The 144,179-nt window shown below is 37.3% G+C and overlaps 1 protein-coding gene across 1 annotated transcript; it reads left to right on the top strand.

Moving 5' to 3' along the window:
- The first annotated feature begins 42,539 nt into the window (after positions 1-42,539).
- On the top strand, positions 42,540-138,762 carry SCN1A (sodium voltage-gated channel alpha subunit 1). Its single transcript, XM_070357846.1, has 26 exons — positions 42,540-42,845; positions 61,704-61,822; positions 63,927-64,016; positions 65,929-66,057; positions 68,544-68,635; positions 69,661-69,930; positions 75,523-75,586; positions 76,150-76,291; positions 76,946-77,152; positions 79,300-79,584; positions 80,805-81,185; positions 82,436-82,568; positions 87,766-88,004; positions 89,308-89,481; positions 91,008-91,364; positions 92,542-93,024; positions 111,025-111,145; positions 111,883-112,037; positions 113,735-113,908; positions 117,956-118,078; positions 125,122-125,403; positions 127,680-127,733; positions 129,722-129,859; positions 131,714-131,818; positions 133,426-133,696; positions 135,539-138,762. The coding sequence occupies exons 1-26, from the start codon at positions 42,582-42,584 to the stop codon at positions 136,714-136,716; spliced, it is 6,030 nt and encodes a 2,009-aa protein (XP_070213947.1). The 5' UTR covers positions 42,540-42,581; the 3' UTR covers positions 136,717-138,762.
- The last annotated feature ends 5,417 nt before the right edge of the window (positions 138,763-144,179 follow it).

The following is a 144,179-nucleotide window of genomic DNA, read 5'->3' as shown; positions in this document are numbered from 1 at the left end:
AGCTTCCCGAGTCAGGGATCCAACCTTCAACTCCTGTGTCTCCAACATTGCAGGCAGATTCTTTACCACTGAGCCACTGAGGAAGCCCTGCTGCTGCTGCTGCTGCTGCTGCTAAGTCACTTCAGTCGTGTCCGACTCTGTGCGACCCCAGAGACGGCAGCCCACCAGGCTTCCCCGTCCCTGGGATTCTTCAGGCAAGAACACTGGACTGGGTTGCCATTTCCTTCTCCAATGCATGACAGTGAAAAGTGAAAATGAGGTCGCTCAGTTGTGTCCGACTCTAGCGACCCCATGGACTGCAGCCCACCAGGCTCCTCTGTCCATGGGATTTTCCAGGCAAGAATACTGGAGTGGTTTGCCTTTTCCTCCTCCAGGGGAGCTTTCTGAGTCAGGGATCCAACCTTCAACTCCTGTGTCTCTAACATTGCAGGCAGATTCTTTACCACTGAGCCATTGAGGAAGCCTACATAGTACCTTAATCTAATCAATCCACTTTCAAATCCACCAATTTAATACTATTTTATTTGGAGGTACCTGAATATATTTCAGTATTCCTGCAGCTCCCTTTGGAGGTTTATGCTTTTATGATTATTATCTTCCTGCCAATGTACTATATCTCTTATTTCTCTTTCACTGGCAGGCAGATTCTTTACCACTAGCACCATGTGGGAAGCCCTTCAACTATATGTAGTTATAGGTTTGATATTGTTAGTAGAGAGTCTGGTTGAGACCCCTCCTCCTGTTAGCTTGGTTCTTGGTAAGATTGCAAAGAAGAATCTGAGGTCTTACCTGTTGCAAGAAAATTTATTGAAGATAAAGCAAGAGGGAACATCTCAAAAGAGAGGTGGGCCAGGTCAAGGGAAGCAATGACCCTGGAGGGCTGAGGTGTAGAGTTTTTAAGGCAAGCTTATTTGCATAATCCATGCGGTCCATTGACTGAGGTTATATAATAAGAGGCTCTACTGTACACATCCTGCACATATTTCAGTCTATTATAATTAGATGTGTCTACTCATGGAATATTTATGAACAGTTAATGAGCCCAATGGCTGCCAAAGTTTACCTAAGTACATGATAGTGAGAGGTGTGCACATATGCCAGAGAGGGGAAGGTCCCTACAGTCAGCCAGTGGAGGGTTTTTCTGATCCCCTGACTATTTTGGAGTACCGTTGGGAGCTATGTGGGGCAGGGTTGGTAAATAGCTTAGTGGGATTAGGCGGCCACTCTTGTTGCTCATGGCTGACTTCCTGCCTAACAATATTATCTAAGAAAGGATCATTCATATCCTCCATGATGTGAAAGAATCACATCAGATCCCAAAACTAGGGTAACATTACAGTGTTAAAAACAATTTAAATTTTCATTTTGTCGTCAGTTCAGTTGCTCAGTCGTGTCCGACTCTTTGCAACCCCATGAATTGCAGCACGCCGGGCCTCCCTGTCCATCACCAACTCCTGGAGTTCACTCAAACTCACGTCCATTGAGTCAGTGATGCCATCCAGCCATCTCATCCTCTGGCGTCCCCTTCTCCTCCTGCCCCCAATCCCTCCCAGCATCACAGTCTTTTCCAATGAGTCAACTCTTCCCATCAGGTGGCCAAAGTATTGGTGTTTCAGCTTTAGCATCAGTCTTCCAAAAAACACCCAGGGATGATCTCCTTTAGAATGGACTAGTTGGATCTCCTTGCAGTCCAAGGGACTCTCACGAGTCTTCTCCAACACCACAGTTCAAAAGTATCAGTTCTTCGGCACTCAGCCTTCTTCACAGTCCAACTCTCACATCCATACATGACTACTGGAAAAACCATAGCCTTGACTAGACAATCCTTTGTTGGCAAAGTAATGTCTCTGCTTTTCAATATGCTATCTAGGTTGGTCATAACATTCCTTCCAAGGAGTAAGTGTCTTTTAATTTCATGGCTGTAGTCACCATTTGCAGTGATTTTGGAGCCCCCCAAAATAGTCTGACACTCTTTCCACTGTTTCCCCATCTATTTCCCATGAAGTGATGGGACCAGAAGCCATGATCTTCGTTTTCTGAATGTTGAGCTTTAAGCCAACTTATTCACTCTCCTCTTTCACTTTCATCAAGAGGCTTTTGAGTTCCTCTTCACTTTCTGCCATAAGGGTAGTGTCATCTGCATATCTGAGGTTATTGATATTTCTCCCGGCAATCTTGATTCCAGCTTGTGCTTCTTCCAGCCCAGCGTTTCTCATTATGTATTCTGCATATAAGTTAAATAAGCAGGGTGACAATATACAGCCTTGACGGACTCCTTTTCCTATTTGGAACCAGTCTGTTGTTCCATGTCCGGTTCTAGCTGTTGCTTCCTGACCTGCATATAGGTTTCTCAAGAGGCAGGTCAGGTGGTCTGGTATTCCCATCTCTTTCAGAATTTTCCACAGTTTATTGTGATCCACACAGTCAAAGGCTTTGGCATAGTCAATAAAGCAGAAATAGATGTTTTTCCGGAACTCTCTTGCTTTTTCCATAATCCAGTGGATGTCGGCAATTTGATCTCTGGTTCCTCTGGCTTTTCTAAAACCAGCTTGAACTTCTGGAAGTTCACTGTTCACATACTGCTGAAGCCTGGCTTGGAGAATTTTAGCATTACTTTACTAGCATGTGAGATGAGTGCAGTTGCGTGGTAGTTTGAGCATTCTTTGGCATTGCCTTTCTTTGGGATTGGAATGAAAACTGACCTTTCCTAATCCTGTGACCACTGCTAAGTTTTCCAAATTTGCTGGCATATTGAGTTCAGCACTTTCACAGCATCATCTTTTAGGATTTGAAATAGCTCCAATGGAATTCCATCACCTCCACTAGCTTTGTTCGTAGTGATGCTTCCTAAGGCCCACTTGACTTCACATTCCAGGATGTCTGGCTCTAGGTGAGTGATTACACCATCATGATTATCTTGGTCGTGAAGATCTTTTTTGTACAGTTCTTCTGTGTATTCTTGCCACCTCTTCTTAATATCTTCTGCTTCTGTAGGTCCATACCATTTCTGTCCTTTATTGAGCCCATCTTTGCATGAAATGTTCCCTTGGTATCCCTAATTGTCTTGAAGAGATCTCTAGTCTTTCCCATTCTGTTGTTTTCCTCTATTTCTTTTCATTGATCACTGAGGAAGGCTTTCTTATCTCTGCTTGCCATTCTTTGGAACTCTGCATTCAGATGCTTGTATCTTTCCTTTTCTCCTTTGCTTTTTGCTTCTCTTCTTTTCACAGGTATTTGTAAGGCCTCCCCAGACAGCCATTTTGCTTTTTTGCATTTCTTTTCCATGGGGATGGTCTTGATCCCTGTCTTCTGTACAATATCACGAACCTCTGTCCATAGTTCATCAGGCACTCTATCAGATCTAGTCCCTAAATCTATTTCTCATTTCTACTGTATAATCATAAGGGATTTGATTTAGGTCATACCTGAATGGTCTAGTGGTTTTCCTTACTTTCTTCAATTTAAGTCTGAATTTGGCAATAAGGAGTTCATGATCTGAGCCACAGTCAGCTCCCAGTCTTGTTTTTGCTGACTGTATAGAGTTTCTCCATCTTTGGCTGCAAAGAATATAATCAATCTGATTTCGGTGTTGACCATCTGGTGATGTCCACGTGTAGAGTCTTCTCTTGTGTTGTTGGAAGAAGGTGTTTGCTATGACCAGTGTGTTCTCTTGGCAAAACTCTATTAGCCTTTGCCCTGCTTCATTCTGTATTCCAAGGCCAAATTTGCCTGTTACTCCAGGTGTTTCTTGACTTCCTACTTTTGCATTCCAGTCCCCAATAATGAAAAGGACATCATTTTGGGGTGTTAGTTCTAAAAGGTCTTGTAGGTCTTCATAGAACCATTCAACTTCAGCTTCTTCAGTGTTAATGGTTGGGGCATAGACTTGGATTGCTGTGAGATTGAATGGTTTGCCTTAGAAATGAACAAAGATCATTCTGTCATTTTTGAGATTGCATCCAAATACTGCATTTTGGACTCTCTTGTTGACCATGATGGCTACTGCATTTCTTCTAAGGGATTCCTGCCCACAGTAGTAGATATAATGGTCATCTGAGTTAAATTGACCCATTCCAGTCCATTTTAGTTCACTGATTCCTAGAATGTCAATAAAGTCTAGTAATTTATACCCGATAGTAATAAATCTCAGTGTATACATCTAATTCTCAGAGCATAATCTATACATCAGAGCTTTGAAAGAGGTTGTTGTTTTCAAGGTCAGTGAAAATGACCTGAGAAAATTTTCTTTCTTCTCCTGAATTTGGTAGTGGTAATAGACACACGGCTTTTCTGGCAGTTCAGTGGTCAAGAACCCGCCTACCAAAACAGGAGTCTTGAGTTCAATTTCTGGGTTGGGAAGACCCCTGGAAAAGAAAATGGGAACCCACTCCAGTATTCTTGTCTGGGAAATCCCACGGACAAAGAAGCCTGGCGGGCTACAATAATGAGGTCATAAAGAGTCAGACACGACTTAGCAACTAAACAGCAGACAAGCAGTCACCTTCTTTCTTCCTAGCATAACTCTGATTCTGTGTAGGTACCACCCTCCTCAGGACATTGAAGGGTCATGAGAAACTGGTCTGTCTCAATTTTCCACCCAGTTCTAGGAGTGGGCTAATTAGCCTAGGGTGAACTCATTCCCATCATCAATGATTGATTTAGCAATAGACTCGTTATCCCATACTAACTAATGAAATATAAAATGTCTACCATGGGGCTTCTAGAAAAACTCACTTCTCTCCTAAGAAAAAGCCACAAGAAAAGATGGTATTTTTCCTCTGGTGTTGCCTCCCTAGATGTAACACCTTTCACTGCTGCAGACCACCTTACTCAACCATCGCTGAAGGTGGTAGAATAGAGGCTTGAACAGAGCTTGGCTTCTTAAGTGAAATTATTGAAAGAGCCAACCCTGAAACTGCCTCTTCTACGGACTTTCTTAGTTCAAGCCATCAGTTCATTTCAGTCGCTCAGTCGTGTGCGACTCTTTGTGACCCCAAGGACAGCAGCATGCCAGGCTTCCCCATCCATCGCTAACCCCCAGAGTTTACTCAAACTCATGTCCATTGAGTCAGTGATGTCATCCAACCATCTCATCCTCTGTCATCCCCTTCTCCTCCCGCATTCAATCTTTCCCAGCATCAGGATCTTTTTAAATGAATCAGCTCTTCACATCAGGTGGCCAAAGTTCAAGCCATCTTGAAGCCAAAAACTCCTTAACCAAAATCAAAAAATTAACAAAAAGAGTGAAATGCTTGGTATATAAATGTAATGTTATATATTACTATCTAGAATTATTTAAAATTATAGTAAATTGAGTCCATATCATATTTATGATGAACATATATACTGATTGCTCAATCTGATAGACAAATGCAGGAAACATTGACCAATAACACTGTCTAGACATTGTAAATACTAAATGTTTTAGCATTCATAGTTACTGGGCCTTGGAGTAGAGCAGTCAGGAAGTTGGTCAGCAAGAAATAATTTTCTCAGTCATTCATCCACTTATTATTCACTCACTTTACAAATATGGGTTGAGAGCCTACTATGTATAACACTAGATTTCAAGATACCATCTTTTAAGTACTTGAATTCTAAGAAATATAAGCCGGCTATATAAAAAAATATTTTAAAAACAGAATTCATTGCTTCTTTGAGATTCTGAATATATTGCATACCATCTCTAAACCTCAGCATTACTGATCTTAATAAAATCAATATTCTTATTTATGTATACTATTTCAATGCAAATGCAGTACTGTGCCTTAACTGGTCATAATGGGATTCAAAATTTCAGTTTAAATTTGGAACAGAGATTTTTCTCTATTGTAATGCCCAACATGCTGCTGCTGCTGCTGCTAAGTCGATTCAGTCGTATCCAACTCTGTGCGACCCCATGGACAGCAGCCCACCAGGCTCCCCCGTCCCTCGGATTCTCCAGGCAAGAACACTGGAGTGGGTTTCCATTTCCTTCTCCAATGCATGAAAGTGAAAAGTGAAAGTGAAGTCGCTCAGTCGTATCCGACTCTTCTCGACCCCATGGACTGCAGCCTACCAGGCTCCTCTGTCCATGGGATTCTCCAGGCAAGAGTACTGGAGTGGGGTGCCATTCCAAATTAATAGACATTCCATGAGGAATAATCACTTTTGACTTTAGGCAAAAAAGAAAATTATGTAAAGAAATATAATAATAATTCAAATATTACAGTTATTATTTCTATAATATTCTTCTTGAATTCCTTTAGAGGAGTAAAGCATAAAGAAATGATGAAAGCATTCTGATTCATAAATAGAAAAGAAAGGAAGTCAATAATTATCACTGTTTACATGATTATCATTGTGGCATGAGTTTCTTTTATAATTCAGTATTTTTAGTATATTTGTAGAGTTGTGCAACCATTACTACAACTTAATTTTAGAACACTTCCATTGGGCCGAAAAGAAACCTAATGCGCATTTGTGCTCACTCCCCACTTGCATTGTCAGTCCTAGGCAAACACCATTTAGTTTCTGCCTCCATACATTTGCATTTTCTAGACATTTCATATGAATTTGAATAATGCATTATGTTATTTTCTGTGTCTTGCTTCTTTCACTTAACATTATATCTCTGAGGTTCACCCATATTGCAGCATGTATCAGTACTATTATTTTTAATTGCTCAGTAATATTTCATTGTATGCATATACCATATTTGTTTATTCATTCACCAGTTAATGGACATTTGGGAAGTTTCTACTTCTTGGCTATTGTGATAAGACTGCTCTGAATATTCCCGTACAGGTTTTTGTATGCGTGTATGTTTCCGTTTCCCTTTCTTGCTTTGGGGTAAAATTACTAGGTCATAAAATATACCAATGTTTAACATTGTGAGACACTACCAAGATGTTCTCCAAAATGTCTGTACCGTTTTATATTCCTGCCAGCAATATACGAGGGCTCCAGTTTTTCTACATCCTCAACACCACTTGTTTTTATCTTTCTTATTATGCCCATTCTAGTAGATGTGATGTGGTATCTCATTGTGATTTTGATTTGCCTTTCCCTCATGGATAATGATTGCTGAACATCGTTTGATTTGCTTATTGATTTGTGTATCTACTTTGAGCAAATGTTTGTCCAAATTCTGTGCTTATTTTTACACTGGGTTTTTGTCTTTTTATTATTGACTTGTCTTTTTATTAAGACTTTTGTCTTTTTATTATTGGTTTTTAAAAATATTCTGCATATAATTCCTTATCTGCTATGTAATTTGCAAATGATTTCTCCTATTCTTTGGCTTGTATTTATTTTCTTGATGGTGCCTTTTGAACTACAAATCATTTTTTATGCAGTACAATTTACCAATTTTTTTCTTTGATTACTTGTGCTTTTGGTGTTATACCTAAGAAATCATTACCTCACCTAAGGTCATGATGAATTACTTGTATTTCTCAAACAGTTTTATTGTTTTAACTCTAACATTTATATCTATAATTCATCTTGAATTAATTTTTGTATGGTGTTATACATGGTCCCAATTTTTTCCTTTTGCATGTGGAAGTCTAGTTTTTCCAGCACCAAATATTCAAAAAAATTATTTCCCCATCAAATTGCCTTGTGTCTTTTTCAAAAATCAACTGGCCAGTGTCGTATTCAAAATCAAAAGCTAATCAAAAGCTAAATTGATAAAAATTTTATCAAAGTAATGTTCTCTTCTTATTCAAGAATGAATCAAAATAAAAGCCTTTGCTACTTTATAAATATCATATGTCTAAATATTAAGGAAACTATATGGTCACTTTATAAGACCTTATACTATAAAATGTTCTGAAAAAAAATTTTCTGTGTTTTAGGTTTTTAGTTTTGCTGTAGGTTTTGAATTTTTAACTATTGTGTTGTATCTCTCACTCTTGGGAGATGGCATTGTTATTCCAAGTATAATATTTTATTTATTAATGCAGAAACTATTGTGTGCCTTTCACAAGTATTCACTTTGCATGTTATAGTGAAAAATGCAAAGATGGATGCTATTCTTAAGGTGTTTATGTATTAAGATAGAAAATAAGACATTCACAAGTAAATATAATAAGAGGTAAAAGTTGGCAAGAAATGTGAGAATTGCAGGTAAATGCTTATGGGAATTTAAAGATGACTTGCTATTTATTTTGGAAAAGCGCCAGTGGATAAAAGATTAACAGTCTATGTGACAGCAAATTTAGCTCTCCATTGGCCTATAAAAGTGGTTAAGGTGATCACAAAAAATAAGCATCAAGTATCTGATTGATGAATATAAATGAGATATATGTAGCTATCAAGAAGTATCACCTGTGAAAAAAATAATTATGAATAATAATCATTGTACATGACATGCCAGTTATCAATTTGTTTTCTCTTAGCTCTAAGTTCACCATTTGGAACCTAGACAGCTATAGGGCTTTTTAGTTAGAGGCATTAGTTCTTTGTCAGTGAAAAGACTGTATCTGACTCTTTGGAACCCCATGTACTATAGTCTGCTAGGCTCCTCTGTCCATGGGATTCTCCAGGACAGAGAATCCTGGAAGAGGGTAGCCATTATCCTTCTCCAGGGCGTCTTCCTAACCCGGGGGTCAAACCCGGGTCTCCCACATTGCAGGCATGTTCTTTACTATCTGAGCCACTTGAAGGCTTTTGTCAGGGAAGCTTTGTCAGTAGAGGGTACTAAAAGGAACATTGCTGACGGAAGGAGCTGCGCTCCCTGCTATATTTTGTATTTACTTGCTCCTGGTGCACTGCCTATTAGGGATGTGTGTGTATGGTGACATGTAGTGATATTCTGCCACAGCCTAGTTGGGGCAGCCCATGGTGACTTCAGAACTCAGATAAGGGCACAGTGACCACTTTGCCCCAGCCCTCCTAACACAGAGACCTCTTGCTCCTTGACTCACAGAGTAGTGCCCCACTCCTCCTGAGGGCCCATCTTTAATACCAAACTTGGGTCACTGGGTTCTGAAGTGTTGTTCCTGCTTGCCTGACAACTATGAGCCAGCACTGGCCTGAACACCCCCACAAACTATGCTGCTTGTACAGAAAAAGGGCTTCAGCTACCCCTTGTCCGATGAGCTCTGAAACACCCCCTTAAGAAGGGCAGCACTTCTCTGTCTTCCTTTCTATGCTCTCCCTCAGCCCTAGAATTTGCTTTAGACTTTTCTTACATCTTTTTATTTACTCAGCCATTATAACTTAATAATCCTTCATATTAAAGTCTTCCTGTTTAAATTTACATGTGGTTTCTTTCACTTGATTGGATCCCCAATTGGTACCTGTTGCTATAAAATCTTTTGCTCAGTTAATATTATTGATTTTTCCAGTTCCTCAGTTTAGAGTGATAAAGGGTTAATTTCACATCACTATCCTGGGCTTCCCTGCTGGCTCAGTGGTAAAGAATCCTAATTTCTACAAAGAAATTAGAGAAAAATTTTCTATATTTCTTGTATTTGTATATTTCTCAAAGGATTATAATCCTGGTAATATAATTATACAAATTATATATATAATATATAATTATATAATTAAATCATATATAATTAATGTAAATTAATGATATTATATAGTTATTACTCTGATATAATTTTTAAAGAATTGGAGCTGACATATTAGAAAAGAACAAGTAAAATATTATATAGAGGATTATACCAGTTATTTTGGGATATTGCATTTTTAAAACTATCTCTAGGGGCTTCCCAGGTGGCTCAGACAGTAAAGAATCTGCCTGCAATGCAGGAGACCCAGCTTCGATCCCTGGGTTGGGAAGATCCCCTGGAGGAGGAAATGGCAACCCACTCTAGTATTCTTGCCTGGAGAATCCCATGGATAGAAGAGCCTGGCAGGTTTCAGCCTTTGGGGTTGCAAAAACTTGAACATGACTTAGCAACTGAGCATACACATCCCTAGAAAAGAATTAGAGATGTGTGACATATTTCCTCACATGGCATCATGGAAGGTGACTTTTTAACTAGTAAATATTGACTGTGGTCTAGCATCCCATTCACAAATAAAAATTAGGCATTCATTTATTGAATCAAGTGTCATTGATCCTATTCCCAGTTCAAGTACTTGGTTTCATATTGAGTTACCCATATAATAGATTTTGTAGGAATTGATTATTTTGGCCAAAGAAATAGAAAGAGAGAGACTTAAACTATTGTCAAATTTTGTCTTTAAATTAGCAAAGTTATACAAAGGTATAATACAACTCTTAAGTCTTAAAATGAGGGTTTTTTTTTTTTCCCGAAAACATTGATTTAGTTAAATACAGTAAGATTATTTCACCATTTGTTGTACTTCTTAAAACTCAAATATTTCTTATTTATATCATTGTTCTAAATTTCAGTCAATATTTTCTTCACTTTGAACATATATGTCAAATTAAAGATTGGCCAGCCAGATTGCTATTTAGGCATGTAGTCATTCTCATCTTGAATATTAATATAATACAATTTTGTTACTATTTTATGTAATGTGCCAATATAAATCTTTTGAAATGTCAGTATTCTAAAATATAGAAATAGAAAAGATGTTTGTTTGGCAAATAATTTTAATATTTAGTTTTTGGCCAATTTAGCCAATTTAGTTGTTGGCTCTTGTAACTAGAGAAAGATAAAATAAGGTTTTTATTTCAAGTAACTTTAATTAGTAAAAGATTTACAAATCTCACATTCATATTACTAACTCAAAAGATGCAATTCTCTAATATTAATCTCAGTGTACACCCACACATATACATATATATATGTTTCTTAAAAAATCCTTAAATATTCATTTGAGAAGAAAATAAGCAGCATAACATGGAGTTATTTTTAGAAATATTTATGTGCAATCTGCATTGTTTAGATTATTTTCTTATCAAATGCATATATAACAATTCTCAAGAAATATGTGTACTCCATGTATCTGGATATAAGTTTTCCAATTCTCCAAACATCTAGAACTTAACCTAAAATCGAGTTGAATATATAGGCTTTTGAATATTCCAAATATCTTTTCATATCTTTTGCTTCAAATTGAAGTCTGCTGCTGCTGCTAAGTCACTTCAGTCGTGTCCGACTCTGTTCGACCCCATAGACGGCCGCCCACCAGGCTCCCCCTCCCTGGGATTCTCCAGGCAAGAACACTGGAGTGGGTTGCCATTTCCTTCTCCAATGCATGAAAGTGAAAAGTGAAAGTGAAGTCGCTCAGTCATGTCCGACTCTTCACGACCCCATGGACTGCAGCCCACCAGGCTCCTCCGTCCATGGGATTTTCCAGGCAAGAGTACTGGAGTGGGTTGCCATTGCTTTCTCCGAAATTGAAGTCTAGATAACCTCAAATATAAATTTTTCAAAATAGATTCCTATTTAAAGCAGATCTTTTAAATCTGACATTTGGAAAGATCAAATTAATAGGGACTAGAAGATGAAATAGAGATGGAGATATACAGAATTAGACATTCTCATCAAGGTAAGAAGGACTTTCCTGTATGGCTCAATGGATAAAGAATCTTCCTGCAATACAGGAGACCAGAGACCCAGGAAATGTGGGTTTGATCCCTGGGTTGGGAAGATCCCTGGAGAAGGAAATGGCAACCCAGTCCAGTATTCTTGTTTGAAAAATCCCATGGACAGACAAGTCCAGCGGGCTACAGTCCAAAGGGTCTCAAACAGTCCAACATGACTGAGCAACCAAGTGCATGCGCCATGCGTGCATGTGTGCACACGTGTGCACACGCACACACACATACACATATCTAGGTAAAAAGGGGAAGAAAGAACTTAAAAATTAAAACCAAGTATAATTGCCATATATTTATAAACTCGTAAATAAAAAGAGAAAAAGTGTATAGTATTTTTAGATTTCCAGCAGAAATGGTGAATGCACACAGTATTTTGCAAATTCCATGAAAGGGCACATTTGAGATATTTGAGAAAAATGATTAAAGAATTTTAGGACCTTTATCTTAACTGAATATCTTGAGATAGCCTAAAAGATGAGAAAATAACACATAAAAACCATATATATTGAAATTGAGAGTCATCTAGAATAACACAGATAAAACAATTAAAGCCTGTGAGTAGAGATTGTGTCAGACCAATTTAATTTCCTTTGTGACAAAGTAAAAAGTCTTGTTAAGACAAATATAATAAATATCATTTATCTGTGCTTTGGGGATGCTTTCATATATCCGTACTTGATCTTTTTTTATGATCTTTTATTATTAATTCCCAACTTTCATGTAAGAATTATGAAGGGGACCACCAAATGAAAGAAGGTGAACTTTCAGTGTCTGTTGAGAGTAACAATACACTTTTTCAAAAAAGGCATCTATGAAAGAATTTATATTTTGTTAAGTTTTATCATGTATATAATTACATAATTGAAAGAGATTATGATATGAATGTGTACATGGCATGTATTCAGCATGAATCAAAAGCCAGAGTGGGCATTACAGATTTTAGAATCTCTAGAATAACCCTGAGCCTGATTTCTTGAAATTATTGGTTTATTAATTTAGTTTAATTTAAAATTAATTGTTAAGTGTTCAAGTGATTCAGGATGGTTAACAATGATTTCATGATTTCACGGAGAAATTTATTAATTACACCATTGAAATCAACCCAGAGATTATTACTATTTAATAACTTTTCACTGACCTCAATGTTGAAATTGGGAATTAGAGTATAAATGGTGTATAATAAATCATATTAAAAGCTCTGAGGGATTCAAGAATAGAACACAGCATAAACTTGAAACTTTTAGAAGCTGACAGACTCTAAAGTTCAACCAAGGTTAGATTTTGAATCAAGAACAAACTATTAAGCATAAATATCATAAGATGTTGGGAAAACTAGTCACAAGTTGGTGGAATCAAGACCCTTATGTTTAACAAGAAGTCAGTAAGTGTTTCTGATTAATAATAGGAAAAGGATCATAGGATGTTTTTATATGTAAAGATTGATTTTATTGTTTCAACCCTTTTTATAAATGTTGAATTGATTTGTGCAGATACAGGCTAAATGAATACAGATACCCTATTACTGAAACAATTTGTAAAGAAAATTATGCAAAAGTTAGGAATCATCTTTTATTGTTGTTGCCATTTAGTTGCTAAGTCATGTCCTACTTTTTGAGACCCCATGGACTGTAGCCCATCAGGCCCTTCTGTCCATGCGATTTTCCGGGCAAGAATACTGGAGTGGGTTGCCATTTCCTTCTCCAGGGGATCTTCCTAACCCAGGAATTATCTTTATGCTATTTTTAATTACTATTATTCCTTTAGAATCTCTGAGCTCAGTGAATTTGGGAAGAAATTGCAAAGGACCAGGTGAACAATGCAAATAATTACATAGTATCAATTATAGGGCCTTAAAAGATTGAAAATTTTTCAGATTGGAAAAGAGAGCACTGAAGGGAGAGGTTTTCAAATAACTGTTTTCAAATGTATGTAGGTTTGTTGCAAGGAGAGTATGTAATTTTATCTTTTTTAATCTTTGTAAAAATATAAATTACTGGCAATGGGCATAAACGGTAGCAAGAGAACTTCATGTTTTTCTTTTCTTCTTCCAAAAGTGATTTGATCTGACTTAAAAAATCAAATACAGTATAAATCCAAATAATAAAGACCAAACAAGCTAAACGGAGTGGTGAATTTGATGTTCCAAAACCCAGAAAACATATGACTTCTACTTGGTTCTGAACTGAACTTTGTGCTTCTAACATTAACTAGCTAAAGGGATAGCATGGAGGGTCATGGGTTACATAAATGGACCCCATTGTCTACACAAGAAAGTTAATGAAGGGGACACACTGGAAATCTCTGCTATCCCTGGCATCTAGCATGTAACTGAGCATGGTTGTAGTTTAATAGTTTCTTCGGTTGATTAATTGATTGCTTGATATTTAGTGATCTTTTGTTGTTGTTGAATTCCATTCTACCAAATGCCTGCAACTGTATGTCTTTTGTTGTTCAGTCACTGAGTCATGTCCAACTCTGCAACTCCATGGACTGCAGCATTCCAGGCTTCCCTGTCCCTCACCATCCCCCAGAGATTGCCCAACTTCATGTCCATTGAATTTGTGATGCCATCCAACCATTTTATTCTCTGTTGCCCTCTTCTCCTCCTGCCTTCAATCTTTCAGAGCATCAGGGTCTTTTCGAATGAGTTGGCTGTTCGCATAAGGTAACCAAAGCATTGGACCTTCAGCTTCTGCATCAGTTCTTCCAATGAGTATTCGAGGTTGATTTCTTTTAAGATTGATTGGTTTGATCTCCTTGCAGTCCAAGGGACACCAAGAGTCTTCTCCAGCACAACAGTTCAAAAGCATCAATTCTTCAGCACTCTGCCTTCTTTATGGTCCTGCTCTCACATCCATACATGACTACTGAAAACACCTTAACCTTGATTGTATGGACCTTTGTCAGCAAAGTGATGTCTTTGGTTTTTAACACACTCTCTAGGTTTGTCATAGCTTACCTGCCAAGAGGCGATCTTCTAATCTCAAGGCTGCAGTTACGGGTCAACTGTATGTCTATGCCAACTAATTAGAAATTGCTGGTATTTTTATCATATGCAACTTACTTTCTGCATTTGGCCCTACTTTGTAGTATCTAAAACACTAGATATTTTTATACTAGGATTTTTTGAATTTTGAGGAGCAAAACATTCTGAATGTTTCTTACTTCTGCCAAAAAATTATATAATAACATATAAAACTGACTATATGTGGAAAATAAATTTGGCTCAATTGAATATTCTGGGCACAACTTAGTATCTCCTACACAAAAACTTATTCTGGCAGATGTTCTGCAAGGTCTAAATTGGTCGTTTAAAAGGATACTTTCAACACTCGATTCATTAAGTGGCATAGAGACTCCATTTGCAGGTAACCCCTTCTAACAGATCCATCAGGATACAGTCTCCTTAAAATCAATCATTCTCCATGTGCCATTCTTATCTTTCTCTTAAAATGTGGAGGGTATAGTAACAATGCTGCCTTTTTTTTTCCCCTAGTCACAAGTTTTCTCTATTCTTTATAACACAGAGTTCTGATATCCCAAGTAACCACTTGTTCAAGTGCTTGAAATTATGTTAGACCATTTTTTGAGGAAGATTTGGCCTGGAGGGATTCCTTGAGTCTACTTTTAAGAAAAGTTAGGATGACTCAGTTTCTCAGTGAGAAAACATATTGTGACAATAAATGTTTCTAACCAAATATCAGCCCTGCTGCCTGAGTTTCTGGTTTTATAACAAGAGCATTGAGCTATAAAACAGTAGACCCAGATTCCAATTTCAAACTTCCACAAGCTATCTGACTGGAGCTAGTCACTCCATTATCTGTGGTACCTAACTTTATTGAACTTTCATTTTCTCCTTTACAAGGCAGACAGTTAAAATTTTAAGAATCTGTTATGTACAAAGTGCCCTTACATTTTTAACGGGGGGAAGGGAGGTTTCAGAGAATGCTTGTTCCCAAGGCATAAAAACACATTCAAGGTAGTACAGGTCAAATGGGTTATTTATTGAAATCCCACAGACCAAAACACAGCTAAGGCATAAAGAGACTAAACTGAACTGAGAAGTCAGGAGCCACATCACAACAGCTCCCTCTGGCTCACTGTTTGCATGCTTGCTTCTTATCTCTGCTGCTCTGTCTTATGCTTTGGCTGCTGTCCTCTGCTTGCTCAGGGCCAGAGAGCGCTTCCCAGACTCAACCCCGGGTCACTGCGTTCAGGTGCTTATAATGTTCTGACTCACTCGGTCTCACTCCAATCTAATCCTTCTCCAGAAAGAGAACCCTATTGGCTCAGATAAGCTTGTGGATTGGTTCCACTGTGATCTGTGTCCTCATTTCACCTACCAGGCTGTGGCCACCGGAAGGGATGGGAAAGTCAGGTGGTGCAAACATGGTCACTTAGGTTATCTTTTAGCCCTGGTTACACATGGGGCTGAGTAAGCCCCCCAAGTGTTATTATAAGAATTAATTACATTTTACAAATGATGAAACTGAACTGAGGGAAGTCAAAAACTATTTTTAATGTCATAGTTTAGTAAGGGTTAGAGCCAAAATTTGAACCAAGATATCCTCTTTGAGTTCAGTGATCTCACTACAAAGCTTTCATGGTTGACAGAATAAACCTCCAGGTCAGAAGTGACCATTCCATTATTTAAATTATAGAATCATGGATTCCTCTCTAATCAGTAAACTGATACTTGCATGAATTAATTTAATTCCTTAGGTATCAAATACTTGATTTTGATATTTATAAAGTATGCCTTACCTAGTTCATTTGTCTATACCAGTGTTTATCAACACGTGCCCATTGATTAAATATAACCCCCCTGTCTTAATCACCTGAGCAGGTGGTTTAAAAACAGATTCCAGGCCCAACTTCAGATCTCTGAAACAAAAATACTTGGGTGGCTTTGGACTTGTGTTTTCCAAATCTCCCCCAGGTGATTTTTATGAATAAAATCATTTATATCCTCAAGGTTCAGTATCTATTAAATAAACAATATGCCCTATTATTTTAGTTCCCCACAAATTAAAAAAGAATTCACTTAATTAAGCTTTAATGTTCCATTTTTAAATTTTGAAGAAAGGAGAATTTTTATATGAATGAAGCTCTGAAAATTTTTATTATCTATGTTTGAGTTCCCTTAGTTTGGTGATGACATATATGTTAGAGTGAGATGTGGGAGGACAGTGGCTTTGCCCTTCTAATGACCTGGGACTGAGCAGATGGCCTGGGTCAGCCTCTGATTCTGAATTCATTCATGTATTCATTCATTCAAGAAAACATTTACTGAACACAGTGAGGCTCATGTGTTGGTTCTCCCAAATGTTGAATAGGATGATCTTGCTTATATTTCTAAGAGAGTTGGGGGAAAACAGAGGATAAAGGAGATTTAGTTGATTTAGTTCTTGTTGGATATTTGCAGTTTGCCTTTTTCCTTAATTCTGAAGTTGTCTTTTCTGCCTTCCTCTTTGGTGAGGGGGAAATAATTGAGCAGTAGCTGAGAAGTCTTGACTTGTCTATATAGCCAGCAAAATTTGGCAGGTTAAAAAGATGCCCAGAATGCTGAGTAATGCTTGCACATGTAAGAGGCCTGTCAACCCCATCCCTACAGCTCTGTTCATGTCCTCTATCAGGGCTGTCAAGTCCCTGATGCTCTATAACCCTGTTTCTAACCTCAAAATGAAACTCAAGCTAAATAAAGCATACAATACATTTATCCATTTTTTCCTTCATTCAAATCAGTAGCATCTAAGAAGTCTTGTAAGGACTCTTCAGTTACCAGAGAGACAAAAAAATATTTAAAACTGCTATGTTGCTAGTTTCTAAAAAGTGTCAAAATTTTTTTCTTTCCATGTAGTCAGTGTTTAAGGGAATTAATGTTAGATTAGTTATGTGAATTTTAAAAAAAGAAAAGAAAATTTCTGTTTCATCTCAGCGGAGAGCCAGCAGTGCTGCTCCCGAAAGAAGTGATTTTATTTCCAGCCTCTCTGCAGTGTCTCTGTACTGCATTCGTGCATTGCTGCAAAGCTGTGCATTGCATAGCTCTCCCCATCAGTCAGACAGCTGTTTAGCTGTGTTTCCCATAAATGTTATTGTTCAAAAGGAGGCGAAAAATATAAACCCATTGCAAAGTAGATTATTATGTTCTGACATCTGTTTCATGCAGATTGTGGGTACAATAACATGCTAGTAATTGGAATTAATGTAATTGTAGTCTGATTTAATTTTGGCCAGTTACATTTATTTTGATACACAAGTCTTAGGAAAATGAAATTTTAAACTTGGATTGTTTGGTTACAAGAAATGAATAGCAATACTAATATAAAATATTAGATTTTGGAATTTAGAATCTATTTGGGGGATTTCACTTTAAAATATGAATTTTAATGAACAGTTGTTCAATTCATCAAAAAATTTGAAAAGCTGTTCAGTCCATCTTACTTTTCTGGGTGTCATAGAACGTGAAAGGAGTTTATAACAATGGTAAACATGTAACAATATTAGCTACATTTTTTAAGAAAACATCTATCTTATGCCCAGTGAGTGATAGACAATATACGGTGTGGACTTTGGTGACTGGGGAAACTGTATGGTGTAGACTCTGCTTAAGAAGAGCTGAATGCTGCCAAATTCATATCCTTTCATTTTTGCTAGGAATATATTGTATCACATCTAAGGCTGAAGGGAATCTATAATTGCTTTATCTCTTTCAAAAGTTTATAGGTTTATGACTCATGCAAATGTGTAAGAGCATTTTCCTTCCTGTTATTATGGCTGTTCAGGTTTACTGGTTTCATTCTTAGTGATCTGACAAAACAGGGTGTGAAGGAGCAAATGCCATCCATGCCAAGAGCTGGGCTTTCAGACCCTTCTAGTTGAGATTTTTGTTTAAAATGGAGGCCAATGTTATTAATATAACCATCATTGTTTACACACATTGAAACCACAATGATATTAGTTAACTTGACCTGTCTTGTGATTTTAATTGCTGTCTCTTCACCATTTGTGAAAATCTACTTGCCACTGATTTTAATATTTACCATTATCCACTTAAATAAAAAAACAAGCCCACTACTGATTCCCTCATGAAGTAAGTACTGTTTTTAAGAAAAAAATCGAGAACAAGTGGGCTTTCTCTGGTGCTACTACCTTATACTCTTAGCCCCATTCCATCCTTTGTCTAGTCTCTCCCTGGCCTTTGATAATTGTCAGAAAATCCCCACTAAAACTGATTCATCTGCAGATATCCTCCCATAGAAATTAATAGTTTCTACCCAACCATAATCAACCTCTTCCCCAAAAAAAAAAAAAAAACACTCCCAGGCCCTTCAGTCTGACTGACTGACCCACTTTGATTCAGAGAAATGAGCCAGACATTGGGAATTAAGTAGTCTCTTTAAATTAATTCACACTGACACATGAACAACTCATATAATTCCCAGAAATATTTATATTTTAAAAGAGAGTGCTTCTTAACTGATCAAAAAATGTTAATTAATTGGATGTTAGCGACGTGAAAAGAATTTTTAGCAAAGAAGCCTTTCTTTGGATTTAGGATGACTAGATTTAACAAATAAAAATATGGGATACCCAATTAGATTTGAGTTTCAGATAAGCAATAAATAATTTTTTAGTATAGAGTATGCCCCAAATATTGTATGGTATATGTTTATACTATAAAAGAGAGTCTGTTGCTTATCTGAGGTTTAGGTTTAATTGGGTGTCATGTATTGTTTCTGGTAGCCCTATTCCATTTCTTTAAATCACCATTGTGACTACTGGTATCCTCCAAGGTGTAAGCTGGCCCTGGCTTTCCCTATCTGTCTGCCTGTCCTGTCCCAGTGATGAGCTGGTCGTTGAACATCATTATGTTTCCTCCTTTCAACACTCTACCCAGAAAACAGTAGTTTTCTCAACAAGTCAAGCACTCTTCTAGATCAGCTCTGTAACTTAAAAAAAAAAAAAAAAAAAATCAGACCCTGCCAAGCCCAGGGGCTTTGGGACTTTACTGGGGCTGGAGGTGAAGCAGTAGGTGAAAAATGTTTGGAAATTGATGCAGAAGGAAAAATCATTTGAGTGTAAGCTTTAGTTAAATGTAATAACAGTCTACATTATTTATAAGGTTTTATTTAACAAAGTGTATAATTGAACAACTTCAGCTGCCACCTGCTATGAAGGATAACAAAAAGGGAAATTTTGCTCAGCACTTAAATGTTCAAAAATGTATTGATATGGAAGAAGAGAAATGGATCCAAAAAGCATGCATTTTTCTTTAGGAATTTTTATTTTAACTAGCTCTTCACTGACACCTGGATGAAAGACACTGGTGCCACAAAACTGGTTGAAAGAAAGGACATGCAGTGAACTTTTTCTTGTCTTACAGGCTTATTAACATTCAATATGATATACTAAGAATGTCTTAAATGAATTTATTTTAAAAATGGGCATCCAGATTACAGAAAAATCACTCTGGCCTGATAGTTTTGTGTGAGACTATAAATACAGATGGTACAGTGGTTGCCCAATTATTAAAGCATGGTTTAGCAGTACTGATTCAGAATAGCTTTGCAGCTCACACATTCACCTGCCACACACAGAGACATTCTCTTGACTTGTGAGGTTGGGAGAGATGTTCAGTTTGCAATGCTTCAGTGTTCAACATCCTTTTTTCTCCTCTCTGGGACTAAAAATATTGAATCCATTAAGATAAAAAAGCAAATCTCTAATTTTCAAGTCAAGGTCCACATGCCCTAAAGTTTATTTCATAAGGTAGCTTATAAAAGGAATTTGCTTACCTTCCAGTATTCCCAATATTGTTCTTTGCCACTTGCTAATTTAGTATCCTTAACAGCCCTGCTCAGTGCCTTGTACATGGTATACATTCAATAAATATTTGAAGAATGAACAAAATTGATTGTGCATATCATATGTTGCACAGAGAGACAGAAATAGTTCCAGCTAAGGTTCTGCTATGACAGATGTTCTGGACATCTGGTCATGTCCACTCTATACAAATCTGTGCTAATCATCAGCTGGTGGGCATTCAATCTAGAAAAAACTATAGCAATAGCTAGAGGGTCACTTTAACACAGACCAGTACACCACAGAAGAAACGCAGTGAGGATGATTGAATTCACATCACAGACTGACAGATGAAACAGTTAACATAAGTATAATTGTATATAAGTGAATTGTAATTGTATATCATAGATGAGAAATAAAGAAAATTTAACATAGTGAATTTTGAATCAGGAAATCGTCTCTATTTTTCAAAATCTATTTTCTGTAACTTCTCTCAGCTTACCCTGTATTGATAGGATTTTTCTATGAACAAATAATAATTGTACATAATACTATTACTTTGCCTATAAGTGTTCAATTTTAAGATTTTGTATATACAGCATATTTTTCAACTGAGTTTCAGTAGCTCTGATACTTCTGGTCTTAATTCCTCATGTCTCAGGGAGTTTCCCTTCATCTTCTGGTTGTTCCGAAAAGTGAGTCTCCGCCATTAGATCCCTCTCCCCCAGGGCTGTTCATTAGTATGCAACACTTTTCTCTCCTCTTCTCTCCCCTGTAGTTCTGTCCTGTCTCTGCTCAGCTGCCCCTCAGTTGTGTGCTGTGTTTCTCCATATAGCAACTCTGCCTTCGGCAGTTTTGATTTGCGAAGAGATGGTGTCACACATATAAACTTATTTGGGCCCGAAGAGTAATTTCAAATTGCGTTCTTGCTAAAGAGGAGCCCCCTGAGCAGAATTCCACCCTCCAGGCTACTTCCTGTGTGACACCATTTCCACATCCTTCTGGCTTGCAGCTGCTCTGGGACTTCTGGAGAACTATTTTGTACTCTGAACTGTCAGGCAGCACTCACAAGAGTGAAGGGTGAAAGTCTTCCCCCCCAAAAAATAAACAATTATGAATTCTTAAGAATACCTAGACATTCAGTAAAGATGTGACCAAAAAGACGGACTCTGTTTCTCTCATTAACAGCATCTAATCATGTGTGTTGTGAGTCCTGAAATTGTTTACATCCTAATTGAAAATATTGCATCCTTTCACTGAAGTGATGGTCAAGGTAGATAATTTGCAAAGAGGGAATGTAAGCATTTCCTCCCTGACATCTTGTGTTAAATGCTAGTGCTGGCTTCTACTTTCCTTCAATGGGAATTGTACCAAGAAAGCCTGATTGTTTTTCTCCCCTGGTTGTCCCATAGCCATCAAAGGACAGATGCCAACTCTAGCACCATGACCCCTGGCTGCTACTTAGGGCTACAGAACGCCCACCCCTCCTTCAGGGAACTGGCCACAAATGACTTGTCTTGCCTGAGAGAGAACAGTAAGAACAGTGTCATTTATTTCATCTATATCTTTGTGGAGTTTTATATTAAATTATCTTTTGGCAGTAGTTTCAAAAAAATTTTGAATGGACTCCTGAAATTTCTGCAAAGGAAGGGGATGTGTGGAGAGTGTGGGGAAGATGAGCAACGGAAGCAAAATAGGGACTGAGGGAAAGGAAGGGAAAGGGATTCAAGGAGAGTTGTGATAGAAAACACAAGCGATAAGAAAGGGAAGGGTGAGCAGAAGAACAGGACCGGTCTCTGCACTTCTGGGCTCTAACAAATTCTCTGCATTCACAGCCTGCTGTGGTTAGCCTGGATAGAAGTGTGCTTCCCTCCTTCCCAGGTAAGCAGGCCTGGAGCATCCGCAGTAGGCTCTTGGTGCCCTGTGCCTCACAGTCTGTCAAAATCTGTAACCACAGACACAGCCAACAACTATGTGTCACACGAGTGTATGTTCCTCGGCTCTTTGTCTTGTCACAACAAAGATTTGGAGTGACGGACATTAAAGCCCCCTCGGCGTGTCATAGCTGTTGGGTCTTGGATAGACTGTTTTATAGTTCTTAGGTCTCGAATGGACCGTGTTATAGCTCTTAGACAAATCAGTGTCACAGCTTAGTGTAACAGCTCTATTTTATTTAGAAGATAGCAGGAAAATTCATCTTCGAGGCGTGAGGGCACGTTGATCCAAAGACACGAGAAGAGCGCCCCAGCACGCGGGAGAGAGAGAGAGAGATCTTGCTTTGGCTCTTCTATTTATGTTTATCTCTCCCTGGGCCTGTCCTATGTAAATTGGGCCAACCAGGAGGGTTGTTCGTTTTACCTGAGGTCCTCACTCTGGTCCTCGGACCTTTTTTTTCTATTTTCACGGCTTTTCCCTTCCTTGTCTTTTAGCCACCACCATTTTGGACTCTTTTTCCCTATTCTACCTACCTAACATTGCCCCCTCAAGAGATGGGAGGCCCAATTCTTTGGGAATAGGGGCGTCAAGGTCTTTCTGGCTACTTCCTGCTGAACTGGGATGGTGAGGGGTATTGGGCCTCCCCCTCTTGCTAGTCTCAAGCCTCAGAGTCCTTATAGCGGTGTCCATCTAAGGGTGTGTGATATTTTCCATGGTCAGCTGTAGTTTTATATCTTTGTTGAACTGGCACTGCATGTTGTAGCTGGTTGACTTGGGCAGAGACAAAACAGGTTAGACAATTGACAGTACATGGAATAATCATAAGCATCATCAATATAGCATAACAAGGACTAGTAGGGACATTAGTCAATTTTAAATTCACATTGCCAGGATGGCTCAAGTCCCTCTTTGTTCAGGGATCAGAAGATCTATCTCCTGTCTGTTTTGGAGTACAGTCTCTGTCAAGCTGTGTTGGCTCTTTAGAGTTATCCTGAGAAATTTTATCCCCAGAAACCAGATTTTGGGGGTGTTCATTAGAATGGCACTCATTGGTACCCCTGAATAGGTATCTGAGATCTCCCAGGGGCTCACAGGTGTATTGAGTGTCCTCTTCTGTTTTCTTCCATGGCTTGACTCATGAGTAGTGAATCCAGGAGTCATGTCCTGGTACCTTGACTGCTGTGGGGGTAGAAAGTATTACAGGGTAGGGGCCCTTCCATGTGGGCTGGAGTTGAGCCTTTGGCGACCCATCTTTCCAGACTTTAATTAGGACTTGAGTCCCTGGAGCATACAGTGGTGACTCTTTAGAATCTTTTGGGTCCTGGTTCATACCTCACAAGCGTATATCCTGTTGGAATTCCCCAGTGGCCATGGTATAACACTGGAGGGTCTGAACCTCTGGATCTAGGAAGAGATCATTGACATAAACAAAAGGTCTCCCATATAGCATCTCATAAGGACTAAGACCAACCTGTTCCTTAGGGGCAATGCAGGTGTGGAGGAGAGCTATTGGTAAAGCCTCCTTCCATCCCAGGGAGGTCTCCTGGGTTATCTTTTTTATTGCCGATTTTAAGAATTGATCGGCTCTTTCTACTTTTCCTGAAGATTGAGGCCTCCAGGCACAATGGAGATAATAAGTAATGCCCAATGCTTTCGAGACCCCTTGGGAGACCTTAGAAGTAAATGATGTCCCGTTGTCACTTTGTAATGACCTGGGCAGACCAAATCTTGGAATGATTTCATGGAGCATTTTTTTTTTTTTTACCACCTCTTCAGCCTTCTCAGTCCAGGTGGGAAAGCCTTCAATCCATCCTGTGAATGTATCTATCATGACTAATAGGTATTTATACCCTTGAGAAACTGGCATCTGGGTGAAGTCCATCTGCCAGTCCTATCCTGAGTAGGCCCCATGTCATTGGACGGGCTGGGCCAGCTGGGGTCTTTGAGCTCTTTGGGGGTTGTTTAATTGGCAAGTGGGACAAGAGGAGACCACCTGTCTTATAGTTGTTTGGAGGCCTGTTCCTCTGAAGGACCTTTCTAGTAATCTTTGGAGGGCCTTTTCTCCTAAATGAGTAGTGGCATGTAAGGAGTTAACCAGCTTCCATTGGAGGTTCCCAGGCAGAAAAAGGAGTCCCTCTTTTTGGAACCATATAATCTTCTTGAAAGCCCTCACTCTCAGCTTTAAAAGTCTCACCTTCAGTATATGAAGGAGTTTCTGGAAAATTAGTCTGTAGAACTAAGGTGGCAATCTCTATTAGGTCATGGTTCTGTAATGCTGCTCTCCTAGCTGCCTGATCAGCTGCTGGGTTTCCTCGTGCCACTTCCGTGCTCCCTTTTTGGTGTCCTTTACAGTGGGAGACTGAAACCTCAGTGGGCAGATGGACTGCCTCCAAGAGTCGAAGAATCTGATCACCATATTTGACTGGGGACCTTTGGGTGGTCAAGTGGCCCCTTTCTTTCCAAACAGCCGCATGTGCATGTAGCACCAGAAAGGCATACTTGGAGTCAGTGTAAATGGCTATTCTTTTTCCTTTTCCCAGCTCTAAAGCTCGAGTCAGGGCTATGTTGGGCTGAACTAGTCAGCTAGTTGGGCTGAAGTACCTGGTGGCAGAGGCTTAGCCTCTATGGTCTCAAAATTGGAGACTACTGCATACCCAGCTCTTCTTTTTCCATCCAAGACAAAGCTGCTTCCATCAGTGTGCCAGATTTCCTCAGGATTGGTCAGAGGATCTTCTGACAATCCCTCTCGGGGTTTTATCCAGTGGTCCAAGGTTTCTAGAAAAGAGTGAAAGTGGAGAGAGCCCTTGGGGGTAGGGAGGAGGGTGGCTGGGTTAAGAACCTCACAAGGGGATATAGAGAGGCCTGGATTTTCTATCAGTATTACTTGATATCTGAGGATTTTTTGATCAGACATCCATAAATGGCCTCTCCCATTTAGGAGTTGTTTTACTTGGTGGCTGGTAAAAATAGTTTGCCCCCAAAGGAGAGTTTTAAAGCATCATCTATCATGATTGCAATAGCTGCAAGATTTTGAAGGTGAAGGGGCCAACCTCGGGTAGTTGAATCGAGCCTCTTGGATAAGTAAGCTGCAGGCTGGGGCTCAGATCCCAACCTTTGAGTTAACACTCCCAAGGCTATTCTCTCTCTTTTATGGACATAAAGTTGAATGGTTTTTCTGGGTCTGGCAACCTTAAGGCAGGTGCCTGAGTTAAGGCCTGTTTTGGTGTAGCCTCTGCCTTCTTTTGAGGAGTTCCCTACATCAGTAGGATTGAATCATCTCGTCCCTTTAAGCTTTCATATAAGGGCTGGGCAATTAGACCATAGTTGGGTATCCAGATTCTATAATATCCAGTTAGCCCCAGGAAAGCTTGCAATTGTTTTTGAGTCGTGGGGGAGGGAAACTGGAGGATTCTTTGTACCCAATCAGAGGACAGCCTCCTGGACCCGTGTGTAATCTGAACTCCCAGGTAAGTGACCTTTGTCTCGACCGTCTGTCCTTAGCACGGGAGACTTTATATACCCTTTCTGCCAAGAAGTTTATAACCTGAATTGCATGTTGTTGGGCACTTTTCTCATCTGGAGAGCAGATTAGTAGGTCATCTATGTATTGTAATATTTTCCCATTAGGTCCCAGGTCCAGATCTAGGAGATCTCGGCTAAGGGCCTGTCCAAACAGGTGGCGGCTATCTCTGAATGCCTGAGGTAATACTGTCCAAGTCATCTGTTGGTGTTTTTCTCCTGGGGCCTCCCATTCAAAGGCAAAAAGATATTGGGATTCTTTAGCCAGTGGTATGCAAAAAAATGCATCTTTGAGATCCAAGACTGTAAACCACTTGGCACTGGGTGGGATTTCTCCCAAGATTACATAGGGATTGGGTACTGTGAGATGGAGGGGGACTACAGCTTCATTTATGATCCGGAGATCTTGAACCATTCGCCAGGTTCCGTCTTTTTTCTTTACTGAGAGGATTGGGGTGTTACATGGTGAATTGGTGGGGACCAATAGCCCCAAAGCAAGGAATTTATTTATTAAAGGCTGTAGTCCCTCCCGAGCCTCTCTTTTGAGAGGATATTGTTTCCGGTTAGGAAACCGAGTGGGATCTCGGAGGACAATGATGACCGGTTCAGCTTGGTGGGCTCGTCCAGGAATCCCCTGATCCCACACCTGGGGGTTAATTTTGTCTTCCCATAGTTTTTGGTCCCTCTCTATTGAAGGTGTAATGGGTTCTTCAGTAGTAACCAGGAGCTGTAGAGTTCTAGGGGCTGAAAAACTTCCCATCACAAGGGTGGTCCCCAGTTTAGTGAGTATATCTCTTCCCAATAAGGGAGTAGGACACTCAGGGACCACCAGAAACTGGTGGGAAAATATTTGTCCATCCCAGCAACAAAGAAGTGCTCGGGTGAATCTTTTAGTAGTTGCTTTTCCTGTAGCACCCAAAATGGTACAGGTTTGGGAGGAGAAGGCTCCGGAGTAGGAGATCAAGACAGAGTAGGTAGCCCCTGTGTCAACCAAGAAATTCTCGGACCTACCTGCCACATCCAGTTGCATCCTTGGCTCCAGTCCCATGATGGTTATCCATGACAGGCAGGCTGGCTAGAGCGGGCCGCTTCAGTCCTCTTGAACCATCATGAGGGTAGGCTTGGCACTTGACCTTCAGGCTCTTGGGTCTTGAGGGCATAGTGCTGCCCAGTGTCCCAGTTGATGGCATTTGTGGCAAGCTGTTCTAGGAGACTTGTCACGGTTTGGACACTCTTTGGCCCAATGCCCTGCCTGTCTACAGATTAGGCATTTGTCTCGTGCCTTGTCCTTCAAGGACTCGGGGTTTGCCATAGGGCTTCTCTGGAGGGCGGCCGGCATCTGGGCATGCCTTGTCTCTTTCTTTCTCTCCTTCTCTTGGGCCTTGGCTTCCTTCTGTTCTCTGTTATAAAAGGTATTGGTGGTTGTCTGGACCATCTCATCTAAAAAGGCAGCAGGGTCCTCTGTTGTAGCTGTTGTAATTTAAATCTAATATCTGATGCACATTGGGACAGGAATTTGTCCTTTAAAATCACCTGTCCCTCGTAAGAGTCTAAGTCCAGATTGGTAAACTTTTGGAGTGCCTCTTTTAGCCTCTCCAGAAAGGCAATGGGGTTCTCATTGGGCTCCTGAGTTATTGCTGAGACCTGGGCATAGTCCCACAAGTAATAGGCTTTCGTTTCCATAGGTAGGCTTTCTTAGGGGTGAGTCTTTTTGAAGCTTATCCTACCCAGAACTGTTGCAACCTGAGAGCCAGGCGTCCCCGGGTCAGGGTGCAGATCCCCAGGCAGGCTGAGGCGTGACAGCCTCCTAGAGATCGAATCCCCGGGCAGGTCGAGGCATGACGGCCTCCCGAGAATTGGGTCCCTGGGCAGGTCGAGGCGTGATGACCTCCTGTGACCCCTGGGACTGGCAGATCCCCGAGCAGGTTGAGGTGTGACAACCTTTCGAGGACCAGATCCCTAGGCAGGTCAAGGCGTGATGACCTCCTGGGACCCCTGGACAGGAGTTTGGGCGTCCCCAAGGTCTCCAGTGTGACCAGTACTGGGTAGGATTAGGGGGTTGGATATTATAGAGTATTTCCCTCCCAAGCCCAGCTATTTTCTGATTGTCCCTCCAGAAGATTGTAGAGGCAGTCTTGTGGGTCTGGATGGGGCTCAGGAAAAGAGCATGAAACAGGAGGGAAGGGGGCAGAGCACAACCTTTGAAAGAATGACATAGCACAAGGGTATAATGTAAACCAATTAAAATCAATTGGGTCCAAGATGAGAAGTCAAATTTAAGTAAACCTTAATCCCCAATCTATAAGCCAACAGACACACCCAGAGGTGGCAGGACAGCTCCAAGGCACTGTCAAGAGATGGAGGAGTGGGTGGTTCCCAAGTGGCTGGGATGATCCTCTCATTAGCATATGAATTCACCCCGCTAGCAAAACCTAGCCAGGCCTCATTCCATGGCCAGTACCCTGTAGAGTGGGCGCTTCTCTGTGAATCTTAACAAATCTACCTCTTATCTATCGCTTTGACTCTCAATGAATATTTGCAATGAGACCTCAGAGCCTGAGCTTTATTAGGTCCTGAAGCCGGGCCTCCTGGGTTTTGGTTGGGCTCAAGTCCCGACCCGGAAATAGAGCTGAAGGACAGGAGGAAAAAGCAGTGGGGAAAACATGCCAAGGAATCCCCTTCATACCCCGCCGGAAAATTTGCTAAATATCTGACCGGTGCTCAGTTTCATTGGTCTGATCCTTGGCACAGAGAAGAGAAAGGATAGAAGAACCCCCACCGGCTTGTGTAACAGCTACTGGGGCTCAGCAGATAGCGCCTTTGGGACATGCTGAGGAGTAGCCTCTCCAGAGTTCCTCAGTTGTGGCCCCTGCCACCCGCCTATTCACGGGAGGTTTGAGGAAACAAGAAACGAGAGATTGTAAAGGTCCCTCCAGCCATAGGAGCGACGACCTCTTACCTTAACCAGAGGTCTTCTGGAATCTGAGACTGGGTGGCTTGAGCTTTCTGCTGAGTGCGTTTTTCGCTGTCCTGGTTTCCAGCACGATGGGCCTTCCCCTGCTCTGGGTTTCTTCGCCTTCCGCTTCTAGCTGGGCTCCTGCTGTGCTTGGCCTCTTCCGCGCGGAGGTTGTTTCAGACAGGTTAAATCCGGGTCACGGCACCATAGATGTCACGCGAGTGTATGTTCCTCGGCTCTTTGTCTCATCACAACAAAGATTTGGAGTGACGGACATTAAAACCCCCTCGGTGTGTCACAGCTCTTGGGTCTTGGATAGACCGTGTTATAGCTCTCAGGTCTCGAATGGACCGTGTTATAGCTCTTAGACAAATCAGTGTCACAGCTCAGTGTTACAGCTCTATTTTATTTAGAAGATAGCAGGAAAATCCATCTTTCGAGGTGTGAGGGCACGTGGATCCAAAGACGCCAGGAGAAGAGTGCCCCAGCGCTTGGGAGAGAGAGAGAGCCAGCGAGCTTGCTTTGGCTCTTCTATTTATATGTTTATCTCTCCCTGGGCCTGTCCTATGTAAATTGGGCCAGCCAGGAGTGTTTGTTTTACCTGAGGTCCTCACTCTGGTCCTCAGACCTTTTTTGTTCTATTTTCTCGGGCTTTTCCCTTCCTTGTCTTTTAGCCACCGCCATTTTGGACTTCTTTTCCCTATTCTACCTACCTAACATATGAATCTTCTTCTCTTTCTATCCTCCCTAATATCTGTGACCTTGTCTCCCCTACTCTGTGACCCAAACCTATTATTTGCAATGCATTTAAGATTTTACCAGGAGCATGGACTTCAAGCAGCTCCTATGTACTGCTCTACTAATATTCCTGAGGTAATAAAGACTCACAATTCAATTTGTTTGAAATGACAGAGAAAGGAAGATGTATAAACAGAGAAAGGAATATATATAACATACAAAATTATATTTCACTAAATTATGCCATCACATAATGAGTTTTCTAAAGGCTAAGATTCTCAGCCCGAGTCTAGGACACAAGCATTTCAGCAATTTGTACTATTAAAGTATTTTGTTCAGGGATACACTAAATGCAAAGTATATCTTATATTAGGTAGCAGTTTCTGGAGTTCAGGAAACAAATTAATGGTATAAAGGCATAACCTGGAAATAGCAATTGTTCATAAGACTGGACCCAATTAATTATTTTGCCAAATAAAATTTTCCACTGGGCAAAGAAAGATAGGATTAAAGGCAGGCAGGATGATGTCTATTAGAGCTACATTTAAGTAGATGAGTTCTCTGAGGCGTGACAGTATAAGCCTGTGGTCTACAGGAGTACATGTATGGTCAAGCACTTTATAAGAGCTGATAATAAGTCTGTATATATTTTTTAATTTTTCAAATACTGCCTCAAACCTATGGCCAAACTGGGATAACATTCAAAGTCGACTCCAACTAATGTGATGTGAGGGCTCATATTTTGTTTTTCTAAACATTTAATTAAATAATCATACAGCAAGGCAAAAGCCCAACAATTGCACAGTTTTATTAATAAAAAATTGGTTATACATTTTTTTATTCCAAACATACCTAGAAAACGGTGTTTTATTTTAGTTCAGCGTAGTATATTTGATTCTACTCTGTTTTAATTTTGCATTAGCATCTGAAGTAAATATAGACCATTTATTTAACACAGTAATAATGATGTCAATTTCAACAAGGTAGTTTATTGATATTGGATCAGCAAAGGCACTAGGGGATTTACTGAATTTTGTAGCTTGTAGTCTATTATTAGGATGCCCTGAAAAATACTCCTGAAGTGAACAAATGTACATGGAGATGTATATTAGATATGTGACCTTGTTTTAAATGTAATTTGCATATAGCATAAAAATTAGTTTTGAAAGATTCAAATTTTTTTGAAGGTTAATAAAGTTTTGAAAGGATGCAAATGTTTTAAACACAGGGATGAAATATGTTATTTAGTTAATCCCAGTTGTAATACTAAAAAAGAGTCTTGTTAAAAACCACATGAAATACAGTTATTAAAAGCATATCAAAGCTAGTTATTTCTAGAAAAGAAATTCATAAAACAATATTTCTTAGGCTTGTGAAATTCTATGTAAAAGCAGCTTCTTTCTTGAGTGTTTAAGAAATAATGATGTGAGATTACAACCGTGAGAATAACATTTGCCTAGTTATTTTTATTATTATTGGCAGTAACATTCTGTTGTAAAGTAGGTGGCAGAAACACCACAAAATCAACCGAAACACTTCCTCACGAACTACTGTGCCCAGATGGATTACGTCCCCAGAATAGTAGTGGGATGCTGCAAGGGGCTGGCAGTCATTTTGGCAGGAGACTGCTTTCTCCTCAGTTTGAAAATCAAATCATTTTAAAGACAGAATTGCAGATATAAGGATTTTCCATGTTAAATTATATAAAATGGTCAAGATACATCAGTGTCATATAATTATAGCTTTGATTAGAAAACCTTTGAGTGGAGCTAATGAATTATACAGAGTGATCTTCTCAGTAGTAAATAGAAGTAGGTTTAATAAAACATAAAAAGTTATAGAAATAAAATATAAATTGTGGAAAGATGATGGTTAGGTTTCAAATCTGTATAACATAGTTTCTAAATTTAAGTATTATCATTCTTTTTGGTGTCTAGTGTTTTTCAGATTTTTTTAAAGATAGTTTCAACTTCTGCCAAAATACTTCATTTACTTGGTTTGTTTTGGGTTTTTGCAAGAAATATAATTCATTGAATGAATGCTAGGTTACCGTAGCTACTTGTGTTATATTTGCATACATTTTACTTAAGTTTAAAATCATGTAAGTACTTGAAAATCATTTCATAACTATTAAATATGGGCAGGCACTGGTTTGGGAGTCAGGAAATATTCTGAATCCAGTTCATTAATAAACTTGTGACCTGGACAAATCAGGTATTTATTTTGGAAGTAATAAGCACAAAAATTCTACACAAAGTATCAATTCTGTTTTGATTTTGTTTGTTTTCTATTAAATGAAAGGGTGGATTAGATGGTTTTTAACTTTTCTTTCAACATTTGCTACTTCTTGATTTTATGATTTAGTCCATGGGGTCTCACAGAGTCGGACACGACTAAAGTGACTTAGCAGTAGCAGTATCTTTATCTGATTCTCTTAAAGTAACTTACTTAACCTTTCAGAAGTTCCAAGATTAAAGCAAACTAATTCTTTGACTGAAAAGCCTGTCTTATAAATTCTAAGGATCTCTTCACATCAATATTAAAATATGATTATGTTAAGGATTATCTATATATTTGTCTGCAGAAAATTAAGATCATGGCATCTGGTCCCATCACTTCATGGCAAATAAATGGGGAAACAGTGACAGACTTTAATTTTTTGGTCTCCAAAACCATGCAGATGGTAACTGCAGTCATGAAATTAAAAGATGCTTGCTCCTTGGAAGAAAAGTTATGACCAACCTAGCCAGCATATAAAAAGCAGAGACATATCTTTGCCAACAGAGGTCCATCTAGTCAAAGCTCTGGTTTTTCCAGTAGTCATGTATGGATGTGAGAGTTGGACTATAACGAAAGCTGAGCACCGACAAATTGATGCTTTTGAACTGTGGTATTGGAGAAGATTCTTGAGAGTCCCTTGGACGGCAAGGAGATCCAACCAGTCCATCCTAAAGAAAATCAGTCCTGAATATTCATTGGAAGGACTGATGCTGAAGCTGAAACTCCAATACTTTGGCCACCCGATGCGAAGAACTGACTCATTGGAAAAGACCCTGATGCTGGAAAAGATTGAAGGCAGAAGGAGAAGGGGACGACAGAGGATGAGATGGTTGGATGGCATCACTGACTCAATGGACATGAGTTTGAGTAAATTCCGGGAGTTGGTGATGGACAGGGAGACCTGGCGTGCTGCAGCCCATGGGGTCACAAAGAGTTGGACATGACTGCCAACTCACTTGAACTGAATTGAACAGTTGTCTGTAAGGAAAAACTTAAAGTGACAACCTGAGAAAACATCAGACTGTATGTTTAACTTACTTATTAGTTGGCCAGTTTTTCCCTGTAAATTCTCTTCCAGAGTCAGATAAGGCATAAAATAATAATTATTGTTCTAACAGATCATAATGGCAGTAGTAGAAGTTTGTTAGAAAGCGTGATAAAATGGTCTTACCACGTTGGAGTGAGGGAATGGAGGGAGTGGAGAAGGAAATTACACTTAGATTTTAAAAGTAACATGGAATTTAAGAACCAAAATAATTCCATGAAAAGTTGCCTAAATTATGTTATTCCTCACCTAAATCAACAATAGCAGTAGGATGCAAAGTTGTTGATGTTGGGAGTCTTTTAAGGGCAGCATTAAATGACACGTTTTTTCTCACTCAGATTCTGAATGAAAGAGGCAAATTAGCAGAGGGATAACATATGAATGGGCTTTCCAGGTGACTCAGATGGTAAAGAATCTGCCTGCAATGCTGGAGACCTGGGTTTGATCCCAGGGTTGGGAAGATCCCCTGGGGGTAGGCATGGCAATCCACTCCAATATTCTTGCCTGGAGAATTCCCATGGACTAAGGGTCTGGTGCGCTATAGTCCACAGGGTCGCAAAGAGGCAGACGTGACTGAGCAACTAAGCACAACACATATATAACAAAATATCATCTTATAATTTCATTTAAGTTTGTTTGGAGGGTATAGCTGTGTAGTCAGGGACAGAAGTATCCCCCAAAAGAAGCTGCATAGTATTAACTTATAAAAGGCCCAATTTCTTCAAGTAGTTGTTGTTATTGTTCAGTTGCTTCATATAAACACAAGGATTAAAGGATTAAAATGTATCTCTGGTTCTCAAATACATATACATACAAATGTGTATTTGAAAGCAATACCAATTTTCACATTGGAGCTTTTCTGCTCAGATTTTTCCTCCCAAATTTCATATTCAAAAGACAATGTCATACATTTGCTCCATCTAATATTTAAGCATTACATCTCCAAAATAGATTCTGATCCCATCCCTTTTCTTTGTCTTCATTGTCAAAAATCTAGACCAAGCCTCTGTTGTTCAGTCACTCAGTCATGTCTGACTCTTTGCAACCCCATGAATTGCATCACACCAGGTTTCCCTGTCCTTTGCTGTTTGCTGGAGTTTGCTCAAACTTATTTCCATTGAGTTGGTGATGTCATCCAACCATCTTGTCCTCTGTTGTCCTTTTCTCCTCCTGCCCTCAAGCTTTCCCAGCATCAGAGTCTTTTCCAATGAGTTGGCCCTTCACATCAGGTGGCCAAAGTATTGGAGCTTCAGCCTCAGCATCTCTCCTTCCAATGCATACTCAAGGTTGATTTCCTTCAGGATTGACTGGTTTGATCTCCTTGCTGTCCAAGGAGATCTCAAGAGTCTTCTCCAACACCACAGTTCAAAACCAGCAGTTCTTTGGTGCTCCACCTTCTGAGTTGGACTATAAGTCCAACTCTCATATCTGTACACAACTACTGGAAAAACCATAGCTTTGAGTATACAGACTTTTGGCATCAAAATAATATCTCTGCTTTTTAATACACTGTCTAGGTTTGTCATAGCTTTCCTTTCAAGGAGCAGGCGTCTTTTAATTTCATGGCTTCAGTCACCATCTGCAGTGATTTTTGAAGTCCAAGAAAATAAAGTCTGTCACTGTTTCCATTGTTTCCCCATCTATTTGTCATGAAGTGATGGGACAATATGCCATGATCTTAGTTTTTTGAATGCTGAGTTTTAAACCAGCTTTTTCACTCTCCTCTTTCACCTTCATCAAGAGGCTCTTTAGTTCCTCTTCCATTTCTGCTGTTAGAGTGGTGTCATCTGCATATCTGAGGTTACTGACATATAACCTCCCAGCAGTCTTGATTCCAGCTTGTGCTTCATCCAGCTCAGCATTTCACATGATGTATTCTATATAGAAGTTAAATAAGCAAGATGACAATATATTACCTTGAATTATTCCTTTCCCAATTTTGAACCAGTCTGTTTTTCCATGCCAGTTTCTAACTATTGCTTCTTGACCTGCATACAGGTTTCTCAGGAGGCAGGTAAGGTGGTCTGGTATTCCCATCTCTTTAAGAATTTTCCACAATTTGTTGTGATCTACACAGTCAAAGGCTTTAGTGTAGTCAATGAAGAAGAAGTATATGTTTTTCTGGAATTCTCTTGCTTTTTGTGTGATCCAAGGGATGTTGGCAACTTGATCTCTAGCTCCTCTGCTCTTTCTAAATCCAGGTTGTACATCTGGAAGTTTTCAGTTTACATACTGTTGAAGCCTATCTTGAAGGATTTTGAGCATTACCTTGATAGTATATGAAATGACCACAGCTGTGTGATAGTTTGAACATTCTTTGGCCTTTATAAGACTGCCTTCACGTTTAAGACTTATGTGAAATGCCACTCTGAAAACGAAATGCTTCATTTGAACTATTGTGGATAATTCTGTTTGGATGCAAAAATGCAGATGTCTAAAGGCATCTGAACTGTGCAGCATCATGGGTTAAGTTTTTTTTTTTTTTTTAATTGAAGTTCCTCTATGTGTACTATCAGTTCAGTTGAGTCACTCAGTCATATCTGACCCTTTGTGACCCCATGGACTGCACCATGCCAGGCCTCCCTGTCCATCACCACATCCTGGAGTTTACTCAAGCTCATATCCACTGAGTTGGTGATGCCATCCAACCATCTCATCCTCTGTCATTCCTTTCTCCTCCCACATTCAGGCTTTCCCAGCATCAGGGTCTCTTCCACTGAGTCAGTTCTTCACATCAGATGGCCAAAGTATTGGGGTTTCAGCTTCAGCATCAGTCCTTCCAATGAATATTCAGGGCTGATTTTCTTTAGGACGCACTGGTTGGATCTCCTTGCGTTCCAAGGGACTTTAAAGAGTCTTCTCCAACATCTTCTCCAACATCACAGTTCAAAAGCATCAGTTTTTCAGTGCTCAGCCTTCTTTATAGTCCAACTCTCACATCCATACATGACTACTGGAAAAACCATAGCTTTGACTAGATAGACCTTTGTTGGCAAAGTAATGTCTCTGCTTTTTAATATGCTGTCTAGGTTGGTCATAACTTTTCTTCCAAGGAGCAAGCATCTTTGAACTTGGCTGCAGTCACCATATGACTTTGGAGCCCGAAAAAAATAAAGTCTGTCATCGTTTCCATTCTCTCCCCATCTATTTGCCATGAAGTGATGGGGCCAGATGCCATGATCTTAATTTTCTGTATGCAGGTCAAGAAGCAACAGCTGGGCTGGATGACACACAATCTAGAATCAAGATTGCTGGGAGAAATATCAATAACCTCAGATATGCAGATAACACCACCCTTATGGCAGAAAGAAAAGAGCAACTAAAGAGCCTTTTGATGAAAGTGAAAGAGGAAAGTGAAAAAGTTGGCTTAAAAGTCAACATTCAGAAAACTAAGCATCTGGAAGTTCATGGTTCATGTACTGTTCAAGCCTGGTTTGAAGAATTTTGAGCATTACTTTACTAGTGTGTGAGATGCATGCAATTGTGTGGTAGTTTGGGCATTCTTTGGCATTGCCTTTCTTTGGAATTGGAATGAAAACTGACCTTTTCCAGTCCTGAGGCCACTGCTGAATTTTCAAAATTTGCTGACATATTGAGTGCTGTTCTATGAGGATAATCAAAACCATACTGTTCACTGGTCCAAACTCCTCAGAAAAATGTTTTGACTGTGATAAATGCTTACTGAAGTCCAATATGTAATGCATGTGTTATTTTCTAAGGGAACAAGCCATATGAAATGTCAGGAAGCAAAACCTCATCAAATAATAAAACACTTATTATAATATATGTGATTAATTAGGGACATATTATGGGTGATACAGAATCACAAACTTTCTGATCTTACAAAGGCCCACAGAAATGTGTAATATCTTACTAAAATGTAATTCTGATGTTGTAGATTTAGCTCCCCCTTTTAATGTCCATTTGGTGTTATCAGAATGCATAATTTCTTTTATTTATACTTGTACATTTTAATATATTTCCCCTTATTCTTCTTTTTCCCACATTAATATTGGTTATGCTCTTTCTATTACTTTACTATTTCTTTCCACTCACAAATTCTACTTTGCTTTTTTACAACCTTTTTTTTGCTTCACAGCCTCTGGCTTCCAATTTATTTCCTTTTGGATTTTTTGTTTCTTTATAGGATTTTTAAAAATCTAATTGGCTTCTACTTTTGTTTTGCTTGTCTTCCTACAGAATGTTCTTCCATTTTTCTATTGCCCACTGCACTACTTATTTCCAACTTAGGAAAAAAAAATCTTTCAGAAATGCTCTTGTCATACACGTCCTGTTATTATTTTATACCCAGCTGTGGTTACTTAGTTATCCCTCTCACTTTTTATAGTTCATTTTCATTTAAGTGCATATCTCTATTCATCTTGAAAGTATTTCTCTCTCTTCAAAGTCTTTTTCCACCAAGAAAATTAAATTGTTTTGTCTCTTATGAAAGGAGTAAGCACTCCTCTGTCAACTGAAAGGCATATTTAAATGCCAGCTCTCATGTAAAGAGAAGGTGTAGGCCAAAACTACAACCACAGGTTTTGTGAGTTCCTATATGCCAACAAAGGTTCGTCTAGTCAAGGCTATGGTTTTTCCTGTGGTCACGTATGGATGTGAGAGTTGGACTGTGAAGAAGGCTGAGCGCTGAAGAATTGATGCTTTTGAACTGTGGTGTTGGAGAAGACTCTTGAGAGTCCCTTGGACTGCAAGGAGATCCAACCAGTCCATTCTGAAGGAGATCAGCCCTGGGATTTCTTTGGAAGGAATGATGCTAAAGCTGAAACTCCAGTACTTTGGCCACCTCATGTGAAGAGTTGACTCATTGGAAAAGACTCTGATGCTGGGAGGGATTGGGGTCAAGAGGAGAAGGGGACGACAGAAGATGAGATGGCTGGATGGCATCACTGACTCAATGGACCTGAGGCTGAGTGAACTCCGGGTGTTGGTGATGGACAGGGAGGCCTGGCGTGCTGCGATTCATGGGGTCGCAAAGAGTCGGACACGACTGAGTGACTGATCTGATAATATATTATGTGGTGCATTGTTTCATATGCTTATTTGCCAACTGTATATCTTCAATTTGGGACAAATTAGCATCTTGATAATATTGAAACTTCCTATCCATGAACCGGGAATACCTCCATTTATTTAATTAGTACTTTCCTGGTGACTCAGACAGTAAAGAATCTGCCTATAATGCAGGAGACCTGGGTTTGACCCCTGAGTCAGGAAGATCCCCTGGAAAAAGGAATGGCAACCCACTCTAGTATTCTTGCCTGGAGAATTCCATGGACAGAGGTGCCTGGTGGACTACAGTCCATGGGATTGCAAAGAGTAGGACACGACTGAGCAACTAACACTCACTCACTTGATTTCTTTGGTCAGTTTTATAATTTTACTCATACAGACCTTGAACATAATCTGTTAAATTTGTATTTAAGTATTTCTTTGAGGGGAGTGCTAATGTGAGTGGTTTTATGTTTTTAACTTCCAATTCCACTTGTTCTTTGCTGGAATGTAGGAAAGCAGCTGACTTTTCTATATTAACTTTGTAATTTGCAACCTCACTGTAATTGCTTATTAGTTCCAGGAGTTCTTCTGTTAATTCTTTTGGATTTTTTTATATAAACAATTATGATGTCAACAGACACACTCATTTCTTCCTTCTCAATCTGTAAACTTTTTATTTCCTTTCCTTGCCTTATTACATTAGCTAGGACTTCCCGTATGATCTTAAAAAGTGATGAGAGGAGATGTCCTTGCTTTGTTTGTAATCTGAGTGGGAAAGGTTCTAGTTTCTTCCATTGTATTTTAAAACTTGTTGTTCCTATAAAGGAAATATATTGAGTTTTTCATATCACCTTTGAAATAGACACCTCAATTCTTTTACCACTTTTAGGAATCTTCCAGATGTTTCTATTTTTTCTAGGCATACAATTATATAGTATGCAAATAACTATATTTTACTTCCTTCATCCTTATTAGTGTAATTGTATCTCACATATAATTGGATTGGTATGTATAGTGTTGAGTTTTTCCTAAGCTTTATGAAAGTATGTTTAGGATTTGTAAAGTGTTTTGTTGACCTTGGGGATCTGTGTGTGTCTGTGTATAAAATGTTAGAACAACTGGACAAATGGATGTCTACCTCACTCCATATAGTAAGCAAATTCTAGGGCTTCCCTGGTGATCCAGTGGTTAAGAACCCATCTTGCAGTGCAAGGGTCACCAGTTCATCCCTGGTCTAGGAATATCCCATCTGCTTCAGAGTAACTAAGCTCACACACCACAACTACTGCGCCTGCACTCTGAGGCCTGTGAGCCACAACTATTGAGCCCACATGCAGCAACTACTGAAGCCCGCACACCCTGGAGCCCGTGCTCCATAACAGGAGAAGCCTCAGCAATGAGAAGCCTGTGCACTGCAACTAGAGACTAAGCCCTGCTCCCCATAACTAGAGAAACCCTCTGTGCAGCTATGGAAACCCAACACAGCCAATAAGTAAATAAATATTAGAAATCACATTCCAAATAGATCAAAGATTTAAATGTATAAATCTAAACCATAAATGATAAAAATGAAGGAAGAAAATATGATGTATCCCTCCACACTCTCAGGGACATGGATGCTTTCCAGAGCATGACACAAAATCTAGAAACCAGAGAAGAATTAGAGTGAATCATCACATAACATGCAAAATGTTTTAATTAAATTTTGTAATCTGTAGCACAAAACACCATAAACTCAAAATACATACACTATATATTTTTAAAAGCCCCCACATTCCCAAATTAAATGGTTCATATTGTATCTAAAAGGGTGCTATAGTTTAAAAAGGAAAAGAAAATGAAAACATGTACTGTTATTTAAATAGTCACAGAAAGAAAAGAAAATATAGCTCTTGAACATATGCTCATGTAAGTTCACATAAGTTCAGCTTTTCTCATTTTAAGACAAATGCAAATTAAAACAGTAATATGGCCCCTGTTTTGCCCCAATCCGATTGAACATACTGAAAATATGATAACACATTATGTGGTGAGAATGTACATGAGCAGGCACCATGTTCCATTGTTGTCAGAAGAACCAGTTGGTTCAACCTTCAGAAAGAGTTATTTTGTAATAATACCAAAATTAAAGATTCACATTCTGCATAGCTAAGTACAACTGTAGAAATTGATACTATACTATTCACATATATGTGAAAGTATGTGTATAACATATATTAATTCTATCTTTATTTATAAAAACAGAAGATTAAAAACAGTACCTATCACCCGGGAATTGATTGAATAAATTATAGTATGTACAAAAAAAGGAAAACTATGCAGCTGATAAAGAGTTGAATCTGTAAAAACTGATAAGAAATGAACTCTAATAGATATTTTCAGTGAAAAGTGCAGGGTGCAGAAAATGTGTGAGTTGGCACATATCTATTACATAGACAGATAACAGTGGTTAGGTCTTAGGTCAGAAATTGATTTTTTGTGAGCAAGAAGGAAGGGGAATTTTCCAGTTTCCTTTAATATTTTGAATTTATGTCATTTATGCATGTTTTCTATCAAAAAAACTAGTCAGAAATAAAACCATCCATACATTGATGTTATAATAGTTACCTTAGAAAATGCACCATACTTGTTATCCCTAAACATTTATTTCAAAATAAATTACTGCCAGTATTTTCCTGATTCCTTATGGGAACAGTAGAATTTTAAGGCCAAATATGCTTTTTCTGTTGATTTAAATTTACTTGATTTAAATTTTCTTTTCTTCCAGGCCCTAAGCTGAATTGCAGGTAGATTGAAAAGACCTCTGAAAATTTCACTAGTTCACTTCAAGGACAGAGAGTACAAATTTAGACTTGTATATCCAGTAAAGAATCTGCCTGCAGTACAGGGGACCTGGGTTCAATCCCTGGGTTGGGAAGATACCCTGGAGAAGGCATGGCAACTCACTCCAATATTCTTGCCTGGAGAATCCCCGTGGACAGAGGAGCCTGGCAGGCCACAGTCCATGGGGTCTCAAAGAGTTGGACTCGACTGAGTGATTAAGCACAGCACACCCCCTTGTTTCCGGTCACCCGTCAAAAACTTCACAGCAGTGGGAATCTCCCTCAGTAAAATTTGAAGTTCCCGTAAGACCTCTCAAAAGATATATGGCAGCAATTTTAATATTGCAGTTCATATACACCAAAGCTGCAATTAACTATATTGTAGTTTGCTGACCTTAATGAGTTAATGACCTTCCCTCCTAGCTCAGTTGGTAAAGAATCTCCCTGGAAGGCAGGAGACCTGGGTTCAATTCCTGGGTCGGGAAGATCCCCTGAAGAAGGAAATGGCAACCACTCCAATCTTGCTTAAAGAATCCTATGGACAGAAAAGCCTGGCAGACAAGAGTCCATGGGGTTGCAAGAGTTGGACACGACTTAGCAACTAAACCATGAACCAATGAGTTAATGCCGTGTCCAAATAAAACTTGTCAAATGATAGCCTAGGCTCTGAGAAGTTTTGGCTCAGTATTATCTGTGAAATTTGAGCTGATATTAAATATGCCTTAAAACAATACCTTTGGGATTTGGCCTCCAGCATCTGATCAGGTCTGGCAGCTATATAGAGTCAAGAGTTTTGCCTCAGGTCCTTATGTTTTGCACTGTAGGATTATAGCATCAGCAAGAATATCATTATTCCTTTAGTGAAGGAAAATATCTCAGTGTTTGAGCTTATAGAACTGTCTTCTTTCTGATTACTTTTTCCTCTGAAATAAGAGAATTCTGCTGTCTCCTGTACCTACAGTTATCTTCTCCCGCCCACTGCCCAATCTAGTAATTCTTTTCCAGCCTAGCCTTTCTGCCATTCTTAGTCATCTAATTGTTGTCTGTCTAACCTTAAACTGTCTCTTTCTATATGCATTTAAGTAGGCTGACCCTAGCATGACGGATGCCATGACAGGTCACAGTTCCATTGTCTTTGTCTCAGAATAGATGAAGCCTCAATCAGGACAGCCATGGCTATTTGGTCATTAAATCTGGCTGCAGCAAACTGTTCTGACTGGCTTGATCAGGAGCCACTTGTGCAGATTAGACAGTTGCGTTTTATATCCTCTCAGAGACAGCTCCCTTTCCACTTCATCCTGTTGATGAGTTAACCATGGTCTCTCTGGGGCTACATCCTCATCTTCTGGGTGGCTCACAGAGTGAATAGCTCATTTGGGACAGGGTGGTACTTAGCCAATGTACTTTAATTAAGGCTATACTTGAATAACTTCCTTAAGTTATGGCACGGTTCCTGCCTCAGCAAAGCATAAGGATTGGATTAATAAACATGGGACGTTTATAACAAAAAAGCTGAGATAGAAAACGTGTTTGTTAAGCCAAACTCATAGAAACAGAAAGTGGAATGGTGGTTGCAAGAAGCTGGGGGAGGGGAAAATAGAGAGTTGCTGTTCATTGACATTAAATTTCAGTTGCATAAGATGAATAAGTTCTAGAGATCTAAATGACTTTGTGCCTATAGTTGACAATACTGTCTTGCACGTTTAAAAGTTTGCTTAAAGGGTCATGCTAAAGATCTCAAGTTAAATGTTCTACCTACAAAAAAAAAAAAGAATTTATATTTAATTATTCCATTTGGATTTAATTGGAAATGAACTTTTCAGTCCTCTAGTTTGTATTGCATAACAGGAGGTTGCAGATATTAAGATCTTTAAAGCTCCTTAAAATATCTGTATTCTTTCTCTTTAGGACTTCATATGCAGAGTAAATGGTGATTAAAATGTGCAGGATGACAAGATGGAGCAAACAGTGCTTGTGCCACCAGGACCTGACAGCTTCAACTTCTTCACCAGAGAATCCCTTGCGGCTATTGAAAGACGCATTGCAGAAGAAAAGGCTAAGAATCCCAAACCAGACAAGAAAGACGATGATGAACATGGCCCAAAGCCAAATAGTGACTTGGAAGCCGGAAAGAACCTTCCTTTTATTTATGGAGATGTCCCTCCAGAGATGGTGTCAGAGCCCCTGGAGGACCTGGATCCCTACTATATCAATAAGAAAGTGAGTGTGTTTTATCAGGCATATTTTGCTGCTTTTTGCCTTATAGTATACCTTAGACTCTTAGAGCACCAACATATGCTAAGTTAGCACAAACTCTAAGTATCCTTCTCTTTGGGAAATAGAACACATTTGTGTATGCTTTATGCATATATATGACAAATAAATTGATTAGATCATAACAGATGGAGCTGTCCCAAATGTACACAAAAGATATCTAAAAACAAATGTAAGTCATAGGCAGCTATTTTGACAAATTAAAAACTTCTCCCCAGGGATTGTGTTTACTATTTATGAGTTTTCTGTACCTGAAAATCCTGAAATTGTCACAAGTTATAAAGATCTCAAAAATGTTGGTATTAATTTCTCATAGAACAAAATTTGATACCACAAGGATTTTCAATTTTTATATTATATATAAATACTATGTTATATATAATACATCAATTAAGTTCCTGAAATTTTTTCATTTGGGAAAAAACATTCCTATACAAACTATAGTTTAAACAATTATTTAATCTTTTGGTGGGAATATATTAATATTGGTAAGGATTAACAAAATCTAGTAATCTAAAAATACATAAATTTGAGTATTCATGCTCGAAGTGAATGTATTAAGTACTTATCCTTTCATTATGACCATGATTTCACCAAGTCAAGAAGAAAAATATTAAATAAAAAAAAATTATTATATTGATTTTAGATTAAATTTATGGCTTGTTAATGTGCAATATTTTATTATATTTTCCACCTAACACAACATATTTGTTAACTCTTGGTGGAAGGTACAGCACAAAGATTGTAATTAAGCAAATGAAATGTTTTAGTTAAATATGGTCCTTAAAAATACCCCCAAAACTTTTAGGGATGTTTTTGGTTGCTGGCACAATTATCATGTTAGTTTTTATGAAGTGCAGAAATTTGGAATTATGGTATGTTAATTCAAGGCAGTTTTGTAAATCACTTCTCATTGACTACCATAGTTTTCAGAGGTAGAAACCTCTTAGGTTCAGATTTTTTTTTAAAGTTGTCAGGCTATACCTGGTTTAAGTATAACAATTTTCTTTTTTAAAACTGATTTGTCATTTTACAGTAATGGAAGAGATTAATCATTTTCAATAGATTTATTATCTTTTATTTAAATTTGTTTTTTAACATTGTAGTATTAAATCTTAGTAGGTAAACCATTATCTGTTTCATAACTGCCATTTAAATTAAGAGAAAAATTGCATTTTATCATTCAGTCACTACTTTGGAAATTAATGATATCTGAAAAGCTAAAACCCATATTAAGCAGTCTACGAAGGGGTTATTTGTATTTTTTTTAAAGTAAAAATGTGATAAACCAGTTATTCAAACATTTTACCTTACTTAAAATTACTCTATTATTGAAGTTATGACTCTGATATGTTCTAGCCAGAAATTCATTGCAACTAAAGTATATGACTTTATTTATAGCCATTGGACATTTCCAAGCTACTTAGAGCTGCTATTATCGTGGGTTAGGTGGGCTCCATCCTAAGTAGGCATTTTGCTACCCCTAGACATCCAGTCCCCAGCTTTCCAGTAGAAATAACCATCTGAAAGTTATTAAAGTCACCCAGAGCCTACCACTTCATCAAACAGGATCCAAAGCCAGGATCCCGGATCCTCTGCCATGTCCTTATCTGTAAAACAATAAATGCATACATTGAGAAAGACCAAACTAATGCCTGTTGACAAGGGCGGCTCTTCTTTAAATAGAAACCAAATCATCCAATCAATCTTTTCCTTTAAATTGAAAAGTTTTTAGATTAATAAAGTTGTCATATTGAGCAAATGTCCCCAGACAAAGCAGTCCACAATTGGTTTATAATGAATTAGATATAACAAAGGATATAAAGACAGATGGAAAACAAAGTAATGTAAACCCTTCCGAATAGTTAAAAGAAAGGTCTTGAAACTGAGGATGAAAGACAGACTCTGAAGGAATGACTAATCTGCCAGATTCTTGTGCTGAAGTAACCCTTATAAACTTTGTTAGCTTCACATTCAAACTTGCCTTTACCATATCCTTATCTTCAAATGCACATTGTGTGAGGAAGGAAAAACATTCTGACATTTCGGAACAAATCTGTGCGCAAGTAGCACAACCTGATAAGAGAAATATTGTTACCAGAAAGGAGCTTTCCCCAAGTTGAGGCACGTCCATTGCTTTCACTTTGAGCTGACATCAAGCAAGTCTCCAAATTTAAGTCATTCAACAGAAATACAAATGAAACTTTTTGCAGGACTGAAATCCTTAAAAACTAACATGGCATGCTTGAGCTGTGTGTTTGAAATTTCCTTTTTTTTTTTTTTTCATCTTCACGTTTTAAAACTTTCTATAGTTATGTGTACACTCTTTTCTAGTTTTAAATTTTCTTTCATAATTGGATTGTTTCAGTATGGAGGAATAGTCTTAAATTCTGAATGTGTTTCCTCTGATTGATGGTAGAATGCTTAGAAAAATAATAACCTTTTTAAAATAATGAATATTTCTTTTGATATTTGACCAATTTCATTTTAGTGGCTTGGGTGTCTAAGGATGGCAGGGTGATCGTCATTAAACAACACAATGCATATACACAGTACTCCTGGCATAGATAAAGTGTCTAATGATGGAAGTGTCACTGGGGAAAAGCTTCCTAGGGTGAGATTTCCCATTCTCACCAATATTGAGGATGTGGGTTTTATAGCCTTTGTGGGTTGTAACATACAAATATTAATCAGGCTAGTGATTCCCCTAAGGCTTAACTCAAGTACAGTACTTAATGTGTCAGTTGTGTCTATATACCACATCTCTATAGTCTCCTTCTAAAAAATGTATAGAATAAACAAAGCAAGCCCCTTGTCAGAATGGCTGGAGAATCTTTGCTGTTTTAGCTTAAAGTGCAGTGGTGCACGAATATAAGGAATTTACCTGTAAGGAATAGAAAGAACACAAACCGCAGCGAAGCTGTCTGTGATCTTCTACAAAGACAATGTCAGTGCGCTTATGGAAATGTCACTGCTGATGGTGTATTTTCGGATGGCATATGCCCACATATATTTATCTCTTTTGCCCCAGTTTAAAATGTACTAATTACATAATGTTCAAAATTTCTGCTGAGACTGTTAAAATAGTTTAATCCATGGTCAGTGATATTGTGGCAGTAACTGGAAAAATAGTATCAACTGTCTCGTGAACATTCATGGCACATGAAGCATTCCAGACCCGCAGATGTTTTAAGCCTTCAGAAGTCCAAGGTAAGAACTAAGGAATAAATTAACAGTGCTATCAGAAAAGACCCACAGAATTTTCCACCCTGTGTTAACTTTGGTTCCATGGTCTTCAGAACATGATTCCAGGCTGGGTTCCTTTTTTGTTTTGTTTATTTACTGTGTGGCAAGGCACATTTTAGCTTGTGAACACACCTTTATTTCTTCGTGGGAATTTTTTTTTTCACAGTTTCCTTTCATAGCTTTGGTTGATATTGCACCATTTGGCTATACATTCAAATTCTTCACCCACTCTTTATTATAGAAAACTTCTTCCTTCTCATGTTCTTCTTAAAATTACAGATGACTCATTAGTATCCTTTTGACTGTGACAGTGTACTGGAAATAGAATGAGGTATTTTAGCTGTGCGGTGAAAATGGATGTTTGTTAATTATGGAATGTACAAATGTATCCATTTAAAAATGTACTCTTTACTTGACTGTCTCACCAACCATTAAAAGACAATTTATTCTCCCCTTTTATCAGCTCTTCTGAAAGAGATGCATGGCTCCTCTTTATTGGGGCTGCATGAAAAATCGGACAGGAACTTGTGATTTTAAATTCATGCCTGGTTTGTCATCACTACAGGAGTTTTTAATTGTTATGTGGGGTAGGGAGAGTTCTTTGTTTTGGTTTTAAACAAATAGAGATTTGGTAGTTTTTCTTGCAAAAGTAATTTAAAAGAAAATCAGAACAATAGATGGTAAAAGCTCATGATTCCATGAATTCTCATCTTCATGAATTTTCTTTGTATATCATTCAGTCAGTTCATTCAGTTCAGTCACTCAGTTGTGTCCTACTCTGCGACCCCATGAATCGCAGCACGCCAGGCCTCCCTGTCAATCACCAACTCCCAGAGTCACTCAGACTCACATCCATCGAGTCGGTGATGCCATCCAGCCATCTCATCCTCTGTCGTCCCCTTCTCCTCCTGCCCCCAATCCCTCCCAACATCAGAATCTTTTCCAATGAGTCAACTCTTCGCATGAGGTGGCCAAAGTACTGGAGTTTCAGCTTCAGCATCATTCCCTCCAAAGAAATCCCAGGGCTGATCTCCTTCAGAATGGACTGGTTGGCTCTCCTTGCAGTCCAAGGGACTCTCAAGAGTCTTCTCCAACACCACAGTTCAAAAGCATCAATTCTTCGGCACTCAGCCTTCTTCACAGTCCAACTCTCACATCCATACATGACCACTGGAAAAACCATAGCCTTGACTAGATGGACCATTGTTGGCAAAGTAATATCTCTGCTTTTCAATATGCTATCTAGGTTGGTCATAACTTTTCTTCCAAGGAGTAAGCATCTTTTAATTTCATGGCTGCAGTCACCATTTGCAGTGATTTTGGAGCCCCCAAAAATAAACTCTGACACTGTTTCCACTGTTTCCCCATCTATTTCCCATGAAATGATGGGACCAGATGCCGTGATCTTCGTTTTCTGAATGTTGAGCTTTAAGCCAACTTTTTCACTCTCCACTTTCAACTTTCATCAAGGCTCTTTAGTTCCTCTTCACTTTCTGCCATAGGGTAGTGTCATCTGCATATCTGAGGTTATTGATATTTCTCCCGGCAATCTTGATTCCAGCTTGTGCTTCTTCCAGCCCAGCGTTTCTCATGATGTACTCTGCATAGAAGTTAAATAAGCAGGGTGACAATATACAGCCTTGATGTACTCCTTTTCCTATTTGGAACAGTCTGTTGTTCCTTGTCCAGTTCTAACTGTTGCTTGCTGACCTGAATACAGGTTTCTCAAGAGGCAGGTCAGGTAATCTGGTATTCCCATCTCTTGAAGAATTTTCCACAGTTTATGATGATCCACACAGTCAAAGGCTTTGGCATAGTCAATAAAGCAGAAATAGATGTTTTTCTGGAACTCTCTTGCTTTTTCCATGATCCAGCAGATGTTGGCAATTTGATCTCTGCTTCCTCTGCCTTTTCTAAAACCAGTTGGAACATCAGGAAGTTCATGGTTCACGTATTGCTAAAGCCTGGCTTGGAGAATTTTGACCATTACTTTCCTAGTGTGTGAGATGAGTGCAATTGTGCAGTAGCTTGAGCATTCTTTGTCATTGCCTTTCTTTGGGATTGGAATGAAAACTGACCTTTCCCAGTCCTGTGGCCACTGCTGAGTTTTCCAAATTTGCTGGCATACTGAGTGCAGCACTTTCACAGCATCATCTTTCAGGATTTGAAATAGTTCAAATGGAATGCCATCACCTCCACTAGCTTTGTTCGTAGTGATGCTTTCTAAGGCCCACTTGACTTCACATTCCAGGATGTCTGGCTCTAGGTCAGTGATCACACCATCGTGATTATCTTGGTCGTGAAGATCTTTTTTGTACAGTTCTTCTGTGTATTCTTGCCACCTCTTTTTAATATCTTCTGCTTCTGTTAGGTCCATACCATTTCTGTCCTTTATCGAGCCCATCTTTGCATGAAATGTTCCCTTGGTATCTCTAATTTTCTTGAAGAGATCTCTAGTCTTTCCCATTCTGTTGTTTTCCTCTATTTCTTTGCATTGATCACTGAGGAAGGCTTTCTTATCTCTGCTTGCCATTCTTTGGAACTCTGCGTTCAGATGTTTATATCTTTCCTTTTCTCCTTTGCTTTTTGCTTCTCTTCTTTTCACAGCTATTTGTAAGGCCTCTTGAGACAGCCATTTTGCTTTTTTGAATTTCTTTTCCATGGGGATGGTCTTGCTCCCTGTCTCCTGTACAATGTCACGAACCTCTGTCCATAGTTCATCAGGCACTCTGTCTATCAGATCTAGTCCCTTAAATCTATTTTTCACTTCCACTGTATAATCATAAGGGATTTGATTTAGGTCATACTTGAATGGTCTAGTGGTTTTCCCTGCTTTCTTCAATTTAAGTCTGAATTTGGTAATAAGGAGTTCATGATCTGAGCCACAGTCAGCTCCTGGTCTTATTTTTGCTGACTATATAGAGCTTCTCCATCTTTGGCTGCAAAGAATATAATCAATCTGATTTCAGTGTCGACCATCTGGTTTTGTCCATGTGTAGAGTGTTCTCTTGTGTTGTTGGAAGAGGGTGTTTGCTATGACCAGTTAGCGCCTCTAAAATTACCAGTCACCCAGGCTCTCCCTCCCTTAGTTTTAGAGCACTATAGTTCACTTTTAGATATTTCTCCTACCCACCGTTTGTTTCTTCCTTATGTCCCTTTCTTCTTTGTCACCTTCCTGTCTCTGGCTCAGAAGCAATCCCAAGTTGATGAGAGCAGTAGTTAAATAACAGTTAGCATTTATCAAGTACCTGCCATATTAGTAAAACTTAAAATGAAAGTGACGTAAACTCAATGGAAAATAGTTTTTAAAACAAAGAATCAAACAACTAAACGTGTGTATAGGGTAAATCTGGTCTTAATATTAAAGGATCCAGTACCTAACGCAGTGTCATCAGGACACAGTCCTTTTGCATTTCTCACTCTGCTTCCACCTATACCAGCTGCATTCACAGGCTGGTTCTTCCCACAAGATGGTAGAAATAGCCATCAGTGGCACAAAACTGATGGACAAAAAATTGATAGCACAAAACTGGGACTTCCCTGGTGGCTCAGAGGTTAAAGCGTCTGCCTGGAATGTGGGAGACCCGGGTTCGATCCCTGGGTTGGGAACATCCCCTGGAGAAGGAAATGGCAACCCACTCCAGTACTCTTGCCTGGAGAATCCCATGGAGGGAGGAGCCTGGTAGGCTACAGTCCATGGGGTCGCAAAGAGTCGGACACGACTGAGCGACTTCACTTCACTTCTTCACTTTAGCACAAAACTAACTTCTACAGCCTAGTAACTCCAAAGAACTCATTTTTTCTTCAAAACTTCTCCTGGAATTCATTTTACTAGGTCACATAACCTATTCTGAATCAGCCACTGTAGCCAAGGATTTGTGATGATCTCATTGGCTAGATCAGTGTCAAATGTTAACCAGTGTTGCCAAGGGATGGATCAGCTCCACCCAAACCATGTGGCTAGACAGTGAGGCAGCGGTTTTCTGTAAAAGGAAGAGAGAGAGACTGTGACAAAGGTGTGCTAGATAAACAAAAGCCAAGCTCTGTCTATGCTTTAGGAAATTTACAGTTCTTATTTAACCAACATGCCCTTCCAAGATAATTCTTATCTTTATTTTAAAATGATGAAACTGAGGTAAAGTAATTTTCCTAAGATCATAGGGCTATTAAGTAACAGAGACTAGATTTCAAACCAGATCCTTCAGCTTCTATGGCTTATTGCTATGCTACTCTGGATTTGCAGTTGTCACACTAATGAAGAGAAGCCAGCGATGGAATCTAAATAAGCCTGTTGCTACTTTTCCTGCCTCTCCACACAGGCCACTGTGAAGCTGTCCTCCTCATCTCCTCGGCTGGCAGTATTTCCCAAACCTGACTTGTTGCTTCACTACTTCTACTCAATCAGGGCCTGCCTTCATAAAAACTAATATCTTTGAGACTCAGTGGCTCTAGATCAGTTCCTAAATTAATTAGAAAATTACATTTCCCATCAAATTTTAATAGTTTTTTTTCCACATTTTTTTCCAAAGAGGACAGATTCAGGTAACATGAATTGTGTGCCTCTGTAAAGAAATGCCATTTAAATTGGGATCTCAAGTGTAGAAAGAAGAGAGAAGTCTTCCATGGGAAGGGAACAGCCTGTAAGAAGACATGTAATATATTGGGACTGTAATAAGTAAAAGGAAAGTAAGATGTGGTTGGGGAGATGGGCTTGGGGCTAGATCAAAGCTCCAAGAGTTTGATGTTTAAGGGAAAAATAGTTCTCTGAAGGCTTTGGGTAGAGAAGTGACGATGTTCACTTTTTGCTTTTAAGATCAAGTTGGGGGTCTTTATAGAGGTCTGGTCTAGATTTTTGACAATGAAGACAAAGAATAATGGATGAGATAAGAATCCATTTTGGAGACATAATGCTTAAGTATTAGATAGGAACAGTGTCAGACTTTATTTTTCTGGGGCTCCAAAATCACTGCAGATGGTGACTGCAGCCATGAAATTAAAAGACGCTTACTCCTTGGAAGGAAAATTATGATGAAACTAGATAGCATATTCAAAAGCAGAGACATTACTTTGCCAACAAAAGTCCGTCTAGTCAAGGCTATGGTTTTTCCAGTGGTCATGTATGGATGTGAAAGTTGGACTGTGAAGAAAGCTGAGCACCAAAGAATTGATGCTTTTGAACTGTGCTGTTGGAGAAGACCTTTGAGAGTCCCTTGGACTGCAAGGAGATCCAACCAGTCCATCCTAAAAGAGATCAGTCCTGGGTGTTCTTTGGAAGGACTGATGCTAAAGCTGAAACTCCAGTACTTTGGCCACTTCATGTGAAGAGTTGACTCATTGGAAAAGACTCCGATGCTGGGAGGGATTGGGGGCAGGAGGAGAAGGGGACGACAGAGGATGAGATGGCTGGATGGCAGCACCAACTCGATGCACATGAGTTTGGGTGAACTCCGGGAGTTGGTGATGGACGGGGAAGCCTGGCATGCTGCAATTCATAGGGTCTCAAGAGTCGGACACAACTGAGCGACTGAACTGAACTGATTAGATGGGAGCAAACGGATGGCATTGTTTTTTGAATATGAAATTTGGGAGGAAAGAAACTGAGCAGCAAAGTTCCAATGTGAAAATTGGCACTGCTTTGTTTTAACTTATGTTAAAACACATAAGTTTTAACAAGTGTTTGTGTATATATTTGAGTTTGTATACACAAGTGTTTGTATGTGTATATATTTGAGAACCAGAGATACTTACATTTTTAATCCTTTAATCCTTGTGTTTATATGGCACTTGGAATTCATTAAGGAGATTCACATGTTTTATTTCATTTCTATCCTTTAGACCACCCTGAGGTTAGTAGTATTATAATCTTCTCCATTCAGATGAAGAAATTGACATGGAATAATTTGCCCAAAGTCTTCACACAGCAACATCTGTAATAAAACTGGGCCAATTAGTCCTTTTCTGTCAATGAAAAATTAACTGAGCATGGACTATGTACCATAACCATGTTATAGGCTAAAGATACAGGGATGAGAAATATTTGACCCCCAGATTTTATCAATTTACTGGTGGTTATAATTTTTTCTCTCCGTCTGAGGCAGAGGCAGAAGCATCTGTAACTAACTGATGAGAATCCAGTTGGGGACCAATTATGGGGTCATCTCTAGCACTGGCCCCACTGCAACTATTCTACCCAGCTAAACCTTAGGGACAAGCAATTTTACAGATTCTTTTCTGGGTACATATTTTTCTCCTTTGCATTAACTTAAAGCAAAAATTAAAAAAAAAAAAAAAAAACAACTATGAGGCCTTGAGCCTGCAGATGTATTTTTGTTTGTCTCATGCAATACTGTTTAAAATTTTGAATTAGTGTCTGAGATTTATAAATCAGAAGATTGCACAAACATGTGTAAACCTGAATATTTAGGTTTCTCACACACTATCAGATCTGGCATCACTGATTTGCATACCAGAAATTAGCATGTCTCTTGCACTGTCTAGCCGCTGTGGGGTGTTGGTTTGTGATCTCTGGCTTCAAGACAATTAAATGAGGGCTGGATATTAAAGCTTGGTGGGCCATGGGCAGGCTTCAGTTCACAGATTGTTCTTTAGGCTGGTTATCCCTCATCTAAGCAGAAAAGTAGAATGAGATTGGGAGAGAAAACGTTTTGTAAATTATTGCTCACTCACTTTGGAATCAGGAAGAGAACCTGTGAGAAAGCTTTCCATCCCTCAGTGAGCCAGGAAATGAGGGAAATCTTGGCCTGAATCCACAGGTTATTAAAAAAAAAAAAAAAAAGGCAAAGAAGTAGGTGAGATAATTTAGACAGCTTATAGGGAAAAAATATAATTAGATTCCAAGGAATTGGCCCACAGTGAAAGATGTCCCCAGAGATATGTACTAATGGGAATCTCTTGCCTTTCTATGCAATTATTTACACCCAAAGCTCTGAAGCATCTCTTCTGCCATGTGGTATCATTTTGCCCTTTCTTGCTGGAACCTCTTCTCAAGCCAACAGCTTAGAGCTAGAAAAAGGTTGACCCCACTTCTCGAAGAAGATAGAGCCAGGGAATTTCCCTAATTTGAATGCCAGGGTAATATCAAAGTGGGGAGAGAGTTGCTGCCCAATTTAGAAATCTGTTACCACTTTTAGAGCGATGATTTCTTATAAAGAGTGATAGAGTTCCACGCTGTCATTACATAGAATTCTATTTCATTAGGAATTACATAGGCTTTTGAATCTATGTGTAAATATAAATCCTTTCTTTGGGAAAAGATGGTCAGAGTTCCAAACAGTTGACCTCCAAGCACATTTTTGGATTACAGTATAAGTACATGTTGAAAATTGCCTCTCTAAATTTTGAGGCTAAAGAATAAACGTAATCGACCGATAGCATATTCTGTTTTTCTATTATTCGTGGTCACTGCTCACCTTCTTCTGTTATTTCTTTTGCTTTTTCCAGTACATTTACTATAAGAGCAGGCAAATTGAGTTGGCGTCGATCTTTTTATTTGGCAATTTTTAAATAATGTTTAGATAAACACAAAGCTGGGCCTTAGGTTTAAACTATTTAAGAAGGAAAACACCTAGATTGAAAGAAATATTAAGATAATGGACATAGTTTTTAAGGGAACTGGGAAACTATAGTTTGTTAAATTCAGTGTTCATCCTGAAGGGAAAAGATAAATCATCTTCTAAAGTCTCAGAGACAAGAAGGATTACTAAATAGTTAACAAGTACAGATTCATAAACAATAATCCTACCAAACTAGTATAACTTAAGTTGACTTAAGTCTTATTGACTATGCAATGTATAAAGGGGAAAGATTTCAATGCAGGTGCATAGCATAAGCATTGATAACAAAAACAGATTCATAGTCCTCCTATTGCAGATCACCCTAGTTATTCATTAAAAGTACAGAACACTGGACATCACAATCTGACTTACTAAATTAGAATCACAACACCTCTGTGAGCTTAGTGCATGAGTGCGTGCTAAGTCACTTCAGTTGTTTCTGATTCTTTGTGCCTCCACAGGCTATTGCCCACTAGGCTCCTGTGTCCATGGGATATCCCAAGCAGAATACTGGAGTGAGTTGCCATGTCCTTCTCCAAGGCATCTTCCTGACCCAGGGATCGAACTCGTGTCCCTTACGTCTCCTGCACTGGGAGGCCGGTTCTTTACCTCTAGTGCCACCTGAGAAGCCCCAAGTTTAGTGTATTGTATTTTCCTCATTTTGCTTTCTAGACTATTACACTTTGATTATCAGGAGTGTTAACCTGCTTGGGTTTTTGTTGTTGTTTTCTTTAAAGCTGGAATGGATTTTTACCTAACAAAGCTTGCTGAAGAGAGTATGACCTGGCAGTACAATAAATGGTTTACACCTAGGCTGGTGCTGCCCAATTCAGTGGACAGCATTCATGCGTGGCTGTTGTACTTGAAATGTATTTGACATGTGGCATGTTCAGTCTTTGAAGATTTAGAATGGTATGAAAATAGGAGGTAAATTATCTCAATAATTTTTAATATTGATTTCATCCTCAAATGATAATATATAGGATATATTAGGTTAAAGAAAATATTATTCAGATTAATTTCATCTCTTTCCCCCCTTTTTTTAAATATGGGTATTAGAATGTTTAAAATCACATATGTGGCTCAGATTTGTAGTTCACGTAGTATTTCTATTTGGTAGCTCTGGTCTAAGTAAACTTTCACTAATACTTCTAGATTTTCTTCTGTCCGTAGAGATTGTTGAACATTTACTAGTTTTGAGGCTTCTTAGGGTAATAACTTACTACTTATTCCAAGTTTCTTGAGGGTCTTTGGTTTCCCTACAAACTTTAGCACAGAACTTTGTGAATATTGTGCTAAATGGTTGACACACATCTTCTGCATTGAAGTAAACTGAATTAACAATTGGACTGAGAATTAGGTCTAGGCTGCTTTCCAAGTGTCGGAAACACTCATACATATTAACAGCTTAACATATAAGGACTTAGTAAATGCTACTTGAGTTTAGTAGCTATACATAGAAGAGATAAGTGACAAGCCTGATCAATACTTAGTATATGAAGAGTTACATTCCTATAAATGTGTCTCTAAAGTGGCATTTTATATATAACATCTCATTTCCAATTCAGTCAAAATGCTGTCTTGAAATTTGTTCTGAGGCACAGTATTATTCTCAGGTTAAAATGACTTCATGAATTTCCTACAGCCTTGGGCTGTTTAAAAAAAAAAAAGAAGTCTGTTTTTAGCTGGATACTACTGTATCAGCCTTTTCTCCTCCACATTCAATTCTGAAATTTTTCTTTTCTATTGAAGTGACTTAATGCAATAAAAATTTTCCTGAGTAGATATGTTGATGAAATTTTTATTAAACTAACTAGATTTAAAGAATGTTAAGATCAGTTCAGTTAAGTCACTCAGTCGCGTCCGACTCTGTGACCCCACAATCGCAGCACGCCAAGCCTCCCTGTCCATCACCAACTCCTGGAGTTCATTCAAACTCATGTCCATTGAGTCGGTGATGCCATCCAGCCATCTCATCCTCTGTCATCCCCTTCTCCTCCTGCCCCCAATCCCTCCCAGCATCAGAGTCTTTTCCAATGAGTCAACTCGTCACATGAGGTGGCGAAAGTATTGGAGTTTCAGCTTCAGCATCAGTCCTTCCAATGAACACTCAGGACTGATCTCCTTTAGAATGGACTGGTTGGATCTCCTTGCAGTCCAAGGGACTCTCAAGAGTCTTCTCCAACACCACGGTTCAAAAGCATCAATTCTTTAGCGCTCAGCTTTCTTCACAGTCCAGCTCTCACATCCATACATGACCACTGGAAAATGGACCACTAGTGATCCATACATGATCACTAGACGGATCTTTGTTGGCAAAGTAATGTCTCTGCTTTTGAATATGCTATCTAGGTTGGTCATAATTTTCCTTCCAAGGAGTAAGCGTCTTTTAATTTCATGGCTGCAATTACCATCTGCAGTGATTTTGGAGCCCCCCAAAATAAAGTCTGACACTCTTTCCACTGTTTCCCCATCTATTTGCCATGAAGTGATGGGACCAGATGCCATGATCTTCGTTTTCTGAATGTTGAGCTTTAAGCCAACTTTTTCACTCTCCACTTTCACTTTCATCAAGAGGCTTTTGAGTTCCTCTTCACTTTCTGCCATAAGGGTGGTGTCATCTGCATATCTGAGGTTATTGATATTTCTCCTGGCAATCTTGATTCCAGCTTGTGCTCTTCCAGCCCAGCATTTCTCATGATGTACTCTGCATAGAAGTTAAATAAGCAGAGTGACAGTGTACAGCCTTGACGTACTCCTTTTCCTATTTGGAACCAGTCTGTTGTTCCTTGTCCAGTTCTAACTGTTGGTTCTTGACCTGCATATAGGTTTCTCAAGAGGCAGGTCAGGTGATCTGGTATTCCCATCTCTTGAAGAATTTTCCACAGTTTATTGTGATCCACACAGTCAAAGGCTTTGGCATAGTCAATAAAGCAGAAATAGATGTTTCTCTGGAACTCTCTTGCTTTTTCCATGATCCAGCGGATGTTGGCCATTTGATCTCTGGTTCCTCTGCCTTTTCTAAAACCAGCTTGAACATTTGGAAGTTCATGGTTCACTTATTGCTAAAGCCTGGCTTTGAGAATTTTGAGCATTACTTTACTAGCGTGTGAGATGAGTGCAATTGTGCAGTAGTATGAGCATCTTTGGCATTGCCTTTCTTTGGGATTGGAATGAAAACTGACCTTTCCCAGTTCTGTGGCCACTACTGAGTTTTCCAAATTTGCTGGCATACTGAGTGCAGCACTTTCACAGCATCATCTTTCAGGATTTGAAATAGCTCTACTGGAATTCCATCACCTCCACTAGCTTTCTAAAGCCCACTTAACTTCACATTCCAGGATGTCTGGCTCTAGGTCAGTGATCACACCATCCTGATTATCTGGGTCATGAAGATCTTTTTTGTACAGTTCTTCTGTGTATTCTTGCCACCTCTTCTTAATATCTTCTGCTTCTGTTAGGTCCATACCATTTCTGTCCTTTATCGAGCCCATCTTTGCATGAAATGTTCCCTTGGTATCTCTAATTTTCTTGAAGAGATCTCTAGTCTTTCCCATTCTGTTGTTTTCCTCTATTTCTTTGCATTGATCGCTGAGGAAGGTTTTCTTATCTCTTCTTGCCATTCTTTGGAACTCTGCATTCAGATGTTTATATCTTTCCTTTTCTCCTTTGCTTTTCACGTCTCTTCTTTTCATAGCTATTTGTAAGGCCTCCCCAGACATCCATTTTGCTTTTTTGCATTTCTTTTCCATGGGGATGGTCTTGATCCCTGTCTCCTGTACAATGTCATGAACCTCCGTCCATAGTTCATCAGGCACTCTATCTATCAGATCTAGTCCGTTAAATCTATTTCTCACTTCCACATTCAGTACATTCATTAAAAACGTCAATATCAAACTTGTACACTTAGAATGGTTAAAATGGTAAATTTTATGTTAGGTGTATTATACAATAAAAAATTAGGGGCAGAGTTAAAAATGTCACTCAGTCGAACAGCTTATAAATCTTGCTTTGCTTAAAGTTGCATATTTGTTGATACAATTTAAAGTACAGAAACATTTTGCCTGAAAGTGAAAATTTTAGTTACTCAGTCGTGTCCAAGTCTTTGCAACCCCAGGGACTGTATGGACTATAGCCCCCCAGGCTTCTCTGTCCATGGAATTCTCCAGGTAAGAATACTGGAGTGTGTTGCCGTTTCCTTCTCCATACATATTTGTTTATACAATTTAAAGTACAGAAACATCTTGTCTACCTTCCCTGCTGTTTTCTTTTTGACCCCTTACCTGTGAAATGAGACAAGCAGATATCTCTATGTTGGAAAATTCTAGAGTTACTTGACTACTTGTAGGTAACAGTGTTCCCTTCTTACTCTCTTCTCCCTTCAGTACCATCAATACCATTATTTGGGGCAATGTGTATTTGAGAGTCTTTGGGGGCAAGTTAGTGACTGAGGGAGAAGGCAATGGCACCCCACTCCAGTACTCTTGCCTGGAAAATCCCATGGACGGAGGAGCCTGGTAGGCTCCAGTCCAGGGTCGCTAAGAGTCAGGAACGACTAAGCGACTTCACTTTGACTTTTCACTTTCATGCATTGGAGAAGGAAATGGCAACCCGCTGCAGTGTTCTTGCCTGAAGAATCCCAGGGACGGTGGAGCCTGATGGGCTGCCGTCTATGGGGTCGCACAGAGTCGGACACGACTGAAGCGACTTAGCAGCAGCAGCAGCAGCAAGCAACTGAGGGTGCACATGCACACACATCCTTTCGTTAATCTTAATACTTACAAACTAAATGTCTGGCTTCTTGGATGTGCAAGTAAATATAAGGAGGATGAATACAGATAGATGAGGAAATAGATATGAAATTAGTTACAAATAGTAAATTTGAAGTTCTAAATGGAACTTACTCACATAAAAATGGTTACAGATTCAAGATTCTAAAATTAGGTTTCTCTGTAAGTCAGCAGTTTAAAATGAATCCATAAACATTTTAAGGAAATATTTGTGTAGATTGTATGTAAATATATATGTTTCAACCTGGGAACGACAGAGTCCTCACAGAAGAAACCCTGAAATGGTCCCTTAATGCTGATCTCATCGTCAGCTTCCTGGGAACTCTATCAAGAACGTCTTATCTCTCTATACTGCTGGCGAAAATTAAAGAACAAGCATTGCTATATAGTAAAACCTCACTAATTTCATTATACATTCTAATTGTAAGCACTTACACAGTGTGCACACATTTCTTAACTTTTGAAGTTAAAAATACATTCTTTGAATTTTGTAAGTAAATAAGTGAAAATATCCTAAAATCAGTAAAAGTCCCTGTCTGTCTTGAACAATTGAGAATTATGTCCTTTTGCCTTTAGCTTTTGTGTCAAAGTATTACTTTCTCTATGTGTAAGGACTTTTGAGAATTGTTTATCAGCATCAGGGGTGCTGTGGCGTTCGTTAGCTTTACCCTGCTGAGTTCTGGCTCTTTTTCTGTGCCTTTCTGGGCTCCTCCTGGTTCAATTTCAGAGTCTTGCTTCTTTTTCTTCGTGGTCTTTAGGGCAGAGGTTCTTACACCCTTTCATTTAGCCTCTGCAGCTTTGCCTTTGGCCTCGTCACCCCCTTCCTCTATCTTTTCTACTTCTTCTTTTGTTAGGTCTGCTCACGGTTTGGGTTGGAGGCTGGCTACACAGCCGGAGTCACAGGTGATCTTTTCTGTGCGTGGTCGCATCTCCTCAGGATGAGCTGCATTGTTATTCGTATCCACTGAGCTACAGTCAGGATCATCTTCATCCCCTCTCCAAGTTCATGATTTAGCCCCAAAATTTGTTTGTTGTTGTTTAGTCACTAAGTTGTGTTCGACTCTTTGTGACCCCATGGACTGTAGCTCACCAGGCTCCTCTGTCCATGAGATTTCCTAGGCAAGAATACTGGCGTAGGTTGTCATTTCCTGCTCCAGGGATTCAATTCAACATCTCTTGCATTGCAGGCAGATTCTTTACCACTGAGCCACCAGGGAAGCCCTTTCCAAAATTAGGCTTGTAATATTATTTGAAACAAGGGTATTTTTATTTTTAAAAAATATATCCTATATTATGTTTTTACTGGCTCTCCCACTCCCAGCCCATAATATTTCTACTAGGGTTTACTCAGCATAATTCTGGGGAGAGGAAGCATAGGCAAGAGGTTTGCAAGGTGGACCATATTTGGTCCCGAATTAGCTCACTCAGGGCCTTGCTGTGTCCTTGCACGTGTGTACTCCCTAGGGCAAAAGCATTTGCATTGCACAAGTCTGTGCACTTTGTATGATGATATCACAATGTCATTTAGGGACAGGGGCACTGAACGAATCAGAGAAAAAGGCACAAAGTACTATAGACACAGGTGATTGCTCCTCCAGTAAGCACGTGTGAAACTCTTACCTCTTACAAATGGATATGATGATACAGTTTTCTTTGTATTCTTGACTCATAGTCCATCAGAGATGAAAGTGGAAACATGGAGTCAAAGTTCCATGTAGAGCAATGCTTCTCAAACTCTCTATTGTGAAGATGAGGTGGCTAGTCTATAAAATACAATAAAATTAATCTTCAGAAAATTGAAAAAACAGACCCACAAAATACACTCTTCTGTTTTATTTTTAGATGCAACAGATGTAAAATTAGTTTGTCAGACACATTTCTGAATACTTACTCTCAGTGTCATGTTGCAGATCAGGAAAAAGTTGGAGACAAGCACTGGTTGGACCAGGTTCAAAGCTCTCATTTAGGGCACTTGTACCCATACCAGCCAGGAAGTGCTAGTTTCAAACAATATATCAGTAAATATTTTGGAATGATTGCTTGCATTTAGAAAACCCTGAAAATAGAGGGAAAAAGAGTTGAGAAATCTGTGAATACCTGAAGACTAAACGTACAGAATAAACACTTGTCAAAGATTCTTACTAGAAAGTAAGCATAAGGTTAATGCTTGCTATGTAGTAATGCTGGCTTCCATCTATGCATCTTAGAAGGGGGTAGAATTTTTGAAAGAATGGGTGAATTTAAATTTAAAAGATTTGTAGTTCCCTTCCCAAGATATGTTCTTCATAAAGAAATAGGCTTTCCTAGAGAAATAGGCTTCCTTTCATCACCCCCAGGCTATTTGAACATATATAAAGGTCCTAAGAAACAATGAGTAAGAATCCTTGATACAGGGTTGTACATTGCTGCTTTGTTTGTTGTTGTTTTGTCTACATACCGTTAATTGTGCTCAAATATGGCTAAATTTTGAATGCCAATTCCATTCACATCCATGCATCCTGGATTTTTCAGGGTCTTTGATCTTTTCCTCTATGCTAACAAAGCACTACATGAAATAGGCAATCAGTTGGGACTGGAATTCAATGTGTCAGCTAACTCAGAAATCCAAATACAGAATTTAGTACTCTAGTCAGCAGATATTCTCCAGGGAACTTGGCCTCCAGAAATCAATCACTGGTTTACATCCATCTAACCCAAGAGTGGGTTTAGTGGTGGCTGTTTTTATTTCCTATTATAAACAGAGTGATTTTTTATCAGGAGAAATGGTAAAAGAATATTTCAAAAAGTATTAGTTTTATTAAATGATTTGCGTTCTACGTCATTAATTTTCAAGGTAATCAAAATGAGAAAGCTGAAATCACTGTAAAAGAACTGCAGTGTCTTAAGGATCTGTAGAATGAAATGTGAACCCTTTTGAGACTTTCATTTAACTTAGATATTTAAAATACTAAGAAAGAAAATAAATTATTTTGGCTAACTATCTTATAAACAATAAAACTGCAGTATCAAGTCAAAGGTAAGTGATATCACTGGATATTGTTTCTAGTTAAGAGAGCCTGGAACAGTTTGTCCTTATGGTACACATCAAAAAGTTGCAACACTGGAATAACTCATGTTGACAAATAACAGAAGGTGGGTAATAGAGTTTAAATGGTTGATACTTTATACTTCTGTGTTGTGTTCCTATCTTACAGACTTTTATAGTATTGAATAAAGGGAAGGCCATCTTCCGGTTCAGTGCCACCTCTGCCCTGTACATTTTAACTCCCTTCAATCCTCTTAGGAAAATAGCTATTAAGATTTTGGTACATTCATATCCTTTTCAAGTGATCGATATTAGCTATTTGTACATAATCTATAAGTGCTTTGTAGCTAAATGTAAGATTAAGTTGGGAAATGTCATATTCTGTGGTTTTTATCATTTTCATTTTGTATTTCCTTTTGTCATATAAGCATTTTCTTAAAATTTATTACATTAATGTTACTGAAATTTACAGTCTTTACTATTATATATACACACTATATGTATATTTCAGTCTTTTATATATCAAATTCTAACATTATATATCTCTTTCTAAAATTACTCATCCTACAAATCTAGTGTAAAACAGACTTATTTTTACAATATTGTATAAAGTTTGTGACTTTCTGGAATTTGCATGGAATCCTGATATAATAGTAAGAAAACCAAACCTATATCCAGAGCCAAGTATAACCATATCTATAATATAAAGCATTTTAGTGTACCTTAGAGTTAACCTTTAAGCATAATTTCCACTGGAGACGATCAGGGGGCTCTGGCCAATATGTAGCTAGTTTTTGAACTTTCCTAATGAAATTCGTGAAGGAAGTACTGGATCACTGGCTGAATTTCAAATAGAAGTCATTGAATTATGACTCTGCCGTGCAAAACTGATTGCTTAGTAAAGACTCTGAAAGTTAATGAAAGATGCAGGGATTGTATTTCCAAAAGGTCTTCAGGGATTTAGCTTTGTGATTCTCACTGGTGTTAAAAAAAAAAAAAAAAAGGACTCTGCAACTAAATTTATCTGTTCCTACTCCTTGGCCAAAAGCCTTCACTTCTGATTATGTCTCATTTGACGGCTTTGGCAATAATAAATATAGAATTACTGGTATAATTATCATCTACTTATCATCTATAATTATCATCTGCTCTATCTTCTATACCATTACTGGTATAACTATCATCTACTTCTAAGTAGAAAAAAACTTAACATTCCACTCTATTTTTAAACTGATAACAAGAGATTCCTTATGGTATAAGTATGGTATTAGTGAATTTCAAAGATTTGAAACGTAACTTTTACATGTCCCGAGCTTTGACATTTATGGAGGTTTCTTTATCCTAGTTTGCGTTCCTAGTGCCATCGTGTGGTCATTTGATGAAAACTTTCTTTTTCTCTTATGGAAAATTTTTGCTTTGGCTGTTGACTGTTGTTGAATGTTAGATATGAATGCAAGAAATCTGTGTTTTACTCCTTGGCCAAGTTATCTAATTTCTCTAAAGTTTTAGCTTTATTTCTCTAATTTCTAAAATACAGGAATTAAACAGTTGTTTTTCAAGGTCCCTTTCAGCTCCATAATTCTGTTAGGTCCTAGTCATTTGTTTCACTAACATTTAGATCATAGCTACTAACCAGACCTATTCCAATAACTCACACATATTATCCCATTTAATCTGTACCTCAAATTGATGAGTTCCACATCTGATTAGCTCCACTGCGTAAAATTCAGTGGAGACACTAGAAAGTTCAGTGGCACAGAGAGGTTGAGTGACTTACCCGAGTCATTTTCATGTTGCTAAGATCACCTTTATGTTGAATTTTATCATGCTAAGGCATGACTTTGAAATATTCACTTTCAATCTTATCCAATGCTGCTATATGTTTACAAACATTTGAAATAAAGCGACCTGACATTTAACACCGTACTATAATATATTCATCCATATTGTATCACATGTGTTTAAGAAATTATAATTCTGCCAGGATGTGCCTTCCTCAGCAATTCACTATTTTAATCAACTAAATTAGTTTATTTAAATCAACTTTGCTCAAAAGCTATGCAGTTCCAGAATGCCCACAGTTTTCCCAATAAGGTCTTCTGGGAATAAATAGATTGATTTAATAATAGTAGCAAAAACCACACTTTATACTTTTATAAAGCTTTCTCGTACATTATCTCATTCAATCTATACAACTACTCTGTGAGAGTAGTGTTATTATATAAATTTAAGGATGAGAAAAATGAAATTTAAAGAGATTAGATGATTTGCCCACAGTATGTTCGTCACTGATTCCTGGCCAAACTGCAGGTTGAGCTTTTCAATGTTAGTTTTATATAATATAATACATGGGTTTGGGTTTTCTTCTGTGTGTTCCTTAACAATAACCTACATTATTCAGCATGCTAATTATGTGCACTATTTTGACAAACTGTGTGTTTATGACAATGAGTAACCCTCCCGACTGGACAAAGAATGTAGAGTAAGTTCAACTTATAAGCCACCTATGTGAGTATGTATAAGTGTGTGTGTGTGTGTGTGTGTGTATTGTTGCATAGACATAGAGATGTATATCTATGTCTATATATATGTATTTAGGATTTAATATCTCTCCATGTGTACTTGGTGGTGACCAGAAGCCCATCATTCTTGCACACTCATCACTCTTCCTTTAGGATATACAGTGGCCAGAGCAAATATGGTGAAAGTTATCACAGAAAGGAACCAATGTGGTAGACCTTGGTTCCAGTTAACTTCCAGATTAATTCAGTGAGTCTTCCACATGCCCTAAAAACATACTATGAAGCCTCACCAAGTTTACACTTCCATCAGGCACAGCCACTCTGTGCCAGGCCCATATTGGTTTCAAATGTGGTCAACCAAAATATCTGCTGGGAAAAAAATCCCGAAATTTGGGATTTTCAAACTTGAATATTTAATAAACTGAGGGCTCTGCTAACTGAGCCTCCCTAGTCACTCAGACAGTAAAGAATCTGCCTGCAATGCAGGAGACCAGGTTTTAATCCCTGGATTGGAACGATCCCCTGGAGAAGGAAAAGGCAATACACTCCTGTATTCTTGCCTGGAGAATTCTATGGGCGGAGGAACCTGGAGGGTTATAGTCTATGGGGTCACAAAGAGTTGGACACAACTGAGCAACTAACACCCACACACACACACGCATACTGAAATAAAAGAGTAGCATTTTCAGAAACCAAGTGCATTGCTAACTGTTCTAATGGACTCTTCTGGGATACTTTGAGGACAGCGAGGCCAGATATGTGGTAAGTGCTGCTGGGGCTGTTCTCATGGCTGGCGTGGTGACCACTATTGCTCTGTGGCTTCTGACCCTTAAAACAACAACCATGGGGGTATTCTAAGGGCCTTTTCCCTTCCTGGACACTTCCAGGTTAGAACCAATAAAAAGATAGAGTTTCTGAAGAAGTGAAAGTCGCTCAATCGTGTCCAACTCTTTTCAACCCCATGGACTATACAGGCTATCAAATTCTCCAGGCCAGAATACTGGAGTGGGGAGACTTTCCCTTCTCCAGGGGATCTTCCCAACCCAGGGATCGAACCCAGATCTTCTGCATTGCAGGTGGATTGTTTCCCAGCTGAGCCACTAGGAAAGCCCAGAGATTCTGAAGGAAATTAAAAAAAAAATTATATACAAAGGATTGCTTAAGTATTAATACTAATGTGTGAGGCCCACAGGTCTCAAGTCATCCTTGTTTCTGTGATTTCATTATCCAACTTCTGAGATGAAGATGAAAACATCTAAGTTTCTAGTTGGAAATCTATAAATTTCTTCTCATTTAAACTGACTAAGTCATTTAAATTTTGGATTTCCAATCTGTCTCAATATTTTATTCAAAATTAGATTTTCACCTCTGATGACCCTAGAATTATCCATTTGGCATGAACAAAATTCTTTTCCCAACTAAGTTAGCTTATCTTGAAAAAAGAGGAAAACTTAAGACTTACTAATTTGTCCATGTTCCCTCAGTCATAAAACATGATTGAAATTAAGCATTTTACTTTCTAAGGAAAATAATTTTATGCTTCCACAATATTATTGATCAGCTACTCCATCATGTGAATGTACTGGATAATTCTCAGGAGGCTCTATTCATTTGTGTCAATACTAAGACATTTCAGATACACTTTATACAGTATGTATTTCTCACTCTACCCTTAGGGCAATTTAAAAACAACTCTGTGTGCGTTAAGGAGTTGAATTTAAATTTCAGACTATGTTTTATTTCCATGAAAATAATTTTAACCTGCATGATTCCTTTTTAAATGTTTGTTATTAACATAATGAGAGAGTGTTAAGAAATTGATATGTCATGAAAGAAAGTGATTATTCATTCTTTTTGGATACTTGTCTTCAGGTACACCTTCACAGGAATATATACTTTTGAATCACTTATAAAAATTATTGCAAGGGGCTTCTGTTTAGAAGATTTTACTTTCCTTCGAGACCCATGGAACTGGCTCGACTTCACTGTCATTACATTTGCGTAAGTGTTTTTCTTGGAAGCTTCAAAATAGGATATATTTTGGCTTCTACAAGTGTTCATGCTTTTAAAGAATAAGCTTGCTTTAACTGTAGAATGTTTCTGTGTGATTTATACATTTAAGCTCTGGATTTTAATTTAGTGCAACAGAGGTCAAAGAGGCATTTCACTTTGGCATAAAGGCTTTGCAGTAATTGAAATTATAATGTTCACACATAACAAACATTGTCAGCAAATTTTATACATGCTGCTGTTTCAACAGTACACACACACATTCACACATATACACACACACACTAATATGGAAGCAAAAGTGTATTTATAATACATCTGTGAAAATGTTTTTAAAAATTACAACCAAAAAACCCTCTACTGGCCCTGCAAATGTCCATTGACCTTACCCACGTCATGCACTCTCCCCAGTTTCTTAGGTAGAATAATAGAAAATAAACATCAAAACATTTTGACATAACAAACTAATAGAAAAACATAAGGTTCTTAATATATATTTGCTATTAAATGGTTATGTCATCAACAAATGCACAATTAAGGCTTACAAACAAGCATACTCTCTGACTCTTCCTATTTCTCACTTGATCCTTTCCTTTCTTCCTCTCCTTCTTTCCCCTCCTAATTTTCCTCATCATTTTCTTTATATAAACCTTCTTATCCTTATTTCCCAACCAGATAAATTCAGTAATGCACACAACACAACTTCTGCAGTCTGTTTTTTTTTTTTTTTTGGTCTAGTGATAAACTTCCCCAAGAAAGAAGAAACCCAGAAAAATAACAGAAGGCCGCTGTGCACTAGATGAAATTAGAATGTAGAGGAAGATGGACCAATGTGGTTCACCCTCATTCTTCAGCAGCTGGTTTACTTGGCCTCTTACAGGCATAAGGATGTGGGAAGATGAGCAGAGGAGAAATGGAGCTGATATTCTCAAGGCTCCAAATGCTGCCTGTCTCATCTAAATTCCATATCTATTCAAGATGAGCTGATTCTTCACCGTCCCCTCTGGCCATGGCTCAAAAGAAAGCATTTTTGAGGGGCTATTGTTTCTTGAGGCTAAAATAACAGGAATGGCAAGAGTGATCATTGGGCCCCCATAAAACATTGTTCTTAATTTTCCTAGCTTTCACTTAAGAGTTACACCAAAAAATCCTGATCACATATGGATAGGCAGTAAGTCAGTCTGCCTGAATTTCTCTTGGATGATTTCATATATTTTTTAAAAACTGAAGGCCTAAGACTATTAGTTCAGTTCAATCACTTAGTCATGTCTGACCCTTTGTGACCCCATGGACTGCAGCACGCCAGGCCTCCCTGTCCATCACCAACTCCTGGAACTTGCTCAGACTCAACGTACATTGAGTTGGTGATGCCATCCAACCATCTCATCCTCTGTCATCCCTTTCTGCTCCTGCCCTTCAGTCTTTCCCAGCATCAGGGTCTTTTCCAGTGAGTTAGTTCTTTGCATCAAGTGGCCAAAGTATTGGAGTTTTCAGTTTCAGCATCAGTCCATCCAATAAATGTTCAAGACGGATTTCCTTTAGGATTGACTGGTTGGATCTCCTTGCAGTCCAAGGAACTCTCAAGACTCTTCTTCAACACCACAGTACAAAAGCATCAATTCTTTGACGCTCAGCTTTCTTTATGGTCCAACTCTCTCATCCATACATGACTACTGGAAAAACCATAGCTTTGACTAGATGGACCTTTGTTGGCAAAGTAATGTCTCTGCTTTTTAATATGCTATCTAGGTTGGTCTTAGCTTTTCTTCCAAGGAGCAAGCATCTTTTAATTTCATGGCTACAATCACCATTTGCAGTGATTTTGGAGCCCTCCAAAATAAAATCTCTCACTGTTTCCATAGTTTCCCCATCTATCTGCCATGAAGTGATGGGACCGGATGTCATGGTCTTTATTTTTTGAATGTTGAGTTTTAAGTCAACTTTTTCACTCTCCTCTTTGACTTTAATCAAGAGGCTCTTTAGTTCTTCTTCTCTTTCTGCCTAAAACTATAGCCAAGAATTATTGTCCTTTTACTTAATTCTCCTAAATTACCCATATTGATTGTACTGCTTTCTGCAATGACAAAAGGATTGTGTACTTAAGAAATTTACATCCACTTCATGGCCTTAAATGATGTAAGTAAAGAAAACCATAGTGATGGACCCTAACTTCTAAATTGTTACTGACAAAATTATCATTCAAAATCACGAAGAAGGGCTTTATAAAAGACCCAAGCAAATAATATAAATGCTACTTAATTCTTGAATAACTCTAATTTAATTCTACAGGTATGTAACAGAATTTGTAAGCCTAGGCAATTTTTCAGCTGTTCACACTTTCAGAGTCTTGAGAGCTTTGAAAACTATTTCTGTAATTCCAGGTAAGAAGTGGTCAGTGCAAAGCATAAGGCTTCTTGTACCTATGGCTCTTTCTTTGTATCCTGTTATTGTGTTTGTGTGTGAACTCCCTATTTCAGATATGTGACAGAGTTTGTGGACCTGGGCAATGTCTCCGCATTGAGAACATTCAGAGTTCTCCGAGCGCTGAAAACAATTTCAGTCATTCCAGGTGAGGGTTAAACACTGAGGCTCAGCTGTCATGATTTTTCAATAACAGTCTCTTTTCTTAACACTCAGCGTTACATAAAATTGGGGATCATAATAATTTAAATCATAATAATAAAAAAAATGAGTGTTACCCAGAAAATAATTCTTATTATTTGAACATAAATGTTTATGTTTTTATATTTTTCATCAGTCTTGGAGTTCAATACTTTCTTGCATGAGACACTGTATTATACAGTCTATGTGATTTGCACTTAAATAAGTCCTGGGTTTTTTCTTCCACGTCAGTTGTACTAAAGATTTGTTCCCTGTCAAATGTACTGGTCTGTAATTTCTTGTTAATTTTAGGCATTGATGACAATGTCTGTACAATGTGAATCTTAATATTGTTTAAAAAGACAAGGAAATAAGATAGTAAAGAGTAGCATGGGTCTGCTGGAGGATTTATTATCTTTTAAGCCATGCTGTGTGGCTTGGGGGATCTTAGTTACCCAAGGAGGCTTTGAACTTGGACCATGGTAGGAAAAGTAGCAAATCCTAACCACTAAACTGCCAGAAAACTCCCCAAGCCTTTCTTATCTTAAAGTGCAATTATACTCCAAACTGCCTCCAGTTTTATAGCAAAATCTTTCCTACTTATAAATAGGAATTTGAAAATATTTTTATTCTGGTAACTTGTCATAAAACTGACCACTGTCCCTAATGAAAGTACAGGGCAAGTTTCATTAGCAAACCAGAGAAATACAAGGTATTTTTCTTCATATAGGCCTTGTGAAGACCATGAACTTCCAGCTATTTTATCCAAATGTAATGGGATATGGATTTTCATTTCATCGTTCAGATCGTTACGTTTCCAAAGTTTATTTTCATTAGCACTTCAACCTTCCATGAAGTGTTGCTTTCCCTTTACCATTAATTGCAGTCATTTTCAAACATACTTATGGAATCTATGTTTTCAAGAAAATTGTGTGAAGCTTTTCTTACTTCAGACATTCTAAGTCTTCATAGTAATAACCTTCCTTCTTTCAGGTCTGAAAACCATCGTGGGGGCCCTGATCCAGTCTGTGAAAAAGCTCTCAGATGTCATGATCCTAACTGTGTTCTGTTTGAGTGTGTTCGCCCTGATTGGGCTGCAGCTCTTTATGGGCAACCTGCGGAATAAATGTGTGCAGTGGCCTCCCACCAACGCTTCCCTGGAGGAGCACACTGTAGAGAAGAACATAACCAAGAATTACAATGGCACATTTGTAAACGAAACGCGAAATGAGTTTGACTGGAAGTCGTATATTCAAGATTCAAGTAAGAATTGCTATTATGTAGGTTTATTTTTTTCATTGCTGATCTTCTTTCCATATAGGCATGGAAAAATTTTTAAATGATTGTGTAACAGGCTGTGGTATCTTTATTGCCTTATAATGGTTTGCACATAAATTTAATTGTTTGAGTGATAAATATTCTAATTATAACTCTTAAATGCCACTTTCTGTCACATCATCTGATGAGAGACTGAAAAATTCAGCAAGAAAGAAATTTTCATAGGATACTGGGTTTCTGTACATTCTTCTCATCAAGGTATGAAGCTATACATTGTCTCATTTGAGGCAATCAAATAAAATATTTGAAGGCCCTTTGTTAACTCAAAAGTATTATGCAAATATAACTTATTAAATACCAATTTTAGAATGCATTTTATGTACCAGAAACTGCACAGGATTCCAGGAAAATAATGGTGATGGCACATGGTTCCAGGGTACTTATAGTTTAATAGGTAACTTTTATTGTTATTTTATAGAAATCAAGTGAAGACCTAAAGATAAATAGTTTTTACAATTGTAAAATGAGAATTTTAAGTAGTATTCCATCAAAAAGAAGGAAATGAGAATCAGTAAACCTTTAGGAGAGAGAAGTTTAAGATGTCAAAAATCTGTAAAGATATTGGAATCAGTTTACCTTTATTTCAAGAGTTTAGACAAAATATGCAAATGTTTAAATATTCTAGTATAGAAGGATGAAAAAATAAATGGCCCAGTATCCTTTCTCTTTTGAAAGTAACAATAAAAATAAGCAAAATTTTTTTGTTGTATAATTTTAGTATCTGCCAGTAGCAACATTTCAAAAGCAGAGAAAAAGACCATGATTCATGGGAAAAGAGAACATCTTTTTAAAGAAAAATATTAAATATATAAAACTAAGACTCTACAGGTGCATAAATATAGCTGTATCTTTATTATTTTAAGGAGATGAGTAATACTTAGGGGAAAAAAATCAAAGAAGAAAGAAAGTCTTAGTAATGATTATGTGAAACAAGTAGAATTAGTCTTAAAGGTTAACTTACTGGTGATTTGATAATTCTTAAAAAAAAATGCTATCTTAGTTATATCTAGTACTGTGGGCAAGAATCCCTTAGAAGAAATGGAGGAGCCATTATTGTCAACAAAAGTGTCCGAAATGCAGTACTTGTATGCAATCTCAAAAATGACAGAATGATCTCTGTTTCAGGCAAACCATTCAATATCACGGTAATCAAGTCTATGCCCTGAGTGTAATGCTGAAGAAGCTGAAGTTGAATGGTTCTATGAAGACCTACAAGACCTTCTAGAACTAACAACAACAAAAAGATGTCTTTTTCATTATAGGGGACTAGAATGCAAAAGTAGCAAGTCAAGAAACACCTGGAGTAACAGGCAAATTTGGCCTTGGAGTACAGAATGAAGCAGGGCAAAAGCTAATAGAGTTTTGCCAAGAGAATGCACTGGTCTTAGCAAACACCCTCTTCCAACAACACAAGGGAAGACTCTACATATGGTCATCACCAGATGGTCAATACCAAAATCAGATTGATTGTATTTTTTGCAGCCAAAAATGGAGAGCTCTAGACCAGGAGCTGACTGTAGCTCAGATCATGAACTCCTTATTGCCAAATTCAGACTTAAATTGAAAAAAGTAGGGAAAACCCCTAGACCGTTCAGGTATGACCTAAATCAAGTCACTTATGATTATACAGTGGAAGTGACAAATAGATTCAAGGGATTAGATCTGATAGAGTGTCTGATAGGATGGAGGTTCATGACATAGTACAGGAGACAGTGATCAAGACCATCCCCAAGAAAAAGAAATGCAAAAAGGCAAAATGGTTGTCTGAGGAGGCCTTAAAAATAGCTATGTAAAGAAGAGAAGCAAAAGGCAAAGGAATAAAGGAAAGATATACCCATTTGAATGCAGAGTTCCAAAGAATAGCAAGGAGAGATAAGAAAGCCTTCCTCAGTGATCACAACAAAGAAATAGAGGAAAACAATAAAATAGGAAAGACTAGAGATCTCTTCAAGAAAATTAGAGATACCAAGGAAACATTTCATGCAAAGATGGGCACAATAAAAGACAAAAATGGTTTGGACCTAACAGAAGCAGAAGGTATTAAGAAGAGGTGGCAAGAATGCACAGAAGAACTATACAAAAAGATCTTAATGACCCAGATAATCAGGATGGTATGATCACTCACCTAGAACCAGGACATCCAGACATCCTGGAGTCCTAAGTCAAGTGGGCCTTAGGAACAAACCTAGTGGAGGTGATGGAATTCCAGTAGAGCTATTTCAAATCCTCAAAGATGATGCTGTTAAAATGTTGCACTCAATATGCCAGCAAATTTGGAAAACTCAGCAGTGGCCACAGGACAGGAACAGGTCAGTTTTCATTCCATTCCCAAAGAAAAGCAATGCCAAAGAATGCTCAAACTACCACACAATTGCACTCATCTCACACGCTAGCAAATTAATGCTGAAAATTCTCCAAGCCAGGCTTCAACAGTACATGAACCATGAACTTCCAGATGTTCAAGCTGGATTTAGAAAAGTCAGAGGAACCAGAGATGTTAATACCCAACCACCTGACCTGCCTCCTGAGAAATCTGTATGTAGCTCAGGAAGCAACAGAACTGGAAATGGAACAACAGACTGGTTCCCAATTGGGAAAGGAATATGTCAAGGCTGTATATGCAGAGTATATTATGAGAAATACTGGACTAGATGAAACACAAGCTGAAATCAACATTGGAATATCAATAACTTCAGATACACAGATGACATCACCCTTATGACTGAAAGTGAAGAAGAACTAAAGAGCCTCTTATGAAGGTGAAAGAGGAGAATGAAAAAGTTGGTTTAAAACTCAACATTCAGAAAACTAAGATCATGGCATCCGGTCCCATCACTTCATGGCAAATGGATGGGGAAACAGTGGAAACAGTGTCTGACTTTATTTTGGGGGGCTCCAGAATCACTGCAGATGTTGACTGCAGCCATGAAATTAAAAGACACTTGCTCCTTGAAAGAAAAGCTATGACCAACACATTACTTTGCCAACAAAGGTCTGTCTAGTCAAAGCTAGATTTTTTTTTAGTCAGAGCTACTGGTTTTTCCAGTGGTCATGTATGGATGTGAGAGTTGGACTATAAGGAAAGTTGGGCACCTAAAAATTGATGCTTTTGAACTGTGGTGTTGGAGAAGACTCTTGAGAGTCCCTTGGACTACAAAGAGATCCAACCAGTCCATCCTAAAGGAAATCAGTCCTGAATATTCATTCAAGGACTGATGCTGAACTGAAACTCCAATACTTTGGCCTCCTGATGAGAAGAACTGACTCACTGGAAAAGACCCTGATGCTGGGAAAGATTGAAGGCAGAAGGAGAAGGGGATGACAGAGGATGAGATCATTGGATGGCATCACTGACTCAGTGGACATGAGTTTGAGTAAATTCCAGGAGTTGGCTTTGGACAGTGAGGCCTGGCGTGCTGCAGCATGGGGTCACAAAGAGTTGGACACAGCTGAGCAACTGAACGGAATTGAACTGAAAGTAAAGATAGCATAATAAAAAAACTATTTCGATATTTGCCAAAACTAATGCAATATTGTAAAGTTTAAAAATAAAATAAAATTAAAAAAATAATGGGTCTCTTATAGTTGTAAATCTGGAATATACCTTGATTGATACAGATGAACTCTTCCATGATATTATTGACATGCCAACAAGTAATTTGCAAATAATTATAAATTGCTACATTAAGACAAATGATGAGAAAAATACATGTAAGAGGAACACATGAAACGTCTCTTATTCATTTCATATGATGCCCATCAGTTCACTGATGTCACCAACTCCCTGAAATCTGTTTTTCTTTTTAATCAAGAAACTGGTTATGAGGGTGTCACTTATGATTTATTCACTTTAAGGAAAATGTATTGAACTCCATCTTCTTACATTGAAAATAAAGGAAGTTAAGAATATCTGAGGCTATTTCAGCCCTAAAAATCTGTCTTATCATTTTTTCTAATAATATTCCATTTGTTGAAAAAAGAGTATTTTAAACTAAATGCACCTATAGATAAAATGGTTTGTTTTTGAAAGTGATAGAAAATCTAATTTATTAAAATCAAAGATAAACATTATGCTTGAGTTATATTTTATTCAGATTAAACTTCTAGATCACTGAGTTTAATGGACAAAACTTCCCTTATAAATACCTAGTATCAAAAATTTTTCCAGAAAATGTCATATTTCTTTCACATTGTTTAATTTTAATTACAAGTTAAGAAATTATACCTTTGTTTTCTTATGTTCAGAGATGACATGGGGAATTAAAATATTTTATTATGCATCTTTGTATCTCTTACAAAACTACATAGAATAAATTTTTCAGAAAATTTAACATCTAGAAAATATTTTTTCTTATAAAATCCTAAATTGTTCTTTTTACAAAACGACTCTTTAATTTCATGTGTTTCAATTTTTGTCATCCCTTTACTTATTCATTCAGTAAACTTTATTGAAAGGCTGGAATGAAGTGAAGGTTAAGTTGCTCATTCATGTTCAACTCTTTGCAACCCCAAGGAATATACAGTCCATCAAATTCTCCAGGCCAGATTACTGGAGTGGGTAGCCTTTCCCTTCTCCAGGAGATCTTCCCAATCCAGGGATTGAACCCAGGTCTCCTGCGTTGCAGTTGGATTCTTTACCAGCTGAGGCACAAGGAAAGCCCTGTTGAAAGGCTACTATGTCCAAATACTATGTATTCCCAAATAATATGGAAATAACCGATGATTCATTTTTCAAGGAGTTGTAAACAAATAATTACAACACAAGACAGTGAATGTAATAATAATGGGTATATGTGTTTCTGGTAGCATAGTGAGAGTTCTTAATTCTGCCTATCTTCATTGGAAGAAAGTAGGAGATATCAAGGAATAGTTCATGAAGAGTTGACATTTCAACAGGATATTGAAAGAATCTAAGGACTTTGCCCAGAGACAGAAAACTTAGAGTTAATAAAATATTCACCTATAATAATTATTTTAGCTTTAGTATTTAAGATTATTTTTAAATTTCACTTATTTTAATAATTGACATGGTTTATGCATCTTTTATGTTACCTATGACATATTTTATAAATTGGTAGAATAATAATTTATTAGTCATTTATAAAGTGTTAAAAAATATAGACTACTGTTCAGAAAAGCTAAAATTCCTTTCTTTTGAAGTATGTGGCAGTCTTGAGAAAGCAAAGAAATCCCTATCATTCTTATCTATTTGTAGAGAATGAAATTTTTATTTTTCATGAGGAGGGTAGAAAAACACTGTTACTTTTAAAAATGTTATGTTAGTTCCTGTGATTATCGCTTGTTTTACCTTCACAAAGAACAAATGTCTTCTACTCTTACGTAAGCATCCAGTCCCCTTGATATAATAGCTAATATTTAGAGGGAGTAATAGTTCTGCCTTGGAATAAATTATATTATGTATTTAAAACTACAAACTTAAAAAGTAGAATCAGATCTTAATCTTATTTTGCAGTGTCATGCAAATGTTCATCGTGTGACTTTTTTTTTCCCAAACAGGATATCATTATTTTCTGGAGGGTTTTTCAGATGCACTACTGTGTGGCAATAGCTCAGATGCGGGGTAAGCCAATAATCTGTATGTGTGCATACATATTTTCTCTTTTTTTGTACAAACTGACAGATAACAGCCAGCTAATTTTATTTATAGTAATTTGTGATAATTAAGATTTTTTTATTTATAAGGTGAGGGATTATTTAAATGTTAGGCAAGCTTTCATGTTGTGTAAAACAAGAAGGAACACTTTAGCTTTAATGCCAGTTCCTTTAGATGAGTATTCATGAGCTATGAGTCAACTCTGGAGCATCCATGCTAAGAAAATGAACTAAACACATGTTAACACGCTGATTACGGACAGAAAATAGTTTTGTAAAATATTACTAGGCATGCTATACAATATTTTAATGATGACATCAGGTGATTAGTAAAATTATATTAAGTCAAAAGTTGGGAAATGTGTTACTTATTTAATACTTTCATCCTTTCATACTTATTTCATACTTATTACATACTTTCATCCCTTGAAATAGCAAATCTTTCTAGCTCAAATATTTAAAGTATAGTGTGCTACCAAAATAAAAACACAGCAGAGCTTCTTATAATACTTTCTTTTGCCGCATTTACAGCCAATGTCCAGAAGGATACATGTGTGTGAAAGCTGGTAGAAATCCCAATTATGGCTACACAAGCTTTGATACCTTCAGTTGGGCTTTTTTGTCACTGTTTCGACTGATGACTCAGGACTTCTGGGAAAATCTTTACCAGCTGGTGAGAACCTGAGGCAACACATATTGTGTTTAATTGGAAGTATATAAGAAAACCAACTTAGTTATGAAATCCAAACCACACCATAATATAATGGAAAGAGCAGACCTTGAAATCAGAAGACTTGACTTTCTTTGTCTTATTGATTATAACACATATTAAGCATAGCAGTGTGTTATGAACACAATTCTGTCTCATTTCCCCTTGATCTCTAAAAATATTCCCCACTCTTCCCATACACAGATGCTCCTAAATGGAAAAGCACAGGTTCCTCTCAATTCCGTTTACCCCCTCAGGTATTATCCTTCAGGTGGCAGGTGATGAAGATGAATAAACAGATGTAGAAGGATAAGTTTGGTCTCTTCCTGACTTTACTCAAAGGTTCAGCTCTTTAATGGAGATCCCCATGGTATATTATTTGACTCTGCTTTATTCCTGGTAAATCCAGGAATTCCCTCCTACAGATTAGAATGCTAAATGCATGAGTTAGGGGAGAAGGAAGAGGATGAGGTTAAAGAAACAGATAGTCAACAAAGTAGGAGGGGATGTGACCATCATAATTACTTATATCAGAGTCCTACACAAAGTAAGTTGACAATTGAAGCCACCAGTTAGAAAAATATTGTAAAAAAATAATTCTGGTATTCTTGTTTTCAGACATTACGTGCTGCTGGAAAAACATACATGATATTTTTTGTGCTGGTCATTTTCTTGGGCTCCTTCTATCTAATAAATTTGATCCTGGCTGTGGTGGCCATGGCCTATGAAGAACAGAATCAGGCCACCTTAGAAGAGGCGGAACAGAAAGAGGCTGAATTTCAGCAGATGCTCGAACAACTTAAAAAGCAACAGGAGGCAGCTCAGGTAAATTCACCAAATCAAGTATGTCCTGTCTTGTGGTATGAACCTTTTTTTTATTGTTTTGGTTGTTACAACAACACTGGAAAGAAAGTGAGAACCAGATGATCATTTGTACTTAGGAGAAGCTGATAGTATAGGGGGGTTAGTCAGTATTTCTACATTATTTTGATCATCTGTAAATCCTTTAGTTTAACTATTCTAAAATGTTTATAATATTGACCACAATATTATAAACAATATTATAAAATATTGTTTATATATTTATTATAAAATATTGACCACAATATTATAAAATAGCAATATTCATGCACATTTAATCATCTTAAAAATTTTAGAATTCAAGGAAAAATGTGATTTTGAGGTCTTCTCAGGTGAGAAATTTTACTGAATGAGTATACTGGCATTAGAAGAAAACCCTAAGAAATCATCTTCTTTTAGAAAAAAATGTATTGGTTATTGTGTAAAAAGATGTTCATGTAGTTCTTAGAAGACAGTCTTTACCCAAAAATATGTTGTCTTTTGTGTGGTTGCTTGTCTTTCTAAATAAAGAAGTGATCAAATAATGTAATGCTCTCTGATACAGCAGTAGGCATATAAAAGTCACCAATTTTATGGAGATCAGGGAACCTGAGAATTACTTCATCTTATAGTATGATAAAATGCCCTTCCTATCACTTCCGTCTTTCTTCACTTCTGTTTAGCATCAAAACTCATTGTCTTTACTATAAAAGAAAGTTGATTGGGGAATATTAATTTATTTGGAAGCCTATATTGAGGGCACTCTTGGAACAATGAAAATCATCACAAAGTTCCAACAAGCTGTGATAAACAGCACTGTTTTCATCCCATGACCATGTAGCCAGCAAAAACCAGTGCTGACTTGAAAAACTGGGGATGATCTTTGGAGAACTGAATGTCTTGTCTTGCTTAGCAGAAACTATTGACCCTCCGGTCTCTAGTCTTTTGGATAGAGTTTTGTAGACGTGAGATGGGATATCACCTTCTATAAATTTGATTGATAATATTTTGAGGGTACTGGACAATCCTGTTTCAATAGCTAGAAAGAGGCCCTCAGTTCTTTATCTCATGCCTCCTATCTTTGGATATGACCCCAAGTAACTCATCACCTTTTCTTCCATGCTCTAGTTTTGTTTTGTTTTGTTTTTCCCCCCAGTGAAAAAAAGACAGTGCTAATTACCAATTTTTCAGTTCAGTTCAGTCGCTCAGTCATGTCCGACTCTTTGCAACCCCATGAATCTCAGCATGCCAGGCCTCCCTGTCCATCACCATCTCCTGGAGTTCACTGAGACTCACGTCCATTGAGTCAGTGATGCCATCCAGCCATCTCATCCTCTGTCGTCCCCTTCTCCTCCTGCCCCCAATCCCTCCCAGCATCAGAGTCTTTTCCAATGAGTCAACTCTTCTCATGAGGTGGCCAAAGTACTGGAGTTTCAGCTTTAGCATCGTTCCTTCCAAAGAAATCCCAGGGCTGATCTCCTTCAGAATGGACTGGTTGGATCTCCTTGCAGTCCAAGGGACTCTCAAGAGTCTTCTCCAACACCACAGTTCAAAAGCATCAATTTTTCGGTGCTCAGCTTTCTTCACAGTCCAACTCTCACATCCATACATGACCACTGGAAAAACCATAGCCTTGACTAGACGGACCTTTGTTGGCAAAGTAATGTCTCTGCTTTTGAATATGCTATCTAGGTTGGTCATAACTTCCCTTCCAAGGAGTAAGCGTCTTTTAATTTCATGGCTGCAGTCACCATCTGCAGTGATTTTGGAGCCCCCAAAAATAAAGTCTGACACTGTTTCCCCATCTATTTCCCATGAAGTGATGGGACCAGATGCCATTTTTTAGAGTAAATCAAATCCCCAAAGAAATATGAATATATGTTCTTGTTGGTGTCTGATCCTTTTGAGTATGTGGTCTGTAAAAATGTTAGCACAGAGAAAATCAATTTATTTCTAAAAGCCTATATTAGATGGACAGGAAAAAAAAATCCCTCATATTTGCAGTTTCTTCAGTGTAAGATTAACTGGAGTCAGCTGAATTTTTTTTAAAATACTTTGCAAATACTTGAGCTATATTTTTAAAAGTAAGTTCTTCTCCACTTCTGTGCTGAAACCATGTCTCCTCAATGTAGCAGGCAGCAGCTGTAACTGCCTCAGAGCATTCCAGAGAACCTAGTGCAGCAGGCAGGCTCTCAGACAGCTCGTCTGAAGCCTCCAAGTTGAGTTCCAAGAGTGCAAAGGAAAGAAGAAATCGGAGAAAGAAAAGAAAACAGAAAGAGCAATCTGGTGGAGAAGAGAAAGATGATGATGAATTCCAGAAATCTGAATCTGAAGACAGCATCAGGAGGAAAGGGTTTCGCTTCTCCATAGAAGGGAATCGGTTGACATACGAAAAGAGGTACTCCTCCCCACACCAGGTATGGCACTGCAGAGTTAAATGATGCCTGGATGGAAATTAGAACATGAAGCTGGCAGGGGGACGGGGAAGGGGAGGGTGGTGGCTGGGAGGAGAAGTGACTACAACTTAGGAATTTTTATCAACTGAATTGACTGCTTTTTAAAATTTATATATATATATATTTAAACCTATCCTTTCTGTACAGTTTGAAAGAATTTTAGTTTGCATATATATAAACTTGAAGCTTGGTGTGTATGTGTGTATTAGTCACTCAGTCATATCCTCGCAACCCCATGAACTGTGGCCCACCAGGCCCCTCTGTCCTTGGAATTCTCCAGGTAAGAATACTGGAGTGGGTTGACATTCCCTTCTCCTGGGGATTTTCCTGACTCAAGGATCAAACCCAGGTATCCTGCACTGAAGGAGGATTCTTTACATCTGAATCACAAGAGAAAGCTCTACAGCTTGGTGTATTAAGGTAGCACAGCATCAAAAGTCAGGAGACCTGAATTCTCACCTGAACTTGTCTCCTGGCACTTGTTCTAACTAATATCTTTCTGGTCCACAGCCTTTTTAACAAGAAAAAATGTGGATAACTAATCAGTAATGTCCTTTTTTCTTTTTCATTATTTTATGTTGTGTGTGTGGGTTTTTTTTTTTTTAACCCAGACTTCTTTATAAGCCATAATGCATGCTTCTGAAAATATTCACTGTGGTATGCTTTATGAAAAAGCACATCACTCTGAATTTCAGAGGTCTTAGCTTCAAGCTCCAACAACACTGTGCCTACTAGATGCAATGGAAATAATTCAAGTGATATTAGGAGGATGGATTTAAACAATTTGTGCAAAGTGTTGGAATTTCTTGAAGGGAAAGAGCAGCGGAAACAGATATGCCCTTGTTAGGGTCATGCTGTTATTGAGTGTTTACAGTGTCCACTGTTAGGTGCTAAAGATGTTTGCTTTTGAACTTGAAAAATGTAGTTCAGGGTTTTGTTTTTCAATACCTTTAAGTTGCGGTCTATCTCTCCAGTTATTAATCTCAAGGGCTAGAAACCTTCTCTTATAAACTAATTTAATTTAATCTGAATGCACATAAAATGAGAATGTTAATCAAGGAATGAGTCACATTCTGTTAAGAATGCTGAAATCCCCTTCAACTTAATCTTACAAAATAAAAGCACATTCCAAATGACCATACTAATATGAGTTTAATTTCTTTTCGGTTTCAAACTTATAGTCTTTGTTGAGCATCCGTGGCTCCTTATTTTCTCCAAGGCGAAATAGCAGAACAAGCCTTTTCAGCTTCAGAGGGCGAGCAAAGGATGTGGGATCAGAGAACGACTTTGCTGATGATGAGCACAGCACCTTCGAGGATAACGAGAGCCGCAGAGACTCCTTGTTTGTGCCCCGACGGCATGGAGAGCGACGCAACAGTAACTTAAGTCAGACCAGTAGGTCGTCCCGAATGCTGGCCGTGTTTCCAGCCAATGGGAAGATGCACAGCACTGTGGATTGCAATGGTGTGGTTTCCTTGGTTGGTGGACCTTCGGTTCCTACATCGCCTGTTGGACAGCTTCTGCCAGAGGTGATAATAGATAAGCCAGCTACTGATGACAATGTAAGGAAGTTTTAAATAGTTCAGGCATGGAAGGCCCATGATTGCTGTACCAGCCAGTGTTTCTACAGAATGGAACCCCTTGAGAATGATTCCTGGTTGGTCAAGCTGTGAATGCACCTGCATCTTGTAATACCTTTAAAAGACTAACCAACTAAAACTTAAGGCCTCAACACTCTCTTGCATAACACCTGAATGCATTTATTTATTAAATGTGCTAAGGATAAATTATACACAGTAATAAATGACTGCCTCCAGTTGGAGGATTTGCTATATACCCATGCTGAACTACCTTTAGATAGCAGGCCATCCACTAAAGACCTGGTATAAGAATAAATGAACGATTCCTATATTTAAGTGTAAAGGGTGTATAATAAATCTTTCCAACAGATTCTTCGATATAGCTTGCTTTAGTGTAGAAGATTTCAAGAACACTGTGCCTAAATAGATAGCTTTATTATTATCTTCAAATTTCTAGTACTCATACTTGTCTTACTAAAAAATAATGCTGATATAGGTCTTCTCAAAACTAATCTAAATGAAGAGACACACAAAATTATTAATATAGACAGTTAAAAGAATTCTCTGTGTACAAAGGTATGTGTTTGTGAATATATACCCGGATAAGGAATTTCTAAACACGTGCTGCCTCTTATTAGACCTGGATATATATCAGCATGAATGAGGCATGATCAAGTCAGAACTAGATGACTTATTGCTTTGGTACCCTGGATGAAACTGTTGTCCATGCAGCATGTATTGTTGTTTTTTTTAATATACAGCTTGTGTTGTCGATGACCATCTGTGTCTTGTGTCCAGAAAATGAGATGGCAGCTACGTGTGTTCTAATTATTTGTATTCCTTTAAAAATAAAGGGCTACCTTCTCAAAATAAAATGCTGTGATCATTTAGGTGACTTTTCAAGTTATTGCTTTCTGCTGTTAGTTCTGACATAAGCAAATTGTTAAATATGTCACTCACAGGGTTTATCAAGGATATCAAAATTACATTGTCACCTAAAACTATAAAATCAGAGGGTAAAAAGAAAACCCTTAGTTTTGGTGTATGAATAAATGGCTAACAGTTTGGACAGTCCAGGTTAATGCTACAATAAGTCAGCAATATCTGCCATCACTAATTAAATATGAATGTGCATGATGCATGTATTTCATGAATTTCACTGTGTCACAATGGTTGTTTGCTTATCATATTGCCCAAGTTAAGCATTGAATACATTAACATTTTCTTTACAGGGAACAACCACTGAAACTGAAATGAGAAAGAGAAGGTCAAGTTCTTTTCATGTTTCCATGGACTTTCTAGAAGATCCATCTCAAAGGCAAAGAGCAATGAGCATAGCCAGCATTTTAACAAATACAGTAGAAGGTTTGTAACAAATTCCATTTCCATTTCGGTTGTTTTCACTGAATTTATATTGTCTTATTTGAAACACATGTCAGTAAGTTGGAAGTAGTGTATTCCAAAGAAAACATCATAGGTCTTATTTAAGAGTTATTTGTTATATATTTCTGTATTCTAGAAACTTTTTTAAAAGTTACTTAAACTCCATGGTTTTTGCAACTCTAAAGAATGTATCCTGTATGTTTTGTTGGGGAGTCTCTCAGTAATGACCGACTCTTTGCCACCCCATGTACTGCACTACACCAGGCTTCCCTGTCCTTCACCATTTTGCAGAGCTTGCTCAAACTCATGTCCGTTGACTTGGTGATGCCATCCAACCATCTTGTGCTCTGTTGTTCCCTTCTCCTCCTGCTTTCTATCTTTTCCAGCATCAGGGTCTTTTCTAATAATTCTGTTCTTTGCATCAGGTAGCCAAAGTATTGGACTTTCAGCTTCAGCATCAGTCTCTCCAATGAATATTCAGGATTGATTTTCTTTAGAATTGACTGGTTTGATCTCCTTGCAGTCCAAGGGACTCTCAAGAGTCTTCTCCAACACCACAGTTGAAGAGTTGAAAAGCATCAATTCTTTGATGCTCAGCCTTCTTTATGGTCCAACTCTCACATCCATACATGACTACTGGAAAGACCATAGCTTTGACTATATGGACCTTTGTCAGCACAGTAATGTCTCTGCTTTTTAATACGCTGTCTAGGTTAATTATATCTTTTCTTCCAAGGAACAGGCATCTTTTAATTTCATGGCTGCAGTCATCATCTGCAGTGATTTTGGAGTCCAAGAAAATAGTCTGTTACTGTTTCCATTGTTTCCCTATCTGTTTGCCATGAAGTGATGGGACCAGATAGCGTGATCTTAATTTTTTTAATTTTGAGTTCTAAGCCAACTTTTTCACTCTCCTCTTTCACCTTTATTAAGAGACTCTTCAGTTCCTCTTTGCTTTCTGCTGTTAAGGTGGTGTTATCTGCATATCTGAGGTTATTGATATTTCTTCCAGCAATCTAAATTCCAGCCCAGTATTTTGCATGATGTGTTCTGCATATAAGTTAAATAAGCAGAGTGACAATATACAGCCTTGACGTACTCCTTTCCCAATTTTGAACCAGTCCATTGTTCCATGTCCAGTTCTAACTGTTGCTTCTTGACCTGCATATAGATTTCTTAGGAAGCAGGTAAGGTGGTCTGGTATTCCCATCTCTTAAAGAATTTTCCACAGCTTGTTGTGATCCACACTGTCAAAGGCTTTAGTGTAGTCAATGAAATGAAAGTAGATGTTTTTTCTGGAATTCTCTTGCTTTTTCTATGATCCACTGGATGTTTGCAATTTGATCTCTGATTCCTCTGCCTTTTCTAAGTCTAGCTTGAACATCTAGAAGTTCTTGGTTCAAGTTCTCAATTCTCTTGACAGAGAATTCTCTTGACAGAGAATTTTCATTTTTTTTTTAAATATTTTAGGCTTATTTATTTTCTTCTAAATAGCTTTATTAAGAGATAAATGACATTCGGTAAACTGCACATATTTAAAGACTACAATTTGATAAGTTTTGACATAAGACACCATCATTGCAATCAAGATAGTAAACATAACCATCACCACAAAATATCTCCCAGTGCCATCCATCCCTAGGCAAACACTGATCTTTGCTTACTGTAGATTAGTTTGTATTTTTTAGAGTTTCATATAAATGAAATCATATAATATTGCGCTCTTTTGAGGGGAAAGCTCTGGCATATTTTACTCATGAAACTCTTTTATATACCTTATCTGATAATTTAAAAAATAACCCTTTATCTAAGGAACTGATATTCAGAGAGGCTAAGTCCCAAGTTTACCCAGTTGAACAGTGGTAGTCCTTGGTCTCGGAGGCCATGCATTCTCCATGGCCAACCACAGCCTGGCTAGGGCAACTCCTGCAGTATGCATAGTCTCTGAGATGCTTCGTCTTCATGGCATGAATCTAAGGGGGTGCTTAGCCCACATCTCATGGGTTTGGAGGTTGGAATCAGGACCTGCAGAATCTGAAGATGAGCCCCTTACCTCCAGGACAGTGCACATGTGAAAAATTCCTGTGTCAGAGAAACAGACACGAATGACCTGAATTTTTGTAGGATCTTCATTTGTGAAGGCCACAGGAAGGCTAGTGGAGATCGCAGAGATGAAAAGGGTGGGATAGATGGTGTGCTCCCTTGGTTTTTATTTTTAATTTTTTTTAAAATTAATTTTATTTTATTTTTAAACTTTACATAATTGTATTAGTTTTGCCAAATATCAAAATGAATCCACCACAGGTATACATGTGTTCCCCATCCTGAACCCTCCTCCCTCCTCCCTCCCCATACCATCCCTCTGGGTCGTCCCAGTGCACCAGCCCCAAGCATCCAGTATCGTGCATCAAACCTGGACTGGCATCTCATTTCATACATGATATTTTACATGTTTCCATGCCTTTGCTAGCGTGTGAAATGAGTGCAATTGTATGGTAGTTTGGACATTCTTTGGCATTGCCCTTATTTGGGATTGGAATGAAAACTGACCTTTTCCAGTCTGGTAGCTACTACTGAGTTTTCCAAATTTGCTGGCATATTGAGTGCAGCACTTTCATAGCATCATCTTTTCGGATTTGAAATAACTCAGCTGGAATTCCATCACCTCTACTAGCTTTATTAGTAGTCATGCTTCCTAAGGCCAACTTGACTTCACACTCCAAGATGTCTGACGCTAGGTGAGTGATCACACCATTATGGTTTTCTGTGTCATTAAGATCTTTTTTGTATAGTTCTTCTGTGTATTCTTGCCACCTCTTCTTAATACCTTCTGTTTCTGTTAGGTCCATCCCGTTTCTGTCCTTTATTGTGCCCATCTTTGCATGAAATGTTCCCTTGATAGCTCTAATTTTCTTGAAGAGATCTCTAGTCTTTCCCATTGTTTGTTTTTCTCTATTTCTTTGCATTGTTCACTGATGAAGGCTTTCTTATCTCTTCTTGCTATTCTTTGAAACTCTGCATTCAATAGGTATATCTTTCCTTTTCTCCTTTGCCTTTATCTTCTCTTGTTTTCTCAGCTATTTGTAAAGCCTCCTCAGACCACCATTTTGTCTGTTTACATTTCTTTTTCTTGGGGATGGTTTTGGCCAATGCCTTTTATATAGCATTATGAGCCTCTGTCCATAGTTCTTCAGGCCCTCTGTCTACAGACCTAATCCCTTGAATCTATTTGTCACTTTCACTGTATAATCATAAGGGATTTTATTCAGGTCATAACTGAAGGGCCTAGGGGTTTCCTCTACTTTCTTCCATTTAAGTCTGAATTTGGCAATAAGAAGTTCATGATCTGAGCCACAGTCAGCTCCTGGTCTTGTTTTTGCTGACAGTATAGAGCTCTCTATCTTCAGCTGCAAAGAATATAAACAATCTGATTTTGGTGTTAACCATCTGGTGATGTCCATGTGTGGAGTCATCTCTTGTGTTGTTGAAAGAGGGTGTTTGCTATGACTAGTGTCCTCTTGGAAAAACTCTATTAGCCTTTGTCCTGCTTCATTTTGTACTCCAAGGCCAAATTTGCCTGTTACTCCAGGTATCTCTTGACTTCCTAATTTTGCTCTCCAGTCCCCTATACTGAAAAGGACATCTTTTTTTGTTGTTAGTTCTAGAAGGTCTTGTAAGTCTTCATAAAACCATTCAACTTCAGCTTCTTTGGCATCAGTGGTTGGGGCATAGACCTGGATTACTGTGATATTGAATGATTTGCCTTGGAAGCTACTGAGATCATTCTGCCTCAGACCAAACTACAGGGAGGGAACACAGTCCCACCCATCAACAGAACATTGGATTAAAGATTTGCTGAGCATGGCCTTGCCCACAGAACAAGAGCAAAACAGAGCAAGACCTAGTTTCCCCACAACCAGTCCCTCCCATTAGGAAGCTTCCACAAGCCTCTTATTCTCATCGAGCAGAGGACAGACAGAATGAAAACCACAATCACAGAAAACTAACCAAACTGATCGCATGGGTCACAGCCTTGTCTAACTAAGTGAAACCATGACCCAAGCCGTGTAGGGCCACCCAAGATGGACAGGTCATGGTGGAGAGTTTGGACAGACGTGGTCCACTGGAGAAGAGAATGGCAAACCACTTCAGCATTCTTGCCTTGAGAACCCCATGAACAATATGAAAAGGCAAAAGATGTGACACTGATAGATGAACTCCCCAGGTTGGTAGGCATCCAATATGCTACTGGAGAAGAGCAAATAAATGGCTCCAGAAGGAATGAGGAGATTGAACCAAAGCAGAAACAGCACCCAGTTGTGGATGTGTCTGGTGATGAAATAAAGTCTAATGCTGTAAACAACAATATTTCATAGGAACCTGGAATGTTAGGTCCAAGGATCAGGGTAAATTGGAAGTGGTCAAACAGGAGATGGCAAGAATGAACATCAACATTTTAGGAATCAGTTAACTAAAATGGACCAGAATGGGTGAAATTAATTCAGATGACCATTATATGTACTACTGTGGGGAAGAATCCCTTGGAAGAAATGGAGTAGCCCTCATAGTCAATAAAAGATTCTGAAATGCAGTACTTGGGTGCAGTCTCAAAAATGACAGAATCCTATGTGTGGCAACTCCTTAAAAATGCACAATAAAGTATTTCTGTAAAGGGTTTCTAATCCTATTAGTCATGGTGACCATATCTTCTGTTCCATTTCGTTTAGGACTTCTGATACCATCCTAAACACTCTCAAGACTGGAGGGGAAGAATGGGTTATTCTCACAAAATAAAAACAAACAGCTGATTCTTGGCTCTCTTATAGCCTGAAGATGACAGCATAGCCAGACGTTAACATAGGATTACACACAGTGTCTCTATTAAAAAGACAATCCACGTAACTTAGAGCCAAATATGGAACCACAATATCAATGCATAAGAGAAGACAATCATTCTTTGATACCGCTGTTCTATGTTTATGTCTGAAGAAATTTTGGGGAGGAATCTAAAGAGTAAATTCTATGTTTTAAATCATGTTTTTTAAATAATGAAGTACAAAAATAGGTCGATTATAGCAAATGAGAATGTTTGGTTAGTGAAATCTATTGGATCTGAGAGGAATATATATGTTTAAAAATCTCTTTTGATGGTTGTTTTTATTTTATTTTTTTAATCTAGAACTTGAAGAATCCAGGCAGAAATGCCCACCCTGTTGGTATAAATTTTCCAACATATTCTTAATCTGGGACTGTTCGCCATATTGGTTAAAAGTGAAACATATTGTCAACCTGGTTGTGATGGACCCTTTTGTTGACCTGGCCATCACCATCTGCATTGTCTTAAACACTCTCTTCATGGCCATGGAGCACTATCCCATGACAGACCATTTCAATAATGTGCTTACAGTAGGAAACTTGGTAAGCATATTGGAAGGTAAATGTGTTCAGTCTTCAAATTTTCTGTTTGAGAAACTGTTTGCATTTTATGTCTTATAGCAGTCTTACCACCACCCTTTCTACTTCCTTGCTTTCAAAAGATGGGAATTATATCTAGCTGGCTATACCTTACTCTTTGCCAAAAATAGCCCTTAACAGTCCTTAAGATCCAAGCTGAAACTGAGAAAGACAGCAATATAAAAACAGGCCTATATTACTACTTGAAAAAGTCAATACTGATATTTATAAGTAATACAAGGCACAGAAGCAGTTCATAGTTTAAGAACACACTTTTTGAAATGATATTATCATAGTTTCCCTACATATAGAAGGCTAAAGTAAAATTACAGATCTTTTTATCTTGCTTAGTCATTCATCTTCACTATAAGCCACAACTTATTTAACAATTCACAAATGACTCCAGCTTTTCTACTTCCAAGATCTAGGTAGGGCCTGTATTATTTAATCCATCTAGTCTAGATCAAAGCTATAAAATAATAAAAAACATCCAGTACATTTTGTGCCTTATACGATTAACAAGACCATTTTTGGTGAAGGTTTAAAAAAAAATTGTTAAAGTGTTTGTTGTCTCAGTTTAGGAATATTAGCTTTCATTTGCTGAAATAAAGGTTTCTAAAATAATGTATTCATTTTTCATAATATTTGTTTTGAGGTTTAAAATTCTTGATGTTAGAAAGAAAAATATGTAAAGCATCCTGAATTATAGTGTTCCTATTTTTAAAGTTCTAGTATTTACTGTTGAAGTAATTTTTTCATGTGCAAATAAATAATGATAATAATGCACATATTATAATATAGGCACGCATGCAAAATAACTGTCTGAGTAGAGGGAAATGGGAATAAGCTTATAGATAAAACTGTTTATGGGAAAAGTCTTGTCAGTACCTGTGCTGTATGAAGTCTGGAGGAAAACGCAGTTGATGTAATGGAAAGAACACTGGTTAAAAATAGATTTGCTCTCAAATCCTAGTTTTTCTAACTTTCTAGTTGATGTTGGGCAAGCCACTGAACCCATGTGAAGACATGTTTCCTAATTGGTAAAGTAAGAGTTATGATACTCACATTATGTGTTTAACAGTGTTTCGTTTGAGGATAAAATTAAATAACATATATGAGAGCTTTTTAACAACTATAAATTATTGTGCCAATGTACGCAAGTAATAGAATAATTACTAGTGTAAATATTTTGTTCTAGGAGCAAATATTATGGCATGCTACTTTGTCATTATCTGATGGAATTAGAGTAACTTTGTTTTGATCTTAGGTTTTCACTGGGATCTTTACAGCAGAAATGTTTCTGAAAATTATTGCCATGGATCCTTACTATTATTTCCAAGAAGGCTGGAATATCTTTGATGGTTTTATTGTAACGCTTAGCCTGGTAGAACTTGGCCTGGCCAACGTGGAAGGATTATCAGTTCTCCGTTCATTCCGTTTGGTAAAAAACAAAACAGTACAAAGACAAAAACCTTTCCACCAATCAGGGCTCTTGTATCATAGATTTTACCACACACCATTAACATTTTAAGTTTTCTGTGTAACATTTGCATTGTTAAAAACAGTCCCTAAGTGGAAAAAGATATTCCCACATATTTAGGAAAAAGCTTTATTGCAAAAATCCTGGTCATATAAAGTTGAACATGTTACTCGATTACCATTCCAACTAATTATTGTTTCTAGAGGTGACTGCAGTTAATATTTTTGCATCTAAGAAAATATTTTAATGAAAATGTATTTTAGTAGTACTTTGAAAATATAAACACCCTTTTATATTAGGTGAATAACAATCAGATAAGGATGTGCATGTAGAAACCATTTCTGATTGTATCTCTGGAAAATATTCTCCTTCCCAAAATCAGAGGAGAGAAATCAGAAGAAGTATTTACTTAGTCCACTGATTCACATATATGTGCATGCAAATAGGGAAAGAATTATGAAGTCACGGGAAGTATCCCAAGTTCTTAAATGCAGGTGCATCTAGCTATGTCAGTGCAACAGAGGAAGATTGTGAATAATAAACACTTTACTTATAGCAGGGCTCTATGTGCTGTTACTTTGCCTGCTATTGACAAATGAGTATCTCTGAGCAGAAATCATTAAGATCAAATTAATATTAGTGTCAGTCCATGTATGCCTTACATCCACCTTTACAAAACAAATGAGGGGCAGTATGTCCCCAAGTAATAATTAAAAATTCACTCTCAAGGAAAATTATCTACATAAAACATGGAAGGATCAGATTCTTCCTGGGTGGGAGGGAGGGGTTCAAAAATTAGCCATGAGACTGGCCATGGTCAAGGATAGGACAGATGTTGTAAGAGAGTTTTTTTGTTGTTGTTCTTTTCTTTTTTTTTTTAAGATAAGAAGCTCCATACAGGAAGACCTTTGCTTCTTGTTTGGTGAAGTGAAACATTTGCTCACAACTCTCTGTTCCTGATAGATTAGAAATATGTCTTGGAGTAAAGCCAAGCACTGACACAAAGACATCCAGACAGCCTGCTCTTCACATCTTTTGCTTAGGAGGGTGGTGCTATGACAGTGCAATGGCACAGGTCATTTCTCATTGGTTATGGTCCAAAGGTAGACAGATTTAAAAGTCTGGAAAGTATAAGAATGCAAGGTGGCTCTTACCTATTTCCCCAATCAAGATTATAAGTTTTGCAATCAGCAGTGGCCCAGGACATCCACTAACTCTCTTAAAAAATGTCTTTTGTTATATACTTCAATATCTTTCTTGTAAGTTATTATTGATATAATAACACTGTATTTCAGGTTTACAACATATGATGAAATATTTGTATGTAGTGCAAAATGATCACAATAAGCTCAGTTAACATCCATCACCATTATAACATCTGTAGAGCAAAGGTTGTTAGAGATTCAATTTTATTCATTTCTTGGTAAACCTCACATGTAATGCTTTCAAGGCTTGATCATAATAACATATTTTTTTTTATTTTCCAGCTTCGAGTTTTCAAGTTGGCAAAATCTTGGCCAACATTAAATATGCTAATAAAGATCATCGGCAATTCAGTGGGGGCTCTGGGAAACCTAACCTTGGTGTTAGCCATCATCGTCTTCATTTTTGCTGTGGTTGGCATGCAGCTCTTTGGTAAAAGTTACAAAGATTGTGTCTGCAAGATCAACAGTGAATGTAAGCTCCCACGCTGGCACATGAATGACTTCTTCCACTCCTTCCTGATTGTGTTCCGGGTGCTGTGTGGAGAGTGGATAGAGACCATGTGGGACTGCATGGAGGTCGCTGGTCAAGCCATGTGCCTTACTGTCTTCATGATGGTCATGGTCATTGGAAACCTGGTGGTATGTACCCATTTAAGATATGAGTTTCAGAAATGGATTAAGAGCACAATGAAATGATGACCATTTTGTCTAAAACAAAATTATCATTATTAATTTCAAAAGTCTCTTACCTTGGATACACTTATAATCTTTGACAACACAACCAGTGACCCTACAATGTTTATTCTCAACTGTTTTGCCAGTCATTTCATCACACTTACTATGTGAGCTCCTATGGAGTATAATATTAAAGACAGGTTTAGAAGGATATATTGGGAACATTTTAAAAATTCAGATCCAAGGAAGGGAAAAGTCTGAAAAAAAATAAATTTAGAGAAAACCCAAACTTACTTGCCAGTACAGGACTAAAAAGTGGCACTTCCCATTGTTCCTAGCTATTTCAACTTTTCTTTGCTCATTCATTGTAGATAGTATTCAGTCACTCTATGTCATAAGGCAGATGCATGAACCAACCTGGGTTAGTCAATCCTTACATCAAAACAGAGGTTGGCTAAGGATTCCTAACCCACATGGAGTAACTAATCTGTCCTCTCTTTTAGGTTGGTACCTTACTGTTACCATATAAAAATATATCATACACTCCAAAGGATACATACATTAATATGCCAGTCTCATGGAAATATTAGTGATTGTTTATAAATAGTTGTCCTAATTAGTCAACAGTGGGGTATGAGAAAAATAGTAGATCAAGAACATATATGTTGATGCCTATGTTAAGCCCATAATTCTCATTCTGGATCATAATGATTTTCTTTCAATTAATATCCAATTTAATATCTTTTCATCAAAAAAGAAACTATAATATGCAATTAAATGCATAGTTTTAAAAACTAAGGAATTTTAAGTTTAGAACTCTTATATAGAGCCCACATAAATTTATTTCTTATAATCACATATTTTTAAGTTTAGTAAAACCTTAGGTCAGCTCAGTGTCTTCATTTTATAAGTAGAGGAACTAGAGACCAATGGAAATCATATCTTTCCCTTTAGATGAATTGTGGCATAGCTGTTAAGCCTGAGCACAACATTTAGATCTCTGAACTTCTAGTCACTATGCTGTGGTGTTTCTTTCGCCTCATTGTTAGAACTTATAGTTTCCTCAACAAGGAATAAGTATCTCAATCTGGTCTTCTTCACATTGGGGTGAAATTATAATGATGTTTGTGTTATTTTTAAGGTCCTGAACCTCTTTTTGGCCTTGCTTCTGAGCTCATTTAGTGCAGACAACCTTGCGGCCACTGATGATGATAATGAAATGAACAATCTCCAGATTGCTGTGGATAGGATGCACAAAGGAATAGCTTATGTGAAGAGAAAAATATATGAATTTATTCAGCAGTCCTTTGTTAGAAAACAAAAGATTTTAGATGAAATTAAACCACTTGATGATCTAAACAACAGGAAAGACAATTGTATGTCCAATCATACAACAGAGATTGGGAAAGACCTTGACTATCTTAAAGACGTAAATGGAACCACAAGTGGAATAGGAACCGGCAGCAGTGTTGAAAAGTACATTATTGATGAAAGTGATTACATGTCCTTCATAAACAATCCCAGTCTTACTGTGACTGTACCAATTGCTGTAGGAGAATCTGACTTTGAAAATTTAAACACAGAGGACTTCAGTAGTGAATCAGATCTGGAAGAAAGCAAAGAGGTAAGATTATAAGGATGTGGTTGGGTATAAATGTATATGTATATACATATATTATATTGCCTGTATTTATGATTATATATTCCATGTAGGATATTTTTGCCATAATATAAAATATTATTTCATTGAAGAACCAAAGATTTAAGCTCAGTGAGATGATTAATAAGTTAAAGAATAATATATGTGTATGTTTTCTCATCCTAATAGTATAAGTTTTGTCATCCTAAGTAATGGGTGTTTGTTAGAGGATGAATGAATGAATGATCCAGGGAATGAACAAGCATCATTGGATTTAATCCTTGTAATAACCTCAGAAAGATTTGTTGTCATTCTAACCTGTCAGATAAGAAAATTAGCTTAGGAAATTTAAGCCCATATTATAATGAGGAGATATAGCTGAGAATTGAACTTACAGTCATTATGAGCTCTGTATATCTTACACTGCATTGCACTAATTCACATACATGGAAGAGAATTTAACAAGAAATAGTCTATGTCATTCCATTAAGGTGACTCAAATGGTAAAGAATCCGCCGGCAATGCAGGACACGCAGGTTTGATCCCTTGGTTAGGAATATTCCCTGGAGAAAGGAATGGCTGCCCACTCCTGTGTTCTTTCCTGGAGAATTCCATGGTCAGAGGAGCCTGGTGGGCTACAGTCCTTGGGGTTGCAAAGAGCTGGACATGACTGAGTAACTAACACTTTCTTCCAAACTTCATGTTAATTTTCCAGGCTGCCATAGCAATGCTCCACACACTGGGTGGCTGAAACAATCAAAATGTATTTTCTCACATTTCTGGAGAGTGGAAAGGGCAAGGTCAAGGTGCTAGGAGGGTCAGGGTCTGGGGAGAGCTCTCTCTCTGAGTTGCAGATAGCTGCCTTCTCACTGTGTCCTCACACGGTCCGTCCTCAGCATGTGGGTGTGAGCTCCGGTCTCTCTTCTTATAAGAGCACCATCTCTGTTGGATTAGAGGTTGGATCAAGACCTCACTTAACCTTTATCACTACTTCACAAGCCCTGTCTCCAAATAGAGTCACACTGGGAGTTATGGCTTCAAAATACTAATTTTGAGGGAACACAATTCAGTCCATAGCAACTGACTTAGAAATATTAATCTAAATATTAATGGATTTAAAAGATAATTCCAAAGAAACAAAACACCTTCACTTCCCATTTATTGTGTGGAAGTCTCAAAAATGGTAAGATGGCTTAGGTTACATAGTCCAAATTTTTAAAAAATTCATTTACACAATTTATTTTTAAAACAGCCTCACAGAAAAATTGAGAGGAAGACAGCAAAATTTCCACATACTCCAATTTGTTTTATTTGTTGAAGCTACACTGATGTGTCATTATTACCCAAAGTGTATAGCTTACATTTGGATTCATTCTTGGTATTATCCATTTTATAGTCAGTTCAGTCATTCAGTCATGTCCAATTCTTTGCAACCCCATGGACTACAGCAGGCCAGGCTTCCCTGTCCATCACCAACTCTCAGAAATTGCTGAAACTCATGCCCATGGAGTCAGTGATATGCCATCCAGCCATCTTATTCTCAGTCATCCCCTTCTCCTCCTGCCCTCAATCTTTCCTGGCATCAGGATCTTTTCAAATGAGTCAGTTCTTCACATCCGGTGGCCAAAGTATTGGAGTTTCAGCTTCAGCATCAGTCCTTCCAATGAATATTCAGGACTGATTTCCTTTAGGATGGACTGGTTGGATCTCCTTGCAGTCCAAGGGACTCTCAAGAGTCTTTCCCCACACCACAGTTCAAAAGCATCAGTTCTTCAATGCTCAGCCTTCTTTATAGTCCAACTCTCACATCCATACATGACCACAGGAAAAACCATAGCTTTGACTAGATGGACCTTTGTTGGCAAAGTAATGTCTGCTTTTTAATATGCTGTCTAGGTTGGTCATAGCTTTTCTTCCAAGCAGCAAGCGTCTTTTAATTTCATGGCTGCAGTCACCATCTGCATTAATTTTGGAACTCAAGAAAATAAAGTCTGTCACTGTTTCCATTGTTTCCCCATCTATTTGCCATGAAGTGATGGGACCAGATGCCATGATCTTTGTTTTTTGAATGTTGAGTTTTAAGCCAGCTTTTTCACTCTCCTCTCTTGCACAAATGTCTGAAGGCATTTATTGTCCGTTATTGAATCACACAGAGCAGCTTCTATGGGTCTAAAAATCCTCTGTACTCTATTCATCCCTCTGTACTAACCTCTGGCACTGATCTGTAACTGTTTCTGCCCTTTTCAGAATGTCGTATACTTGGAGTCATATAATATGTAGACTCTTCAGACTGGCTTCCTTTACTTAGTAATCTGCTTTTAAGACTCTTCCATGTCTTTTCATGGCTTGATAGTTCACATCTTTTAGTGCTAAGTTCTATTTTGTTGTCTGGATGTTTATTTATCTGTTCACTTACTGAAGGACATCTTGGTTTTTCCAAATTTTAACCATTATGAATAAAGCTACTATAAACAGAGTCGTGTACAGGCTTTTGTGTGGACATAAGATTTCAACTCATTTGGTTAAATACCAAGAGTGGCAATTGCTGGTGATATGCTAAGTGTAAGTTTTATTTTGTAAGAATTTACAACCTGGTTTCAAAATGGCTGTACGGTTATTCATAGCCACTAGCAATGAAGGAGAGCTCCTGTTACCCCACAGCATTTGCTGTTGTCAGTGTTCAGGATTTTGGCCATTCTAGTAGATGTGCTGTTGTTCAGTTGCTCAGTTGCATCCAACTCTTTGTGACCCCATGGACTGCAGCACGCCAGACTTCCCTGTCCTTCACCATCTCCCAGAGTTTGCTCAAACTCATGTCCATTGAGTCAGTGATGCTCAATAGATGTGTAGTGGTACCATATTGGTTTTCTTTATTTATTTTTCTTGAAGGATAATTACAATATTGTGCAGATTTCTGCTATATAACAACATGAATCAGCCATAGGTATACATATGTCTCCTGCCTTTAAACCTCCCTTCCCGATCCCACTCCTCTAGGTTGTCAGAGCCTTGGTTTGAACTCCCGAGTCATATAGCAAATTCCCACTCACCATCTATTTTACATGTTGGCTCAGACGATAAAGCGTCTGTCTACAATGCGGGAGACCCGGGTTCGATCCCTGGGTTGGGAAGATCCCCTGGAGAAGGAAATGGCAATCCACTCCAGTACTGTTGCCTGGAAAATCCCATGGACAGAGGAGCCTGGTAGGCTACAGTCCCTGGGGCCTCAAAGAGTCGGACACGACCGAGCGACTTCACTTTCACTTTCAGTGTGTATATTTCCATGCTGCTTTCCGCATTCATCTCACCCTCTCCTTCCCCCCTCCCCGTGTCCACAAGTCTGTTCTCTTATGTCTGCATCTCCATTGCTCCCCTGCAATAGGTTCACCAGTACCAGATTTCTAGATACCATATAAATACACAATATCTGTTTTTTCTCTTTCTGACTTACTTCACTCTGTAGGCTGTAGGTTCATCCACCTCATTAGAACTGAATCAAATGCATTTCTTTTTATGACTATTATTCCAGTATATATATGTACCACAGCTTCCATTGTATATATGTACCATTACTTTGCCAACAAAGTCCATCTAGTCAAAGTTATGGTTTTTCCAGTAGTCATGTATAGATGAGAAAGTTAGACTACAAAGAAAGCTGAGTGCCGAAGAATTAATGCTTTTGAACTGTGGTGTTGGAGAAGACTCTTGAGAGTCCCTTGAACAGCAAGGAGAGTCAACCAGCCCATCCTAAAGGAAATCAGTCCTGAATACTCATTGGAAGGACTGATGCTGAAGCTGAAACTCCAATACTTTGGCCACCTGATGTGAAGAACTGACTCACTGGAAAAGACCCTGATGCTGGGAAAGATTGAAGGTGGGAGGAGAAGGGGACGACAGAGGATGAGATGGTTGGATGGTATCACCGACTCAATGGACATGACTCTGAGTAAACTCTGGGAACTGGTGATAGACAAGGATGCCTGGAGTGCTGCAGTTCATGGGGGTCTCAAAGAGTCGGACTTGACTGAGCAACTGAACTGAACTGACTGACCACAGCTTCTTTATCCATTCATATGTTGATAGACATCTCGGTTGCTTCTATGTCCTAAATACTGTGAATAGTCCTGCATTGAACATTGTTTTTTAATTTACATTTTATGAATACATATGATGTGGAGGATCTTTTCATATGCTGCTTTGTCATCTGTTTGTGTTCTTTGATGAGGTATCTGTTGAGAGCTTTGACCTGTTTTTTTTTTTTTATCAAGTTGTTTTCTTATTGTTGACTTTTGAGAATTTTTTGTGCATTGTGAATAACAGTCCTTTACCAGCTTCATTTTTGCAAAGGTTTTTCTCCTAATCTATGGCTTCTCTTCTCACTCTCTTGATGACGCCTTTCACAGAGCAGATATTTTTCATTTTAATGAAGTCTAGTTTATCAGTTCTCTTTTTCATGGATTGTGCCTTGACAGATTTCTGAAATCTGGGCAAAATCGCTGAGACAATGCAAAAGACAAATAAAATCATATCTCCCCAATTAGAAAGTAATTCCTTTGGCAATGGATTGTGTTTTATATTATTTTAATCCTCCGAAGCACCTAGTACAATGTTGTATACATAATAAGGGCTCAATAACTTTTTGAGTTTAGGTTGATTTGTATGGATACTAAAGTTAGAGTGTGCTGGTCTTAACTCTATTATGGGCAATCACTGATTGTATATTATCCAATTTCCTAGTTATAATATGAGTATATCTGTCCTGTAGTGCTTATAGGAATCTTATGAGAATCTAAAAGCTGTTCAGAAGTTAAAAGGACTCAAAAACAAAAGGTAGTGATGGTGCAATTACTACCCTAACTCTGCTTAAATAAATACTTTTAAAATCAATTGAGTTATTAAACTTATGTGTCTTTGGAATAAAAACAACATATTAGTGGCATAGTTAGGGGAAAGTACCCTTATTTTAGCAATGAGTGCATGCCAGAATGAAGTAAAACTGTCATTTGAGTCTTTGTAATTCAGATCATGTTAATAACATGTCATTTATTGTTTGCTCACCATAGACAAAGCACTGTTTATAGGGCTTTACACATAGCATTATCTCATTCAGTCTTCACACCATGAGATAGATACTATTATTCTAATCTTACAAATAAGAAAATTGAACACAAAGAGTTTAAGTGACTTGCCAAGGTCATACAAGTAGTAAAGATTGATCCTGGCCTAGAATCCAGGAAGTGAGCTACAGTTTATATTTTGAACCATTACCTTAAATTTCCTTAACAATGTCTAAAAGTATACTATCTCTGGTATCTCTTTGAATTGAATAATACTGTTTACTGACAAACTAATAAGTGTTCACTATAGAGTTGGTATTGAATACCAAGCCCTTGTCACTTGGCACAGGTTAATGATATAGCCAGGAGAATCTGAATCTCCATCAGTCCTGGAGGGTCCTCTTCCTCCTTTGCTGGCCTATAATTTAGATTGATCTGCTTCTGCATATCACACTAATCTGTAGAGATCTGCTAATTACAGAGCTCTTATTCTCCCAAATTATGGGTACTCAAAGTTGTGCTTTAGGAATATACCTTTCTGCATTTAATCCCACCTGCAAGAATCCTCCAAATAATTAGGAAGCACTTCTGTGGTTGCATTGTTAGTTTATGAAGCCTTTGAGAATAGGGAAAACACCAACCATGTCTTACTCACCTTAAGTCCGCAGCATATACATAATGTTTATTAAATGAATGAATAAATGAGTAGTGAACAGTTCATTGATCCCAATGAACAAGTAGATCCCACTTGTCCTCCCAGTAATAAATATTTCCTTACCGTTTTGCTGATATTTCCTCATTTAATACTTTTATATTTATTATGCATGATATAAGTTGAAGAACACATGATCATTTTCAGTCTGTTACATACTGCTGAATATCAGCAATTTAAATTTGTGCTACCACATAAAGGTCTACAGGGAATGCCTTATGTGGACAATAATCAGTTTTCAGATGTGTCTAAGAACAAGGATTAAGCTCATTTCATTTAACATAATATGCCCCACATTTATCCTAGTCTCTAGCATACAGTCAGTATCCAGTAAATGCATGTTAAATAAAAAAATAAGAATAGGAAGTCTTTGGTTAATCTTGAATCAAATGGATATATACCAAGACTTCTGCAAATATCCAAATTTATGAACACCATGATAACATAACTTTCCCCAATAGAAAAATAGCAGACAATATATCTGGAGATATTAAGAATCTACTGGAAGATAGGTATATATGCCTCCAGCTTTTTTGTGTAGACCATCTCTTTACCTCATGGTCTCTACAGCAGGGATTACCTCCATCTTATTAGTTTGACATACTTTAAAGCAGAATTCAGAGTATGTGTTGTTTGTTCAGTCGTTGAGTCATGCCCAACTCCTTACGAGCCCATGGAAGGTAGCCTTCCAGGCTCCTCTTGTCCATGAAATTTTTCAAGCAAGAATACTGGAATGGGTTGCCATTTTCCTCCTCCTGGGGATCTTCCCACCCAGGGATTAAACCTGTCTCTTGCTTCTCCTGCTTTGGAAGGCAGATTCTTCACCACTAGCGCCACCTAGGAAGCCCAATTCAAAGTATATTAGAATGATGTTTCTTCACCTTAACCCCTGCATAAGGCAAATGTTTGACTAACAGAAGATTTCACAATTAATAAGAAAATTTTATATGTATTGATTATGAATAATCAACTAAACACTGTCATTACAACATAAATCTTGATGAAGAAATCATCTGAGTTTAGGGATGATAAGGAAATTAGAGTTAGTATTTGATTTTTCTGTAGCTTCCCTATGGAAATTCTAAATCTCAGTACAGAATCTGTTCCTTTGATACTGTTGCTTTGCTGAAAGTTTTTAATAGAAGTCACTTTAATTTTTAATATGGTTAGTGTACACTAGAAATATTTACTAATGTACAATGTACACAATAAAATATTAATACTGATATTTTTGATGTTGAGCATCTCAACTATGTTTGATTTAAGCTATATATCTTAAATATATATGTTAATATGAATACATTTAATAACAGTAAAATTCTCACCTTTAAAATAGTATATGCCAGCTTTTAAATATTTTTTCAATATAAAAAATACATGTATTATACACATATTCCATATCCTTTTGACCCTTAAATTCCAGATTTATTTTTAAAATATTTTATCATATTATAAATTGAAGTTCTATTACACCCTACAAATAAGCTCCCTGTAACAAACCAAGACTAAAATAACAACATAAACATCCTAAGATGAGTCAGAGAACAATAACCAAAAAAAATGTGATCACTTACTCAAAGAAATATTGTAGAGAGTACTATTTGCTTTGCTTTGTTTTGCTTCACCCTCAAGGTCAAAATCGTTTGCTATAGTACAAAATATTTTTTAAAAAGCAAGAAATGTTGCATAAATCCACTGAGGAGGAAAAATGCTCTTCCCATCAGGATTGTAGTCATTAAGTGGTTATTGAATGCCCTTGTGTACAAGGCAAAGTGGATGCTTCAGATGCAATGTAGTTCTTTCATTCTCTCTGTTCACTTACTGTCATCCTGCCAAACATACGTGGACAATAAGTCAGTATAGAATTGAGCCATTGAGAGTTACATGTGAAAAAATATTTTTAAATGAACTAGCCCAATTGGAAATGAGTAAATTAAAGGTCAATTAATGGCTTCATAAACATAAAACTCAACGCTTAAAATAGACTATTAATCTCAAAGACCATGAGAACAAATTGCTTTATTATGTGAATGATGAATTTCAAAATAAAAGTGAACTTCAATGTAAGAACAAAAAAGGAAAAATTAATTGTTTTATTGGTTTTTAAATCAATACAAGTATTTATTTGAAAATTTTATTTTTGTTGTTATCCAACTTATTTAGTAGTTTATCTGAATTCATATCTCATGTTTATCTGAATTAATATCTCAGGTCTAAAAATCTTTTCCTTCCCTTTTTGAGTAATAGTGTTTTTACTCCAACCAAATAAAGGATTCAGAACCATATTATCTTTGATTTCAACAATGATAAATATAAAAATACACTGAAAAAGTATAATGGTTGTAAGAGTTTTAATACTATTCTTTTGGTCTGTGGTGAATCAAAGAAAAATAAGGATGTCAATCATTTGAATAATATAAATAGTAAAATGTTATAAATGTTTGTTATCTACAAAAAGTATATGTACAGAGAATTCTTATTTTCAATGGCCCATGGTGTATTTATATAAATTAATAATGTACTGGGCTTCAAAGTAAGCCTCAATAAATTCAAATAAGCAGACATTGTAGGGTTATTATACCAATAAATTCAAGATAGAAGGTGTCATATAGGGTTATTATCTAATCACAATGCAGTTAAACTAGAAATTAATAATAAAATAACAGAAAAAATATAACCATTTGAGAATTTAAGAGTTTCCTCCCAAATAAATGTTGGTTTAAGTAGAAAATAAAATATGTAAATAACTATTTAGAAAATAAGAACTTTTTCTTTCAAAAATCTATGAAATTGGACCAAACACCCTCTGAATATCTCACTGTTAACAAAGATGACCAAGAAAGGATGAAAGAACATGACATGGAACTTAATTTGAGAAATTAGAAATAGAACAACAAAGCAAAAGGTATATGAATAAAAAGAAATTAATGTAACATGATATTAGTGTAGTAGGTGGTTCTTAGGGGAAAAAATCAATAAAACATACAAACTTTAGTATTATCAGCAGGATCCTAAGATGATGCCAATGACTCAACAAGCTTGGGTTCAATTTATTAATGTTGTTATTTAATCTGTTTTTGTTTAATACATTTATTATTTATTTTTAATTTCAAATTTACCTACTAATATTCTTTTTTTATCTCATCAGTCAAAACCCTTGCTGCCTCCTCTGTATTGTCTAGGCATGCTTCTCAGCTCAGTCTCTTCTGTATCAGTTTTGTTTGTCTTTCTTTTCTTTTTCACACTAATTCTATTTATTTCCATTATGTACAAACTTAAAGAAAAAAACACTAAAATTTTTCTTGTGGTAGTATAGTTTATCTAGAGTAGATTAGCTTGTCTGAGTCCACTTGCCTGTGGTTGGTTTTTTCTAACATTCACATGTCACTTTATCTGATATCAGTATGATTTAAAGCTGGGGCAAGAATCCCTCACTAGTGTGAGAATCAGGGTCTATCAAAGGGGTCAGCCAGGGTGTGGCTTACCAGGCTTCTTTTGCAAAATGTTGTTTTAGGGACCTATTTAAACCATGTATGAATACTAAATTAAAAAATCTAATTTGTAATCATGTCCCATTCCTGAAATGCATACAAACTCCTTCTGGATCCCAAATATTAAACTGCTTAATTTTGAAAAATGATACATACTTACATTAAAATATCTCTTTGGGCCTCTTGTTCTAGCCTGGGTTCATTGTTTCAAGTTCTACATCATTGCTTATCGTGGACTACATCTGTAATTCATCATCTATGATTCTAGTTTAGGTTTTTTCAGAAGACAAAGATTATAAAGAACTTTATAAAGCAACCTGAATCGTTCCAGAAATTTATACCCCATATATTACAATGGTGTGGTTAGTCATCCGAAGCCAGACATTCTATCTAGAGTGCGAAGTCAAGTGGACCTTAATAAGCACTGTTGTTGTTAATCAAACTAGTGGATGCGATGAAATTCCAGCAGAGCTATTCAGATCCCTAGAGGATGATGTCATCAAGGTTTTGCATTCATTATGTCAGCAAATCTGGAAGACCCAGCAGTGGCTACAGGACTGGAAAAAGTCAATCTTCATCACTCATCACCCATGCTAGTAAGGACATACTTAAAATCTTGCATGCTAGGTGTCAGCATTATGGGAACCAAGAACTTCCAGATGTCCAAGCTGGGTTTAAAAAGGAAGAGGAACTAGCGATCAAACTGCCAGCATTTGCTGTATTATAGAGAAAGCAAAGAATTTCAGAAAAAACCTCTCTCTCTTTCATCAACTATGCTGAAGCCTTTGACTGTGTGGATCATGACAAACTGTGGAAAGCTCTTAGAGAGATGGGAATACCAGACCATCTTACTTGTCTTCTGAGAAACCTGTATTTGGGCCAAGAAGTAACAGTCAGAACCTTGTATAGAACAATTCATTGGTTTACAACCGAGAAAGGCGTACGACAGGGCAGCCTGCTGTTTCCTTTTGTTTAACGTATATGTTGGGCACATCAGAGAAATGCCAGGCTGCATGAGTTACAAGCTGGAATCAAGATAGACAGGAGAAACATCAACAACGTTAAATATGAGGATGATACCACTCTAATGGCATAAAGTGAAGAGGAACTAAAGAGACTCATGAGGAGTGTGAAGGAGGAGAGTGAAAAACTGGCTTAAGACTAAATATTAGAAAAACCAAGATCATGGGATCCACTCCCATTACTTCATGGGAAATAAAAGGGAAAAGGTGGAAGTAGTAACTGATTTCCTCTTTCTTGGGCTCCAAAATCACTGCAGATGGTGACTACAGCCATGAAATCAGAAGATTATTGCTTCTTGGCAGGAAAGTGATGACAAAACTAGACATTGTATTGAAAAACAGAGACATTACTCTGCTGACAAAGATCCATATCGTTAGGTCTGCCCAGTGGTCATGTACGGTTGTGAGAGCTGGACTGTAAAGAAGGCAGAATGCCAAAGAATTGATGCTTTCACACTGTGGTGCTGGAGAAGACTCCTGAAAGTCCCGCGGACAGCAAGGAGGTCAAACCAGTCAATCTTAAGGGAAATCAACCCTAAATATTCACTGGAAAGACTGATGCTGAAGCTGAAACTCCAGTATTTTTGTCATCTGATGCGAACAGATGAGTCATTGGAAAAGTCCCTGATGCAGGGAAGGGTTGAGGGCAGAAGGTGAAGAGGGCATCAGAGGATGAGACAGCTGGATGGCATCACCAATGAACATGAACTTGGACAAACTCCAAGAGATGGTGAGGGACAGGGAGGCCTGATGCGCTGCAGTCCATGGGGTCATGAAGAGTCAGACGTGACTGGGCAACTGAATAACAACAGCATGCCCTTTTTATTTTATTTTTTTTTCTTATTTTATATTGAGTATCGTGGATTAACAATGCTGTGATAATTTCAGGTGGAAAGTAAAGGGACTCAGCCACTCAAACATACATTTACATGGAGGCATACTCCCCAAACTCCCCTCCCATTCAAGCTGCTATGTAACACTGAGTAGAGTTCCTGTGCTATACAGTAGGAACGTATTGGTTATCCACTTTGAACACTCTGATTGTTAAAGTTTATTTATTATTATTTTTTTTTTTTTTTTTTTTATAGCTAATGTAAGTGGAAGCCAGGATTTGAAACCATGTCTTCCTTTTTCTAACCCCTTTCTCCAAATTAGACTAATCTTTCATTTGATTATGCCTCAAGTTCAATATTTATTAGTTACATTATAATGATTTTCTATCTCCTATACTATAGTTACAAGGACATGTTTTCAATGGAAGAAAGAGCATTTTAAATGAAAAACATTTATCATGTTTCAGTAATTATCCTCAAACTCAGAGGAAACAATGAAATGTTAAGAACAGTAATAGGCTTGAGTGATAATTTCTGCCAATTCATAATTAGAGCATGCCCTTTTTAAAAATAACCTACCCACACCTAATTTTACAACAAGCTATGTTTTGATTTGTTTTTTAATTGGAAGAAAATTGCTTTACAATGTTGTTGGTTTCTGCCATACAACAATGTGAATCAGCCATAATTATATGTATATCCCTCCTTCTTGAATCTCCCTCCTTACCCCCATCCCACCACTCTAGGTCATCATAGAGCACCAGGTTGGGTTCTCTGTATTATATAGCAACTTCAACAAGCATTTCTTTATGTGTTTGTATATGTTTGAGGGATTTGCCTTTATTAATTTTATGCAGTGATTTCAATTTAGTTTCTATGAATACAGCAACTTTGTTTTCAAACTCACTTTGTCAAATTATGCAAGAGTAAATTCCATAATTATATTAATTTACAATAGTACAGATTGATTTGAAAACAGTACTTTTGATAACAGCTTATTTTTGATAAGCATACAACTCACCAGGTGGAAGCAGAGATGTAGTACAGTATAGCCGACCTCCTGAGAAAATAGCAATTACTGGTATCAGTCATTGTGTTTTACAGTGAAAATGCCAAGCATTGTTAGTTTGGTAAGTCAATTAGCATGGAGGTAGGCTAGATAAAAAGCAGTCTGTGCCCAAAGAATTGTGCAGATAAAGTGGTGAGGATAGAGTAATTATTATTCGTCCAAAATGATGGGCAAAAACCACTATATTACTAAAAGCCAGAGAACATTAAAGAAGGTCACCGTGACTAAAGTACGGCTTCTGTGAAAGACAGATCTGGGAAATTTGGTTGGAAAGCCAATCTGGAGACAGAAACTTCATTTGGTAGTAACATCTGAAGCACAGGCACTCATTCATTCACCAAATATTTATTGGGCAACTAGCATAATTCAGGCCTTTGTGGTAAGGCTAGAATAAATGGTGACTGTATTATTTATAGCTGTCCAGAAAAGAAGTGACAAGGCTGAACAGAGCATTCCTAGGGATCAGGAAGATGAAACTGAGAGCAGAGTATTTCAAAGGTATAATTAAATTTGACTTCACTGTCATTATTTGAAATAAATAAGAGTAAGCAAGATGATTTTGAGTCTAGGTGCTGAAAGATATTTCAAACAGAATCAGGAACTTCGTTTACAAAGTACATTTAAGAGAGGAAAAAGAAGTCATGCCTTTAATTGAGATAGGTTGAGTTTCAGTGACACTAGACACACTTTTGCTTTCCTACCATGGTCCGAACAAACCATGGGATATACTTACGTTGCTTAAATTGTGTTTGGAAATTAATTTATAAACATCTAAAGGATCACTTGTGTAAACCTGGGGACTTTCTAAGAGCACATCTTCCATTGTAATACTAATAATGGGCATTTTAATCATCTTTTATATCCTTTTACAATTTCTCCCAGATTGATTGCAAACTGTATGCATTAAAGGGGAAATATACCTTGAAGTGTAATAACTGGTAATATATTATAAACTTTGATTTTAAAACAAGAGTAGCTAATTTTTAAGAATATTCTTAAGAATGTTGTTGTTGAGTCACTCAGTTGTGTCCAGCTCTTTGCAATCCCATGGAACTGCAGCACGCCAGGCTTCCCTGTTCTTCACTAACTCCCAGTTTGCTCAAACTCATGTCCATTGAGTCAGTGATGCCATCCAACCAACTCATCCTCTGTGGCCCGCTTCTTCTCCTGCCCTCAATAATTCCCAGCATCAGAGTCTTTTCCAATCAATCAGCACTTTGCATCAGGTGGTCAGAGTATTGAAGCTTCAGCATCAGTCCTTCAAATGAATATTCAGGGTTAATTTTTTTTTAGGATTAACTAGTTTGATCTCCTTGCTGTCCAAAGGACTCTCAAGAGTCTTCTCCAACAGCACAGTTCAAAAGCATCAATCCTTCAGTGCTCAGCCTTCTTTATGGTTCAATTCTCACCTTTGTACATGACTACTGGAAAAACCATAGCTTTTACTAGACAGACATTTGTCTGCAAAGTGATGTCTCTGCTTTTTAATATACTTCCTAGATTTGCAATAGATTTTCTTCCAAGGAGCAAGTGTCTTTTAATTTCATGGCTGCAGTCACTGTCTGCAGTGATTTTTCTTGGAGCCCAAGACAATAAAGTCTGCAGAGGTCCAGCCCTGGCTGATCCAGGGTATTCGAAGGGGAGACGGAGTCGGCGACCTATTCAAATGGTAATTAGAGATATAAAGAGTAATAGAATGAGGATAGCTCAGTAGGAAAATTCAGTGGAGAAAAGAGGCTGAGTAGCTTGGTTTATGCGGAAAATCAATATAACCCGTGACACCAGGTTAGCTCTGACCACGGAGGCCGCAGGCGCCCTCTCAAATAGCGGAAGGTGCCCCACCTTAGACACCTTCTCAAGTGGGTCTTAGAAGCCCAGGCAAATAAATGGTCGCAGAGGACCTCCACGCTCCATATGGAGACTTTAGCCAGAAGTTAAAGCAAAGAATGACATGGGGAGACCAAGCGTTGGTGAGCAAGGCCCGTAGCTTTATTTTCAACAGGGGCTTTTATATCCTAAGTTACACATAGAGGATAATAGGAGATGCAAAGTCAGCAGTTTTTGATCCTTATCAAAAACCAGGGTTTCTTTCCTGCAAATTTATCATATACAAATGGTTTAGGTGATTTACATCATCTTCTGGCCAGAAGGCCTATTAACATTTTATGACTCTTGACAAGGACTTATCAACAAAGACTTATTTTCTCTAAGAGTAATTATTTTAAGGTTTGGCGCCATCTTCCGAAGATAAAATTGCATTCCTATAGGGCGGATGTGTAATGGGTTTACAACAAAGGAAAGAATTTATTACCTTAAGGGTCTAAAGTTACTAACACCAAGGCCACTACTTATTTTTTCTACATACCAACTATTAATTAATACATATTCAAGGATACAATTCAGGGGATGTGAAAACTTGGCAGCAAGCATTGGCTCATCAATGAAATCTTTTACTAGTTTTATTCTGACAGTTTCTAACTCTCTGAGAGGCTCTAAGCTATTTGAATATCTTAAGCTTCCTGTGCCTCTCGAGGCTGGGAGACTGTAAACAATCGTATGCATAGCTGTAGGAGTCCGGGTAAACTTGTCAGGGGAGTTAGAGAGCTATCTGAGGGGTTTGGATTTAAACACTCCTAATTGCCCAGGAACTTTATTAATTCAAGCTGTAAGTTAACTCTTTGACAGAGAGAGCGAGATGGTGGTGGGGGACAGCCCCCAGTAAAGTCAGAGGTGAGAGCACAAAGCAATAAAGTAGCCAGACTCTGGTTTTTTGGGGGAAGATGCTCGAGAATATCCGGGGAGACTCCCGAGGTTCGATCCCGCCTTTGCGTATGCCGAGCCTCCTTCCTCATGACCTTTGTCACGAGCGGAATGTCTCTTGCCGGCTCCCGGCAAAAGTCTGTCACAGTTTCCATTGTTTCCCCATCTATTTGCCATGAATTGATGGGGGACCAGATGCCATTATCTTAGTTTTCTGAATGCTGAATTTTAAGCCAACTTTTTCACTCTTCTCTTTTACCTTCATCAAAAGGCTCTTTAGTTCCTCTTTGCTTTTTGCCGTAAGGGTGGTGTAATCTGCATATCTGAGATTATTGATACTTCTAGCAAGCTTGATTCCAGCTTGTGCTTCATTCAGCCCAGCATTTTGCATGATGTATTCTGCATAGAAGTTAAATAAGCAGGGTGACAATATTCAGCCTTGATATACTCCTTTTCCAATTTGGAACCAGTCAATTGTTCCATGTCCTGTTCTCAGTGTTGCTTCTTGACCTGCATACAGGTTTCTCAGGAGGAAGGTAAGGTGGTCTGGTATTCCTATCTCTTGAAGAATTTTCCACAGTTTGTTGTGATTCACATAGTTAAAGGCTTTAGCATAGTCAGTGAAGCAGATGTTTTTCTGGAATTCCCTTGCTTTTCTATGATCTAACAAATGTTGGCCATTTGATCTCTGGTTCCTCTGCCTTTCCTAAATTCAGCTCGTACATCTGAAAGTTTTTGGTTCGTGTATTGTTAAATCCTAGCTTGAAGAATTTTGAGCATTACTTTGTGAGCATGTGAGATGAGCACAATTGTATGGTAGTTTGAACACTCTTTAGCATTGCCCTTCTTTGGGATTAGAATGAAAACTGACCTTTTCCAGTTCTGTGGCCACTACTAAGTTTTCCAAATTTGCTGGCATATTAACTGCAGCACTTTCATAGCATCATCTTTTAGATTTTTAAAATAGCTCAGCTGGAATTCCATCACCTCCACTAGCTTTATTCATCATGATGCTTCCTCAGGCCCACTTAACTTCACACTCCAGGACGTCTGGCTCGAGGGGAATGATCATACGATTGTGATTATCAGGATCATTAAGACCTTTTTTTGTACATTTCTTCTGTGTCTTCTTGCCACCTCTTCTTAATATCTTCTGCCTCTATTATGTCCATACCATTCTGTCCTTTATTTTGCCCATCTTGAGAATAAAGATGAATGTATTGGCAATAGCTCTCATCTGAAGAAAGTATGACCCAGTAAGACCTGGAGTAACTATACACTAAGAAAAAAAGTATCGATTTATTTTATCATCATCTAGGCAAGACACAGAATATTAAAAAGCAGAGACATCACTTTGCCAACAAAGGTCTATATAGTCAAAGCTATGGTTTTTCTAGTAGTCATGTATGAATGTGAGAGTTGGACCATAAAGAAGTCTGAGCTCTGAAGAATTGATGCTTTTTTAATTTGGTGCTGAAGAAGACTCTTTGAGAGTCCCTTGAACTGCAAGGAGATCAAACCAGTCAATCCTAAAGGAAATCAACCCTGAATATTCATTGGAAAGACTGATGCTGAAGCTGAAGCTCCTATACTTTGGTCACCTGATGCTAAGAACTGACTCATTGGAAAAGACCCTGATGCTGGGAAAGGTTGAGGGCAGGAGGAGAAGGGGACGACAGAGGATGAGATGGTTGGATGGCATCACCAGCTCTATGGTTTGAGCAAGCTCCGGGAGTTGGTGATGGACAGGGAAGCCTGGCATGCTGCAGTCCATGGGGTCACAGAGAGTCAGACATGACTGAGTGACTGAACAACAACACAGGCAGGACACAGCAGAGGAGGATATTTAGTGCAGCAATCAAGAGACATAAACAAATTGATTTTATATTATTAGGTTCACATCTTTTCATCTTAGTACTCACAGTTGCTAATTAAAAAACTGAAGTCTGGGTGACCAATAATGATATTTACTAATGGATACAAAGTTTGTTATGGAGTCTGATATTTGGCACTATGTGTGAAGAACTATGATAAGCAAAAACAGGATTTGCCTCAAAATTTTAAAGGCTTTTCAAGTAGTACTTGTAAAAAATTTCTCTGAGTTAAAGTAATATTATACCAAAATATTTTATTATTGCTTGTACTTAAGTTACTATTATGCCATTTGCTTTCTAACAAGTGTATAATTCATTTGGAAGAATTACTATAAACAAAGATTAAACGGGAACTCATGTCTACAACTACCCAAAGGTTAGTTTTTTTGCATCTGATGAAATTATTTCCATGAAGATACTGACTATCTATATCATTGTAAAATTCCTTATTGGTTTACATTATGGATAGATGTTTTTGTTTTTGTGTCACTTCAAGATTGAATTGTAGATTCTCTTCAACTGTTAGACTCACCTTGGGATTTTTCCTATGGATTATTTTCACTTTTAAATGGATAGAATTATAAGCATGTGAATATACTGTTTCTCTTATTTCAGAAACAGTGTAGTTGCACAGAAGGCAGGGCATGGACACCGGGCTCAGGAATAATTCAAATCTTGGTTTTCTCATTTACTGGTTATATGACATTAGACAAGTTACTTAACCTGTCTAAGCCTTAGTTTTATCATCTCTAAAACGATAGCAATTATACGAACTCCTCCTCCCTCAACCTTCCTTTTGGCTCTTTTCTAATTCATAAGACAGTTTGCTTAGTACATATTTTCAATAGCCATTTGTAACTTCAAAATATAGCAGTCTGATTTCATACTCTGCAGATTATGGTGAATGATTATTTTCTTATACCTTAATATATATACCGTATATAATCTTATATATCTTATATATAAGAATCTTAATATACCTTATATACTCTTATTACCATAGATTATTTTCTTATTTCCTCCTCTTATTCAATCACTCTTTTGCTCTAATCTTAAAAATCTCTTTGTTTCAAGGGGAATCTAAAATCAGTTCATAGTATTCTTGCTAGACTATTTCTTAGTGACCAAATTAAAGTGACTTACTTTTTATGTCCATCTCACGGTCAGAAGCTTAATGAAAGCAGTAGTTCATCTGAAGGTAGCACTGTAGACATTGGAGCACCTGCCGAGGAACAGCCTGTGGTGGAACCCGAGGAAACCCTTGAACCTGAAGCCTGTTTCACTGAAGGTAAAAAAATGACCTTCGTGTTAACCTTACATTTATAGAGTGCAGTTGTTTTTTATTTTCTTTTTTTAAAGCTGTTGATCATCCAAAATGGACAACTCAGAATAGAGTAGTACATTGTAGTCAATCTATTTTAATTACTTCTAATAAGCTAACATACGTAAAATCTTTCATTATATTTTGGTTATACCTGCCATGTGTAAGGCACCATGAACATGGAGAAAAGATCATTTAATGTAGTCAGAATGAATGACTAATTTATAATTTTTCAGATAAAATGGTGATTTTGCAGGAAGTCAGCATCTTAAACATTAGTCAAAATTCTCATACACAACATTTGCTTTAAAAATAATTTTTATATTATTATCAAATGAATTGCAAGCATATTTTTTTCCATAAAAACAGCAGTTTCCAATACTTGGGGGGAACAGGAAATAAGCACTGCCCTATTCCTGATCCCTGCACAGTACCTAGTTGAGTCTGGTGCAGTATGGACAATAAATCCATATTTACTGCTTTGTTTTCTCCATGATTAGTATTTCCCATGGAAATAAGGGGCTGAATAGTTTTCACAATTTCACATTGCTAATGCACCTGTTCCTACTACCCTAGACTTACAGTTAGCCCAGCAAGATGGAGATGGCAATAGTCATGAGAAAATGAATCCAGAACATGCCAAAGGGTATCACTGAAGCAGGAGAAGTTATTTATCTGCTCCTGTTTGAACATTATATTTGCAGGCTGTGTGCAAAGATTCAAATGTTGTCAAATCAGTGTGGAAGAAGGGAGAGGAAAACAATGGTGGAATCTGAGAAGAACGTGTTTCCGAATAGTTGAACATAACTGGTTTGAGACCTTCATTGTTTTCATGATTCTCCTTAGTAGTGGTGCACTGGTGAGTGAATATTAAGCAAAAGTGCCATAATCCTAAGTTTTAGAATCACCTAATACTGATGACTTATTAATCCTTTCTGTTTCATTCTTTTACTATCCAATGGAGCTATTTCCATTTCCACGGAATCAGCTGTTAATCTCTGTTTGATAACCCCAGAACTGTTATCTCTATTTATGACTTCTTCCTTAAACATGCGTACATCACTATGTCCATCCATCCACCCACCCATCCACTCATATCTTTCTACCTATCTCCAGGGCACTTTTAGTAACACCCACTTCATATCTTCCAGACTATAGACAATGTATAACTATGCAGCTCTGCATTTATTTTATTATGTACACACACATTTCTAATTAACTAGTTATTAATTTTCATTTATTATTAAGTAACCCGGAAAATTTGTCCCTCTAATTTATTCATGATAACCAAAGGACATGAGTATTTAATTACTCATGTTTTAACAACAAAGTAAGCATGATAATACAGAGTAGTTAAAGAAAGTCCTGTGGTTGGTATATATATTAATATAATTTCTATGGTCTGATGAATTTTGTTTATGAGTTATATTATTATTAACTCCTTATGGACAGTTGATAAGTCCTTAGGGACCACTTCTCTGTCCCTTTTGAAATGCATCCAGTGTTCTCTTGTTACTCCAAAACCAGTGAATATTGGTAACAATAAATACTGGGCAGTGTGCCTAAGTAATCATTTAAGGATTGGTTTCTCTCTATATAAAGGTGTTCATTTCATCAGAATCAATTTCTATTTATATAAAAATCATGTACAAAAATGTAAAGTATAGCACATAGACAGCACTTTAAGAAAATGCTAACACAAATAGACTACTTAAGCCATAAAATAGATGTAAACAGACAGACAGAGATGGAAAGATGATACAGTACTTAACTGAAACACAATAACTTAGGTTTATTTAACTTAAAAATGTATAATTCTAGCACAGGCCTATATTTTTCTGCATATTTCTCTGATGAAATAAATTTTATCTACATGCTACTTTAGATAGGAAATAGTTTTTTTCACCATTTAAATGAATATAGACTTAGATATAAAGTATCATTGAGGTTCATATTAGAAGAAGAACACATATTATAGTCTAAATGAGAAGGAATTTCATCCTACCATCTTTGTTACACCATATCTTTGCTGATAAACATAAACTGTCAACAAAACGAAGGGGACAAATGAACTCAACTGTATAGTAAAATTAGGTGATGTATTGATCAATTATAATTTCTGCTTTATGAAAAATATAAGCCTTTTTATTTCTTCAACCTCCTTTCTGTGGAAAAAATAAAGAGGCTAACAGGAGGAGGCAAAAGATATGAAACAAAGAGAATAAATAACTTCAAGTTGGGATACCAGCATCAAGACGTGACATCAAGAACTATTTCCTGAACAAGTCACTTTAATTCCTTAGACTTAGGCTTTTATTTCTTCCTTTTAGTTAGATCAATAGAGAGCATAACTTTTCTCCTTATTCATTAAAAGATCTTTGAAAGAAAGAAAAAAAAAAAACATCAATAGCTACTTTTCCTCTACCCTCCTATTCCAATGAAATGTCATTTTATGTATATGAAAATCAGGAAAAACTATGTAATCAGGGAAAATAGCCTATAATAGCTGTAGCATAAAAGTTTCAGAAAACTAAAATGCGTAACTTTTCTTTATAGGCATTTGAGGATATATATATTGACCAGCGAAAGACAATCAAAACAATGTTGGAATATGCTGACAAGGTTTTCACTTACATTTTCATTCTGGAAATGCTTCTAAAATGGGTGGCATATGGCTATCAAACATATTTCACCAATGCCTGGTGTTGGCTAGACTTCTTAATTGTTGATGTAAGTATCCCCCATGTTTTTGTCTTTCATTCAAGGTAATTTGTCTTATTTATAAACTAATTCCAAAACACTGAATCTTTGATCACTCTGTTATGTTGACAGGATATGCTACTTAATAGACACTAAACTAATTCACTGAATAATAGTGTAGTTTTTGTAATAAATAAGCTAATTTAGTACTGATTTAGCATTGGGAGGATGGGATTTATGGTGGTTATCTAAGATAAAAAGCTGGGGGAAAAACATCAGAAGTTTGTAGAGAGAATGGTGAAATAGGATATGATGTTTAAGTTACTTTTATTAATATTATGATTCAAACAGAGTTGAGTTTGAATCCCAGCCCCACCATTGATTTTGTGTGCCACTAAGTTACTTGGCTCCTGACACTATAAAGTGATCATATTAGTACATAAGAGTTAGAGGCACTCAGTACACAAACAAGCCAGTGATAATGGTGGAAGCTACCGTCAATTTTTTTAAAATTCTTTTTGATTTTCATAAAGGATATTTTTAAAGAGTAGATTATATAGCTTGTAACTAAATTATAGAAAGTAAGATGTATGGGGAATAATGCAAAAACTCTACTTCATGCAGTGATGGGACTTACTCTAGAATATAACTAGATTTACGGCAAGCCCATAATATACCAACAGCCCTTCACAGAGTTGGTGTATTCAACAATTAATACTTCATCAGCCCAAAGCAAGTAGCTGTCTTTGAGATTTGTTAAAGGCAAACATCATGCTTTATGTTTGGCATATTTTCAGCTTTAAAAATGTATTTTCAAAATACCACAAACTTCATAGGCATTTTATTCTCCTAAAATGATAATCCAGCAGAACTACTCAATTTTCTTATGGAAAGTATTTGTAGAACTAAGAGCCATGCAATATCTCTTTAATTCTGTTGAACAGAGGCAAATCCAGAGCTATTTGAAAAGCTTAATGTTACTATGAAATGGGTAAATTAGGGGAAAAAACCTCAAAAGAGTGATAAGTCGCTCATATTCTACATACATAAATAGCTCATACAACTCAACATCAAAAAGCAAACATCCCAATTAGAAAATGGGCAGAAGAAGTGAATGGACATTTTTCCGAAGAGGAAATCCATATGGGCAATAGGAACATGAAAAGATGCTCAGTATCACTAATCATCAGGGAAATGAAGATCCAAACCACAACGAGATATGACCTCACACCTGTCAGGCTATCATCAAAAGGGCCACAAATAAAAAATGTGGAGAAAAGGGAACAACTTTACACTGTTGGTGGGAATGTAAATTGGTGCAGTCACTGTAGCAAACAGAATGGAGGTTCTGCAAAAAACTAAAAACAGAACTACCATATGACCCAGCAATTCCACTCCTGGGTATAGATCTGGAGAAAATGAAAACATTAATTTAAAAAGGTACGTGCACCCCAATGTTCATAGCAGTATTATTTGCAATCACCAAGATGTGGAGGCAGCTTAAGTATCCATCAAGAGATGAATTGATAAAGAAGGTTTATAATACGGCTAAATAGAATACTGCTACTGCTAAGTCGCTTCAGTCGTGTCCGACTCTGTGCGACCCCATAGACGGCAGCCCACCAGGCTCCCCCATCCCTGGGATTCTCCAGGCAAGAACACTGGAGTGGGTTGCCATTTCCTTCTCCAATGCATGAAAGTGAAAAGTCAAAGTGAAGTCGTTCAGTCGTGTCCGACTCCTAGCGACCCCATGGACTGCAGCCCACCAGGCTCCTCCGTCCATGGGATTTGCCAGGCAAGAGTACTGGAGTGGGGTGCCATTGCCTTCTCCCAAATAGTATAGTACTCAGCCATAAAAAAGAAAGAGATTTTTGCTATATGTAACAATGTGAATAGACCTGGAATTTGTTATGCTTAGTGAAATAAGTTAGACAAGTGCTGTATGTTATCACTTAAATGTGAAATCTACAAAATAAAGCAAACTAGTGAATATAACAAAATAGAAACAGATGTCACAGCTGTAGAGAACAAATTAGTGGTTACCAGAGAGGAGAGAGAATGGGGGAGGGGTGAGATGGGGTAGAGGATAAAGAGTACAAACCACTATGTATAAAGTAAGTCACTCACAAGGATATATTGTATAGCACAGGGAATGTAGCCTATACTTATAATAACTTTAAATGGAATATAATCTATAAAGATTTTGAGCTACTATGTTGTAAACTTGAAACTAATAGAATACTGAAATCAACTATACTTCAATTAAAAAAAGAAACCTCAAATGAATAATTGCTTCAGCATTTCGCAAAGAGAAAAAAGTTTCTGCTATTGATATTTCAAACACTAGAAGTTATTTCATATTTGAACTCTTCAAAAACTTTCAAATTAGGCTTTAAATCTAAATGTAATTTAAACTTTTTGAAAATTTCTAAGCTTTATTTTTCTTTATTATACTTATTACATGTCTGAACTTTTTAGTGGAAGAATAATGATTTTGTTATTGTAAGTTGGTTTTTAATAGCCATTTCCAAAATAGTTTAGGAAAATAATTCTATAGAGAATTTTGTAGTTTTGCAACAATAATACTTTCATTTTTCAAGGTTCTATTTTAATTATTTATTAAGGATCAGTGTATCACTCTAAAAAAAAGACAAAAGGAATTATACCACATCTCAAGTAAAGTAAAAAGTGCCAACTTAATACTCTAAAATATAGATAATTTTGCAAAAATAGTGTTTAGTTTATTTGAAACGATCCAATATTCTATTCTCAAACCAAAGAAATTCTATTTGGATACAGAGTTTTGGTCTTTGTTTAAAGAATTAGACACCTAAAATTTTATTTCTTAGTTATTGCATATTTCAGGCAACTGAAATTTAGTTTATTTAATAAATATTGACTAGCCATTTGGGGTCAAGTACCATGACAGGAGGCTCTAAATTAGTATTAAAAATTTGAGTAAATTTCATGATTAAATTACTTTTAAGTTACATTATTTATATAGAAATAAACTTCAGGCAAGTGAAAACACAAAGTATTAGCAAGACACCAAAAAAATCAATGTCAAAAAATCAACCTCAAAACAATGTGACTTAGTGCATTAATTTCTGAGGGTATCAATTATCATTAATTGAAAATACCAACCAACACAGGATAGAGATTGCTTGCCTTTTCTGATACAATCTAAGTTTTTACATTTTATTACTGGGCTTCCCTGGTGGCTCAGAGGGTAAGCATCTACCTGTAATGCAGAAGACCTGGGTTCAATCCCTGGGTCAGGAAGATCCCCTGGAGAAGGAAATGGCAACCCACTCCAGTACTCTTGCCTGGAAAATCCCATGGACAGAGAAGCCTGGTAGACTACAATCCATGGGATTGTAAAGAGTCAGACACGACTGAGCGATTGCTTACCTTTTCTGATACCATCGCAGTTTTTACATTTTATTACTAGCCATTGGCAAATCTCTAAATTCAGCAGCAACTTAATAAAGGAAGGATGATCAATGACATTTTCTTGTACCTGGCTTTCTTCCTTTTGAAAATCAGTTTTTATTTAGGTTTTCTAACTACTTGAGGGATTAATAAATCACATGACATTTATTGTTTTTTATTTAACTAGCTTTAAATAACATCATGAAAGCTACTTTCTTTGTATCAAACTAAAAATATTTCCTTAAAATTTTAAGTGGTTTACTAAAAACATGTAAGCATTTATCTTCTGAATAATTATAAATAAAAACTGTTAATTGTTACAACATTTCAATTCAACTATGTGTGGAAGTGTTAGTCACTCACTCTTTTCTGACTCTTTGTAATCATGGACTGTAGCCTGCCAGGCTCCTCTGTCCACGGAATTCTCCAGGCAATACTGGAGTGGGTAGCTATTCCAGTCTCCAGGGGATCTTCCCAACCCAGGGCTAGAACCCAGGTCTCCTTCATTACAGGTAGATTCTTTGCCATCTGAGCCACCATACTTCAATAAAATAAAATTGTAATAAATTATAATTGTGTTATATAATACTACATATTGAATGGCAATAATTCTATCTTTATTCATTTATTTTTGTATGCTTTCAGGTTTCATTGGTCAGTTTAACAGCAAATGCCTTGGGTTACTCAGAACTTGGTGCCATCAAATCTCTCAGGACACTAAGAGCTCTGAGACCTCTAAGAGCCTTATCACGATTTGAAGGGATGAGGGTAAGAACCATGAAAGAACATGAAGTATTGTATATAGCCAAAATTAAATTAAATTTTAAAAAAGGAAAACTCATGCATGCAAAAGGAATGGCAAATCCTTGCAAAATTGCTACTTTATCTTTTTATCTGTTGCATATTTACTTCTAGGTGATATGCAAGAGAACTTAGGCCTCCTTTGAAATGATATAATATCATTTATCTGCTGTGCTCATTTATCAAAATGACTTTATTTCTTAGTCCATTTTGGGAGTTTCCTTGCAAACCTGTACACAAAAAAGCAGATGCAATATTAAAGTACTATGTGTCGTGATGATGATGATAATAATCAACTAAAATAAATCCTACATCATGTGGTTCTCATTTGTGAGGGTCTAAACTGTGTTTAATGAGTTTTACTGAAAATAATATGAATCATGCCTAAATATAAAAGAAAAAAATTTAAGTTGTCAAAATTTTGTCTGTACAATGCCAAAGTTAGCCTTATTTAAATGTTCAAGGGTAGATATTAAAAGTTAACTGAATTTCAAAGTTTTCAAAAAGTTATATTAATATAACCTCAACCTGTAACTGTATTAATCTTAATTTATATAAACAGTAATATCAACTTTAAGATTATATATAAGTGCTAAGTTGCTTTAGTCATGTCCAAATCTGTGTGACCTTATGGACTGCAGCCTACGAGACTCCTCTGCCCATGGGATTCTTCAGGCAAGAATACAGGAGTGGGTTGCCATTCCCTTCTCCAGGGGATCTTCTGAACCCAGGGATAGAACCCAGGTCCGCATTGCAGGTAGACTCTTTGCCATCTGAGCCACCAGTCTTATGAGATCCTCACATTTTTACTAAAATGTTACTGAAATTCTCTTCAGGATATGTGAAAATAGTTTATTTTCCACTTAAAATAGAGAAAAATATCATTTTTATATATTCTACTTGAAAGGATTTTTTTGTTTTTTAAAAACATTTGATTGGAAGTCACATTTGAGACTCCCAGGGACGAGGGATCCTGGTGGGCTACTGTCTATGGGGTCGCACAGAGTCGGACACGACTGAAGCGACTTAGCAGCAGCAGCAGCAGCACATTTGAAAAGGGGCTTCCCAGGTGGTGCTCCTGGTAAAGAACTCAACTGCCAATGCAGGAGACTTAAGACCTGGGTTCGATCCCTGGGTTGGGAAGACCCCCTGGAGAAGGGAGTGGCGACCCATCCACTATTCTTGCCTGGAGAATCCCCACGGACAGATGAGCCTGATGGGCTACAAGTCCATAGGGTCGCAAAGATTTGAGTATGACTGAAGCCACTTAGCATGCATGCACATTTGAAAAGTTTTCTGAAATCTGGACAGTTCTAAAGATTTGAGGCTCTTATAATTATTTCAGGTTTGACCTTTTATAAGTTGATTAAATCCATGAATCCAAAGGCCAGACATTTTCATATTTAACACCTTACTTCTGAAACAATACTGGCCCTGTGGGCCTTTAATTTTTATAGAAAGGACCTTCTCTATAATTTTGATCAATAATGTTTTTTATGCTGTAGGGGAGGCCAGTTTTTGAAACTTGAAATTTGAAAAACACAAACTCATTATAGATACTGATAGGAGATGAACTCATCATTTAAATTATCACATTTATGAATATATAGTTCTTGCCTCATAATGACAGCATGTATACAACCCTAAAATGGCTGATGGTTTCAACATGTATTTGGCATTGTAAAGACAAAGTAACCTGATTATTGATTCTATTTGTGTGTGTTTGTTTCTGGTGTTTGGAATTTTTAACTTTGTTAAAAATATAAACATATATACTGGTAAGGATGGAAATAATAATGATGATTATAATTTAGAAGTGAGCTTTGAATATATTCAGAAACTCTCATTTTATTCTTTTCCCTAGTAGCATAAAATCACAATGGCTATGTCAAAGCGTAAATCAGACTCATTTTATTTTCGTTGTTTTCTCGCTTTTTCAAAGCATGTGCTTTAATGCAATATTACCAAGTAAAGCATGTTGTATAGTGCTTGATAAGAAGTTAGAAAGTGAGAAATAAATTATCATCACTTTGCCCTTTATGTTTTGCATGTTTTATGCACATTTCTGGCTGACAGCTTTGAAACATTTATTGTATTTCAAATTTCCAGTCCAAATTTTTCAACTTGTAAAATTGAACTGAGTGAATTGATGTCATGAATAACTTGAGTAAAATACATTTTGTATTTTCAATTTCCTTATCTAGGAAATCTTAAATATCTTCTTTTTTTTCAAAAGAACTCAAGTCTTGATTGATAGGGAAACAGAGAGCATCATATACAAAAAGTAACACCAATTGTTCTGTCATATCAGATTTCTAACTAATAACAAACTATATATTTCTATTTTGTATAGGATAATCTTGCTCCAACTTGGATGGGGTGGAGCGCTGGTTCCGCCCCTCAGCCCTTTATTATGGGTACTGTATTACCCCTTTTGCTTCCTTTAATCCTTTCACTGTGACTTTGTGTAGTGGGATGAGGGAGGGGTTGGGAGGGGTACCATTGTACCACAGTAAAAAAAATACAATATTTACATTCTAATCCCCTATTTTCAATTGCCTTAACTTTTCTTTTGAGAAAAATACCTTTTGTGAATTTACCCTCTGTGGATTTGAAGCCCAGCTGTTGATATCCTTATTAAGTTTCACTGAATCTGATTAGATGTGTGTATATCGAGTTCCATTTATGGGGAGATTATTTATCTGATTGGTGATGGTGGGGGACCCTGGTTCAGAATGGTTGAATAAAATTTTTAACTTGTCAAGTTGAATGATGCTCTTTGGGTCATTTAAAAGGACCTTGCTATTTTCTACATTGGTCTGAGTCCTGAAAATTAATATCAAGTTACCAACAGTGGCTTCTTGCCTTGTTGATCTGTGTGAGCAGATGCTGGAGTGTAAAAATCCCAGGTTTCATAGACTGGAATTGATTGTATGATCATTCTCATGTTTTATTAAGTGTAAGTTTATAGGGATTATTTTCCAAATGCAAAAAAACAAAAACATATTAAACTAGAGTTGACTGAGCAAATGTGATTTGTGTTTTAAATAGGAAACGTAAATTTGAAACGATCTACTTATTTGAATTATACAGACAAGAACACCCACCTAGAAATAAAATATCATGTGTATTAAGGTAGTATTTAATGCATAGACTGACTTCATAGAATACATCACTCCCAGCTAACCTCTTAGTGTCTGAGAAGACAGCACAGTGAACGCCTAGATAAAAATGCATCTGCTACCGCTGTGCTGTGCTCAGTGGTGTCTGGCTGTTTGCGAGCCCGTGGACTGTAGCTCACTAGTCTCCTCTGCCCATGGGATTTCCCAGGCAAGAATACTGGTGTATTTCCTCTTCCAGGGAATCTTCCCCACCCAGGGATCAAACCCACATCTCCTGTTTCTCCTGCATTAGCAGGCAGGTTCTTAACCAGTGAGCTACCTGGGAAGCCCCACATTTTGTTGATTCTTAAAGTTTGGGATAATGTGCAAGGATGATAGTTATTTCTGAGGGAGAGAAAAAGTTAGAATTTTTGTTTGGATAATTGATATATCTTATCTCTCAATAATAATTACCTTAAGTAAATCCCACAACACAAATGAAGACATTAGGTTTTTAAAAGATTTTATACTTTTCTTCATACTTTAAAAGGGGTGACTTCTACTTTGCCTACTTTTGATTTTTATTCACAGTCTTTTCAGTATTTTGATTAAAGAAGCAGTAGAATCCACGAGTAGTATTGATTTGAAGTTCAAAGACAATTTATTTAGGCAAGAGGACATTTCTGCATGTATCAAAATTCCCAACATTAATTTGCATTTTTAACTGTCAATTTCTCGCTTTGTGTTGATTTACTTAAAAAGGAGATAACGAACCAGAGACAGTTTCTATAACAGTGAGTTGTGCTAAAATACAGAAATTCTATAGGATGATGCTGTGCAAAATGGTTGTGAGGAGAAGCACCTCTGGTGTTAATTCATTAAGATAGTTCCTTTCTTCTACACCTCTTTGATGCAGCCTGAAACCTCAGTCTATTCTTTCCAGTTGATTAGTCCAGTTCTGCCTAGTGCCTTCACCACCTGGAAACGAATTACTGCAGTTCCCTGGAGCCAGAAAGGAGTTAACACACCTCTCTCTGTGCTGAACCAAGAGAGGGCTTGGGGCTCTTGGGATGTGAGTCCTTTCTCACATCCTTCATTGTCTAATTTAATGAAATTTTAAGAATAGATGGATCTCTGTAGAGTAAGTCCTTTTATCTTATAAAAATAAACCATTTCTCTGTACCAAATGTATGCAAACATTGTAAATGTATCTTGAAACATGCTACTGCAGAGCACTTGCTTGTGTCCTGTATTACATAGAGTTAATTTGAATGCAAATCTAATCCCCAGTTTCAAAGGAGACCCCTCAGACTTATTAGCTAACCCCACATCTTTTGTGTACAGTTCTTTATTCTCATTCCTATATCTAGAAATAACATTTAAAATTTGTTTTGATCAATAAATACTAAGCTAACCTTTACTTCATTCATTCAATCACCATTTTTATAGTCCTATATTCAAAGTACTCAAAGCCTTGGAGAATTCACAAATATATTTTTTTATCTGAAGTAAAGAAAAAGCCTACCATCTGTCAAAATTACGGGAATGCCATTAACTCTAGTGCAGAGCAGTCTGGGTAGCAGATAAGGAGGAGCGACCCCAGGGACAATCAGTGCAGTGGGGTGGAAGAAGCACTAGATGCCACTCATAGTCTACATTCTGAACTGAAGCTGGCTTTGCTCATTTTTCTCATTTGCCAAATGAGAATGCAGTAGTAAAGTATCTCTATAGTCCTGTCCAGTACTAGAATTCTGATTTTTCAATTCAAAAGAGGAAACATCTCTATCTTGGAGGCTAAACTGAGTGGAAGTGAGGCTGCATGCCAAAAGTACTGCTTGAAATACAGCTAGTGAGAAGAAAAGTGTTTCAGAAGGGGAGGAATTGGACAAGGAATTTCAGAGGAAATGGTGTCTCAATTCTCTGGTATGTTATTAGCATATGGTGACTACATTAGTTGGATTGGCATGAAGGCTAGGTAGCTAGTGAAGTTAAAACTAGACATGTAGACTGAGGAGTGATTTGAACATCAAGGTAAGGCAAATACGTGATAATCAGTGGAAAGTCATTAAATAACTTTAAATGAGAGTTGAAGAAAATTAATTCATCTTACATGAATTAAAAGAAAGAGACAATTGGAAGACAGTAGTACAAGTTGGTAGTAACAGGTGTCAGAACTAGATGGCGATCGTGAAGATGGAGAAGTGAGAAAGGTGAGAACAGTTTTGAAGAAAAATGTGGGACCTGCAGATGGATATGAAAAGAACTCAAGAAATAGGTATAGGTAATCAGTGTTCTGCTCATGGCCTAAGCTGGCTGGTGTAGGCTTTAAAATAAAAGCTTATTTTAATGTGTGCTTTGTGTATACACAGTAGAAGCAGCTTTTTAATCTGGATGGTAGGCAAAATATTTGGAAAAGGAGAGGAATAAAAACTTGATTTCAGCTTTCAAATCTTGAATCCAAAGAAATCTAAGTGTATCCACACATTTAAAGTGAAGTATAAAATAAAGACTTATTCATTCAATTGTATTAATACAGATGGCCCCATGAGATAAGGTGAGGGGCCATGTGTCAGCTTGGTAGGCTTGCATAGCTCACATCATCTGGATCTGCCTAGATAACTCAGCTGACTTCATTGTTTCATTCTCATTCCCTTCTTTGTCATTAATGGTTTTTACTTCCTTTGGCCCACTTATCACACTGTATTGTAATTCCAGAAGGCCTAGAGTTCTTGATAGACTTTAAACACAGCTCAGAAGCATAAGGAATTGCCTCATCTATTCTTGTTTTCAGACAGTCAAAAAATTTTTTCTGAAAACACATTGGTATCAAATGGCAGGTAGAAGATATTTTGATGCCTGTTGTTTCTTTTAGATCAAGTTGACAAGAATGATAGAAGTACACAGGTAGAATTCAATTTAGCTATGAATGTTCAAGTCTGAGGCATCATCTGCTACTTAGGAGCATATTAGGGCCTGTCTTTCTCTCTTAGCTATTCATGTGTATCTCCAAAGGGAACTATAGAGAAGGAAGCAAAGACAGTCATCCCTACAGTGTTGCTAAATAAAACAGATTTTTAACGTATGGTCCAGGAATAAAGATAAAAAGGGCAAAAATGCTTCCATTAAAAAAAAAAAAAGTAGATAATTATTTAGCACAGAACTTGATGTAATCACATCAGATTTGGGCACTATCACCCCAAATATGGCATCTCTCCTTTTCTTATTTTCCTAAGAAACTGATTTCTACTATGTTTCATTTAAAATAAGTTTATCAAATTAAACTCAGTAAATGAAACAACTGATATGACTGGAGCTTGAAATAAGCTATGTGATGATCTAATGAAATACATGATGCTAAATTGTCTTGCTTCTTATGCCAAAATTATTATTAGTCATAGTGATGCATGAATAATTAAGGACAAAATTATTTAGGTATTTAACAATATTTTTATATTTATACACCTGAATTTTTTTAGTTTATTAAAATATATCAGTCAATCAAATCAACTCTTGCCCCAATATTTTAGTTTCATTCTTTAATATATTGCTTTGTTTAATGAGTTAATCTTCTCTGGTAGGATTTCTTACTTCTCTTTTTCTAATAAACAAATTTTATGGCTTCATCTGGCAGCAAATTCCTCTGCTTTTTTTTTCCCTTTAAACTTTTAGTACTTTCTCCTCTCTTTTAAAAAACTTTTTATCTTTGTTATATTATCTATATTCATTTCTCTAAATGTATGCTTATGAAAGAATATATTTCATTTTAAGACTTTATTTTGCTTTTAAATATCTTAGAATAGTCTTGATATTTTAAAAAAATAGAATCACTAAATATTACTAGGGGGATAATGTTTTTTCTTTTAACCAACAGAGAATTCTGACTTTTCTTTTTTTCCATTTGTGTATTAGGTGGTTGTGAATGCCCTTTTAGGAGCAATTCCATCCATCATGAATGTACTTCTGGTTTGTCTTATATTCTGGCTAATTTTCAGCATCATGGGCGTAAATTTGTTTGCTGGCAAATTCTACCACTGTGTTAACACCACAACTGGTGACATGTTTGACATCAGCGAAGTGAATAATCATTCAGATTGCCTAATACTAATAGAAAGAAATGAGACTGCCCGATGGAAAAACGTGAAAGTAAACTTTGATAATGTAGGATTTGGGTATCTCTCTTTGCTTCAAGTTGTAAGTGAACACTCTTTTCTCTGAAATGTGTTTATTGTCTAGAATAATAACAAAGTGATGACATACAGCTGTTGTGTAGTACTAAGAAGAAAATTTATATATCCTTTTTTCTAATTTTGATTTATTAGTACGTTTATGAGCCCAGATGGGTGGAAGTGTCAGTATATTTAAACAGTGCAGACACAGTTTCTCATATGAACAAATTGATGACTAAATCAACAAATTTGCTAATATTTTTCCTATTGCAATTGGAAAGCTTGGTTCACTGATGGATCACCCCCTCCCCTCAAACACACACCCTAAACACACCTGACTGGATTGTAACAAATTGGTGAGAATTAATTGCTACTGAGTTATATCATTTGGATTGAAGATTGGGGAATGATATTTAGGCTTTAGGATTAGCTCCTCATAGTGAAATGGAATAATACCAGATAGCACTCAGAAACAGAAATGAAACACAAGCAGCTGTTATCCCATCGCAAATGGCCTTTAGTACAATTATAGAAGTCTTTTTTTCCTCTAAATATTAATGTTTTCACTACTGGGTCTCTAAGACTGAAAAGCCATTCACAATGTATAAAAATATAAAAGATGGTAGCCTCTTGAGCATTTTCATTTGATGCAGCTTCTGACCGCAGCTGCATCACAAAGCAGTGGATAAAAAGAGTCCAGAGTATTTGAAAAACATTGTAAAAATACTGTTCTATTTTGGCCACTGAAAACTCATATTAAAAAAAAAAAACCTGCATAAATTTGTTCCTGTAGTTCTATAGTCCTTAGGGCAGAAATCTATTTTATTTCACCAGGGTTGTGTTTCCAACTGTTCAACCAGGAGATTAAGCAAGCAAACAAGCTTGCGCTGATCAAAATCCTCCTGCATCTCTTTCAGAGTACTATGGCTCTTTTGCAAGTTCTCTCTACCTTCTTGTTAGAAATTCTTACTTCTCTTGTAGATGTTTCTGATTTATTCTAAATGTTCATGGAATTAAAATAGAGATTTTTAATATTTGGACAAGTATGATTTCTTTGAATATTATAGTAGACACATGATGGTATTTCCTTGGGCACTTACCCTAACCCTTAACTGATAACCACACTTGTAAATATCACTAATATATATCACTTCCTCCATAAAATTGAGAAAGAAAAATTGAAAATTTCAAGCAATCCCTTAAAATGCTAGGGTAAAGATGCTGCACAAAGCCAGTAAATAAATTCTGCTACCAGAGTACTGATTTACACTTGGCTATATATACAGAATCATCTCTCTGTTGGTTAGCAATTCATTGAAATGGTTCCTTGAATCACCTTTTACTGCTTTTGTACCTAGTATATAATGAACTTGTTCTGTCATTGACCTCAGCCATTGACACATTCAAAATTTCCCTCTTTGATAGACAAATAAGTTCTATTTTCTAGCTAAGAGTCTTTACTTTTTCTTCATTGCCATCGCAAGCACCCATACTTGACTTTCTTCCCATGACATCTACCACTTCATAAGTGTTAGTGTTACAAAAACAAAGATGTGTTAAGATACAGATGCTAAAAGCTTTTTGATAGACTTTCTGACTAAGGAATAATCCTCTCAGGTCCATAGTGTTCAAAACTCATATTCTAGAACAAGTATCAAGTTACTATAAATTATTACACTTGGAATACCAAGTGTCTACTGTACTATTTTCACTTTTCTTACCCAAATTAACTCACTGTCATCAAAAATTGCAGAAAAGAAAGTGGAAGATAGGATTATTTCTGATGTTACGCTTCAAAATTCTTAAAATGTTAGCTGCAACTGACTTTTGGATACCTGTATGATCTTTAGAGTGTTACAATCAAGAGAAATTGTAAGCTTTCAGTCACTTTGATCACCCTGTAGATAGGTGTTAGTGGATGATCATCAGGTCTAAGATGTAGTTGTTTTGCTGCTATGAACATTACTAAATGTGTTGGCATTTGTAAGACTTTCTAAAAGTATTCCACCAAATCTTGATAGCACTTTAAACTGCATGATTCCATTAACTAAAGAACTGAAAAGTGTTTGTCAGTTGGTTGTCAAGCAGGAGGATATATCAAAGGACCATTCTATTCATTATATGGTGTAGAAATGAAGAGACTTACTGAGATATTGTTGGTCCAAAATCCATGTAAAATTTGTTTTGAGATATATTTTTAAAATGTTCCTTTTAAAGAAATGTATCAGTAAGGATATTTATTAAATATTGGGTCTGAATTACTTTTACCCCAAAATAAAACATGTATGTCCTTTTTAATAGGCCACATTTAAGGGATGGATGGATATAATGTATGCAGCAGTTGATTCCAGAAATGTAAGTATTCTTTACATTCTAAGTCTTTTCACAATTTTGATTAGACATTAAAAATAATTTAACAGAGCATAGCAGCTAAATGGAATGATTTTACAGTGATTTTTTAAAAAGAAAAAGTATGATTCAAGACTCAAGTATAGCAGTAGTATGCACGCATATAGCAGTATTTATCAGAAATCTTACTAAGATATATCAAAACAGAAGTGCAACGAAAGTAACACAGTCATATATTTAACAACTAACAAATATCCTTCTATTGACTATTTTTCTATTTTGTTTCCTTTCAATCTATCAATTACATACTCATTAATAATTTTGGCATGATAAAACAAATGTGAAGAAATATATGATTGCTATCCATAGTTTACCCTCCATATTGGACAAGTAAAGGATGTTGTCTAGGCAGTGTAAGATTTCTGTAACAGTCACTTTAAAATCCATTCCTTTATGTGATGATACACTGTGCTCAGTCACTTCAGTCGTGTCTGACTCTTTGTGACCCTATGGACTGTAGCCCACCAGGCTCCTCTGTCCATGGGATTCTCCAGGCAAGAATATTGGAGTGGTTGCCCTTCTCTTCTCCAGGGGATCTTCCTGACCCAGGAAATGAATCTGTGTCTCCTGTGTTGTAGGAGGATTCTTTACCACTGAGCCATCTGGGAAGCGCCCTTTATATGATCCATAAATTTACTGGAGCCTTTACAGACTGTTATCATTTCTATGATCAACAGTTTCCTTTAAGTTTCTATCACCTAAGACCTACTTTTTTGATTTTTCCTACTACAGCCTTTTTTAGACTTCAAGAAGAATTAAAATCCATGCTCATTCCAAATCTGCTCTTCAAATTTTGTACAATTTAGTATTTTCTCTTTATCTTTCCATTCTTAGGTCCCATCTGTTTAGCCTATAAACATGATGGATGACCTTTGCCCCCATAATCTTTAAACTGACCTAAGAAGCTCCCTTTTATCTTTCCTGATATACATTTTCCATAAATGATTCTAGTTTTGTGTTGAGTACCTTCCTGATATCCTCCAGAGTTATTTTACTTTGTTATTTTGTTTTGTGTGTTTGGTTGGTTTTTAACTCTAATATCTTTAGGAGGACATGAATATATTAGGGCATTGTCTTATAGTGACTCATTTATGTCTTTGTTACATGCTAAGTAAAAGCTCAAATGCTTATTTCTCATGAGTACACTCTAGAGATTAAATTACTGGTTGAGGATTTAGCAGATGGCATGTCCAGTTGGATGCTAAGTCCCCTTCAGTTGGATCTGACTCTTCGCAATCCTATGGACTGTAGCCCACCAGTCTCCTCTGTCCATGGGATTTTCCAGGCAAGAATACTGGAGTGGGTTGCCATGCCCTTCTCCAGGGGATATTCCCAACCCAGGGATAGAACCCAAGTCTTTAATGTCTCCAGCATTGGCAGGCAGGTTCCTTACCACTAGTGCCAGTTAATGTCTACTTAATCTGAAAAATTCAGTGACTGTTACACTGTTATAGGCAGTGTCAAACTGCCTATTTATTTAGATGTCAAACATCTAAATAAATAAATAACTAAATTGTTTGCTAAATAAATTCACACATCAGGAATGATTATTTCTAAACATAATCTATGCATATTTACTGATGTAAAATGTTTTCACTAGTAATTTTTAAATTATAAAAATGTAGTATGTTAAAAATTGCCAAATTTAGTATACTACTGTTCAAATGGCAACATATTGGTTGTATTTGTAGTTAGAAAAAAAATAATTTCTAAATCATTTTATGGTATTTTTTTACATAACACCTCCTTTTTTACTTAAAAAATTATCCTAAAGGCTAATTTCAGAGATTATTTTTAGAAGTAGCTGATTTATAAGAAATAAAAGTACTGCTTAAGTATTACTAAAAATTTTATTATCTATTCTCATGAAAAAGCAACAATTACTTCCAGCATCAAATGTATTATAATGTCTAAAAAGTATTCTCCTTTGGTAGGTGGAACTCCAGCCTAAGTATGAGGAAAGTCTATACATGTATCTTTACTTTGTTATTTTCATCATCTTTGGGTCCTTCTTCACCTTGAACCTGTTTATTGGTGTCATCATAGATAATTTCAACCAGCAAAAAAAGAAGATAAGTATTTCTAATATTTTCTCTCCCACCAAGATAATAAATCATTTGGAGGGCTTTCAATACCAAATGAGTACTTTAACTCAGAAACCAAATGGGATTATATATTACAATCTATTTTTTGCATGCTTCCTCTCTGCCATTCACTGCCCATGTCTTTGCCAAGAATGACTGTGTTCCTTATTTCTGTGCATAGGCTCACAAAATCTCCTCTTTAAATAAAAACAAACAAACTTCAGGGACCACATTTTCTCTTTTGAAAAAAAAAATAACTAAAAAAGAACTGGAAGAGAACCCAGACATATACCTCTTTCCCAGACTCAGCTTATTGTTTATCCCTATGACATCTCCCCTTAAAATATATTGTCCAACAAAAACCTTTAGAATGCAACAAATTATACATGAGATGTAAGCTTCTTCTGGTGCTTCTTTTCACACTTTAAAATTCTTTATTGGCTCCATTTATATATTCCCACTTCATTCTCCCTGATATTAATTATAAGCTATCAGTTCTAGCTTTGAATTGAAAGTTCTTTATTAATTAGTATCATTTATAAAGCCCACTTATTATCTAATTATATATGTACATTATCATAAAATAGAAAGTAAAGAAATATCTTTACTCAGGAATAACCATTATTCACATTTTATGTTTTGCTGTATAAACTTTTTCTACACACATTCTTATTACTGAAATTATTTTATCTATAATTATAAATTATTTTTGACTTAACATATATATTTCCCTTTTTAATCCTTCATATATACATTATCATAATTTACTTAACCATTTCCAAGTAGACTGATGATATAGGTTATTTTTAACCTTTAAGGATTAAATAGTGCCTGGTCAAAACTCTTTGTGCCAAAAAAACTGGAGCCTTTAATGATTTCTTTAAGATAAATTTCCAGAGTAAAGTGTTTTGCTTTCCTACTCATAGTACCAATATGGCTGTGCTCAGGTCACCACTGATACACTAGCATCAAGCATTCTCTCTGTTTTTTGATACTTGGTATTTGATATATGAAAATTGTATTTAATTTTCATTTTCATGTCTTTTATTATTAGTAGGTTTGAATATGCTTTCAAGGGCTATTTTTTGCCATTTATATTTCTTCCTTCATGTACTGACCCTTCATCTCATTTGTTCAGTCTGTTTTCCTATTATATAATTGCTTCCATTGTATGAGGCTCTTTCATTATAGAACATGCCCTCCTTTGTTATTACTAATATTACTCTGTCATCATTATCAAGCTATTTCATTTCACTTATTAGCTTGAATTCCAGTTATCTGTAACTACTGGCCTGTCACATACCTGTCAAACTTATGACTTTGACTTTTCCCCTAACTCTTCTACCAACTTCCCCAGTTTCCTTTCTAGCCTTTTGTTCCAATTCTTGGCAGAGTGACAGTGGCTCTTTATGAGTAACTCGAAACCATCACGCAATATACCTACTTTAACTCTTTGCTACATATGAATAAGAAAATCATTGTCTGAAAATTCTGAAAGACAGTGTGTCTAGTGTAAGGAACCAAGTATTTAGTGACTCAGTGAACCAAATAGTACTACTTCCTGAGGTTACAGTCTTGGGTAAAATACTTAACCTCTCAGTTTGTGGGATTGTTTTCCTCCATAAAATAATAATAAAAATCATAAAGTCAATTTTGGATGATTGAAATAAATAAGATTATAGTATCTAAAACTAGTTTTAATTTTTCACTTTAAAATCCTAGGCAAATAATGCTAATTGGTTGAATTTTGTGTTTCCTTTTTTAATGGTCCCTTTTCTAAGTTTAACATTGAAAGAAGGAAGGTACACAGTTTTAACCAGTTTTTATTTTTCTTTTCTATACTTTGGAGGTCAAGACATCTTTATGACAGAAGAACAGAAGAAATACTATAATGCAATGAAAAAATTAGGATCAAAAAAGCCACAAAAGCCTATACCTCGACCAGGAGTAAGAAATACCAAATGATATGGGGGGAAATGTACAAAAACAAAAATTTGCCTAGTTTTTCTCACAGAAGAGATAGCAGATAACATTTCTAGCAGCAAAGATTTCTCCCACTTTTAGAGCATCATTAATTCATACATTTTATGGTAATGGTAAAATAATTTTTTACAGGAAGAGGCCAAAAGGAAAAAGAGGAAACAGAAAATGTACCTTTATTGTCAAGTCAATTAGAATTATACAACTAGAATCGAAATGAAAAGCCAAAAGACACATAGGCAGTGTTATGTGCACAAGAAATTTGATCATGTAACTCAAGAGTAGTTGCTGAGTCATGCATATAGAGAAGTAAATCTTTGATAGGGTTCCTGATAAACAAGTTTAACAGTTTCCTGATAAACAAGTTGATGAACTGTTAAGTGAAATAATACCTTACTTCCATTTTATTTTTCATTAGAGGTACCAAGTATTTTGGAGATGAAAAGACTTCTAGTATCTAATATTCATATATATGGCTATAAAGTTAGAAATTACTAATGTCTACAGAAGTCAGAGCCAATAAGTACAATTCATGATGATAAGAAACAGGTGTCATGTTTCCATGACAACCAATGAAACAACTGCTATGAAATAGAGAGCCTTATCCCACATTGTGTTGATTTTTATGATGATGACATGTGAGGTTAAAGCAACCCCTGGGGTGTACTGGGGAATAAAATGTTAATGAACATTCATATTCATATTGTGCTAGCCCACACTTGCTTTCTTGAGAATGATAAAAAAACATATGCTGTCCTCTGTGAAGGCTTAACACTGAAAGTAGAAATGAGTCAATTACGTGTAGGAAAAATGTAAGACAGAAGATATCCTCAAAGTTCTTCAGTGGCCTAGGAAAGTGGGTCAGACAGTGAAAGTGAAGTGAAATTGAAAGTCCCTCCATCATGTCTGATTCTTTGCAACCCTGTGGACTATACAGTCCATGGAATTCTCTAAGCAAGAAGCCTGGAGTGGGTAGCCTTTCCCTTCTTCAGGGGATCTTCCCAACCCAGGATCGAACCCAGGTATCCCACATTGCAGGTGGATTCTTTACCAGCTGAGCCACAAGGGAAGCCCAGTGGGTCAGACAATGGCCTGCAATGAATGACAGTGGCAAAATCACAGATTAGTGAAAAGCGCCATGGGTTTTTGACATCAAAGCATAAGGAATGTCTTCCGGTTTGATTATCCCTGTGTAGGCTCAGCATTCTGTGTGTGACAATATCAGCAAAGACTGCTTGGTGGAAGAACATCACTATTGCCACACAGGGACTTTAAACGCATAATGTTATAGCTGTGTGTAGCCTCTCAGAGTAGTGTGTAATAGTATGCAGTGTTTCTTATCAGAAGTCCCTTTTTGACAAGGGATTGTTATTCTGTGGAATATATTTTGGTAAATAGTAATTTGGATAACTAAATTTAAAAACTTAAATGTGATACATACCATCTTTCACGAAATTCAGAGCCAGTGGTTCTTCGGTACAATCCTAGACAGTCAGTACAGAAACTACTTATATAGAAGTTCATGTGTAGAGGGAAACTCCTCTGTCCCTAAAAGCTTTTCTGTTTCTCTACAGAACAAATTCCAAGGAATGGTCTTTGACTTCGTCACCAGACAAGTTTTTGACATCAGCATCATGATTCTTATCTGTCTCAACATGGTCACCATGATGGTGGAAACCGACGACCAGAGCGACTATGTGACTAGCATTTTGTCCCGCATCAACTTGGTGTTCATTGTGCTGTTCACTGGGGAGTGTGTGCTGAAGCTCATCTCCCTCCGCCATTACTATTTTACCATAGGCTGGAATATCTTTGATTTTGTGGTGGTCATTCTCTCCATAGTAGGTAAGAAGTATTTCAAGCCTTTTAGCTCAATAAAAGAGCAATCACATTTAATTTAGAAGTCATCTGATCACTCAGAGAAAACCACTGTGAAAATTCTGATGTTTTTCATTCAGATGTGTTTGTCTTTCTTACAAAATTAAGCTCCTGCTATACACTGAGTATTGTATCCTGTTCTATCCATTTTAGACTAGGTGTATTATTTGTCAATATAGTAAGTCTCAGTCATTTGAACTAGAAATGTTCTATTAACTAAATGTGCTATTAAGATCGAAATGTCTTTGACATGTTGAAGTTGAATAGTCTATACAATATGTAAATGACTCTGTTGAAAAAAGGGATAGAAATTTAGTCTGATACTCAGGAGAGACAGTACATCAGAGACATAGAGTCATTGGCATACAGATAAGAGTGGAAGCTGGTACTAATAAGGAAGAATACAGAGTGAAAGAGAGTAAAGCAAAGAACAAAATGTCAGTGAAAATGGTAGGTTCTTTAATGCAGAGTATCAGAGATTTTCTAGATTACCTTGCAATGTATAATAATGATGCACAAAAGAAGTGATTTGGCATGGAACATCATTTCATCAGTCATACACTTCAAAGCCTGGAATGTCAACAGGTCACATGAGCAATAACCCATCTAATTGAAGATACAACTCCAGCCCCAGTGAAGTGAAGAGGTCTGTCTGTGGGCCTAAAGTATCCATTTTTTCCCTAAAGCAGATGATATGATTGAATAAATATTTTACCATCCAATATGGGGCACCTCTGTTGGGCAGATTTTTATGCCATTCCCCCTCTGAAGAAGTTGATCTTTTATCCAACTTATATGTTGTATGTACCCTTTGATTCCCATAGTATTCTGTGGTATTAACTAGTTGTGGATAGGGTACTTAGTTGTATTCACCTCTCTTTCTTTCTCTGTCTCTCTTTCCCTCTCTCATACAGACACAAACATGCTTATTTACTCTTTACAAAATGAGATAGTGTAATTCAAAGATACTTGGTTTCTTGAGCTCCTCTTCAGCTCATTCATTATTTCACTATTTCGAAGGTAAATGGATAAAGACGCTCTAAGTAAGAGGGCTAAGACACAGATGTAGGAAACCAGAAAAAGCATCAGCTTAAATCCTTTTAGAAATGCACCAGAGCATATATAAATATATACATCTATATATGAATATTATAGTGGAAACTTAGGAAAGCATCATGTTCATGGAGAGATGAATGCATTCAAAACTACAGATAGGTTTATATGGGGAAGGACTGAATACAGGTTATATGATTTAGTGTTTCAGAAAAAAATCATCGTGTTCACTGTATTTTTATAAACATTTCCATATACTGTCAGCTACTGCTCTTCAGACAAACTTGAATTTTTAACTTGTTTTTTTAGATTCAGTCTTTGGATTTTCTGTAAGCAAAACTAGTCTATCAATACCCCTCAAGGATAAAATATACTATAAAATCCTTATTGAATTGAATACTATCTTAGTCACCTTGGAGTTTGCCAGGTAGTGCAGTAGTAAAGAGTCCTCCTGCCAATACAGCAGATGCAGGAAATGTGGGTTTGATCCCTGGGTTGGGAAGACCCTGTGGAGGAGGAAATGGCAACCCACTCCAGTATTCTTGCCTGGAGAATCCCATAGACAGAGAAGCCTGGCATGTTACAGTCCATGGGGTCGCAAAGAGCCAGACATGACTGAGTGACTAACACTTTCACTACACTTTTCAACTGAATTTTAGTACTCTGAAATTTACCTGTGAGCCTTAACAAAATTTGAGTATTAATTTAATGGATAACTTCTTCACTAGTCAGTACCCTCATCTTTTTTGTCCATAGGTATGTTTCTGGCTGAGCTGATAGAGAAATATTTTGTGTCCCCTACCTTGTTCCGAGTGATCCGTCTTGCCAGGATTGGCCGAATCCTGCGTCTGATCAAAGGGGCCAAGGGGATCCGCACGCTGCTCTTTGCTTTGATGATGTCACTTCCTGCGCTGTTTAACATCGGCCTCCTGCTCTTCCTGGTCATGTTCATCTATGCCATCTTTGGAATGTCCAACTTCGCCTATGTTAAGAGGGAGGTTGGAATTGATGACATGTTTAACTTTGAGACCTTTGGCAACAGCATGATCTGCCTGTTCCAGATTACCACCTCTGCTGGCTGGGATGGATTGCTAGCACCTATTCTCAACAGTAAACCACCCGATTGTGACCCTAATAAAGTTAACCCTGGCAGCTCAGTTAAAGGAGACTGTGGGAACCCATCTGTTGGGATTTTCTTCTTTGTCAGTTACATCATCATATCATTTCTAGTCGTGGTGAACATGTATATAGCTGTCATCCTGGAGAACTTCAGTGTTGCTACTGAAGAAAGCGCAGAGCCCCTGAGTGAGGATGACTTTGAGATGTTCTACGAGGTTTGGGAGAAGTTTGATCCCGACGCCACCCAGTTCATGGAATTTGAAAAGCTATCTCAGTTTGCAGCTGCTCTTGAACCACCGCTCAATTTGCCACAACCGAACAAACTCCAGCTCATTGCCATGGATTTGCCCATGGTAAGTGGTGATCGAATCCACTGTCTTGACATTTTATTTGCTTTTACGAAGCGGGTTCTGGGGGAGAGTGGAGAGATGGATGCCCTTCGAATACAGATGGAAGAGAGATTCATGGCCTCCAACCCATCGAAAGTCTCCTATCAGCCAATAACTACGACTTTAAAGAGAAAACAAGAGGAAGTGTCTGCTGTTATTATTCAGCGTGCATACAGGCGCCACCTTTTAAAGCGAACTGTAAAACAGGCATCATTTACGTACAACAAAAATAAAATCAAAGGTGGGGCTAATCTTCTTGTAAAAGAAGACATGATAATTGACAGAATAAATGAAAACTCAATTACAGAAAAAACTGATCTGACCATGTCCACAGCAGCTTGTCCACCCTCCTATGATCGGGTAACAAAACCAATTGTGGAAAAGCACGAGCAAGAAGGCAAAGATGAAAAAGCCAAAGGGAAATAAACACAAATACATAAAAATCACTGGGTGACAAATTGTTTACAGCCTGTGAAGGTGATGTATTTTTGTCAACAGGACTCCTTTAGGAAGTCAATGCCAAACTGACTGTTTTTACACAAATTTACTTAAGGTCAGTGCCTACAATCAGACAGTGACCCCTTGTTGGAAAACTGTGACTGTGTAAAAGGGAGATGACCTTGACGGGAGGTTACTGTTCTCACTACCAGCTGACACTGCTGAAGACAAGAGACAAAATGGCTACGTAGACTGTAGGGACCAGTTCAAAGGGGTGCAAACCTATAATTCGGGGGTTGTTTAACACGAAAACACTGTAGTGTAGTAATTGTATCCACTCTTTGCATTTCGACTGCCACATTTGTCACGTTTTTACAAAATCTGTTAGTGGATTCATCTTTTTTTTAGTCCATATGTTGTTTATTATATGTGACTATTTTTGTAAATGGGGTTTCTGTTGGGAAATAGATTAAAGGACCTCTTAAACAGGTATGCCACTGGGGGTTATGGCAATCACATGGCCCTCCCATCTGCACAAAGACATGGTTTGCATGAGGGCATGCTACACTTAGAGATCATGCATGAAAAAAGTCACAAGGAACACAATGAGCTCTTAAATTCCATCTATGTTTCTGGGAGGGGTGATTAGGTGATAACTGGAGGTGCTTTGCTGATCTTGTTTTGTCAAATCCAATCCCTAGACCAAGTATGTCATTTTAGGGGGATAGCCCATTAAATCTTAGCAGGTGCAAACTTCACTCAAATGTCAGGAATCTTAAGTGTTACATTTCTGTTTATTGTATTTAAAAAATACTGAATAATGAGTATTGCTTCTCCCTTAAAGACGGAATTGACCAAAAGAACCCTTTATAAATTTCTGCTTAATCCTGCACTTTGTTTAGCCATCTTCAGCTCAGTAAGGTTGACAATGTATATGTTAATGAAATGCTATTTATTATGTAAATAGTCATTTTACCCTGTGGTGCACGTTTGAGCAAACAAATAATGACCTAAGCACAGTATTTATTGCATCAAATATGTACCACAAGAAATGTAGAGTGCAAGCTTTACACAGGTAATATAATGTATTCTGTACCATTATAAATAGTTTGGATGCTATGAATGCATGTTTCTATTACCATGCTGCTGTATCTGGTTTCTCCCACCGCTCAGAATCTCATTTATGAGAAACCATATGTCACTGGTAAAGTCAAAGAAATTGTTCAACAGATCTCATTTATTTAAGTCATTAAGCAATAGTTTGCAGCACTTTAACAGCTTTTTGGTTATTTTTAAATTCTAAGTGGATAACATATGGTGTATAGCCCGACTGTACAGACATGTTTAAAAAAAAAAAAACACTGCTTAACCTGTTAAAATGTGTTTAGAATTTTATAAGCAAATATAAATACTGTAAAAAGTCATTTTATTTTATTTTTCAGCATTATGTACATAAATATGAAGAGGAAATTATCTTAAAGATTGATATCACAATCACTTTCTTACTTTCTGTCCATAGTACTTTTTCATGGAAGAAATTTGCTAAATAAGAAATGAATACAAGATTGGGTAGTTGTAGATTTCTGCTTTTTTATTACATTTGCTACTTTTAGATTATTTCATAATTTTAAGGGGCAAACATAGATTCACAACTGACATCCAAATTATGCTTTGCAAATGGAAAAAAGGTATAAATTTTTATTTACTTTTTGGTAGTGCCTATACTAACTGATTGAAGGTAGTGTTTATTTTTCATTTGCGTCTTTTTTTTCTAACTTCTGTTTATGTTTCCATTTATTTGAAGTCATGCTGCTCTAGATTGCTCTAAATATAATGTGGGTTTCACAGTTTTTTTTTCCCCACAAGAACAGAGAGTAGTGAACTTATGTAGTTAATTACATCAGGATATTTTGTTTCTTACAGAAGCAAACTATAGGCACCTCTTTTTCTTAAAACTACTTAGAATACTTAAACTGTATTCGTGAACTGCATGCTGGAAAATGCTACTATTACCCTAAATGATGCTAACCAACATTAAAAATGTGCAAACTAATAAAGATTACATTTTTTATTTTATTGTTTGCCCGGTTACTTTTGGTTAACCATGTTGTGTAACAAGATAAGTTTTATTCTACAGATTGAGGGAGAAGGGGAGTTATACACACACACACACACACACCCACCCACCCACCCACCCTGGGCTGAGAGCAAGAAAACTTGGGGTAAGAATGAGACTGGAGGGAGTGGCCTACCAGGGAATACAAGCAGCAGATTATAAACCGGAGGCTCTAGCAGAACAAGAAGCAAGGTTGGGTGGCCACTTAAGGTACAAACAGAATCCCCCAAAACCTATTAAAATATTAGAAGTTGCTGTGTGTGAATGGGGTGTTTTGTTTGCTCCTCCAGAACCACTCTTCCTGCTCCTCCATCATGCTCTGTGTGAGGGTGAATTTGTAAATTGAATCAACAGGCTCTCTTACCCTCCAGATGGCAATCGGTTTGGCCAATGGGAAACCCCAGCAGGAAAACACCATCAGGAAAGCAGGAGAACAGTGAAGCTGGGTGTTTATACCTAGTGTCATCTTTGCCAGGTTGCTCTGGGTTGGCAGTGCTGCCTTCATCAAAGGTCATACTTCCAGTCAGACAGCCCCTCCTCCAATGAGAGCTACTTTGTTGAGGGGCTGGTCATCACTCTCTGCCTTGCTCCCTTAGACCTGTGGCCCCTTTATCTTGCTGACATCTTTGTAAATGGCCCTTCATGAAAAACGTCTCTCTTGCCTCATTTCAGTGTGCCATCTGTCTCTCACCTGGATGAAACAGTGATTAAAATAGCCTGTGAAAGTGGGCGACAGGCAAAGATTTGCCCTGGGTCAGCTTGGAGGCTTAATCTAACCAGCATTAGCAGATGGAGAAAGAGGAACTGGGGAAACTACAGTCGAGCACAGATTTCACAGAGATCATGGAGCAGTTACTGGAGTGGCCCAAACAATAAAAGTGACAGCTGAAGGAACATCTAAATTTATGGGAAAAGAGAAGCCTCATTGTTTCAGATTTGCACAATGTCAGTTATGAAGTCTGAAAGAGGACGTGATCTTGATGAGAAGAGGAGAGATCACACACAGTGCTTCTCCCTATCCTTCAGCTTCCTGACCTTGTCTCTTCATGACATCATTGCTCTAAAACACCAGGGCAACTAATTCTGAAAAGAATTTCCCCTTTCTAACCAACAAAAATAAGGATTATAGGATAATCCCTACAGATTTTTTTAATGTTCCACATTCATACCAGTACTCACTGGTACCTTTTCAAATATAAAGCAAATTGGTGAAACATAATCATATAAATCACCACAGTCATTTTGGTATTATTTTTACATAGTGAAAGATAGTAACAGATTATAATCTGTTGGATAAAATAAGAATTCACAAGTATGTACTAACATAAATGGAAAAAGTGAAAAGCTCTTCCTCACAGTTGAATATTAACTAACAAATGTAGAAGAAATAATGAAGCTAGAAAATTACCACTTGGCAACCATCATAAAGACATTCATGCAAGAAGAATCAATGAATACTAAAACTCATGGGTGAAAGTTTGACAAGGAATAGGACATTTACATTGTCTCAAAGTATTTCTTCTGCATTAAAATTTTTTAAAATAAAGCTTACAGTGGAGACACCTAGCAGACACTATCTTCATCAATTATGGGACAGTTCTGAAGAAGACATCACTTCTTGGTATCCAGTCAAAATGGCATAACCAGAATTTAATCATAAGGAAAATCAAATTGAGGACATTCTATGAAATGACTGAACTCTTCAGAAATGTCATGAAAAGCAAAGACAGGGTAGGGAACAAGTTGAGGTTGAAGAGTTATGAAAACTAAATACAACATGTGATTCTGGATTGAATACTGGACTGGAAAAATAGTAATAATTATGGATGTTACTGGGAATACTGACTAAATTTGAATATGGACTCTTGATTAAGTACTAGTATTATAAAAGTATTTTAATTTCCTTAATTTTATAAAGTCTAAATGAGGCTATTACATAATTATGGGTAATATCCTTACTCTCAGAAAATGCACATTAAAGTATTTAGGGATGAGTGGGATGTGTTCTTGCCTGGAGAATCCCAGGGATGGGGGAGCCTTGTGGGCTGCCGTCTATGGGGTCGCACAGAGTTGGACACGACTGAAACGACTTAGCAGCAGCAGCAGCACCAGGGATGATGTCTGCAACTCACTTTTGAGTGGGATTGAAGGACAACTAAAGGACTTCCCTGGTGACTCAGATGGTAAAAATTTCTACCTGTAATGCGGGAGACCCGAGTTCAAGTTGATCCCCTGGAGAAGGAAATGGCAACCCACTCCAGTATTCTTTCCTGGAAAATTCCACAGACAGAAGAGCCTGGTGAGCTACAGTCCATGGGGTCACAAAGAGTCGGACATGACTGAGAGACTAACACAGAAAAGGCAATGAATTATATGTGTATATGTGTGTGTGATAAAGATATATGTGTGTGTCTTCAAGGAAGTGAAGATTTTTTTGTTGCTCTTGTGTTACTGCAGTGTGTGTGTGTGAGTGTGTGTTCACTTTATCACCTGTTTTTCTGTGTTCTGGAATTTATGATTCTACTCTTAAAATTATATAAACTATTTCTAGTTACTTCAAAGAAAACTGCATTTTAATTACTATTCTTGTTTTCCAGAAGTTGTGTTTTTGAAGAGACAAATGATTACATTCCTTATCCTTTGTGGTAACCCTTATGTTACTAAAAATAAGAATATTTTTAGGAGAGATCTGTGGTTAAGACTCCAGTATTTGAAGCTAGATCTATTAAATTGGAAACTTGTGATCTAAACTCTGGTGATTCTGCCTGTATTGTAATAGAAGGTGTCTTATTGGCTATATGAGCCCCTGGGGTCCAGATATTTTAAGTACCAACCAATAATCCCAAACTCAGCTCTACAGGCCAGCACCCACATGACAAGTATTTCACATGCCACAGTTAACCATGGAAATTATGAATGATGTGATAAATATTTATAAAGCTGCTGCTGCTGCTGCTAAGTCGCTTCAGTCGTGTCCAACTCTGTGCGACCTCAGAGACGGCAGCCCACCAGGCTCCCCCATCCCTGGGATTCTCCAGGCAAGAACACTGGAGTGGGTTGCCATTTCCTTCTCCAATGCATGAGAGTGAAATCACTCAGTCGTGTCCGACTCCTAGTGACCCCATGGACTGCAGCCTACCAGGCTCCTCCGTCCATGGGATTTGCCAGGCAAGAGTACTGGAGTGGGGTGCCATCGCCTTCTCCTATTTATAAAGCTAAACATATTCAAATTAAAGAACTTTACTGTAAAAATGTGCCTTTTTAATGTTTTATTTCCAAAGACTAAAAACATTTCATGTTAAAATGCTCTTTTTGAAATGATGGTGAGAATAAATGATAGTGGGTTGTTTTAATATTTTATTTAGCTAAGTTACAAGTTGGCAACCCTGTATTGGTCCTCCCATTTGTATTTTACTGATGCAGCAAATCAAGAGTCTAGGAACCAGTGGGATAGACAATCAGTACTCAACCTCATAAGCTTGTATGTTCACAAGTGTGTAACAAAAAGTTTGGATGCTAGAACTATACAAACTATATTAAAGTCTGCAAATTTGTCCTGTAGTTATTTATTCTACCATACATGGACTAAATTTCATACTATTATGTAATAAGATGAATGCTTCTTAGTCAACTATGTATTGAAATGTTCATAATCAAAATATTATTGCTTTAATCATGTACAATAGCACTTCTAGTACTGTCCTTCCTGGAACATAGGAATATTCTCCTAAATTGTCAATTAACACTGATTCAGTCAGTGTGGCAGCAAAGGCACTAGAGGAGAAAAATATTCTGGACAATCAAGTATTGTTGGGGAAACTGCATCACCAAGAAATTCTTGACATCAGTAACAGATAATCTGCAATGTCAACTGAGTACTCAGTGTTGAGTTATTGCCCTCTCTTGTGTCTTTATTCTCTCCTTTTGATTGCTTCTTTCTGTCCAACTTTGCACTTTCAAAACTGTCTTTCTAATCTTGAAAAATAACTTTTCTCAACCCTGATGCATTTTTTTCTCATTGTTCATATCTCATTCCTTTTTTAAAAATATATTTTAAATTCAGGGTTCTATACTCAACACTTTCACTCTTGGTTAAAATTAAATGAAATATAGGTCCCAATGATATTGATGAGAAAATTTGGCTGTGAATATTCTTATTGACATAAGCACATGGAGTATTCATATACTATGCTGGTCATTATCCTTCTCAATAACACTATGAAGAAAAGACTGGAAAATACAAAAGGTGAATATAGAAAGAAAGAACATTATCCATGTGGAACAGAACTGTGTATACTCTATTTCTGGTTATCATGAATTATCTCTTTATTTAATGTTTATTAGAAGAGCAAGATGGTCACAGAACCATTCAATTGTTAACTGCAGTATTTTGTTTGTCTTCCAGGAATGTAGTCTTTATCATGGTATGGCGACCAGAAAGTTCTTAAAATAAATTTATAGGAAATTATATTTTAAGTATAAATTCTTCATTAAAAATATACTGTTACAGGAAATTCAATTTACTTCCTAAGCTTTCATGAATTCACTACCCCATGTTTAACTTGCCACAGTGTGGTGTGTGTTAGAGAACATTAAGATACAAGTTTTATCTTTCTTCTTCAAGCTGTTTGAAATATATTGAGACTCTAACATGGCAGCCCATTTCAGTATTCTTGCCTGGAAAATCTTATGGACAAGGAGACTGGTGGGCTACAGTCCATGGGGTTGCAAGCGTCAGACATGACTTAGCAACTAAACCACAACAGATTCAAATATCAAACCAATGTTGAATCTTTTTCTTACAAAGCACCTTCTCATTCTCTTCAGTGTTCTCAAATCTGGTTCTACCTCCAACCAGTCTACAGTTACTCAAATTCAATTATCTTTATTCAGTCTTTATCATATTTTTTATAGATTTTTAGAATTTGATGAAGATGGTCATCACCACGTCCTTCATTGAATTGCATCTTCCCTTGCCTTCCATAAAAACTAAGCTTTTCTAGGTCTCTTCTTTCTTTAGGATCTTAGCCTTCACTTTTTAATTGTTCCCCTCTCCTATCAGATTTCTTCTGCAGCATCAGCCTCTTTTTTTGAGTTACAATTCTAACTTTCTGTTGGACTTTTATACTTGCATATATGTCTTCATCGTCAACCTCATACATCCAAAACTGATTTGACCATGTTCTATTCCTCTCAACCACCAGGAAAACTAGCCAGGAGTCAACCTGCTTTCTCAGTCTGTCACTGTTTGGGGTCTTCCTTCAGGCTCAGCAAAAGTAAGTACAAATTACAGAATACATAGAGGAATGGGTGAGTGACTCTACAGCCTTGGATT

Source organism: Bos mutus, chromosome 2 (assembly GCF_027580195.1).
Source record: "Bos mutus isolate GX-2022 chromosome 2, NWIPB_WYAK_1.1, whole genome shotgun sequence".
Classification (NCBI taxonomy): Eukaryota; Metazoa; Chordata; class Mammalia; order Artiodactyla; family Bovidae; genus Bos; species Bos mutus.
Note: the sequence above shows the minus strand (reverse complement) of the source record. Positions and strands in the feature narration are given on the sequence as shown.

Coding starts and splice junctions, on each gene's coding strand:
- SCN1A (XM_070357846.1), top strand. CDS start 42,582: ATGGAGCAAACAGTGCTTGTGCCACCAGGACCTGACAGCTTCAACTTC. Junction 82,569..87,765: donor TTTAACAAATACAGTAGAAG/GTTTGTAACAAA, acceptor TTTTTAATCTAG/AACTTGAAGAATCCAGGCAG. Junction 91,365..92,541: donor TGGTCATTGGAAACCTGGTG/GTATGTACCCAT, acceptor GTTATTTTTAAG/GTCCTGAACCTCTTTTTGGC.